The 143,297-nt window shown below is 46.9% G+C and overlaps 3 protein-coding genes across 10 annotated transcripts; 2 read left to right on the top strand and 1 right to left on the bottom strand.

Moving 5' to 3' along the window:
* Window positions 1-722: 722 nt before the first annotated feature.
* On the top strand, window positions 723-95,087 carry PEMT (phosphatidylethanolamine N-methyltransferase). 7 transcript variants are annotated; one of them, XM_038419825.2, is made up of 9 exons: window positions 728-990; window positions 3,184-3,345; window positions 4,125-4,188; window positions 7,744-7,851; window positions 43,254-43,369; window positions 63,423-63,568; window positions 74,461-74,572; window positions 89,319-89,393; window positions 91,125-95,087. In XM_038419825.2, exons 4-9 carry the CDS (start codon window positions 7,759-7,761, stop codon window positions 91,177-91,179), a joined length of 597 nt encoding a protein of 198 aa, XP_038275753.1. In that variant the 5' UTR covers window positions 728-990; window positions 3,184-3,345; window positions 4,125-4,188; window positions 7,744-7,758; the 3' UTR covers window positions 91,180-95,087. The 7 variants fall into 7 exon arrangements, with proteins under 7 accessions (XP_038275750.1, XP_043349383.1, XP_038275753.1 ...); XM_038419824.2 differs by lacking the exon at window positions 4,125-4,188; XM_043493447.1 differs by lacking the exons at window positions 3,184-3,345; window positions 4,125-4,188 and adding an exon at window positions 6,395-6,456.
* Window positions 95,088-115,231: 20,144 nt separating this feature from the next.
* RASD1 (ras related dexamethasone induced 1) lies at window positions 115,232-117,983 on the top strand. 2 transcript variants are annotated; one of them, XM_038419968.2, is made up of 2 exons: window positions 115,232-115,614; window positions 116,674-117,983. In XM_038419968.2, the coding sequence occupies exons 1-2, from the start codon at window positions 115,329-115,331 to the stop codon at window positions 117,225-117,227; spliced, it is 840 nt and encodes a 279-aa protein (XP_038275896.1). In that variant the 5' UTR covers window positions 115,232-115,328; the 3' UTR covers window positions 117,228-117,983. The 2 variants fall into 2 exon arrangements, with proteins under 2 accessions (XP_038275896.1, XP_038275897.1); XM_038419969.2 differs by having other exon boundaries at window positions 116,748-117,178.
* On the bottom strand, window positions 117,847-126,699 carry MED9 (mediator complex subunit 9). The gene is made up of 2 exons (XM_038419970.2): window positions 126,386-126,699; window positions 117,847-121,887 (listed from the first exon to the last, which is right to left on the bottom strand). Exons 1-2 carry the CDS (start codon window positions 126,571-126,573, stop codon window positions 121,671-121,673), a joined length of 405 nt encoding a protein of 134 aa, XP_038275898.1. The 5' UTR covers window positions 126,574-126,699; the 3' UTR covers window positions 117,847-121,670.
* Window positions 126,700-143,297: the final 16,598 nt, after the last annotated feature.

The following is a 143,297-nucleotide window of genomic DNA, read 5'->3' on the forward strand; positions in this document are numbered from 1 at the left end:
GATAGGACCCTGCTCTTCTTACTGTGCATGGAAATTTGCAAAACATAAGGCTGGTCCTGCCTATAAAACCACCAGATCAGGCCCCAGTTGTACCCTGGGAGGGGCTGAGAACCAACCAGAGCAACCCTTGAAATCAATACCAGAGGAGAGGGGTGGTCACCTCACAGGATCAACCGTCTTGTGTTGTGGAAGGGCGCCAATCAGGATTGGCCCCATTGGACTAGGTGCCACGCAGGCACGTTCAGAGGCACGGTCCCTGTCCTGAGCTGACTGTGATAAAGAAGGATGAAAGCCCCAGCCTGGCTGCAGACTTTGGGAAGGACCTATCGATCTGCCCCCTCCTCCCTGGCACTGGTTGTGACCGCCACGCAACTGGACAACTGCCTAACCACAGGGCGAAGTCCAGTGCAGCCTTGCCTTGCTGGAGCCCCACCGAGTCGGCCCCACCAAACCCCTCCAGCCGGCAGAAGGTGGCACCGTACTATAAAAGGTCAGTGATTCCCAACTTAATTTCCATCCCGCCCTGGCCTGACTCCCTGGGTCCAGTGGCTCTAACCCAGGGGAGAATTAGCTCTAGCTCAGCTGCACTGGAACATGCTCCTTTGGGTCTGGAGGCTTTTGCTAAGCACTCAGCCACCCTGTGTCCTCTGGGCCTTGTAGTTCTCTGCAGAGAAGCAGCTGGGAAGCCTGGGTGGAGGAAACTACACTTCCCAGAAAGCCCTGGCAGGGTTTAAAGTGGTAACCAGGAAGCAGGGCTGGGTGCTTGCTGGGGGGAAGGGCTGTCACAGCTGATCAGGGGTGAGGGTGTCCAGAGGTTCCATTGAATGCCCCTCACCCCCAGCCTGGGGATGGCTTGTGTCCACACAGGTTATAAAATGCTCAGGGGCTGGTCAGTTTAGGAGATAAGCTGAACTTTGAATGCTGGCAGGTGGTGCTTTGCCATCCCACTTGGACTGCTGTGGAGGACTGAATAATTTGGATTATAGCAAGGTATTGGTTGCAAATTTTGCTGTTCATTTGTGCAGTGGTTTTGTGTGTGTGGTGGGGGAAGCACGAGGCGTGTGTTCATTCGCTACGATTTAAATCTAGGGCTTAGAGAGCAGCTAATCGTGTGCGTTAACTAGCTTCCCTGATCTGTAACACACACCCCCACACCCCTCCCCCAGGGGTGGGGTGAGGCAGTTAGTTTGTCAGTGGATTTCAGTTTGTGCTTCCTGATTTAGGGATAAATAGGTAAAATCAGGGGCAGTTCTATGTGAGGCAGCAGTGTTAACCAGACTGTTTTGCACAACAGAATCTGACCGTAGGAAATCATAGTTATGACCCTACACTAACATACAAAAATATTGTCATCCATCAGCATTCTTATGTTCTGTGCAGAGCTGCACTGATAAATATCTTCTCCTCCCCCTCTCCCCCCTGCCCGTTATTCCTTTGAAATTAGTGCAGGGCTAGGGACCAGCTCGGCTTTAGTGGGAGGCGGTGGAGGGAAAGGGCCTTTATCTGTCATTAACTGCTGCTTTGGGGTTATGTTGACCTCACATCATTTGCTTTTGCTATCAGTGCACTGGCAGTTACAACTAAGCCATTAATAGCCAAGTATTTATTGTCTCTTTCAGAAGTCTTTCTGCAGAGTTTAATAACAATTTGTATGGAAGCACTGCTCTTAGTCCCTCAGCTCACCCCATCCCTGTATTATTGCAAATATCAGTGGTTTAGGAGGATTGAACATTCCTAAAATGATCTGACAACATTTTGGCAGAGTATTGTGTCTTGTGTTTTACATTGTAACTCTTGCAGCTGCTTTGCTCCATATTGAGAATCAAAGCAGGAAGGAGGGGGAGGTTGTTTTCTCAGCTGTTATAGGCCATCCTCCTGCTTGTGAGCTGCTGAGCACTCTCCAGTCCTGCTGACTTCGGTGAGCGTTATTTGGGGCTCTCGGTAGTCGGAACCCCATATTGCTGCAGACGGGCATTCTGTAACTTGTATTGTTGTAAAGATGAGCAAAAATGTGAAAGCAGGAGCGCTGTGTCACACAAACCATATGTTACTTCATCAAACTATGCTGAAAACAAACCAATGTGCTTCTGGTGAATGGTACACTCCGGCTTTAGGAAATTAGTATAATAGTTTGTGTGTCTGCTTTCATATTTATTTGCATTGGAAGAAATCTCCAGGGTATACTTAGTTCTTCCCCGTGCATAGATATATCTGTGAGTAGTTGTGGTATTTTCATTGCCTACGAAACTAGTGACATACTATTTCACCCTTTATTTCAGTGGCTTTTTAGGGTGCCAGTTTCAATATTTACCTGGATATATTCGGTCAGCGAAGCCCTTGTGTAAAGCAGGTGGAACTCCCTTAACTTCAGTGGAGGTACATCCATCTATTCTAGGGCTCAGTGTGGTCTACTGTGTATATTTTAGATACTATTGTCTTATAAGTGACTTAGACGGTCGAGCCTAATGGGAGTAGAATCAGTCCAAGCAAGGTCGCTTTAGATGGGCACTGAGAATCCACTCCATTTAGCTTACCTGGTTTTTCCATCACTCCTATAACTGAAGTGTGACTCCCAGCATAATGTTTACAAAAAATTATCCAGTGGCTTGGCTGATGAGCAACTGGGGAAAGCTGTTACTTATCTGTGTAATTACTAAACGAAATAAAGAATAGTGCGTGTGCAAAAATGTGATCCTCTTCCCCTATCCTCTCTCTGATATTTGCCTTTTTAAATTGTAAATTCATCAAGGCGCAGGGACTGTGTCTACCTCTAGAGCCATGATCCTACAATGGATGGACTGCTGAGTCTACAGACAGCCTCACTGACATCAATGCAGTGACCCATTGCAAGAGTGCCCCCTCTGTTTGTAAAGTGCATGGTATGATGCTGGATCAGGGCCTGTGTCTGTACAGCGCCTAACACAACAGGGCCCTGGTCCTGATCCAGGCCTTTGGGAAGAGCCATAGTATAATCTAGGCCCTGTTTCAACTCTTCTATCCCCCTTTTTTAGAGCGCCCCTTTGCAAGTCCCGCAGTGACTGTGATTTCTGTTGCTATCTTTGGGAGGAAAGTGAACAGCCCTTTTGCTGACATGAGTCTTTCTTGTCTTACACATACAGTTACTTAGTGACTGATGTGGTACTGAGTTCAGATTGTGCTTCGTTTGTTTTAATTTTGTAACAGTACAAACCCCTTGGAGAGATACCATCCTAATGACTTGAAATTAGATGAAGGTTTCTAACCATCAGAGGAGTGAAGTTCTGGAACAGCCTTCCAAGGGAAGCAGTGGGGGCAAAAGACCTATCTGTCTTCAAGATTAAGCTCGATAAGTTTATGGAGGAGAAGGTATGATGGGGTAACATGATATTGGCAATTAATTGATCTTTAACTATTCATGGTAAATAGGCCCAATGGCCTGTGATGGAATGTTAGATGGGGTGGGATCTGAGTTACTACAGAGAATTCTTTCCTGAGTATCCGGCTCGTGAATCTTGCCCACATGCTCAGGGTTCAGCTGATCGCCATGTTTGGGGTCAAGAAGGATTTTTTCCTCCAGGGCAGATTGGAAGAGGCCCTGGGGGTTTTTCGCCTTCCTCTGCAGCATGGGGCATGGGTCACTTGCTGGAGGGTTCTCTGCACCTTGAAGTCTTTAAACCATGATTTGAGGACTTCAATAGCTCAGACATAGGTGAGAGGTTTATTGCAGGAGTGGGTGGATGAGATTTGGTGGCTTGCATTGTGCAGGAGGTCAGACAAGATGATCATAATGGTCCCTTCTGACCTTAATATCTGAGTCTATGAATGAGTTTCCCCCCTTGGCCTGCGAAAGCACAGCTGAATCTGTTTCATGCTGGTGGCAGTGAATTTGATGGGTTCTGGAGGAGAAAAGAAATTCAGCCGCCTATTAATGATGTTACTGACAATGAGTTAATAGGTCAACAAGCCAGGTACTGACAGGGTGCTCAGTGCTGCATGAAATGGTGGGGGGGGAGAGGAAGTCCCTGTCCTTGCCTCTCAGGGCTTAGAATTTAAATTAGGTACAGACCATACAGTCTGGACATGTTGTGCACTGGATTATTAGAAGGAGGACCATTGGTTAACGCTGAGAATCCTTGTCTTTTAAGGAGATACTTGACTGAAAGGAGGACTGGTCTAGCCTCGTGTCCACAAGTCAAGGACCGCCACAAGGTCAGCCAGCAGGGATCACAGTAATCGAGGGTTGCCAACTTGGTAATATTTAAAAACCGGACACTCCAGCAGGAGTGCTAGAAGCTCCCCTGTCCTGCCTCTTCCCCCCGAGGACCCACCCCTGACCCACCTCATGGCCCTACCCCTCTCTGCCCCCATCACTCTCTGCTTTTCCCTTCCCACCCCCTCCGCCCGGGTCAGGAGGGACTTTCCTGCAGAACCGGGGCTGGGAGCTGCAGCCACCCGATGAAGGTAGGAGGCGGCCCTGGCTGAGTAGGGGCTGATGAGGGTGATGACCTGGCGCCTCCCCCGCTCGCAGTAGCCGGACTTTGGGTGTCCGGTCAGTAGATCTGACTGGACACTGTCAGGTCCCCTTTTCGACTGGACTTTCAGGGGGAAAACTGGGCACCTGGCAGTAATCGGTAGAGCTAGGATTGATAGGAAAGGGTCAGGGTCCGAGTCAGGATCAGGTTGGAGACTGGAGGTGTGGAGTCCTAGCAAGCCAGACCTCTTCATGGTTACCCAGACAACTTCTTAGGACTGGCCTCCAGAGTTAAATAGAGAACATGGGCCAATCAGAAGGCCACAGGGTGCTGTTGCTCTGATCCTTTGGGCAGCACTTCCTGGGGTGCCTAACTTCCACAGTGCTCCTTGGGTGTGGCTCTCCCTGGCCTCCAGCGGTGATGCAGGAACGCCAGTTGTCCCAAGCTCTGCAGGTTCTGGTTCCATGGATCTGACCTTTTTGGGGGCAGCAAGGAGGCTTGGAGAGGAGTGGCAGATGGTGGTTGACATGGAGTGCAGCTTGCTGGTAGGAGTTAGGAGGAAGGAAGATGTCGGCAGTAATGGAGCAGGCCTGGTGCCTGGACTGCGACCATGAGATGTTAGAACATGGCGTGAAAGGCGAGGCCTAGCTGGTATAGGGGAGAGGAATATGGCTGTGTGACCAGGGAGAGGAAGATGGGTTTACTCACAGCATTTTGTATATGCTGGGGATGTGGAGGGAGAAATTAGAGGCACAGAAGCCTGGTGGATGGTGTGAGTCAAGGCACAATAGAAGGGTTGCAGTGGGACTGGAGAATAGGGGATGGATATTACGTAGGTCTTGGTATCCAGTATAGGCCTGAGCCTCCATTGGGAGTTCTGTCTGGGCAAGGAAGGGCAGGATCAGGCCTTGTGTGAGCTATTCCTGTATCTTTGGGTGCACAGATATCCTGATTTTTATAGGGACAGTCCTGATATTTGGGGCTTTGTCTTATATAGGCACTTGTTACCTCCCACCTCATGTCAATTTTTCACATTTGATATCTGGTTACCCTACTGTAGCTGCTTTCAAGCACTGTAATGTTAGGAAACATTCTGTAAGTGAACCCTTGCGGCCTCCTTCTGGATTTAGTAATTCCCCATTTGTCCGTGATTGTAAAGCATCTGAAAGACGCCCTGTGAAATAGCTTGTGTAATTCTAGCTTTAAAGTGAAAAGCACAGACAGGTTGCTGCTGCAAGAGCACAATGCGGGAGTGGATTCCTGAGGCTTGAGAGAATTCAGTTCTCCGCGGCACTTTTGCCTTGCAAAAACGGGGTTGAGTTGTAAATAAATTGCATCTGATCTAATGGCCCAGCTCTTCACGAATCGCACTGCAATTCCAGATAATTCAGAGGACCCACGAGGCGGTCAGGAGTGCAAGTGAGCTCCTTTCTCTGTGTGTGCAAGATGAAGCTATTTCATGCTTAGTGTACTGGGTACCCTTCAGGGAAGAGACCTCTTGCAGTCATTGCTCTCTTTTAAATATTGATATTACTTGCACGGTGGGATCTGAGATATTGGCTCTAAGAATCAGACTGCATTTGGAGCTCCCATCTAGTCTTTGTGTGGCCCCTCCTTCACCATAGTATCTGAGTGCCTCACCAACAGAGTGGTTCAAAAAGTGAAAACCTTTGATGGCTTGAAGTGGTCTTAGCTTCAGAACTGTTTGAAACAGACCTATTTTGTGGGGTTTTTTTGTTCTGAACTGTTTTTCAAAGTGGTTTGCAGAATGTTTTGGTTTTGCTAACCCCCAAATTGAGCTGTTTTCAATTAAAAAAAAAATCGGGGAGGGGGAATAAAGGTGGGAAGAGTTTTTACAGAAAAATTGACAATATCAACAATTTTATCTTTCAAAAAAGGCCTCCCCCCCCTTTTTTTTTGATGAAAAATGTCTTGCTCAAAAGATCCTGATCCGCTTTACTCGCAAACATGGATGAATTTATTCTCCAGACACCCGAAGAGGCAGGTAGGTATAATTCCCACTTCACAGAAGGAAAACCTGAAGGCTGGAGTTGGGGTAGTGACTAGCAGGTCACACAGGAAGTCTGTGGCAGAACTGGGAACTGAGCCCAAATCTCTGGAGTCTCAGTCCAGCTTTAACCACAAGACCACCTTTCCTCCCTGGTAGTGAGCTGAGGCATTATGAAATACCATCCCCTTTTATTTAGCTCAGAACATATATTTGGATTTTCCGCACAACACACCCTTGTGGTGCCTACCCAAATACCACCCCTCCCCCTTAAACATGTTTTAGTTGTGTCTAAATCACAGATGAGAAATCTACAGGGGGGAGGGATAGCTCAGTGGTTTGAGTATTGGCCTGCTAAACCCAGGGTTGTGAGCTCAATCCTTGAGGGGGCCATTTAGGGATCTGGGGCAAAAATTGGGGATTGGCCCTGCTTTGAGCAGGGGGTTGGACTAGATGACCTCCTGAGGTCCCTTCCAACCCTGATATTCTATGACAGGATGGAAGTGGTTGACGCCATTGTCTCTGAGCGCTTACAACTTCTGCTGGTCTGGCAAGCACTTGTGGCATGATTTTCAGAAGCGCTCAGTAATCCAGTGAGGGGCAGGAGGCTCGGTATTAGGGTCACACGCTGTCCATATTTAGTACCTAGCATCCTAACGCCACAAAGCACTTTGCATACCTTTCCAACATCCCTTGGGGGCAGCAAAAGGATTCGTCCACCACTGAATGCCACTGAAGCCAGTTCTGGGGTTACACATGGCACAGTAATGCTTCACCACAGTTTAGGACAGGAAGTGAAGAAGAATACGATATCCAGCTCGGGAGGGAATCTAGAATGCGACTTCAGAGTCCAGATTTCAGCAGGGCACAGGTGATAATGGGACCCTTTTACCCAAATAAACCAAGCTGTGGGTTCTTCATGATTTCAACTTTATCTCTTTTGTTGGTGCTTCTAGCAGCACAGCATCCTTTAGTGCCCCCCAGCCTGGAGGTGCCTTCTGCTGAACTGTACATTTCCTTCAATGTCCTTTGGAAGTCTCCAGTCCAAGTACTGACTCACTGCAACCCTGCTTAGCTTGTGGGAGCTTATGGGACCAGAATGCACAGGGATAGGACTGCAGACATTTATATGGCAGGAATATACTGCAGTAGACTCAGTTACTGGAAGAATCTGATTTACCCTCCCCATGGGCCTGTATTTAGCCTTCTAAAAGACGCAATCTAGAAGATAACTAGTGACAATGCGAGACGGATGCCCCTGCTGACTTTGTTCCTTTCCCGCAGGTTGATTCCTCGGCCATGACGCTGCTGCTCAGCTATGTCAAACTGACCGATTCCACCTTCGCTGCTGCTGTCCTTTGCATTGCTTTTAACCCACTTTTCTGGAACGTGGTAAGTGTGCTATCCAATCTTCCCTCTAACTTTTCCCAGGCACGTGTGGAATGAATTTTGTGATGTGCACCAATATGGAGGTCGTGTGGAGGGAGTGAAGCCGAGGGGTTTGGAATGTGGGAGGGGGCTCCAGGCTGGGGCAGAGAGTTGGAGTGTGGGTGGGGGGGTGAGGACTCCGGCTGGGGGTGTGGGCTCTGGTGGAGGCGGGGGGGCGAGGATGAGGAGTTTTGGGTGTAGGGTGCCCTGGGGCTGCAGCAAGGAAAGCGGACTCCCCCCAGCCCTCTCTTGCTGCAGCAGCACCTGGGGACAGGTGCCTCTCTCCACTGCGGCAGCTCCACACCTGGGGAAGAGGTGCTTCTCACCACCGTGGCCCTTGATAGGCTGCTGCACAGCTTAGAGGGAACTTAAGTGCTATCCGTTCCCAAGCCGGTAGATATTAACTTGGTTGTTCATTTTGGATGCCATCTGGGGCAGTGACTGTGTTTGGCCTGGTTTCCCGACCGGTCATTTAGTCTCTGATTCCACCTGGCAGTTGGTGTCTTTTTCCCGCTTAGTAGAAGCTTGGAGGATTTTCAGCCCCCGACTTTCTTTTTCTCCCTTAAGGGTGTGTTTAGTGCTCTGGGAACATGGGAGGGCTGCGAAGGGATGGGATGGACTCTGTGATGCAAGTTGAGTGCTTTCTCCCTGAGAGTTTGATTCTCCCAGTGCAGGTGTGGAAAGTTGGGCTTAGAAACACACAATTAATAAGGGATGAATAAAGCAAAGACTTGCCTGCAGAGCGCAGCCTTCCAGTTCAGGAGCAGTCTGGGCCTGATTCAGTAAAAAGAGCACTGCTGTCAGATTATTCCTGCCTAGGAGCATCAGCGAGACCCAGGAAAGGGAGTGCTTAGCTTGATGCCTTATTTTAGCACAACGAGGTTCACATTTAAGCTCCTGCTGCCTCCGACTCGCCCACGCCTTGCCCCAACCTGCTCCCTTGAACCCTGTGAATAAGGGAGAGTGGCTTGAAACTTATTACCTGTCAGACTGGAGGTTGCTATCCTTGCATGTGCCTGTGTGGTGTTGCTGCTTGCACTTGTGCTACAGCCTTACACCTCCTGTAGCAAGTTGCAGGATCTAGGTCTCGCTGTCTGCCCACCTGGCTCTGTTGCAGGTTGCTTAGGCCATGGCGTACATTTCTTCTCCGCAGGAGGCCAAACAGAGGAGGAAATGCAGTAAGGATTTTTCTTCATTTTGTTCTTGTTACTTCAAAAATTCTTCATCTCCTAAGCCTGCCAGAGCTAGATTGTGTCTCTGTTACATTGGTGTGCAACTGGAGAATAACTCCCTGACTTTGGCACAGCCACTCCAGCTTTATGTCTGCAAAACAGAGAACAGCATGCGACGCCTTTGACTAAGTGAAATTAACGTCATTGAATGCCATGGAATTTGGAAGCCCAGGGACCTTGTTCTATTTGCAGCTGCTATGATCCTTTAGCAATTGCATCAAATAACCCTGCGTTTCCTGCTGAATTACTGCGAAAAGAGCTACTTAGGAAGTTGGCATGATCCCTCTTTAGAAAAAGATTAGCATCACTTCTAATACATTGAGATGCAGTTGTGCCATAATGCCTTAAAACTCGGAATTATCTGGCATCTCCTTTTGTCCCTGTTTATTGTGCACTGGTTCTAAACAAAGAAGACGCAGTCCCTGTCTTGAGTTCCTTAAATCAAAGGGCCTGTTCCGTTATTCCTTAAAACTCCTGAATTAACTTCAATGGGATGGCTCACATTAGTAAGGGCTGCAGGATTGGGCCCTGGATCAGATGTAGACCGTACAGTAGAGGTAGGTATAAGACACACCGGCTGGAGGATCAGTCGGGAGGTGGTGAAGATCAAGGCTTTTGCAGCAGAGCGGTTTCCGAGGGTATCTGAATGAAGAGAGGGAAGGCTGCTCACTGCTGAGGAGTGGGAGGCAGTGCCAAGTGTAAAGACAATTCAGAAGGTGTGAAGATGAGAAGGATGGAGAGGGGAGTTAGGAGTGGTGCTTGGGAGGTGCATAGCAGGAGGTGAGCAAGAGGAAATGATAAACATATTCAGTCCTTTATACAGCACCTATTATCATGGCAGCCAGGCACTAATAGTTACAAATATAAAAACAAACTGCATTAGCCACCCAGGATGATTTGTTAGATAAGTCACCTGCTGCTGCTGCCAAAAATATGCTGACAATCAAGTCATGGGGCATTAAGGAAACAAAACCAATCAATGAAAGGCTAAACCAAGTGAACACGTTTTCCGTCATCTCCTGAAGTCCAGCAAATCGGTTTTTGCATAGGCCACAACTCGGTGCTTATGGATTCTGGGCATGGCTGAATGCACGAAACCAACATTGGTAGCTGCTGTTGTGTTATGCCCGGTGGCACCTGCAGTGTGATAGGGCACTGTCCATCCCAGGGTCACAAAGCTCTTAATAGGCATTAATCAATTTTAATTTCACAACACACTTATCAGATAGGGAGGTATTATTAATATCCCTCATTTAGAAGGTCACAGGGCAAGTCTGTGCAGAGTAGGGACTAGAACCCATGTCTGACTATAAGCCATGTGCCTTGACTACCCTTTCTCCCTGGGTACATCTAGGGGCAAATCCTCAGCTAATACAAATTATTGTAGCTCCATTGAAGTCAGTGGAGGATGCTTCTGTCTTGGAAGCATTTATGGAAATTAGACTCAAAGTGGAATTTTGGCCCAAGGTTTTCAAACGTGACCAGTGATTTTAGGTGCCCTGATTTTTGGATGCCCAACTTGAGCTGCCCTAAAAGAGCCTTATTTTCAGCATGAAGTTCCCTAATTTTTCAGGTCATTCATTAAAGAGTCTAGTTAGTGTCTGTACCTCTAAAATGAACATGCCATGTGAATTCCTTATTGGAATAATTATTTAGCATAACTCCTCCCCCCTCCCCCCCAAAAAAAATTCAGACGCTGGTCTGTTCGGAAAACATGAACTCTAGGGGAAAACCTCATTTAAGAAAGAGGAAAAAATATGCTCCATGCTCTTGTTTTGTTTCTGAGTTTGCTGGCTAGGATTCCTAAGGGTTTGGATTTCTGACTCTTGGAATGTTTGTGAATACCTTGAGGGATGGCTAAAGAGCTAACACAGTTTTGTATCACCAGCTTGTCTGCTTTTAAAGAAAAGAGAGAGGAGATGTACCAGCAGAAACTTCAAGTGCTTCTTCTGGGTCCATGCTAACAATTGAACCACTTTGCCTTCACCAGTAGGTGGCATTGCAGACAAAATATGGAGAGTCTCTTTCTGGTAGCAGGGGGAGGGCTGAGGATGGAGCCATAAAAAGGAGCCAGACATAGGTGTGTGCTTATCATTTTTAAAGTGGAATTGGGTATTTCTTCGGGTGCAATGGATCTGATGGGGCTGTTATTATCTACCGCGCAGCTGCAGATGGCCAGCTGATTTAAACTTCTCTGCTTGCTGCTAATGCTGCTCTGGAATGTATCATGAGGGATTGCAGGACTCGAATCCAGCTCTGGGGGGGTCCCCAAGTGGTACCCAGACTATCACTGCTAACTGACAGCTCTCTGGCACCAGCAGGGAAGGGGGCTCGTAGAACTCTGACCCATCAGAGGGTCCATCCCCACCATTTGGCCCAGATGCACTAATTAAGCCAGATAGAGGCACAGGAAGTTGTCTGAGCAGCTGAGTGGACTCTGGATCTGCTGCTATACTGGCCCCTGACTCCTGGCTCTGGTTTGACCCTGCTACAGTTCCCTGACTCCTGTTTGACCTTTGGCATTGCTGTCTGACTCTGACTTTGGCTTGACCCAGCACTGCCCTCTGGTTCCTGACTCTGGCTTGACCCTTGGCATGGCTGTCTAGCTCCAGTCCTGACCCTCAGTGTGACTCCTTCCTGATTCTGGCTCAACCTATGGCATGAGTCCTGACCCCAACCGCAGCCCTGACTCTTGGCATCAGCCTGGCCCTAGCTCAGGTTCTGACTCTGATTTTGTTTCCTGGGTTCCAACCCTGTTCCGTCCGCTAGGCCTGACTGCCCACACCCCAGTATCTACATGTATCCATGTACATTCACCTCGCCAGGCACTACATACTCAGTGTTGCCATGAGATGGGGCTTAAGTATTGTGCTTGCTTATTTCTGGGCAGTAATATCCAGTAACTAACGCTCCTGTGAGTTATCACAGTGTATTCTGTTTGGGAACATGACCTGTCTGAGGGTTTTCTATAGTAGTTGTTGCTATGATAACTGAATGCTTAGGCTGAGATTTTCAATGGAGGCCTCAGGCACCCAACTCCTGCCGACTTCCAGGGGGACTTGGGCCACTAGCTTCCTTAGGCTGCTTTGAAAATCCTAGCCTGGGACGATAGTGCTCAAAAGACTTGCTTGGCAAGTTTAGGAGCACTTTGGACTCAATTCAGGCCTGCTATAAGTGGGCACAGTGCTATTGGCTTCAATGGAGTTGCAACTAATGGCACCACTTCTGGATTCACCTTTGTGTCTTCTTAGATTAATAAAACAAATAGGCTTAGAAATGGAGCCTGATTCCCCTTTGTTTGTCTTGCTGTAGTACACAGGTGCCTTAGTAATGCACCAGGCCCTCATTGTGCTTGGCACTATAAAAATACAGAATAAGAGAGTCCCTGCCCCAAAGAGTTTCCAATCTAAGTGTTTGACAAGGGCCAACAGCTGGATACTGACTCTGCCTTTTCCCTTCCCAGCCCCCTTTCTTTGTATCCTCCCCTGCCAGATTTGTCTTTGTCTTCTTCCATGCTGTCAGTCTCCCCTTCATGCACCAAACCACCTGCTTTTCTTCCTCATTCCTTCCCGAAGGCCACTCCTGCAAAGCCTGTCAATAATGATCTCTTTGATTTCTTTACTAGCACCCAATGTACTATGTGTCTGAATTGTTTTGTCTGTGTCTGCACTAGATTGCAAGATCCTTGGTGCAAGGCCTGTTTTTCTGTACAGTGCCAAGTACGCAGTCTGCGCTCCGTAAATGACGGGATGCTGGCCAAAGGGTTGCTTGCGTGTTAAAATACGGACTGTGTGGTTAGGTGATTTAGCAATTGGGTGCTCCAATTTATTTGAGTGACTCACTTTGCCTGTCTCACTGAACTTCTTCCTGTGCAATTTCTTGCAGTGGTTGACCTGGGTTTTCCATCTTTGCTTTGCACTGTGTTAGAATAAAGACTTGGGATGCCATCCTGGCCCCACTGCGATCAATGGCAAAACTCCCACTGACTTTAATGGGCACAGGATTTCATCCTTGGGCTTGATACTTAGTCCTTCTGTATTTGGGCTGCGTGTGCTTTCATGACAGCAACCAGATGGCAGCTGGCCACCTTCTTTGTGTTCTAAAACCAGGTGTGTTTGATATGCATTTGTTCCTATAAGCACAAAAATAACATGAGGGGGAAAGGAGTCCAGGAGAGTTGACTGTATTTTAAAGAATCCTTATTGAGGTTACAGGACAAACCATCCCGATGTGTAGAAAGAATAACAAATATGGCAGGCGACCAGCTTGGCTTAACAGTGAAATCCTTGCTGATCTTAAACACAAAAAAGAAGCTTACAACAAGTGGAAGATTGGACAAATGACCAAGGAAGAGTATAAAAATATTGCTCGAGCATGCAGGAGTGAAATCAGGAAGGCCAAATAACACCTGGAGTTGTAGCTAGCAAGAGATGTTAAGAGTAATGAAGGGTTTCTTCAGGTATGTTAGCAACAAGAAGAAAGTCCAGGAAAGTGTGGGCCCCCTTACTGAATGAGGGAGACAACATAGTAACAAAGGATGTGGAAAAAGCTAATGTACTCAATGCTTTTTTTGCCTCTGTCTTCATGAAGAGGTCAGCTCCCAGACTACTGCACTGGGCAGCACAGCATGGGGAGGAGGTGACCAGCCCTCTGTGGAGAAAGAAGTGGTTCGGGACTATTTAGAAAAGCTGAACGAGCACAAGTCCATGGGGCCGGATGCGCTGCATCCGAGAGTGCTAAAGGAGTTGGTGGATGTGACTGCAGAGCCATTGGCCATTATCTTTGAAAACTCATGGCGATCGGGAGAAGTCCCGGAAGACTGGAAAAAGGCTAATGTAGTGCCCATCTTTAAAAAAGGGAAGGAGGAGGATCCTGGGAACTACAGGCCAGTCCGCCTCACCTCAGTCCCTGGAAAAATAATGGAGCAAGTCCTCAAGGAATCAATTCTGAAGCACTTAGAGGAGAGGAAAGTGATCAGAAACAGTCAGCATGGATTCATCAAGGGCAAGTCATGCCTGACTAATTGCATTCTATGACGAGATAACTGTCTCTGTGGATGAGGGGAAAGCAGTGGATGTGTTTTTCCTTGACTTTAGCAAAGCTTTTGACACGGTCTCCCACAATATTCTTGCCAGCAAATTAAAGTAGTATGGGCTGGATGAATGGACAATAAGGTGGATAGAAAGTTGGCTAGATTGTCGGGCTCAACGGGTAGTGATCAATGGCTCCATGTCTAGTTGGCAGCCGGTATCAAGTGGAGTGCCCCAAGGGTCGGTCCTTGGGCCGGTTTTGTTCAATATCTTCATAAATGATCTGGAGGATGGTGTGGATTGCACCCTCAGCAAGTTTGCAGATGACACTAAACTGGGAGGAGAAGTAGATACGCTGGAGGGTAGGGATAGGATACAGAGGGCCCTAGACAAATTAGAGGATTGGGCCAAAAGAAATCTGATGAGGTTCAACAAGGACAAGGGCAGAGTCCTGCACTTAGGACTGAAGAATCCCATGCACCGCTACAGACTAGGGACCGAATGGCTTGGCAGCAGTTCTGCAGAAAAGGACCTCGGGGTTACAGTGGACGAGAAGTTGGATACGAGTCAACAGTGTGCCCTTGTTGCCAAGAAGGCCAATGGCATTTTGGGATGTATAAGTAGGGTCATTGCCAGCAGATGGATGGACATGATCATTCCCCTCTATTCGACATTGGTGAGGCCTCATCTGGAGTACTGTGTCCAGTTTTGGGCCCCACACTACAAGAAGGATGTGGAAAAATTGGTAAGAGTCCAGCGGAGGGCAACAAAAATGATTAGGGGACTGGAACACATGATTTATGAGGAGAGGCTGAGGGAACTGGGATTGTTTAGTCTGCGGAAGAGAAGAATGAGGGGGGATTTGATAGCTGCTTTCAACTACCTGAAATGGGGATCCAACGAGGATGGATCTAGACTGTTCTCAGTGGTGGTAGATGACGGAACAAGGAGTAATGGTCTCAAGTTGCAGTGGGGGAGGTTTAGGTTGGCTATTAGGAAAAACTTTTTCACTAGGAGAGTGGTGAAGCATGGGAATGGGTTACCTAGGGAGGTGGTGGAATCTCCTTCCTTAGAAGTTTTTAAGGTCAGGCTTGACAAAGCCCTGGCTGGGATGATTTAGTTGGGGCTTGGTCCTGCTTTGAGCCGGGGGTTGGACTAGATGACCTCCTGAGGTCCCTTCCAACCCTGATATTCTGTGATTCTAAATACAAGGGTTATTTCTTTAGATCAAGATCGATGTGCAAATGAAGCAAGAGTGTGTGTGTGTGTGTGTGTGTGTGTGTGTGTGTGTGTGTGTGTGTGTGAGAGTGAAAGAGAGAACACACCTCTAACACAGAATCCCATAAAACTCGTAGGGACAAATCTGCTCCTGGTGTAACTCCACTGGAAGTCAAAGGAGATACACTAAGGATGCATTTGGCCCATATTATCTAGCCTTTCAGCATCCACAGCTGCTTCTCCCTCTTCTGGTAGCCCGATGGATGAAAACTTTAAAAAGCCATGCCAATTAAAAGCCAGTTCTGCCCAACAGGTGGCCACAGAGTTATGTTGCTCTTGGACATGTTCTTGCAGTGATTTTTTTTTCCCCGCATCCATCACCTCCGGTTTACCGCCTGCTGCTGACCATTATGAAATAAGCTGTTATGTTCTGTGATTCTCTGAGTCAGAATCCAAGAGAAGAATGGGAAGGAAATATGGGACACGCTGGAGCTTCTGCTTCATATAACTGACTTCCTTGTGCATTTTTATTGGGGAGCCAGTGATGGGGTCCAGTGTTAGTACATGGGACTGGGAATTAGTACATGGGACATGGGAGGTGATATGACCTAGGTTTTGTAAAGTGACTAGTCATTTTGGGTGCCTGTCTTGAGACATCTTAAAAGGACCCTACTGTCAGAGGGGTGGTTGCTCAGTGTTTTGTAAAAATCAGGCCCCTTTAAAGTGTCTTGAGTTGGGCACCCAGAACCAACAGTCAACTTGGAAAATTGTGGCCATGGGTTCTAGTCCACCTTGAGCAAGTCTCTCAAAAGTCACAGACTGGGATTTTCAAAGGGGCCAAAACAAGTTAGATGCCCAAATCCCATTGAAATGCACTGGAACTCCAGTACCTAACCCCCTTGGGCTACTTTGAAAATCCCCACTTCCTCTGTTTTGTAAAATTAGGGATAATAACATTCACCCACCTTTAGGAAAGTGCTTTGAGATCCTCTTATGAAAGCTGATACACAACTGTGATTATTATGTGCTTGGGCATGTAGAGATTGTCAAATCTAATAAGGGTATGAAAGATACATTTGTGGGTCAATAGAGTGGTGAGGAATTTCTTTATTGGGGGAAATTCAGTGATGGAGTAGTCTCAAATGCATGCTGACATCTGCTTTTACGTGTCCCAGCGCAAGGTCTGATGCATTTTGTCATTCTTTGTGCTGGGAGAGAATTGCTTAAACATCGTCATCAGCCTTTCAAAGCAGGCAGTAATAACTGTCTTCATCTCCTACAACTCATGGCAGGACCAAAGATGTTCAAATGAAAGTTACTGGTGATTTTTATCTGTGTGGCTAGTCAAACCATAGTGGATTTGTGGTACTTTCTACCTGGTCGGGCAATGTAGGTTCAGACAATGCTGCGTAACGCTTGTTGCAAGTATGTGACAACTATCATCTTGGCTAACTCATAACAAAACACCCCAGGATCTCGATTGTCAGGACTGTAACATTTTGTCTGTGTCAGTGCACCTGTTTAGCAGCTAAATTCAGAGTTTCAGCATCTATGTGCCGGCTCTGATACGTACAACAGGTACTAAAATCTGGGTCAGATATCCTACGATATTCAGTGACACAGTTGGGAGACTTTGTCCTCTTGAGACAAAGCAGTGCCTGTTGTCCGAATACAATTGGCGGAGGGGAAGAGTGTTTCTCTTTCATATTATTTTCTTTCCTCTGTACATTAAGTATCTTTGTTTTTGTTTTAATCCTCTAGAAAACATGCAGCATCCATTAGGGTGACCAGATGTCCTGATTTTATAGGAACAGTCCCGATTTTTGGGTCTTTTTCTTATATAGACTCCTATTACTTCCCACCCCCTGTCCTGATTTTTCACATTTGCTGTCTGGTCACCTTAGCATCCGTTGTTAAATACTTCAAATGGCTCGGATTTTTACAGTTGTGTATGAGAGGAGGGATGGCTGGGTGGTCAGAGTGCTAGCTGGGACTTAGGAGACCAGGGTTCAGTTTTCTGTACTGCCGCAGGTTATGTCTACACTACAAGTGCTACGGCTGCAACTAGGCTGCTGTAGTGTGGCCATTCACAACAGCGACCGAAGGGGGTTTTCTGTCACCATCCCCTCAAGAGCTAGCATCAGTACTGGGCCTTAGCTTGGCTTAACTACTCTCTTTCACACCCCTGAGCAACGTAGCTAGGTTGACCTACGTTTTAGGCATAGGCAAATGTGATCTTGGGCAAATGTTGCTGTAGCTGTGTTGGTCTCAGGTTATTAGAGAGTCAAGGTGGGCAAGTTTCAGAGTAGCAGCCGTGTTAGTCTGTATTCGCAAAAAGAAAAGGAGTACCGGTGGCACCTTAGAGACTAAGCATAAGGTGGGCAAGGTACACTAATATCTTTTATTAGACCAACTTCTGTTGGTGAGAGAGATAAGCTTTCAAACTACACGGGAATTCATTTACCTCACCCACCTTGTGTCTCTAGTGACCTTGGGCAAGTCAATTAGAGTATGTCTACACTGCAGTTGGGAGCGTGTTTCCTAGCACAAAAAGAAAAGGAGTACTTGTGGCACCTTAGAGACTAACACATTTATTAGAGCATAAGCTTTCGTAAGCTACAGCTCACTTCATTTGGATGCTGTAGCTCACGAAAGCTTATGCTCTAATAAATGTGTTAGTCTCTAAGGTGCCACAAGTACTCCTTTTCTTTTTGCGAATACAGACTAACACGGCTGCTACTCTGAAACCTTTCCTAGCACAGGAAGATAGACCTGCATGCTATTTTTAGCATGCAGGCCCATGTGGCCTGGGTGTCTAGCATGAGCTGCTGCCCCTGTACATAACTAGGGAGTACGTGTGATTGCACTCAGGCAGCTAGCCCCATCTGCCACTGCTGCCCTTTTGAGTATGCTGGTGCCTATCTGTCTCCCTGCCCTGGGAAGCACGTTCCCAGCTGCAAAGTAGACGAACCCTAATTAACTCGTCTGCTGTCTGGTAGAGCAGTGAGCTGAATCCTGGTTTTCTAGTTCCCAGATTAGCACCCTAACCACCACACCATCCTGTCTATCCTACCATCATAAAAATCTGGGCCATTAGAAGCAGTTAACAAAAGATGCTGCAAGTTTTTCTACAGGAGGATGATGATGATGATGATGATTATTTTTAAAGAAAATGCTAAGATAATTAGAAGCGTGCCCAGAAGAAAGGAAACGATGAAAGGAAGGAGAAACACCTTTCATTTTGCAACGGAAACGTGTATCGTTTTATGGTCTAGAATCCTGCAGCACCAGCTGAAAGTCTGATTTTGTCCATTTACATATTTAAGATTTAGAAGCCTGTGGGGGAACATTTACAAAGCAAGTTTGAGAGGTTCACTTTCATTGGCACCCAGGGAAGAGATGCACACTGTACCTTGGGGTCTCTGGAGGTATCTAAGGGTTTGAGACGTCCCTGTCCTTACAACAACGCTACAGTGTATTTAAAGAGCAGCATACTGTATCGTCCGCCTGACTGTTAATGATGGTGCATATTTTGAATGGACCAGTTGCGTAAGAGCTACTTTGGTACAGGATAAAAGATGGCTTGAAGTCCAATAAGTGCTCTTTCCTGTCCAGTTGCCACATGCTGCTGGTTTTTTAGATTTCATCTTCCGATTCGTAGGCATTTTGTATTCGGCTGTGAGCCTATTGTGTCTCTGGCTCCATCATTGGCTTAGCAGAAGTTCTAGAATCTCTGATACCACTTGGTTGGGAAGCGGGCGGTTTCCTCGTTGGAAGGGAAATGCGTGGACTCAAACTCAGGCTATTCTCGCTTAATCTGCTTTTGATTTACAAATGGATGTACGCACCACCCATCCTGATTTGCAGAGCCACTGTGCGCTGGAGTCTGACAATTTTGCTCTGGTTCAGATCTGTCTGGCAGCTCCATTATCGCTTTGAGGGAGGGGGCTAACACAGCAAAAGTAGCCACCATGATTACACCATTGTAGCCTCACAGGTAGAACTGGGGCAAAAGCACTCTGTGATTATGTCTCCAGCCAGACTATAGCTTTTCTGTGCCTTAATTCTGAGACTCCTGAATGCTTCGGCTCATTGGTTTGAGATACTGGCCACCCGGCAGCCTTTACTCCTGTCTTTTTTGCTATTTTAATGCAGACTCCTACTATTGGACCAGATTCAGACTGGGTTTGAGAGGCGGCAGGTCCGCTGAAGTCAATGGAATTGAACCTGCCTACACCAAGAGGCAGAATTTGGCTCAGTGGGCTCCTCTTAATAAATTGGGAGGCAGGGTGGTCTAGTTTGTTAGCATAGGGGACTGACCCCATTGAAATCAATGCAGGCTAAAGTCAGTGGCAAAATGGGGCCAGCATTTCACCCCAGGAATCTTGATTTCTGTTCCTAGTCTGTGCAAGCGACTTGCTGTGTGACCTTCGGCAACCACTTTGCCCCTCTGTGCTTCTTGTGTAAAATGTGAGTAACGACACTGAATGATAAAGTGCTTTGAAAGCTGTGTAAGTGTGGAGTGTGCTGACGATGCATTTACTTCTTAAACTTCTGTTGCTAAGGCATGAATTACTTTGACAACACGAGCACTAGACGGTTGCCCAGTAGTCTCTTTCTCAGGCTTCCCTTTAGCTGGGTCTCCTGCCGTTCCTGAGGCATCTCCCTGATTTTACCCTTTCCCCAGTTAGGTCTTTCGTAGCGGGAGGAATGAACTGGCCTTGTTTTGGAGCCACCCTGTCATTTCTAAAATTGGTCAGCAGGGGGAGCCGAAGCAACAAGATTCCTCCCCCCCCCCCCCCCCGTTTTGATCTCATAACAAGGTCTGGGTCGAAAAAAATCCTATGTACTGAAATTTATCCCCATTGATGACCCCTGAAGGATATTTATTACCAAGTTCTTGAGCTCAGTGGAAAAGAGATAATAAAATATACTTGTCTCTACCTTTCTCTGTCTCCTTTTTAGTTACCATTGTTTCACTTACGAAATAGTTAGCTTTAAGATGACACTCGACAAAAGTATAGTGTATTCATGTTATATTGTGTATGAAATAGCTGTTTAGTGCTTAGATGCCAATATGGCTCCTGGGCATCTGCCATTTGACTCATGGCTACTTATAAATTACTTTCTGAGAGTGCCATGCAGTCGGATACTACAGTGATCGGGACCATATAAGTACTAGGGAGAGAGAGAGGCTGGGAAAAAAACTCCAGGTTTCTTTAGACTTACGATACAACACTCGTTCCTTTCCAGAACAAGTTTGTTTGTAAGGTTGGTTGTGTCGTATGCCTCCTTCCCAAGGATGACCTTCTGATCTGACTGGTATTTTGTGGGCATGGGTTTACCTATGAGCTGAAGGAGGGGAAGAGACTGGCAAGCAGGGCCAGAAATCCCTCTAGAGAGGTTGGACTAGATACTCTTTCCATTCCCTGCAAAGCCAGTGTAGTACTACTTCTCACAACCCGTTACTCTTGCTTTGCGTACAGGGTTGTGAATTTCACTCATAATGCATTGCCAGCCTGGTGGCATGTGATGTATCGGGAATTCAGACTGATCAGTAAAAATACTAAAGACCCAGTCAGCAAATGTATGATATAAGATTTCTCACTTTCCAAGTGTGGCGTCCCTTCCCCCAGAATGGGGCACAGCTCCCATATGTGGGTGGGGTCTTTTTTCCCCTCTAGTCATGAAGCCTAAGATCAGATCCACCATGTAATGTGCTGACTCTGCCATAAAAGTACAGAAGTGTTTTTAGAAACAGAAAAGTGCCTCTGGCCCAAGTGCTGCTCCTCTTCAAATGATCCTTTAGTGCCACCTTCCTGGTGTTTCCCTGCCCTTTTTCAGAATTAAATGTATACATCCCTTGAACTAATCTGTGCTCTTTGCTTTGGTCACCTTCTCCAGCAACCGTGAGGTGAATTCTGCCTTTGATGCACAAACATTAAAGGGTTGGAAAAGATGCCTTGTAGTGAAAGACTCAAGGAACTCAATCGATTTAGGTTATCGGTTTCTTAGCACCTGCATGGGGAATGGAAATTTGTTAATTGGCTCTTCAGTCTAGCAGAGCCAGGTATAACAATATCCATTGGCCAGGAGTTGAAGTTAAAGAAATTCAGACAGGAAATCAGGTGCAGCTTTTTAGTGGTGAGAATAATTCACCATTGGACCAACTTACCAAGGACTGCGTGGTGAATTCTCTCCATCCTGTTCTAACAGGTTTTAATTCAGGGAAGTCCTATGGCCTATATTATACAGAAGGGCAGAGAAGTTGATTGCAATGATTCCTTCTGGCTTTATAATCTATGAATACATGGCTCCTATTCCAAAAGGGATGTGACAGCTGGTTGGAAGGCAAGTTCTTTGCCTTCATAGGTTAAATTAGGAGATATGTGGAGGAACATCAAAGAAAGCTAGAGAAGCAGAAGAGATGGGTAAATGCTCCACCCTACATTTGGGTATAAATACACCTAAGGTTTGTCCTGTTTTTTGCATTGATCACCCTGTGTTCAAGTTCTGCCTGCATTTGCTACTTACTCTTGGCTTCCTATGGCCCTATTCTTATCTATGCTGGGGAAACTATTTATGGAGGCAGGAAACTGAGTTTCTTCCCAGTTATTCTGGTGGGCTGAAGATTCCTTGTCCTTGGAGAAAAGGACCCCATGGAGTCTTGATGCCTGCCAGGGCAACGCTGCATCTAGAAGCCAAATTACCATGTGGTCTTCAGCAGCAGACAATACATCTACAAAATTCAGAACCAGATTTTGAACAGACAAAATCTTTGGGAGGATGGGGAGTGGGGGGAAGTGGTGGGTTGATTTCAGATCTGCAGTTCCTAATGTATCTGTTAAATTCAGGTCTGGGTTTGGATTTCAAATAGCCCTAGAGTTGGGATCGAGGGTTTGGGTTCAGACCCATCTTTGATAATAAAGATGCTCTATCTTAATGTCCAACTATAATGGGGAGAAAACTGCAACGTACTCAGAATATATCCAACATAGGAAGAGTACATTTCTCTCCCATTTCCATCATGAACGTCACACAACAGATGTCCCTGAAAGGGGGCAGAAGTAGGTTAATGCTTGTTCAGATTGCTTTGGGCTAACACGGCCACTTGAATTCAAAATGGGATTACTGCACCTTCCCCAAATTAGATTTCACTCTTAACTGTGAGCTGTTCCTAGTAAGTGACCTTTCTGATGTGTTTTTGTTTATTTTTTGGGTTGGTGTTTTTTTGGAATGACTGTATATCCAGTAATTTAACTCTCAAGGCTGGCAAATTAAATGGAGCTAATATTGTTCCAAAACTTTCTCAGCTGTTTCCCCGAGATGGAATTGCTCGGAAGGTAAAGCGAGCAAATTGCAAGTGCTGCAGTAGGCAACAGCATAGACAGGAAGCTTGGACACTGGCACTGATGCTGTGATCTCGTTGAAGGATCCAGGAATTCTTAATCATTAGCAGGCAAGGGTTTGTGCCATGAATTGCTGACTTGGTAAACAGTATGCGCTCCAGAATAATGAACCAGGTGGCTCTTTAATATTCACTGAACCAATAGCCCATAACAACTCTGAGTAAGCCACTAAAGCCATGCCAGGAGCTGGTTGAGAACGCTTGGTTTCACAAAAAGTTGACTTTGTTCATTTCCCCTTAAATAGCTTGGAGTTATGATGGTCTTGTATGTCAAGGCCTAGCTACGTAGGCAGCCCTTTATGTGAACTTCTGACATACTGTTTATTGTTGGTGTGTCTGTAGAAGTGCACTAATACTACTAAAACTCCAGGTTCTGCTTAATGACATCGGTTTACCGGACCCATTACAGAAATATAGTGGCTTTTCATTTGAAATCATGGATACAGCCAGTGACATTTTAGACCGTACCACACTCTGCGATGAGAAGTTTGGAGGTACACAGACAATGAAATCAGAGTATTGAGTGAGAGGGTCTGATTCTTCTTTCATTTACATTAACATAAATCTATGGACTTCACTGGGGGCTCTGTGAAATCAGCGGTGTTATGCCAGTTTTATACTAGTGTAACCAAAAGCAGAATCTACTTGAATCTTGTCCTCCAAGTTTGACGCTTCTAGCCACAATAGTTTTCTGTGCATAATGAGTCAACTGCATATGTTTATCCACTCAGCATTTCTTTATAATGTGCCCACTCTGAGTTTGTCCATTGACTGTGCTCTATCGGTTTTGTGTAGTGTAGAAAATTATGGTGTGAATCCTTGTGAAAATCGTTCCACATGTAAAGCTCTCCTATCTATTTGCCAGACATGCTTCTCAGAAAAATGTGTGAAGACAAAGGCCATTTCCTGTATAACGCTCTTAGACTTCATACAAGGGATTTATGTACACTGCTGCTCTTAGCGTGAAACACCCATGCTGTAAAATGAGAATAAACTCCTATGCAAGAAGGTCATTATTTCTATTAAAGACTCTAATAGTTTTTTATTTTTGGTTATATCTTTTGCATTGAGCATACACATATAAGTGCGTGCAGGCTAAAACTGGTGTCTGCTATAAATATCCCAGTGATCAAAATATACCTGTTTCTTTATCCTAGTCACTACTTTTCCAATCTACTTATGTATTTAGCTCTTTGGATTCTTTCTTGCTGTTGTCTAAAAAGCAAGTCTACCCCCCAATATCACTCACATTGCACTGTCTCCAGTGGAGTATAGTAATGAGTCCATTAGATGAACCAGTATGAAAAAAGTAAGGCAAGTCCAATTATTTCTGCAGTCTCTTTGTAAAAGAAGCTTAAAAAAAAAGACCTTTTTCTGAGCTAGTCTCCTGCTTGTTATGTTGTGGAGTTTGAACATCTCATCCCCAAGGACAGAAGAACAGAATGCTGCACTCCCTGTATTAGATAAAGATCAAATTGTCCTTATCTATTGTTGGCCTTTCAGATGACAGCAAAATCATAAACATTCTTGTCCTCAAAGATCCATGGGAAATGTTCGAGTGTAAGTTACCATGGAACATGGAACATGATATTTTGAACGGTGGTTGTACATAGAGAGAATCAGAAGCCCTCTAGCCGAATTTTGTGCTCAGTCGAGTGAAGCCAATGCAATAAGTACTCTTTTCAAATTAACTCTCACTGTTTTGTGAAGGGGTATTAGATTTCTCTCTGGTTTTGTACTCTGAGGGTTTTTTTTCCCCTTTTCCCCTTAATATCCTTTGGGAGAGCTTACGCTAAGTACAAAGTGTCCATAAGGGTGGACTTATGAACTCTCATTTGCAATGCAGAGTAATAGTCTGCAGATTGAAACGAACGATGGCATAAAATAATTCATTGTTTCCCTTTGAATTTTTTTTTAATCTGATCATTTTGCCCTATTGAAATGTATGCACAGGATTCTAAACATCGTTTTTCCCCTCATTCTCTCTGCTAGAAGTATGCTGTAAATTAAGGCTGTAGTCAGCAAAGGACTGCACTTCCATAGCTACTGATTGCAGAGGCTCCTGAGGATAGCACCCAAGGAGATGAATGCTGATTTAGCTCCCTGCCTCAAGGAGACTTGTTGGCAAGTGTGGTTCTCCCCCCCGCCCCCCCCGCCCCACTTCAGCAGAACGGTGTGACTTGCCGCACATGGGGCCACATTTTGCATACGCTCACAGGCCGATAAGGTACCCCGTTTGTCACTGGGTATGTCCCTTTTATCGTCCTACCAGGATTTCAGAACAGCCAAAGAAAAGACTGCTCCCTGATCATCCATACCATGTTTTACACTGAGTCCAGTGCATGCTGGGGCAGGAGTTTAGTGCTGTGTGGATACACTAAGCCCTTCACAGTCCTTATGCTTTCTCTTACTGTGTCACTGCAGGTTTCAGAGTAGCAGCCGTGTTAGTCTGTATTCGCAAAAAGAAAAGGAGGACTTGTGGCACCTTAGAGACTCAAAATTTGTTAGTCTGTAAGGTGCCACAAGTACTCCTTTTCTTTTTGTCTCCCTGCAGGCACCTCCGCTCTTTCAGCGATGTCAGGCTGGATGCCCCATTCGTCTGTTTCTCTGATAGCTGCCTGCATGCTGCCTTCAGTTACTCTCCGGAGTGTTAAATTCCTTTCCCTATCTTGGTTCTCCAGGCCACATGACTCCTCAGTCAGGCCAACTGACTCCTCCTAAAGATCCATGTTCCACTCCCCCCCCATGCCCCATAGAAATGAGTCAAAGACTTAATAATATAAGCTTTACAAACACAAAAATCTGAAAAAAGAAAAGGATGCATCGGATGAAGTGAGCTGTAGCTCACGAAAGCTTATGCTCAAATAAATTTGTTAGTCTCTAAGGTGCCACAAGTACTCCTTTTCTTTTTGCGAATACAGACTAACACGGCTGCTACTCTGAAACAAAAATCTGAGTTATTCTCTGGGCTTTCCAGTGCCTGATTTACTCAGCTTGTGCTTGGGTGCAGGGCAAGTCTGAAATTCATGTCTGTAGCACGCTCATCGAGAAGACCATTCTCCTTGTTTCAGAGTAGCAGCCGTGTTAGTCTGTATTCGCAAAAAGAAAAGGAGTACTTGTGGCACCTTAGAGACTAACAAATTTATTAGAGCATAAGCTTTCGTGAGCTACAGCTCACTTCATCGGATGCATTTGCAAATGCATCCGATGAAGTGAGCTGTAGCTCACGAAAGCTTATGCTCTAATAAATTTGTTAGTCTCTAAGGTGCCACAAGTACTCCTTTTCATTCTCCTTGTTGTGATCTCATTTCTAGAGATCTAGATTTTGTTGCAAAGTGCCCTTTAACACAGTGCAGTTCTTTGTCCCCCTCTAGCAGTTAGGCCGTGTATAGAAATTAGTGAGTGGTGCTCTTGCCTCTAAATCAGTGATTCCCAAACTGAGGTTCGTGAACCCCTGGGGGTTTGCAGAACATTGCAGAGGGTTTGCCAGAAAAATTTCACTAAGGGCAGCCAGAGGACCCCGGGCTTTGGAGGCAGCAGGTGGGACCCCGTTGCAGGGCAGACAACTCAAGCCCCAGGGAGAGCAAGGCAGGGCAGTTGGGGCTGGCAGCCCGAGCCCTGCCCCTGTGTGGAGGGGAGCCGGCTTCCTGGAGAGCAGTGCTCCACGCACGGCTGGCAGCCCAAGCCCTAGGGAGAGCGGGGCCAGGCAGTTGGGGCTGGCAGCTCAAGCCCTGCCCCCCGTCAGCAAGGGAGCCGGCCGCTGAACCCGAGTGCTCCGCACGGGGCTGGCAGCCTGAGCCCCAGGGAGAGCGGGGCTGGGCAGTTGGGGCTGGCAGCCCGAGCCTCGGCGGTCAGTGGCACCTGCAGCCTGAGCTCAGTGGAGCTCAGTTGACCAGGGCGGTCAGTTGGGTCCAGCAGAAGAAGCCCTGCGGAGTGCAGAGGAAATTTTAAATTTAAATTCCTGGAAATGTTCGTTTTTAGGAGGGGGTTCATGAAATTTCACAATTTAGTGAAAGGGGTTCACGGGCTGTTAAAGTTTGGGAAACACTGCTCTAAATTAAGTCTTTATCCTTTGGCACAAGCAGTAGAAATTAACCCTTTTCGATCCAGAGGTCCCAGCTTCAGTCCCAACAAGTGATCAAACCAGCGGTGTCATTACATTTAATGAAGATCTGTGATTTGCTTAGCATTGAATATACATTGGTGTGTCCTTTTGAGAATGTGACATTTGAAATAAACAGTAAAGAGACTGCAAAAGTAATTACAGGCTAATCGTCAATCATTTCCTTTCCATTGTAGGTTTTTTGTTGTTGTTTTGGTTTCTATTATGGGGATGTATTGTGTTTTTTATTTTACACTTCAACATTTGACACCACTAGCTTTCTAACTGCTCCATGTATATAACACCTTTAATTGTTTCCTGTTGAATTAACTGTTGTGCCTAATTACAAACTGCTGCAGGACATTCTCTGCATTGAAAAGAGAGATGCTAATGGAGAACATTAGGTACCATATTAAGGGTGAGCAAGGCTCAGGCTTGCTGAGATGTGTACTTGGCATACTAATCACGCCATCCGGGCTGTTTAGGGATAGCAACACAGTTCCTAATGTAATCAGCCACTGTCTGATTATTGTAGTTTTTACTTGCTGAGGAGATGATGGACTTCATTAAAGGCCACATGAAACGCTATCAGGACTACACTAACGCGTGAGAGAAGAAAACAACCTCTGCCTGCACGGTAGGTAGCAATAGGAATGATCTCGATTTAGTATTGAATTCGACTGTGTGGCTAATGAGGTGGGCAGAGCTGGAATCTAAGCAGAGCAATTAGCGTAGACAAATTGTAAAGCCCTGTTTAGGTTTGAAAACCAACATGTCAAATATACAAAGGATGAATATAAACAAATAACACAAATATGAAGGGACAAAATTAGAAAGGCCAAGACACAAAATGAGATCAAACTAGCTAGAGACATAAAGGGTAACAAGAAAACATTCTACAAATACATTAGAAACAAGAGGAAGACCAAGGACTGGGAAGGACCGTTACTTAATGAAAGGGGGAAAACAATAACTGGAAATGTGGAAATGGCAGAGGTGCTTAATGACTTCTTTGTTTCAGTTTTCACCAAGAAGGTTGGCAGTGATTGGATGTCTAACATAGTGAATACCCGTGAAAATGAGGTAGGATCAGAAGCAGCTAAAATAGGGAAAGAACAAGTTAAAAACTTCTTAGACAAATTTAGATGTCTTCAAGTTACCAGGCATGAACTGCATCCTAGAATACTCAAGGAGCTGACTGAGGAGATATCTGAGCCATTAGCAATTATTTTTGAAAATTCATGGAAGATGGGAGAGATTCCAGACAACTGGAAAAGGGCAAATATAGTGCCCATCTATAAAAAGGGAAATAAGGATAACCCAGGGAATTGCAGACCAGTCAGATTAACTTCTGTACCCGGAAAGATAATGGAGCAAATAATTAAGCAATTTTCAAACATCTAGAAGATAATAAGGTGATAAGTAACAGCATGGATTTGTCAAGAAAAAATCATGTCAAACCAACTTGATCACCTTCTTTGACAGGGTAACAAGCCTTGTGGCTATGGGGGAAGCCGTGGATGTGGTATATCTTGACTTTAGTAAAACTTTTGATACTGTCTCGCATGACAGTCTCATAAACAAACTAGGGAAATGCAACCTAGATGGAGCTACTATAAGGTGGGTGCAAAACTGGTTGGAAAACCATTCCCAGAAAGTAGTTATCAGTAGTTCAGTCGTGCTGGAAGGGCATAAGGAGTGGGGTTCTGGGTCCGGTTCTGTTCAGTATCTTCATCAATGATTTAGATAATGGCATAGAGAGTACACTTATAAAGTTTGCAGATGATACCAAGTTGAGAGGGGTTGCAAGTGTTTTGGAGGATAGGATTAAAATTCAAAATGATCTGAACAAACTGGAGAAATGGTCTGAAGTCAATAGGATGAAATTCAATAAGGGCAAATGCAAAGTTCTCCACTTAGGAAGGAACAGTCAGTTGCACACATACAAAATGGGAAATGACTGCCTAGGAAGGAGTACTGCGGAAAGGGATCTGGGGGTCATAGTGGATCATAAGCTAAATATGAGTCAACAGTGTAACGCGGTTTCAAAAAAAGCAAACATCATTCTGGGATGTATTAGCAGGAGTGTTGTAAGCAAGATACGAGAAGTAATACTTCCGCTCTACTCTGTGCTGATTAGGCCTCAACTGGAATATTGTGTCCAGTTCTGGGTGCCACATTTCAGGAAAGATGTAGACAATTGGAGAGAGTCCGGAGAAGAGCAACAAAAATGATTAAAGGTCTAGAAAACATGACCTATGAGGGAAGATTAAGAATTGGGTGTGGTTGGGCTGGAGAGGAGAAGACTGAGAGGGGACATAACAGTTTTCAAGTATCTAAAAGGTTGTTACAAGGAGGAGGGAGAGAAATTGTTTTTCTTAACCTCTGAGGTTAGGACAAAAAGCAGTGGGCTTAAATTGCAGCAAGGAAGGTTTAGGTTGGACATTAGGAAAACCTTTCTAACTGTCAGGCTGGTTAAGCACTGGAATAAATTGCCTAGGGAGGTTATGGAGTCTCCATCATTGGAAGTTTTTAAGAGCAGGTTAGACAAACACCTGTCAGGAATGGCCTAGATCAGTGGTTCTCAAACTTTTGTGCTGGTGATCCCTTTTACATAGCAAGCGTCTGGCCCCCTGCCATTTAATTTAAAAACTTCATTTTTTATATTTAACACTATTATAAATGCTGGAGGTTCTGCTGACTTTTGTAATCTAGCCCGAAGCCAGGGGCTTTCAGAGGTTTGGGGAAAGATGTTCTGCCCTAGTTCCTTGATATTAACGTTTGTCAGCAGCACTCAAATGGTAACAGTGATTTAGATATTTTTTTCTCCCCAAAATGTATTCTTCAATTCTAAGTCTGGAAGGGACCTCTACAATCATCTAGTCTGATTTCTTGTCTAACACAGGCCATAGGACTTCCCCGAATTAATTCCTATTTGAACTAGAGCATCTCTTTTGGAAAACCATCCAATCTTGATTTAAAAATTGCCATCGCAACTCTTGGTAAGTCATTCCAATTCTTTGGAACGTAAAATGGCTTGTATGAAAGCAAATTCAGGTTGAGACCTCTAAACCACTTGAAAATCCCCTCCCCTTCCTTTGAGCTTTTGTTATGAATTTGAGAATGAGCCTCGTCTGTGAATTTCAAAAGTTAAAATGGGCCTATATTTGTGGGTGAAAATGGCTTTTGCATCAAAAATGGGAAAATATAGGGTTAGGGGAGTTAGTATGCAGAAGTAACCATTTAATTAGAGTTCTAAGTAAAGTGAAGTTCATTTTGTGCATACAGTCGATGAAACTGAAAGTTTTTTCCAAAAAAAAAAAAAAAAAAATCTGTGACTTTCTGTCCTAACTAAAATAAGTAACATCCAGCTAGCCCTAGAGCGAGTATTCTTCCAGGTGGCCTCTGGTACAAACTCCAAATATTGATACATTCCCTGAACCCCTTCCACCTGCTCCATCTGGGCTCATTCCTTTGCTCTCTCATACTCGTTGAGGAAGATAACAGTTTCTGCAGCTGGCTTTGTTTTTACTCCAAGAGACTCTGCTTGTGGTTGTAGAGGGAGTGAAGTGGGTATTCAGTGTATTTTTAGCAATGTGGTCTGGTGATTTCAACACAGGACTGGGAGCCCGGAACTCCTCCATTATATCCTATACTCTGTCTCTGTCGCATAATATGATCTTGGCCAAGGACCTTTGCCTGTCTGTGCCACACCTTAAAGTGGGAGTTCAAATAGCTTTCCACCTACCCTGGGATGTTGCTACAAAAATACTAATTTATCCACATTTTTTTGTGTGTAAATTCCAAAGCCAGAAGGGACCATTGCAATCATCTAGTCTGACCTCCTGCCTGGCACAGGCCAGAGACCCTCACCCAGTAATTCTTCCATTGAGTCCAACAACATCTAGCTAGACCATATCTTGTAGAAAGACACACAGTCTGGTTTTAAAGACTCCACCACCTCCATTGGAAAGCTGTTCCAATGGTTAATCACCTGCAATGTTGGTTTTTTAAATTATGCCTTATTTACAATTTGAATTTGTCTATCTTCTGCTTGGATCCCGTTATGCAAACAATGGGCTCTCTGCTCCGAAGAGCCACTGTTCAGATTTTTGTGATGGAAATTGCTAGTGAATGTGAGATTATATTCCGCGTCATTTGTTTTTGCTAAAGCGGAAGATGATTCGTCTCATGGAACATTTACAAACTTACGCTGCTTTAGAGAACATTGAGCGGGGCTTGTTTTTATTGCAACGGGCTAATGAGATGGGACTTCCATCACCAGAAATCACATAAACACTATTAGAGAAATGAAATTATTATCAGGCTATTTATCATGGATGGATTTAAGGTAAAAGGCGCATGTGGAAGTAATCTCAAAAGACTACTCTGAGGTAAACTGCACTCTAGTCCTTATGAAACCCTTCTCTGTTTACCTGAGGAACTGTTTTATTTCCCCAGCTCAAGGCCATTAAACCGAGGTGACCTATGTCGTTTCAGTCCAATTACATTCGCTGGAGATAGTTTCTTTAGGCTAAACTCCTGCATTGTTTAATTAACCCAGCTTTCTTTAGCATTGATTTTACCCCTTTTAAATAACCAGAGTAGTTTTACTCTTGTCTCTGTTGTTGAAGATCGGACACCAGCCCCAAATGACCTCTCTACTATCTAACACGTGCCAAGCTCTTTGCAGAAGAGACACCAGAGAAAACCATTTAATTACTGGTGCTTAAATTGCTGTTTTCAGCATGGGATATTATATTAACAGTAGCTGGTGTTTAAGTTGTCATACTAAATCCTTTCAACACCGAGAGATATGCTAGTATCTTCAACTGGAAAAATGAGACCCAAAAACCTGATCAAAGTTCCAGCAGAGTTAGGGCCAGAGCTGCTCTGGCTGCTAGGCCAAGCATCTCTCCCAACAAGACACATACACAATCTTGATTTTTGCATAAAAAACCCTTGATCAGTCTGCTGTTTACTGGTGTTTCTCTTCTTCAGTTTTCTCAGGTGCTAGTGTGTCTCATGTCCTTCCTTGGATTTCTCGCCTTCTGCTCTCACAGGAATTCTCCAGATCCTTATTTTCCCTGTGAAACTGTTTCTTTACCTGCTGGTATAATTCTAGTGGAGACAAGAGTTAGTAAACTGATCATTCATGTGCCATTTTACCAGGCTAGGAAATGCTACCTCATGTGTGAACTGTCCCCTGCTATTTCTTTTGGCTGAAAAAAAATCCAACAAACTCAGGGCCTGATCCGAAGACCAATAAAGCCAATAGAATAACCTCCCTTGACTTCAGCGGCAATTGGACCAACACCTTCCACCTGAGAATCTCAAAACCGTTTACAAATATTAATGAGTTAAGCCTCTCATCATTCATACAAGGGGAATCTGAAAAACAGAGGGGTTGATTGGGTTAGCCTTCTTGTGTAACCTTGGACATGGCAGAATCAGGAACAAAGCCCAGATCTTCCATGATCTAGTCTGATGCTGTAATCAGAAGGCCAACCAGCTTCCTGAACAGAATCGCCTATATTTTTGTATTACTGTTAGGACCTAGAAGTAAAAACAAACAAAAACAGTAGACTAATTCCATAATGAAAGTTGATTATTCCGATTTGTTGCTGGATAATGTCATGAATGGAAAATAAGAAGGGATTGTCCTATCAAGCTACTGGGAATTACACTTTTCACTGTGAAACATGACCACGTGGATTTTTCTATGGTATATTTTATATCTAATTATTAGTATTATTGGCATAGCACTGTAAACGGACTTGGCTCTTTACAGTATGTGTAGAAAGACGAGCTCTCCAGTCTAGAGGTCCTGACACTCTAAATCAGACCATTCATTTAACACCTTGGGAAATGTTTTAATTTGCTTTTTTTAGTTGTATGGATTGGAAGCTGGTGGTTCACTAGCTGATAATGGAAGATTCTTGACTAAAATTGCTGCATAGGTTTGTTTGTTCTTTTATTTTTAAAAAGCTCTTTTAGAAATCTCATTGCTGTCTGTAATTGACTACCTGGCTGCTACAGAAATAACTTGCAATACAGAGCTGCTGTTTCCCTCAGTGCAGGAGGGAAGCAATCAAATAGCTTTTAGAAGCTGAAGACAGGAGCAGAACCTATTAGTCTGAGATCAGCTGGTGGTGGCTTCCTCAAGAGTGCTGGAAAACAGGATGGATCATCTTGTGTTTATCTGATCGATACTAGGAGTGGAGAAGCACTTTGTCTGAGTGGCCTCTGTGAGTTGGCATTTCTGGGAATGGCCTTGGCATGGCAGCACTCAGAGCCATTGCAGCAGTAAAACACCAGCTCTCCAGAGTTAGGTTGTCAAAGTGTGATGCCCGGAGTATTGGGAATGATCAATGGAAACAAAACACCTAACCTTTTCCATGGCCCCCCCGTTTATGGAGAGTGCATTTTCTAGATTTGGTTTGGCTCTTCCACTTCCCTGGCCCACCCACACCTGGACTTCGCAGAGTCCTCATTGTGATGACAACTCCCAGGGTTCACGTCGTTTACCATGTGTACATTTCCCCTCAACAAACTCTTGTTTGCTTGGGGCCAGATTCTGATCCCCTTAATTGCATGGAGTAGTACCTGACTCCTCAGGCCCCTTGATTGCAAGAAGGGTAAGGTTCTACTCGGCGCAGACCTCTGCCCACACAGTTCAAGGTATTGACATATTTGGCAGCCAGTAAAACTGAAATTCAGGTTTACTGCTGTACCGCTACCCATTTGCAGCAGGAGCCATTATGGGACTGGAGTCATAGTTTGCCCATTTCCCCTGTGCTTTGTGTGGCAACCAGCAAGGGGAAAAATAGTTGATAACTTTTGTGCATTCGCAACCACATTTTCTTTATCTGGGGTGGGCAGAACTGAGGGGCAGTTGCATCACCTGAAAATACTTTTAATTCTTAATTTTTCAATGGCATTATTAGTCATGATTTGCATTAGCATCCCCAGTCATGGAGGAGAGTCCCATTGAGCTAGGCACGGTACACTCCCAATGAAATGACCCCGGGATCTTAAAATCTAAGGCTAATACAAGAGACAACAGGTGCATTCAACGAACCTGTGAAGCCCACAAGGTATGAAGTGAGCTGTAGCTCATGAAAGCTTATGCTCAAATAAATTTGTTAGTCTCTAAGGTGCCACAAGTACTCCTTTTCTTTTTTTGTGAGATGACTGTGATCAATGTAATAACCAGCAGTAGTAGAACACCTGCTGCCTAGCTGTCATTCAGTGTTATGTAGGCATCACACAGCAGAGGTGAGCTCTAATAAGAGACTTGGAGGGTGATACTGTTGTGGCATTGCAGTTGTTTATGGGGAGTAATTGCTGTGGATAAGGGGCAGTATGTGAGAAAGGATGCAGGCGGTGGAGGAAGCATGGGACTGCTTAATGGTAAAGACTATCATTGTAGGTGGGGAAGGGTGTGGAGCTGATGCTCAGCAGTGCGCAAGGGTCGACGGGGGCCAGGGAAGAGGTGAAGACTGGTCCATTTGTATCTGATGTGCTGGAAAAGCTGATGTCCCTTTAGAAAGTCAGAGGGACATGAACGCACTCCTTCATTCAAGGCAATCTGGCTCTCTTGTCCTCTCGCGTCCGTTCTTTCAACGGCACCCGGGGAGGCAGACATGCACCTAAAGGGGAATGGTCTTAATCTGAAAGATTAATTCAGAAAACCAGACCCTCAGATGGATTCTTGATATCTATTCTTCTACTTTACTATGGAATACTATCAAGGTGAGATGATGGCTAATTGTAACAGCAAGTCAAGTACTGTTTAAGCAGCTAATTAATGTCTCCTAATCAGCACTTGGTCTGTCGAAGACTGCATGGCAATATCTCATCTGCAGAAATACCTTGATGATTCCTGTATGATCTGCACAGAGAACATATTTAAATAAACTCATTAGAGATAGCAGCTACAATTACCAGCTTGTACAAATTAATTTGCGGTTTCTGTTCTGTTTTTTTTTTTCTTGCCTCTACTGCCCAGAGCTTCTGCTGATCACGTTCTTGCTGATGATGGAACATGTGTCCCGATGGCAGTGTAGTAAATGCCTTCAGAACTCTTGCTGATGGATGAGAACACCCCCTGTTGTGAGGGTGCAGGTGATGGTCATAGGTACAACCTGTGATGAATGTAGATAGAGACTTAGAAGAGCTCCTGCTGGTTGAGTCTCCCGCTGCCAATGATGTCTAGTTAAAACGTTGCTAATACTTCCATTCCCTCAGCGGCAGACAGCTGTCGCTTTGACAACACCCAAGGAGTAGTGATGTCCAATCCTGACTGAGTATCCATGTCATTCTCAAGTCCTTCTTTGGTTATATGAAAGTGTGTCCGCTGGGCCTTGTCAGTAGCTGAACGGACAAGTCAGAGGGGAGGGAGTTGGTGTCAGATCAGTAAAGTGATACAGCTTGGGATGATTTATTAATGCAGTCCCCAGTGACAGCCACAGCTAAATATAATCCGACTTACTGCGGACATCTACTTACCACTGTTTGTTGCGGGGTGGTTATGGGTTATACGCCAATCTCAGTCCAGCAGCCATTTGAGAAAAGCGTATGCTTGTTCATTGGATCCTCTAGACTTAGGAGGAAAACGAATGATTCAGGGAAACCATCCAGCAGCAACCAGTGTTTGTTGTCATAGCACACATGCAATTCGTGGGTTCAGAATGGCCAGATGTAGGCATCCTCTAGGCAGAGGACAAAAAGCAGAAGCACAGACAGGTGGCTTGAAAGGTGATTCCTTTCCCCAGATTTGCACTGAAGTCTTGTGTTTGACTTATGAGCAAGATAATGCCGATACTCAAGAGCTTTGTGCAGGTGATGTACAGGCGAGCAAACCATGCATTGCTAGGGGTTTTATGGTAGAGTTGCAAGGATTTTATTAATTTACAAGGATCAACTCAGATGCTATACTGCCCTTTACTCCTGCGAGGTGTAGGTAGCAGGGCCCAGCAGATTGAGTCCATAAAGAGATGTTTCTGCCTTCCCCTCTAACCATATGGAAGTCCGTGTGGACTTAGTCTGCCTTGACTCCTGTGGGCTCCCTTGCCTCAGACTAAATCCATCCATGAATGGCATCTGCCAGCGGGCAGCATGATTGTGGGATTGTGCTCCCCTACAGCTTGGGGGCTTGGAGGTAGGGTGGCTCTGATCTTTGGCAGATCCCCTAGGATCCATGAGATCAGCAGGACACTCTACTCCCCCCCAAACTTTCTCCTTTGCCTCCCTTTGTGGCTAACCCAACTAGGAGCAGCTAGCCCTCAGTAGCTTTCATTATATTTTTAACTCAGTTGCACTGACTACAGCTTAGGAACCTAGGAGTTGCCAAACTGGATGAGAACCAAGGTCCATCTATCCCAATGTCCTGTCTCCGACAATGGCAGCACCAGATGCTTTGAAGGAAGGTGTAAGAACCCTGCAGCTGGCAGATGTGGGGTGATTTGCTCCCCTGCCCCTCTAGGTCTCATCCTGGTGTCTACTAGTTAGAGAATGGCCTGAAACATGAAGTTTAATAACCCTTCACAAGCTTTTGTTATTATGAATTATGTTAATGACACATCGCGCTAATTATGCTTGTTTTACCTGCTCGTCAGCTGGACGGCCCCTCTACCAGTGTGAAAAGAGTTCATGGTGTTTCGTTTCCTAAACAGTACATAGGCAGAATTCCTTGTGTGGTGAATGATGCAATATACACTAGGTCTAGGGACAAATCCTGCCCCCTTCACTCTTCCTCCCCTAAACCCAGGTAAAGGGGCAGAATGAATTGGAGACCAGCTCAAGAGCACTCACGGATCCTGGGACCCCTTTCCTTACATGTGTCGTGTGCTGGAGCACACCTTTGCAAGCGGGAGACAGTGCTTCCTAGACGCCATAGGCGAACATGTTAAAACAGGCCATCTTGTCTGTCTTTATGGGCATCAGGGTGGCCTTGTAGTGAAAGCACCAAACTTCAGTCTCGGGAGATCTGGGTTTACTTTCCAGCTCTGGCATGTGCTCCCTGTGTGGTTTTGGACAAGTCACTTGGGCCTCGTCTACGAGGCACCGCAGTCCAGACTATGGGGATGTGAACTGTAGAGTGCTGTACTGTGTTGCATTCTGATTGCTGCATGTAAATCCTCCTGGTGTGAACTTAAAGGTACCTAGTTTGCATTGATGTAGTCCTGTTTCTACACAATGGTCATGCTTACCTCATTGCATGGGTGAAAGTAAGTTGAGTAACTTATTGGTACGCTGGGGCCAGCTCTGGCCCCCAGAAGGGGTGGGGCCTAGGGCAGAAGGGGTGGGGCTGAGGGGGTCAGAGCCATCCCTAGCCCACCCTGTAAGGTAAGTGCCGCCCCTCCTTCTCTCCTTTTCTCCCCCCCACCACCGGGGTAGCCGCAGCAGCCTGGGGCTCCGGGGGCTATTTAAAGGGCCCAGGGCTCCCCTGCTTCTACTGCCCCGTCCTTTAATTAGTCACCGGAGCCCTGGGGAAGCGGCGGGGCTCCAGTGGCTATTTAAAGGACCAGGGTGGCAGAGGCAGCTGGAGCCCCAGCCTTTTAAATAGCCCCTGGAGCCCCTGCTAGCCCAAGGCTGGGGGGCTATTTAAAGAGCCTATGGCTCCCTTGCTTCTACCACCCCAGTCCTTTAAATAGCCCCCGGAGCCATGGAGTAGTGGGCTCTGGAAGCAATTTAAAGGGCCTGGGGCTCCATCCACTGCTGGGAGCCCCAGGCCCTTTAAATTGCCCCTGGGGACAGGGCTGGTTTTAGGATTTTTGCCACCCCAAGCAAAAAAAAATTTTGGCTGCCCCCGCTTTTTTTTCGTGCCCCCGGCTCTGCCCCAACTCTGCCCTTCCCCAAATCCCTGGCCCCGTCTCCTCCCCCAGGCGTGCAGCATTTCCGCCCCCGCCATTGCTTCCTGTGGCTCTCCCCCGACCCTCGCTCCCCTCCGCTCCGCCTGCTCCCCTGAGAGGGAGGGGGGAGGAGGGTCGGGGGAGAGCACAGGAAGTACCGGGGGGGGGAGGGTAGATGAACTGCTCCCCACCCCAGCTCGCGTCCGCTCCAGCACTGCTGCCTCCCCTGAGCGCACCGCCACTCGGCTCCTCCCTCCCTCCCAGGCTTGCCGCGCCAAACAAGAGAAGCGGAGCATGGCAGCGCGCTCAGGGGAGCGGGCGGAGGAGGAGTGGAGGCGAGCTGGGGGGTCTTGGGCACGTTTCTAGGGGCGGCATGGCCGGCGCTGGAACGCCGCCCCTAGAAATGTACTGCCCCAAGCACCTGCTTGTGTTGCTGGTGCCTAGAGCCGGCCCTGCCTGGGGAAGGCGGGCTGCCCCAGTATGGGCTCTTGCCGGTACGCCGTACCGGCTTACTTTCACCTCTGCCTCATGGGTGCATTGTAAGGCTACATTCACTAATGATTGTGAAGGGCTCTAATGCTGTGGAAATGGGGGTCAGATAAGGACTTAGACGGATGGATTAGCATAGCGATGGCAAAGATCTCTCGGGCTCAGAGGCATCTGGTTTCATGCGGTACATCTGTGGTAAACCGAATATAAAAATGGAGTCACATCAAATAGAACCAAGCCTCTATTTCAAAGCTGGGGATGAGCAAATTAAAATGTAACACATTTAAAAGTCACCTCGCTTGGATGATGGAATAAAATCCATTTCCCTGGAACAAACACTACATATTAATGAAAGGCTATTGTCAGTGCCTTAACAGAGCGATAAATAGCATTTCCAGTTGATTAAATATTTAAGCAAATTTGAGAGCCGAAGCTGCTTTTGAAGTGGATGTCACGTTTGTAATCTGATTTTTACAGTCCTGCTCAAATTAAATGATTTAGTTGGGGATTGGTCCTGCTTTGAGCAGGGGATTGGACTAGATGACCTCCTGAGGTCCCTTCCAACCCTGATATTCTGTGGTTCCATGATTCTATGAAATAAATGCTATAAGATTTTTTGCACCTATAAAAGACCAGGCAATCCAAATCAATTTCTTGTTCGCTTCAGTGGCAGCCATTTGAGGTGTGTATTTGTTTTTTTCCTTTACTTGTGTTTTGAGCATTTGTACAAATCGCTGGGAAAGGGCTCAAATCCAGTATGAATCATGGTTTGTGGGGAAACATTGGATCACTTGTAATATCGCCATGCTGTTTGAGTCAATGTAAAAAAGTTTAACAAGAAATGAGACTGTGTACATTGGACCCTAGAGCATGCTTTCAAGAGGCTCCTACTGAATTTTTTTTATTCTGAGTGTTGGAAAATGTTACACAGATAACTTTCAGTCATCACTGGACTTATCAAGAGTGTGGGAAGCATGACCAGGTAGTGAAAGTCTTGGACTATGTCTCCACTAGAAGCACTGCAGTTGTGCTGCTATAGGTTAGATCAGGAGCAGTGGAAATGCCCTAAAGGTGGGGCGACAGATGCCTGAACCATGCCACTGCCGTGCTGCCTCTGAGACCCCGCCCCCACTGCACCACTCGTTGCCTACCAGGCCCCACCCCCACTGCACTGCCCCCAAGGTCCTGCCCTTACACCACCTCTTCTCCCTGAGCCCCCGCTCTCGCACGGCTCCTCTCCCCAAGTCCCTGCCCTCATGCCACCTATTCCCCCAAGACCCCACACTCCACTCACTCCTCTTCGCCCTCTCCCCGCGTCGCTTGCCCTTATGGCTGGTAAAAAGTGGATTGGCCCTGGCGCCCCTGGTTTAGACACATCACTGTGATGGAAGAGGTTCTTCCATCATGGTAATAAATCTACCTCTTCGAGAGGTGGTAGCTAAATTCTTCCATTGACCTAGTGCTATCTACAGTGGGGCTTAGGTTGGCTTAAATATGGCTCGCAGGGGTGTGAATTTTTCTCACACCCCCATTGTGACATTAGCAAGGTCAACCTAAAATTTAGGAGACCTGGATTTTACTGTTGTCTACACCCAGGCTTTTGTTGTGTGACCTTTGGGCAAGTCACAAAACCCCTTATTCAATCTGTAAGACTTAGCTACCTCCCTCACACGGGCATTGTGATACTATAGATGTAGAGTCAGATTCTCTGTGGTTGTGACTGCAGCTAAGTAAAAGAGGGCATGGCAGCAGAGAATTTGTGTGATTAATGGTGGTTTGTATCATTTATTATTTGGAGTGGGGTAGCACCTAGAGGCCCCCAACGCACTGGGGTGGGGCCCCGTTGTGCTAGGTGCTGTGTAAATACATAGCGAGAGACAATCTCTACGCTGAAGAGTTTGAAATCTACCTGTCAGGTGTTCGTTCTCAGCTGAAATTAATTGAAAATTTATCAAAGATGCAGAGGGTTTTTTGTTTTGTTTTGTAAAGGCCAGAAGGGACCACCATGGTCATCTAGGTAGACCTCCAAAGATTTGTGTTTCAGGAGAGACTAACTGATGCACTCCACTCTGATCCAGCAGGGGCAGCCTTGCCAATCTAGGCGCCGTCGGAAGTGTGTGTGTTCTGATTTGCATTTGACCTACTTCCTGAGCGAAGTACTCTGTGGATGTGTTAAAAGCTTCCAAAATAAGCCTCAAGTCACAATCCAACTGAGTGCAGCCAGAATAATTCCCATTGAAAGCATCAGTATTAGGAAGTTTGCATAAATTACCAGCATATGGCTACATTTCCCCCCCCATGACTCAATCACCTGTTTTGTGGTCCCTTTTTTAAAAAAAAATTCCAAAGGCGGTAACTCATCCGACCTTGTTTCTTCCTTTGACTGATTCAAATAGTAGATCCCTTTTTAGCAGCAGCATGACGCACTGAGCTTTAAATTCAATTTAAAATACAAACTATTTATACCAGCAAGCAAGAGACTATAAATCTGATTTCTCAGTCATTAGTGGATCTGTAATTTCGGGACAATCGTTGCATAACTAATTGAATCAACTCTAGGCATGCAAAACCGGTGCCCTGCTTATCTGAGTGTTGCATCTCTTCACCTGGTGAAGCCTGCCTCATTCGCAAGAGGTCGCACTTTTTGCTTTTGGACCAGCATTGCCTTTCAAATTCCCTCCTCTCTGATTCTATGAACTGGTCATTTATCAAATACACCTAGAATATATACATAGATGGAGTTGCAAGACGCATGCAAGGCGGGCCATGTTCAGTCCTGGTGTAAATAGGTGAAACTTCGTTGAAATCAATGGCTTGGCATTGACTTCTTACAGGTGAATTTGGTCCTAAATATGCCACTGACATAGCTGCAGCCACTTCCCAAACATGTTACATGTTATCTGTATGTTAATGAACTTGGGCTGGTGCCAATCCTGTGTGTGGGCCTGATCCAAATTCTGTTGAAGTCGCTGGAAAAAATTCCCATTGGTGATTCATTGATGAATTCCCAGATGATTGAGGGGCAATGCCCTTTAGATCATAAAGTCTTTGGGGCAGGGATCCTGCTGCTGTTTGTCTATACAGCCTCATTGCATCTGTGCTGCCTCAGAAATCATTGGAAATTGAAAACAGCATTGCTATACTGCGTGTTAATTCATTGTCCAGGGATACACTGTGCATGCGTGGGTGCGCGTGAATGAATATAGAACCATTACTAACAAAAACATATAATAAAATCTTAGACTTGTAGGGCTGTAAGGGTCATCTAGGGTCAAGAGGTCCTTTACTCCATCCCTGTGTGCAGAGTCAAGATTAAGGGCTCATCTATGCTGAAAACTTATATTGGCATAATTACGTCTTTTCAGCACTGTGAAAAATTCACACCCCGAGAGATGTAACTATGCCAACCTAACCCCAGCTGTAGACGGCACTGGAAGAATTCAATGGAATGGAAAAGGTTAATGGAAGAATTTTTCTGACAACCCAGGAGGTGGATTGTGACGGGAGAACCCCTCCCATTGCTGTAGTGTCTACACTGAAGCACTACAGCGAAGCAGCAGTCCTGCTGTATTATTTTAAGTGTAGACGGACACTAATTATATCTAATTTATCCCTGACAAATGTTTGTCTAACCTGTTCTCAAAAGCTTCCAGTGACGGGGATTCCACAATCTCCCACGTAATGTGTTCTATTGCTTAACTATCCTTATAGTGAGAGAGGTTTTTCCTAATATCCAACCTAAAGCTCCCTGGCTGTAAGCTAAGCTGTTTCCTTCTTGTCTTATCCTTGGAGGACATGAAGAACACTTGATCACCATCCTCTTCATAACAACCTTTTACCCATTTGGAGACTGTTTATCATGTCCCCCCTCAGTCTTCTCTGGACTAAACATGGCCAATTCTTTCAGCCTTTTCTCATAGATAATGTTTTCTAAACCTCTTCTCTTATATGTTATGGTTCTAGATAGCAATGGACAAAGATGACACAGGAGAATAGAGAAGACCCCAGTGATTAAAACTGGGAATCACTAACAGGCAAAGGCACAATGGACATGCAGAGATAAACCAGTGGGTTTATCTGAAGTGTGTCTCTGTCATTTAAAGAAAATATTGGTTCACAAGAGTTTGAGATAAAATGTACATCTGGCATCAGATCCCTGAACTCTGCCTCAGATTACCCTGCAGAGGATCAGCCTGGGGGAGCGATATCTCGGCAGGGTTGGGGCCCAATCCAAAGCCTTTGAAGTCAGAGGAAAAATTTCCATTGACTTCAGTGGGCTTTAGAACAGGGTCTTAGTGAGGTGCTAAAACTGGGAGGGGAAACTGTACAACCTGAATTTCCCCTTCTTGGCCACTTGTGTTTGCCTTTGCACTGCCCAAGCCCAGACGAACAAGCTCATTTAGCGTGACCTAACTCAGTCACTCAGCACCGCTTCTCTCCTCTAGTGACAAGAGTTTTAGCTTGTGAGGCCTGGAGTTTGTATTTTTGAATGGTTTCAAAAGCCAAAATAAAGTATGGGAACAGGGAAGGAATTGCCGTAAATTGGGCCATGGCTTATCTGATCCAGGGCAATAGAATTGGGAAAGTATGGAAAGATTGGCATGCACAAGGAGAATAAATTGAGCGGCAGAAAAAGAAAATACTATCTTAATATTTTCCCCTCTCTACACAGTAGCAACAGTCCTGGCTAGTGTGTTTTAGACTCTCCATTCCTGGCTTCCCTGTGAACAAGTCACTGAGGTTCTAACCTGATGGAAAAATGTATGCACTACTGGGGTTTAAGGGAGGCTCCCGAGAGGGTTACAGAATTTAGAAAGGGGTGTTCTCTAATGTGTTCTATTTAAGCCAAGTCGGTTCAATATCTTCTGCTCCTTTCTAACCCATTATTGAATGATCATTCTGCTCCTGGTACTTTTTAGTTCTTATAAAAAGGCTCTGTCTAGTACGGGGGTAGCGTTGTCAGCACTAAAATAAATAAGAGCAACATGTGTCTCATTGCCTCAAACGCCCTTTGTTTTTTTGTCCATTTAGGTAGCAAGATGGGAACACAAAACCCGAGTTCTCAGTAGAGTCTGTGGCTCTCCATATACTGCATGTTACTGCCTGGGCGCTGTCATCCTTCTGCTTAACTTTATACGGAGCCATTGGTAAGGACCCTATTCTATCACTTCAAGTTAACACAGGGATCAGGGACTAGTGATTATGGAAACTGGGCTGGCAATATCGTGCCCCACTTCTCTTTTGAAAAGCCATCTGCCTATTATGCCAAACCAGCCAAATTTTGGAGCCAAACCCAGACCCCCCCCTTCCCCCCCGCAACTAAGGCAAAAATAAACTCAAAGAAGGAAACAAAAATATTTCTATTTCCAAGGCAGGAATGGTGGGGAGTAAATAGGAAAATCCAAAATATTTCAAGGTGGCCTCATTTCGTCACTGAGGTTCAAACTTTCTTGCTTTGTATCGCTGTTCTACAGAGAAAAAGGATGGGTCAGTAGTTTGGGTGCAAACCTGGGATCTGGGCCTTTGGATCTCAGTTCCCCGTTTGTACACTTGGGCCAATAGTCCTGCCCTGCCTCCCAGAGGGCATGTGAGGGTAAATACATTGAAGATTGTGTTCAGATACTATGATAAGGGGACCCTAACCCTATACAAATGTAAGATCAATAGATTTCTTATGTCTTTCCACTGACCTGATCGTGATTGATAACTAGCAGATTTTTTTTTTAAAAGAGCATTATACAATTCCTTGTAAGTTTTATTTTCTATATTACTATTTCATGAACTGGATGCTGGCCAAAGGTGCTGGACTGCTGGTGTTCGGAGAGTAAAGTCTTGCAGGGGCAGAATAGGTGTGGCATAGGCATTGCCTGGACAAGGTTTTCCCATGCTTCCCCTGCAAGACCTTCATTCTCCCTGCTCCAAACAAACGTGGGTCTTTCTGTGGAGACTCCCAACAAAAATGCTTCTGGCTCTGTGATCTGGATGAGATCACCAACTTATTTCACATGAGTCACCACATGTAGCCCTTGGGTTTGGGGGACCAGCAGCCTGGGCTAGATTTGAAATGGCAGAATTGGGGATATGACACCAGCTGGGTCTTGGTGTCCCCAGAGTGTGCGTGTGTGTGTTCTTCCTTGTACAGTGTTGGGTCCAAAGGGATGTTGTGGGGAGAGGTGGCCCAATTTTATCCCCTCCCCACCCAGTGGAGTGGCATAAAAAGGCAATGCAACAGAAAATTGGGCCCACAAAGTTTACTTCATGGTCTTAGTGGCTCTGTGTGTATTTAAATCTGAAGTTGCTTCTTATAGTACATCTGCTACTGCAGCTGACTGAACAGACCCAGATACATGGAGTATGTGCCAGTGCAATGCTTCCTTTCCTAGTAGGATTGTTGAGGCATTTTTAGCTCCCTTTATTTCTCAGCTGCCTCCAATTAAAAGATTTCATAATCTAATAACATGGAGTCTGAATGCTGAAATATTTCAGCAAATGTGCCTGTGATTGAAATGCTTAACTGGAGAAACATAAGGATTTTGTGAGAGCTTAAATGCTAATGGGAAACAATAACCCACCCGTGCTAGGCCGAAAGGAATAATTTCATACGATGTTAGATGATGATGATGATTTGGGAGGTGTGTCCATGGACCAGGCATTTAGCAATATGAAGCTTTTTGCCTTTCGCTCACTGGTTGGAATAGAGCCCAAGTTACGAACAAGTGATTACGTGAAGTGGTGTTGAGACGGAGCAGTGGATTGGGTGGCAGGAGAGCTGTGCGCTTTCCCAAACCCTGCCACTGACATGCTGTTTCATACTTGACAGGTTGCTTAACTTCTCAGTGTATCCATCTGTTTTTAAAAAACAAACAAACAAACAAAAAATAAAACACCAGCTCTCCAGGGTGGGAGCTTCCTTGGTATTTGAAAAACACATGGTGCACTTTGCATGCTTCAGCAGTGTAAAGAATAATTCACCCTTGGGTCCTTGGCAGGTTATGCACAGAACCGTCGCTGGGGTATGGCGAATCTGGGCGACCACCCCAGGCCCCATGCTTGGGAAGGGGCTGCGCTTTGAAAAAATCATGAGGAAGTGGGTGGGGAGGTGAGGTGGGAGGCAGCTGGTGAGGTAGGAGGGGGGTGAAAGAGTGGGCGGGGCAGGTGAGGAAGAGCCCCCCTACCAGAACCTCCCCCTCCCCCCAGCACCTCCTGCCCGCTGGTGGGCCCGCCGATCAGCACCTCCCACGCCCTCTCAGTGCCTACCACCTGCTGCAGATCAAATATTTCACGGCATCAGAAGGCAGTGCCGGGGAAGGGAGAGGAACGGGGGTGCAGCGTGCTTTGGGGAGGGGAAGGAACTGGGCGGGGGCAGGAAGAGGCGGGAAGAAGCAGGGCAGGGAAGGGCCTTGGGGGAAGGGGTGGAATGGGGGGGAGCCCCCCCCCAGTAGATTAAAAACTCTGTGCCTATGTCCTGGGCCCTGCCACCGCCTAGGGACACCCCTGGGTATGCAGCACCTTTCATCCAACTGCAGAGCGTTAAGTGAGTTGATGGCCTCTCTCTCTCAGTGGACAAGAGTCCTTGCAGCAAAGATCCCTGATACAATGGACATTAAGGCTGGGACGTTTGAAGGAACCTATGGGAGTGAAGTGCCCAAACGGCCGCTTCAGCCTTTGAAAACCTCCCTGAGCTATTTTAGGTACTTATGTGGTCTCTGTTACCACAGTATTTGAGCACTTCACAACACCCCTGTGAGGTAGGCTGGTGCTGTTATCCCCCTTGTAGCACTAGAACCCGCGTCTGAGGTGCCTGGGGCGGCTGATGTTCCCGTGTTGCCACCAGGAGGCCGTGTAGAGCCACATCCAAGGAGATTAGGCACTGCAGGAAGTACCACCCAAAGGGGCCAGAGCAACAGCAGCCTGCGGCCTTCTGAGGGTATGTCTACGCTACAGTTAAACACCCACAGCTGGCCCGTGTCGGCTGACTCAGGCTTGTGGGGCTCGGGCTATGGGGCAGTGTAGATGTTCAGGCTTGGGCTGAAGCCTGGGCTCTGGGACCTTTGCCCCTTATGGGGTCCCAGAGCCCAGGGAAAAGCCTGAGTCGGAATGTCTACCCTGCAGTTCAACAGCCCCTTCACCTGAGCCCCATGAGCTTGAGTCAGCTGACGTGGGCCAGTTGCGGGTGTTTAATTGCAGTGTGACCCACGGTTACTATTTAACCCTGGAGGGTTCCCCAGGAAGTTGTCTGGGCAACCATGCAGACGTTCTGGCTTGCTGCAGCTCTAGACCTTGCATTGTCTTTGCTTTCTGATCTCTGTCTCTGACCCTGACTTATGCCTCTGACTTCAGCCTGATAAATAGTCCTGATCTCTGGTCTCTGACCCTGGTCTTTTGATCCCGGCATTGGCAGTTCCTATGATCTCTGTTCACCTACTGCCTCATGGCCATTCTTGATTCAGTGACACCAACTCAGCAGTGACTGCTAGGCCAGACTGCCTATGCCCCAGTCCTATACATCCATTTTGCTGATGGGAAACTGAGGTACAGCGAGACTAAGCAAATTGCCCATGGGCACAGCAGGGAACTGAACCCATGTCTCTTAAATTCGTGACTAGCCCTTTAACCATTGGGTCATCCTTCCTCTCTGGTAATGTCACCTGAAAAGTCAAAGAATGGCATGGGGAATGAGAGACCCTCTCGCTCTGAGAGATGATCCCTCCAAGTTAGGACTGAGGTGCACTGGAAAGGCAGGATGATTAGGGAAGCTCACACTGTTGTGGTCTGTCTTGTCCCTGTTGCACGTCTAGAGGGTATCCATCTAGCTCTAGCATCTTTCACCAATGGGTTGGGGTGCGTATGTGGTGGGTAAGTTTTGGTTTCTGTATTGAAACAAACGGAGGAAAGCAGAATCGCTTTGTGTTTAGTTACTAGAATCAAAAGATCTCTGTTAGCAGCCTTTAAGCATCATGTTTTCTTGTTCTGCTCTCTCTTAAGGTTATTTATCCTAAATGATTTCGTACTGGAATAATTGGAGGGTCTTCATAATAATCTGTTTGCACAGTACAGTGCATGTACAGCTGCTGCTGTAGGCATTTTTTAATCTTCATGACCAGAAGAAACAAATCTATGCATACTCATTAAAAGTTACAGTATTTCCTGTGTAGAAGAGCAGGGATTACCTGTGCATTTAGCAAGCAGGCTGTTTATACTCTTATCTGAGATCTGCCTTGATAATACCTATGTTAGCTAATGATATAGAATAGATGACACTGTACATTATGGTAATATGTCCTTAAATGTTAGTTCAGTGAAGTTAACACACAGATTCTTACAGACTTCCCCCTTGCCACATTTTGTCTAGGAGTTGATAGGCTAGAGTAACTCTAGCTGCACCGCGGTAATTAAAGATGGGTCTGAACTAAATTCCCAGATCCAATTATGCTAGGGTCAGAGCTAATGGGCTGTTAGTACTTCAGATAATTTCCATGGCATAAAAATATGAGTGGAATTCGTACATGGATTCGATAGATTTTGCTTCTTAGAAATGACACTGCCTGCTGCCCCCCACTCTCCTGTATTCCTCAAGGCCACCGCATGTTGCTGAAACTCAAGTAGGGAAGCTCATAATTAGTTTAGACTATAATTGAATTTAAGGCAATAAAAAGCATCTTGTGTGTTCAGCTTATATATTCCGGAGAGAAGTCTGTTTGGATTTCACAGGGGAACGGTTTCACCAACCAGTTTCACAGCTGAGCTGGTTGCTGGCTTTCTGGGATACAGCACAAAGCCTTGTATCTGGTTTTGGACACATACAGCAGCCAGTTCAGAGGGGGAGTACTCCACATTTTCAGAGGCTGTGCCAGCTACTCCTAAACTTGTTGGCATGGCTTGACTGTTGGCATGCGCAGCCCTGGCAGAGCTCCCTTTGCGGACACTCCCGAGGCTGTTGTTAGGGTCCCCTATGCTAGAACAGCACGGTCCGAACCTTCCCTTAGACTGCAGCATTGTCTTTCCCCTGGCTTCTCTGGCACATAGGCATAGGCTTTCTGTCCATTACCCCTTCAAGGAAATTGTGTTCCACAGCCCAGCTGCTCTAGGCCCCCAGGCAGGCCCATTGAGAGAAATTTGAGGCCGTAGTACATCATGTTCACAGGGCCTCCCTTCCCATTTCACTATATTTACACAGACATTACAGACCTGGTTGGGAGCCTGAACTTGGGGGTTTTAACCTCTGCTTTTAGTTGGTACCAAAGTAGGTTCAAAAGGTGCTCTAGTCCAAACATATGTCTCTGCCAGGTAATCTTGAGTGGAGAGAGCTATGGTGTCAGAATGGTGGTGATACGAGCGGATGAGTTTTGTTAAGAGCCATCACTTCTCCAAAATGAGCCTGCTTTCAGTATTGCAAGGCCCCTAGTAAAAAGAAAAGGAGTACTTGTGGCACCTGAGAGACTAACAAATTTATTAGAGCATAAGCTTTCGTGAGCTACAGCTCACTTCATCGGAGCTTATGCTCTAATAAATTTGTTAGTCTCTCAGGTGCCACAAGTACTCCTTTTCTTTTTGCGAATACAGACTAACACGGCTGCTACTCTGAAGGCCCCTAGTGTAAATGCTGACCTTTGTTTGTTTGCTCAAGATTTGATAAGTTATGATGGCTTTCAATCCTCATTCCTGGCCCCTGCACTTCCATAAAGACATCAGCAGGCTCAAAAGACTACAGAGCACAGATGGCAAAAGAGCAACCAACATATAACGTGAAAACATAAGCAGTGCCCTGTTGCCTAATGGAGATGCTGTAATCTCAACGGCTGATTGTCAGGAAAGTGAGTGCAAAACACTGTCTTGCTGTTCCTTTCTTTTTTTTTTTTTTCTGAGTCATGTCTGCTTCAGTGTGGCAGAGCCAATCTAACTAGTAAAGAGCAAGCTGTGCTTCATACATTAAATAAGTTACCGGGCAGGTTCCTAGTCCAGAATCTTTGGGGATGCACGGTGGTTAGTGAAGCAAAAAAGAGAACATCTTGTGGTTTGGGGATTTTTGGGGGTTGTTTCAGATGCTAGTTTGAGACTGTAATGCTGGCCATTTAAAAAACAAATCTATCAAATGTCTTATGTGGGCAAGTGGTGTCTGTGAGCAAGAATGAACTGTGGACTCCACCAGGTGTTAATTTTTTTCAATAGCTGCGTTTTTTTATTTTAACTGCAGTTGTAAAAGACTCTCTCAAAGTCATGGGGAGGGAACAGAGAGTCCCTGGAGAAAGCACAAGAGGTTAAAATAAAGCTTTGCAGCGTGTTAGCTTTTCCTCCAGTCTTGGAAATAAATCTTGCTGCACTGGACAGAGAGGACAGTAAAAAGCAACGACAGCCTTGTGTGTCTTCAGTGTAGTTGGAAATGAATATCTTGGGTCTAACTATATTGTGCACCTTAGACAGTAGTTCCTATTTGGAACCTTCTTTATCAAACTCAGCTCATTTCTTGGAAATGGCTCTAGGATGGCCTCTGACCAAGGGAACTGTTTAGCAAACTACGTAAGAGAATTAATTACTTTTGTGCAATTGTTATTGCCGTTAGATTAAAATTCTCCATGATCTAAGTTCTTTGTTCTCGCAGGGCCTCTCTTATCTGTAAAAACCTTTTCTGATCTTCTGTTTGGCCACCCCAGAGGTTTGCAACATTTATCCTAAGAGTGCCTGACTTGACAAGCCTTTGTTCTCCCCTTAATTTATGTCCAAAATGACTCTCCAGTGCATTAGCCTAATTGGTGATATCTTTTCCCTGTGTGGACTCAATACAGTCTCCCTCCAGTGCTGTCACCTGATCTCGCTAGTTTCTCTTTTTGCAGTGCTTTCTGAATATGTATGCTAAAGTCCCAGTTACTTTCCTCTCTCACTTGGTTTCTATGTCGTGCCCATCACTATGGTATCTGAGCACCTCCCAAAGTTATGAAGTGAACATTCACACCTAAAGAGAGAGACTTCTCCGGCTATCAGAGGCTGGATTTTAGTTGTTTTTGTTATGATTTATTTTTGGATGGAGTGTTATGGTGTGTGGGCTGGGCAAAGTAAGTGGGGTTTACATTTTGCTCTGCTGGCACTAAGGTTCCTGGCCATCCTGGTGTCTTCTGGGAAGGAGTTCCAGATCTGTGAGCCAATCGCTGAGCTCTGTCTCCTGCACGCTGAAGTTTCTCACCTACGCTTGACCATTCCAGGAGAATGAAGCCATCCCAATGGGATCTTGCCAACCCCTGCCATGTCTTTCAGGCAGGACAGCGAGATTGCATAACTGACCATCTCAAATGCTGCTGAGAGGTCTAGCAATGAGCATTGGATGCCCATGGCCAGAGGAGAAATCCCGTGCCAGCTCAGCTCCATACCCTGCGCTGATCGGGAGAAGTCCAGGATATTGGCCGTGTCCAGATGGAGCTGGAGGTGAGCCTTGGTGAGCTGCTCAATTAGCTCGCTCAGTAATGGGAGGTTAGACACTAGGAGAGGATGGTTGCAGTGGGAGATCGTTTCTTAAGCACGGGTTGGATTGCAAGGGGGATGGTATATCTCCCTCCTCAAAGGGGACACTGACAGTCTTGGTAGGCAGGTGCCCCAGCTGCTCTCTGCTCTTTCATTGCCCAAGAAGGGCATGGAAGGGAGGCCTCTCTTTTCCTGAGCTGCTTTTAGGACTTCCTGTTGTGAGCAGCCTGAATTCAAAGAGATGTGTTATTGGGCCAACGTCTCATATGCGGTTCCTGCTTTCCTGAGACGCCGTCTCCAATGCAGGTGATTTTCTCTGCGAAGTAGGATGATAATTTGTCATCGCTGGAAGTGCTGATGATTCATGATCCACAATGGGTGTGAATGAATAACCTGGGGGGGAATCAGATGATCTAACATAGGGCCCTGTGGTATCATTTAAACGGACACTGTCAACTTGAATTTCTTTTAAATGGGCTACTTTTTGAAAATGCATATCCCTTTAAAGAGCGTTGGGCAGGAGTATTTAAAATTCCTCTTACAAACACATTTTGATAAGGCTTTCTCTCCTCCCCTGCTGCCATTGCTGATAGAATACAGTCCTGCAGGGTTTGGGGGAACTGTATCCGTGAGCACTGCATGTACCTCCTAGAGCAGGACATGAGAGAGTGATGTCTGCCACAGTTCAGGGTATCTGGACCTGTATTCCCTCTTCGTGGTCCCTCAAAGGCACCTACTTAAGGTTTCTATCTCCCTGCCATAGGCGCCGACTCTGTGTTGGAGAAAAACTAACAGGTGCTTAGCACTCACTGGCAGCCAAGCTCCCCTTACCAGTGCCTCCCATCCACTGGCAGCCCACGCCGATCAACTTCTCCCCCTCCCTCCCCGCACCTCCTGCATGCTGTGGAACAGCTGTTCATTGGCGTGCAGGAGGTACTGGGAGGGAGGGGGAGGAGCGGGGATAGAGTGAGCTTAGAGGAGGGGTGGAAACAGGCGGGGCGGGGGTGGGGGTGGGGCCTTGGGGGAGGGAGGGAGTGGAGGTGGGACCTGAGGCTGAGTGGGGGTTGAGTACCCCCCCCCCGGGGGAAATTTAGAAGTTGGCGCCTCTGCTCCCAGCCATCACCTCTCTTGGATGGAGACTCCCATCTCTCTCCTTTCTGACTGTGGGGGTTTAAGGCTGCCTGGCTCCCTGGATTACACTGCGGGATTCCCAGCAAGCCAGATTACCTAACAACCAGCGTCTGTGCTTTGCTTTCTCTCTGAGCGCTATGAACAGTGTATCACCAGCAGTTACAAGTTACCCCACAGCCCTTTCTAAGCCAGCATCTTTGTTCTTAAGGTAAAAGCATCACAGAGAAAATATTTAAAAAAAAAAATTAAAGTTCCTAGATGCATGATACATGCTTACCAGAGGTGTCTTATGGAACTCGAGGAGGCCAGAATTTTTCCAATCCTTTGGCATGGGTTGGGACAACTCTTTAACTGGAGGTCCTGTCCGTTGGCTGGATCAGGAAAAAGGCCCTGAGTCAATTTAAATATAGCCCTTTTATGCTGAAAGCCTTCTCTTTGGCCGCTGGTCTCCAGAAAGCCTAGTTTGAACCAGCCTATGCAAGTCTCCCCAGGGTGAGGTACCTCTCAGGAGGCATTTACAACCTGCGTGATTCACCTTAATCACCCCATACTGTTTTGAGTTCCTGGAGGAGCTAAACGCAACCCTTTTCCCCGCTGTTGCTGTGTACAATCCTTGGCCCGCAGTGATACATAAGCCATTCATAACCTTAATACAATATCTTTGGGGAATATAATATATGCGGTTTGCAATATCTGTACCAAATTTGTTGTGCTAGGGCATGAGATAGGAAGTGCACCTGACCGTCGGCAAAACAGAAAAGCTGTCCATATACACAGTGCTGTCAAACAAGGGGAGCAAACCTAATGAAAAGATTTCAGAGTAGCAGCCATGTTAGTCTGTATCCGCAAAAAGAGCAGGAGTACTTGTGGCACCTTGGAGACTAACAAATTTATTAGAGCATAAGTTTTCGTGGGCTACAGCCCACATCGTTGGATGCACAGAATGGAACAGATAGGTAGATAGATAGATAGATAAGTTGGAAGTTACCATACAAACTCTGAGAAGCCAGTTAGTTAAGATGAGCTATTATCAGCGGGAGAAAAAAAACTTTTGTAGTGATAATCAAGATGGCCCATTTAGACAGTTGACAAGAAGGTGTGAGGATACTTAGCTTAAGGAAATAGATTCAATATGTGTAATGACCCAGCCACTCCCAGTCTCTATTCAAACCCAAGTTAATGGTATCTAGTTTGCATATTAATTCAAGCTCAGCAGTTTCTCCTTGGAGCCTGTTTCTGAAGTTTTTCTGTTGCAAAATGGCCACCCTTAAAACTTTTCCTGAGTGGCCAGAGAGGTTGAAGTGTTCTCCTACCGGTTTTTGAATGTTACAATTGCTGATGTCAAATTTGTGTCCATTTATTCTTTTGCGTAGAGACTGTCCAGTTTAGCCAATGTACATGGCAGAGGGGCATCGGTAGCACATGATGGCATATATCACAATGGTAGATGTGCAGGTGAACGAGCCCCTGATGGCGTGGCTTGATTATCACTAGAAAAGTTTTTTTTCTCCTGCTGATAATAGCTCATCTTAACTAATTAGCCTCTCACAGTTCGTATGGTAACTTCCAACTTATCTCTGTGTGTGTGTGTGTGTATGTGTATATATATATATATATATATATATATATATATATATATATATATATATATATATATATAATCTCCTACTCTATGTTCCATTCTGTGCATCCAATGAAGTGGGCTGTAGCCCACGAAAGCTTATGCTCTAATAAATTTGTTAGTCTCTAAGGTGCCACAAGTCCTCCTTTTCTTTTTCTAACGAAAAGAGGTGCCTTCTTTTTTTTGAGGCCTCCTTGTAGATATGAATGGGATTGTGGGCTGTGATTATCAACACTCCCCCAGGGGGAGTTACATACTGACCTAAATAATATGCAGGCAGGTGCTGTTAGAAAGGTTAAGTGGTTATCGGTGAGAAGAAGCTGTGAAGAAAATGATGGGAAAAGGAGTTGTTGATGGTAAAGGCAGGAAGAAACAGTCCGGTTTGTGACGCTGCTGGTTGCAGCATTCGCTACTAGTGAATTATTGGATCTTCTTCCACAATCAGCCCCCGTTGACTGAGGGGTGCGCTCGCTGCCAGTCTAATTATTCCTCTGTAGTAGGATGGCTCTGTGAATAGCAGACTCGCTGCCAGTATCATTACAGCCGCTTCCATATTTGCTGCACCTGAAATCTCTGCCAGGGAAGAGACGCTTGCATAATTCTCACTGCGATCTCCATAAATAACCTCCCACCTCTGCCTAGACTTTGCAGTTATTAAAAATCTTGCTTGATCGTGCAGAGACATCCTCTGGCGATGCTCTCTGCCTTCCTATTTCCAGGTCTTTCAGACCATTATTAGCTCTCTGTTTTGAGAGGGTGGCTAAAATTTGTGGGGCAGATAGCAGGGAGTGCTCATTCTCACAGCAGCAACCCAACCTTCTTGACCAGGCCCTGGAGATCTTCCGAAGGAAGGTGCTTGCACAGGGCTATTACTGCAGCTCCATGGGGTCAGACCTAGAGCCAGCGTGGGAGATTCAGCTAATGCAGATTTCAGTGCCCAGTTAGCTGGTGGAGATTCACACGCCTGGAGCATCAGATTGCAGTTCTGCTCTGGAGACTGTACAGGCTTCCAGATAGTTTCTGAGTGCAGTTCAAGGTGCTGGCCTGATCAACCGGGAGTGCTGAGCCCTTTTGAAAATCAGTCACTGATTTCACTAGCCTAAATATGGATTTAGGAGCCTAGCTTCAGGCTTCTATTCTTGATAATTTTGTTGTTTGTTCCCTCTGTACCTGGCTGGATTCCCTTCTGCAACCTGTAGGAGAGACCTTCCTTTCCCATAAGCCCAAACAAGCTTTATTCTTGCTTTCTGTGTTTTTGTACCCCTGTTAGGGCACAAGTTTGAAAATTATTCCCATCTTTATGGGCTTTATTCTCTGCAATTTCACACCTCGTTCGTTAGTTTATTTCTAGTCCAAAGTTAGCGTTGCATGCATAGCAACAGAGCTGTAGCTCACGAAAGCTTATGCTCTAATAAATTTGTTAGTCTCTAAGGTGCCACAAGTACTCCTTTTCTTTTTGCGAATACAGACTAACATGGCTGCTACTCTGAAACCTGTCAATGAGCTTCTCTCTCTTACGGGAACAGGTGGGGAAAACAGGGCCTGTTACCTTGGGTTCTTAATTTAAAACCCCCCATCCATCACAACCTACAGAAATGTGTTGTGCAACACTATTTCTTTGGACTTTATGCAGCTTCTCCAGACCGAAGCTTATTGGAGAGTGTCTTAAGGTTTATAGACTCGCAGACTTTAAGGTCAGAAGGGACCATAATGACCATCTGGTCTGACCACCTGCACATTGCAGTCACAGAACCTCACCCGCCCACTCCTGTACTAGACCCCCTAACCTATGGCTGAGTTACTGAAGCCCTCAAATCATGGTTTAAGGAGGTAAAGTTACAGAGTATCCACCATTTAAACTAGTTTAAAACTGCAAGTGACCCATGCCCCATGCTGCAGAGGAAAGTGTAAAACCCCCAGGGTCTCTGCCAATCTACCCCAGGGGGGAAATTCCTTCCTGATCCCAAATTCTTTTTTCTGTTTATTGAAACAGTCAAATAATCCTTCTCTAGCATATCTGCCTATGTGACAGCCACCAGCTTGGCTGACACATCAGGGATTGAACTAGAACTAAAAGGAGGAGCTGCTGTAGCCTGAGCTGATGAGCCAATGCTCTCTAGCTGTGGCTATAACAGACTCCTATCTTGTGCTGATCAGGTGCGGGGGGCCGGGGCTGTAACACACTCTCATCAGTTGGTTGCACATGTTGCTTTCATTTGTAAGGACATTTGTGGGCTAGGGAAGGGGCTCCTGAAACCTTTCCCACCGCAGTGACCACATCTTCAGCGACTGACTCATGGACACCTCACCTCCCACTTGCAATTGTGCAACCTGACAACGATAGAGTCGTGGGCATTCTTGCTTAAAGCTTGGAGCAAGCATCGGGCCTCTGAGTTAGAGCTGAATTCAAGGGTCAGTCCCGAAGTGGAGCCAAGGGTTGGGGCTGGGAATCAGAAGCCAGGACAGAGGTGGGGGCTGGTGCTGGGACGGGGGCTTATAAACCAGGCTGCTGGCCTTGCAGCCAGTCAGGTGCTGCGATTAATCAGGCAGTTCCAGATCAGTGCTGCTGTGCCTATTAGTTGCCTAGCAGCAGAGTTAGCAGGGAAGCAGGCAGTAGCTGGTCCTAGTTGGCCAGACCCCTGATGCAATCCACCTCCCCTCCCCACCTACAGCAATTCTTTGTATGGAAAAATTAACATTGGGGAAGTATTTAATGTCTCAGTCTTGGCTTTTGGAAAGGCAGTCTGGCAGGTGGAAACAAGAAGAAGCCGGAACCAGGAGACCTGCCAGCACTTTGTACACCCCCAGTGAGTGCATCCCTGCTCCACAGACTACTAGCTTGTGATCCACTGGGATAGTCCAGACAGTCTCTTGTATTAAGCTGCACCGAGTGTGCTCTGATCTACAAGCAGGCTGCAGCTGGCAGAGCCCAGGATGGATCTTCTTGGGGGCTGAGGCAGGGCATTCTTTATGGAGGCCCCTTAGCTGTGTGCTACCCTTCTGCCAGAGGTTGAGTCACCTGAGACCTCAGCACTTCCAGAGTGCAATGCAAAACTCACCTCTGTACGCAGACCTTCCCTTGATAAGAGTTGCTGAAAAGTGGCCCAGGGATGCAAATTCCTCTCCCGTGCCATTCAAGCAGTGCCACAGAACATGGTCTTCTGTCAAAAAGCAGTAGTGACTTCTTAATCTTTCTGATTGGTCAGGTGATTGGATCCCACAGTGATCCGTGCTTTAGATATGCATACAGTAGATAGGTAGATAGCCGTTAGGTCAGTGGATATGGGCCTTCATGCATGTATTTTGGGGTCCTCTTTGGTGGTGGTCCACCCTCCTTCCCTGCCCTGATTGCACAAAACAGAGGGAAGTTCTCTGGTCATGGGGTTTACAGCAAGAAGGGTCATAGGTTTGAAATCCATTGCAAATAGGAACCTTATGTGGACACAGCATGGAATTAATTGTTGTCTCCTCATAACAGATTACATGGTGCTTTGGTAGGACATGGGGCTGGTACAGTAAAGGTGACATGTCCAAGACAAATGGTGCAAGGAGCATGACAAGACATATGTTAAAAGGGTCATTTTAATGATGCACCTACTACTTTTTTCATTCAAATTAAGGGCAGTTGGCTGGTGCCTTACTCACACAACAAGAATACCATCCAGTGCGATAAAGATGGTCTTGCAGCTGCCAATGTCATGTTATAAATGCAAAAATGATTAGAGTTGTTGAAGACTGTGTGTTGATTGTCATGGCACAAGTTAATAAATGCTTAAAAGGTTTATTTACCAATTCTGAAAAGTCCTGAAGTCATCATGTACAGTGCAAATACAGATTCTGTGCAGGAAGATATAAAACTTTACTACAGGGGAAGACAGTCCATTATCTCAGTGCAAACATGTCCCTCTTAGCTGTAAGCTAAACACCAGGGGACCAAGCAGACATGCTGATTAGAGGAACTGATGTTTGCATGAGTATCCAGGCATGAAAAGAATGGTTGAGATCATTTGGAGATAACTGTAAGGGAGGGGCAGACTTTGCCAAAACAAACCACATCACATGCTGGCTGTGGCTGGAAAGGCCTGAGATCTGATTCTCAGTTACCTCATCCTTGCGCTTTAAGCCACCTTTGTGCTCCTTGTACTCTGGGGCCATGCAGGGTCCCCAGTGTAAGTTAGAGCAGACTTGTGGTTGCTGTAACATAAGGTTTAGGAAGCAGAGAATAGCCTTAGTGCAGTGTGCTCTAGCCATGCTTCTGCTATGCTCCCAATGCACCTTTTATGCTGGGGACTGGGAGTAAGACATGCAGAGCCTTGACACTAGCTCTGTGCTGGCCAGAGAGGCCCCCTGCACAGAGAGTATCCTTGTGGGGGTCTTTCCTGCCCACTTTGAGACCTCTTTGCCTGCCAGAGCAGTGTAGACAGGCCCTAGTGCAGCGAAGGGGAAGGCCCTTAGAGCTGTGCAAAAACATTAGTGACCTAATCTGCAAACATCTGCATGACTGAAGAGTCCTAAAGCATCCCTAGAGGGTTGCTTTAATAGGCTGTATATTGCTTTGCTTAAGCAAACGTGATTTTATTTTGAGGCGAGCAGCATCTGAGCGTAGGCCAGCAAAACGACAAGAGGTTGATCTTTGCTATGGGCAGTATCCCTTTCTTGTAGTCATCCTCCTGGTTTCACTCTGAGGTTTGTGCAGATCATTTAAAAAAAAAAAATGGCCACACCTGCCTACCTTAGCCTGCTTTGACCCAGCTGCCCCTGAAGCCATGATCAGCCTGCTCAGCCATATCCTGGTGCTGTTGAAGTCAGTGGCAGTTTTTGCATTGCCTTTGGTAGGAGCAGTTCTTGGATCTATGCACACAAATATTCCACCAGGGTTGTAAGTGGAAAGAGGTGCTAGATATAATGTTTTCTGTCGGGCCTATTTCTTTTATATGCCATGGGCAAAATATTTGATCTGGCAGATGACAAACCTGGTTGAGATGTTCTGTTTGATGTAACTTGCTGACGTTCTCCTGCTAATACTGCTCCTTCCACCTGGGTGTGAGTAAACAGCTTGTCAGATAATTGCAACCATTGCAGAGAGTTTTGGAGTGACCTTGAGCTGGGCGGAACAACAGGAAGTAGATGAAAGCAGCAGAAGACGGAAGAGATGATAAGATGCAATATGTGACTGTACAAGTGTTCGCCTGTAATGTTAGAAGATGCCCACATGACCACTTTGTGTGTTCCATCTGCAGCAATATACCTGATCCTTTTGCATAGGAGAGTAGATCTGAATGCTAATTCAGGGCTGTTTAAATCACAGCATGATAGTAAATGGGCACCTTGCCTCCCTCTTTCCCCCAATACAAATGTATATTTAGGGGGCCACATACCCTCAGACTTCCCATATAGCAGTATGTCTACACTACGAAATTAAGTCTACTTTATAGAAGTCGATTTTTAGAAACTGATTTTATACAGTCGATTGTGTATGTCCACACTAATCGCATTAAGTCGGCAGAGTGCATCCTCACTACCATGGCTAGTATCAACTTACAGAGCAGTGCACTGTGGGTAGCTATCCCACAGTTCCTGCAGTCTCCGCTGCCCATTGGAATTCTGGGTTAATACCAATACCTGATGGGGCAAAAACATTGTCGCGGGTTGTTTTGGGTACATGTCGTCAGGCCCCCCTCCCTTCCTCCATGAAAGCAACGGCAGACAATTGTTTCATGCCTTTTTTCCTGGGTTATCTGTGCAGACGCCATATCATGGCAAGCATGGAGCCCACTCAGCTCACCGTACATCTCCTGGGTGCTACTGGCAGATGCGGTACTGCACTGCTACACAGCAGCAGCTCCCTGCCTTCGTGGCAGACAGTGCAGTAGGATTGATAGCCATTGTACGTCTCCTGGGTGCTCCTGGCAGACCTTGGTGAGGTCAATCAGGGGCACTTGGACAGACATGGTTATTCTCCTCTTAGAGCACCAAATGGGAGCCAGAGACTCCAGGTCGTTCTCTTCTTTAAGTTTTGTCTCATGGAGATTCAGTCCTGCCTGGAATATGCAAGCTGGAGGCTTCTGCTTCAGGCTGCTCTCCCAGCCGGCAGCACCACGCAGTCGCATCTACCCCAGCCTACCCCTTGCTCCCATGGCTCATGAAGCCTGGACCAGTAGTAAGGAGCAGTTCAACTATAGGCTGAGCAAGTGCAGAATGGAGGCAGAATGTGCCTTTGGACATTTAAAAGCTCACTGGCGCTGTTTGCTGACTAGGTCAGACCTCAGCACAGCCAACATTCCCATTGTTATTGCTGCTTGCTGTGTGCTCCATAAATATCTGTGAGAGTAAGGGGGAGACGTTTATGGCGGGGTTGGAGGTTGAGGCAAATCGCCTGGTGTCTGATTTTGAGCAGCCAGACACCAGGGCGATTAGAAGAGCACAGCAAGGCGTGCTGCGCATCCGAGAGGCTTTGAAAACCAGTTTCATGACTGGCCAGGCTTCAGTGTGACAGTTGTGTGTGTTTCTCCTTGATGCAAACCTGCCCCCTTTGTTGATTTTAATTCCCTGTAAGCCAACCACCCTCCCCCCTTTGAAATAAAGTAACTATTGTTTTGAAACCATGCATTCTTTCTTTTTAAAAAAAAAAAAAAATGAGATAACTGACAAGGTAGCCCGGGTTGGGTGGGGGAGGAGGGAAGGACAAGGCCACATTGCTTAATGTGGCCACACTAAGAATCAAACTGTCTGAATGACAGCCTTCTGTTGCTTGGGCCATCCTCTGTAGTGGAGTGGCTGGGTGCCGGGAGCCTCCTCCCCCCGCGTTCTTGAGTCTGGGTGAGGAGGCTATGGAACACGGGGAGGAGGGTAAGCAGTTACGCAGTGGGAGTCTGTGCTCTTGTTGGCTTTTCTGCAGCTCCAACAAATGCTTCATCATGTCCATTTGCTCCCCATTAGCCTCAGCATCGCCTCTTGCCTCTGCTCTTCGCGCTCACTTAATTCTTTCCTGGCCTCTGCCACTGAATGCCTCCATGCATTAAGCTGTGCCCTATCAGTGCGGGAGGACTGCATGAGCTCGGAAAACATGTCATTGCAAGTGCGTTTTTTTCGCCTTCTAATCTGCGATAACCTCAGGGACGGAGATGATAGGGGGAGCGTAGAAAAATTCTATACTCTACGATTCAGGGGGGACTGCATGGTCACCTGTGCTGCTGAGTTCGCCACACTGACCAAACAGGAAATGAAATTCAGATGTTCCCAGGGCTTTTCCTGTGTACCAGGCTAGTGCATCGGAGTTCAAAGTGCTGTCCAGAGCAGTCACAATGGAGCACTCTGGGATAGCTCCTGGAGGCCAATACCGTCGATTTGCATCCGCCCTACCCCAAATTCGACCCAGCAAGGTTGATTTTAGCGCTACTCCCCTCGTCGGGGAGGAGTACAGAAGTTGATTTTAAGAGCCCTTTAGGTTGACGGAACGGGGTTGGTTGTGTGGACGCAGTCATTTTTAAATCGACCTAACACAGCTAAATTCGACCTAACCCCCTAGTGTAGAGCAAGCCTGAGTTGGTTCTGAGCTCAGTTCCTCACTTCTGAACCAGCCACTTCCCAGCAGGGCTGGGAAGTCAGTGTGATCAGTCCCTGTAGGAAGAGTACCTCCGTCTGACTGGCACAAGGAGCACCGTTAGCAGGAGCCTGACGGAGCCATGCCTAGGAGCCTGTCTAGATGAGAATGTTGCATTGGATTAACTTCAGGTGTGGTGTTGAACTGATGCAAAACGCTGGGTGGATACTATTGTTTCAGTTTAAACCAGTCTTCTTTCAGTTTGCTTAAACTAGTAATTATGAATCAGTTTAAACTAAACCAAAATAAGCCTGTTTTAAGCCAAAATGACAGTGTCCACGCAGCCTTTTGCACAGACTAATTTAAATCAGTTTAAAAAATGATTGGTGTAACATCTGTATGTAGACATGGCCTTGTGCCTCTTTACCAAATGGAGGGAAAAGGGGGAAAGAGGGACCAAAATAGCTTGAGAAGGGTCAGAGGGTCAGGACACACTTTCTGAGGCTGGCCTACTTACCTTTCATGCACATTTGCAATTTAAGAGAAACCCTGTATTGTGCAGACTAGATTATGGCATGTACAGCCCCAGGTGCTTTTAGGACACCACATGGGCTGAACAGACTCTCACCATGGATATTCAGTCTGTAGACAGCTGAAGTGGGCTGAATGCATCTGTGCACACCCAAGAGTGGTAACTATTGACCTTTCAAAATGATGTGGTGAATGCTTTACCTCCTAGTTGTGGGATTGCTCTCATGACCCCTGTGCAGGCTGGTTTATTTGTGTCAAGAAAGGGGTATGTTTAGGAGTGTTAAGAGAGTGGGGAATGTATGTAGATATGTAACTGATAGGAGATGTTGTTCCAAGCCTTTAACACAGAGAATCCCCCAAGGCCTTCGGTAGTGTCAGCTACCAGTTTGAATAGCAGAATGTTACAGTTAGATATTGTGAGCTTGCTGCCTCATGAAGACTTTACCTTTGTTCTTTTTTTGTTGGTGGTTTTCCTTCGTCTGAAGTAAAAAATAAATATATAAAGACAAAAGAATGCACAGTTTGCTCTTTGTGCAAAGGAAAACAACAGCCATAGTTAATTTAAATGGTACTGCCAAACTCAAGAGTTCAAAAACCATCATTTTGGTCCCCAAAAGTCATATGATCAGTTTAAAAATCATGAGACTTAAAAAATTCCCAATAAATGTTGGGTTCTTTTTATTTGCCTTCTGGTTTTTCAAATATTCACATTTTCAAGCATGAAGACTAGAACCTTTCAACTTTCATTTGAATAAAAAAAATGAGTCTCGTGTACTCACGTGATTCCAGGAGCTGAGGCTTTAAGAAACACACCACTGTCAGAAGATTCACAATAAAATCATGGGAGTTGGCAACTCTGTTTAAGAGCCATGTCAGAATGACTGGGAAGAATAAAGTTGTACTCAGTCTGCTCACAGAAATCGGGGCCATAACAAAATGTAGCTAAGATATGTTAGTGAAGGGAGTTACACAGAAAAGGTACAGTGTTACATGCACAGCTCATGGGGACCGCTTTGTAAAAATCATTACTTGGGACTCTACAGCAGCCAGGGTGACCACTTAAGAAAACTCAAATTTTGTGTCTTATGTGGCAACAATTTTCATAGAAATAATGTGCATAAACTTGCAAGTCCTCTTATCTTTTCTCCATTTCTTAATAGTAGCACTATCTCAGGTTGAAATGTAAATTTATTCTATCAGTACCACTTGGGAGACTGGTCCTGCCAACCCCCACTCCTGGGCATAGTTTTTAAATCAATAGGGCCATAAGTATTTTACTCAGTAATAAGTCAATAGAGGACTGGACCCTAAATGTCAAAGTCAACACGTAATTGTAAACCTGGGCTTGCTTGAAGTTATTGTAGACTACATGTATCAAGTATATTCTGGGAAGAATTTCCCCACTGTCTTTTCACCAGTCCAGACCTCCCTCCCTCTTGAATTTCTAATCCCACGTTCCAGCTGCCAACCATTCCTGAGTATATGTCTAACTCTGCAAAATGTTTTGTTGAGGACATAGAGGGGAGGATGGACAAGATAACCCTGCAGGTCTTTCACAGCTCTTAATTCTTATGTAAGTCCTGCCTTCACGTCGGGCTTTACAGCTCAAAGCAATAAATATTACTTTTCCCCAGAAGCTCACAGGTGTGGGACAAAATACATTTAAGCACACTACTATTTTTAGCCCTGTATTGGGTTCCAAGTAAAAATTACTGCTCATAAAACTCTGGCATTTGGCTTTTCTCGGGAAGTAATCAGCACGTCCGATGAGCTGCATTCAGAACTTAGCTCCAGATGCGAAAAAAAGAGTCTTTCTACCAAATTTCTTTTCCATGTTCTGTTTCCTACAGATGCCAGGAAAGCTGTTAAAGAGATGCTGCAACTCAAGGTCTCCCTTTTATTTTTTTTTTCCCCCCTACAGCTTCACAGAAGCCATGAGGAGCCAGCCGAAGCTGGAAGGTCTGGATTGCCTTTCTGTATACTACGCAGGCTTGGCTGTTCTGGGAATAGGGTTCTTGTTTGTCATCTCCAGTTTTTTAGCACTGGGATTCATCGGGACATTTTTGGGTAAGGCTGCCATTGGGCACTCCTGGTGCAGTTTTCACAAACCGTGTCTACACTATGAACTAGGGGTGTTGTTCCCAGCGTGCTGACTCCAAAGTATCCTGAACCTTGTAGCTAGGTAGTTGGCAGGGCTAAGCCGGGCTCCCATTGCCTGTATGACTGCAGCTCCACTGCTGTTTATATTCGTGCTAGCTCTCATTGAGCTACTGCGGGTCTGGGAGTTGAAAACCCCACCCCTAAATCGTGGTGTAGATGTAGCCACAGAAAGTGGGGTCCTAGGGGCATCTAGCCTGTATTTTTCAAAGGTGATTAGATAGGAGGGATAGCTCAGTGGTTTGAGCATTGGCCTGCTAACCCCAGCGTTGTGAGTTCAGTCCTTGAGGGGGCCATTTAGGGATCTGGGGTAAAAATTGGGGATTGGTCCTGCTTTGAGCAGGGGGCTGGACTAGATGACCTCCTGAGGTCCCTTCCAACCCTGATTTTCTATGATCTGTTGGTGAGATACTTTGGATGGCTCGGTTGTTTGGTTTTTGGGTTTTTTTGGTTGTCCAGCTTGAGATGCCATGAAGGGACAGGTGATTCTGAAATTCAGGCTCCTTTCAGGTGCCTCAACTGAGAAGCAAGCCACACAAAACTACTTGCTACCTTGGCTATCTGACCCAGGGGGAGCAGACAGGAGACCAGTTTTTAAAATCTTGGGTAAAATTTTCAAATGTGCAGAAAGAAACTAAGTCCCATTGACTTCCAAGGAGACTTCGGTTCCTAAGTGCCTTGGGCACTTCTGAAAAAAAAAAGGACGTAGGTGCCTAAGTGACTTAGTGCAAAGGGGGAAGCCAGGACACAGAGAGATGTATTGACTTGCCTGAGGTCTTGCAAGTAGGACTAGAACCCAGGGCTCCAGAATGCACAGTATGGCCACTAGTCAGTGCTTCCTCATTCCTTAATAGATTGTACTCCATGTTTGTTGGTCACCCAGTACTCACTGGCTTCCCACCGGCATTGGTCTAACGGCCGCCTTGTGAATAGCTCCTCCATCACAATTTCCTCTTCCAGTTGGAGGGAACCTGATTGACTCCTGATATCTAGAGCATTGAAACCAGAGAGCCAGAGTCCTGGGGGCCTTATTTCCCCTCCTCCCTGTGTCCTGGCGCTGTGTAAATATGCAAAAAGAAAAGGAGGACTTGTGGCACCTTAGAGACTAACAAATTTATTAGAGCATAAGCTTTCGTGAGCTACAGCTCACTTCATCGGATGCATCCGATGAAGTGAGCTGTAGCTCACGAAAGCTTATGCTCTAATAAATTTGTTAGTCTCTAAGGTGCCACAAGTCCTCCTTTTCTTTTTGCGAATACAGACTTACACGGCTGCTACTCTGAAACCTGTGTAAATATGGTTATTTAGTCAGGAAATATGAGCCCATTAATAGTTTGCAGTGTTGTTGTATTGGTATTGGTCCCAGGATATTAGAGAGACATGGTGGGTGAGGTAATATCTTTTATTGGACCAACTTCTGTTGGTGAGAGAGCCAAACTTTTGAGTTTACACGGTGGTCTTCTTCAGGTCCCTAGATAAACAGGTCTCTGAAGAAGAGATATTATTACCTCACCCACCATGTCTTTCTAAAACCCATAGTACTCAGCCAGCAGGTGTCACTCTAGAATGAAAATGGGTTTAACACTCCCCACATTTAGCCAGGTCTCAAATTAGTTCCATCAAACCTGAGCCATGGCTGACTCGACGGATCCTCTGGACTTGAATTTCTACTGAAAAATAGACAAATAGGAGTCAGATTCAGCGGAAATGCAAAGCTGTTCTGCTCAGCTCTGGGAAGAGTACTCTCTCTGCATGGCTCCAATTTTCCCCTTAGACCATTTCTTCTGTGTGTAAAAGGGTAGGGAAGAAGGAAAATCTTGGATTTATTAACATTAATGGCTAGCCTAGATCAAATATTGCATATTCACCTCTACCCTCAGAAGCTCCCTCTGTCGTGAAATTGGATTATAGCGCAGATTCCATGGTTTAGAGGCTATCACGACTCAGCAGGGGAAAAAAATCCCACTCCCCTAATTGTGCAGAATAAGATTTCTATGCTTGGTGTAACACTCTCCTGACCTGGATGAGACCGTAAGCCCTTTGCCTAGCCATGACTATGGAGGGAACGTTGCTTGTGCTCGTGACCTCAGATGGACAAAGCTGAGAAATCCAAGGAGAAGAATTGACAGTCGTGCAAGGGAGAACTGGGTAGGGATGAGCAGTGCCACTGAAACAGAGCATCCCAGAAGAGAAATGGACTTGAGTCTGGTTTATGTAGGGCCCTGGACTCACCCTACTGTTCCTCAGACGTTCTTGTCAACTGCTGGAAATGGCCCACCTTGATTTTTCACTACAAAAGTCCCCCTCCCCCCCCGCTCTCCTGCTGGTAATAGCTCACCTTACCTGATCACTTTCGTTACAGTGTGTATGGTAACACATATTGTTTCATGTTCTCTGTGTATATAAATTTCCCCACTGTATTTTCCACTGAATGCATCTGATGAAGTGAGCTGTAGCTTACGAAAGCTTATGCTCAGATAAATTTGTTAGTCTCTAAGGTGCCACAAGTACTCCTTTTCTCTCTGTAGTAGAATTACTGATATGTGCCACCAACTTGAACTTTACTGCAGACAGCTATTGCAAGTGCAGTGCTGGAGCCCTGCTATTCTCTTTTGAGACTCAAAGACTTTAGGGACCATCATGATCATCTAGTCTGCACATCGCAGACCACAGAACCTATCCACCCACTCCTGTTATAGACCCCTAGCCTCTGGCTGAGTTGCTGAAGTCCTCAAATCATGATTTAAGGACTTCAAGTTCCAGAGAATCCACCATTTACACTTGTTTAAACCCACCAGTGACCTTTGCCCCCTTACTGCAGAGGAAGGCGAAAACCCCCCAGAGTCTCTGCCAATCTGACCCACGGGAAAATCCTTCCTGTCTCAAAATGTGGCACTCCAGGATAGCAAGGAAATATTTTTCCTCTCAGTTATGGAGCTGTCTTTTGAGTGTGCATTTTTACTTGTTCCTTGAAACTCTGGGCACCTTTAAATTTGAGAGAGAGAAGCAGGGTAAATTCTCTAACACTGGTGGGATCTACATTTTGCTTTGGGGAAGGAAGGCTGTGTTTGATCAGCAGGAATGAGGTCATTGCATTACATCCGAGGGAGAGGGAAGCGTTGGTATAACCTGAAACGCCCAACTGCCTCAAAAACATATGGGAATAGGATTCAACCCTTCAGCAAAATCAAGGTCTCTTTTGTTACAATGATGGGGGCCATATAAGTATCTGGCTAGGCAGATAGCTTCTGAACTGGCCTCTTTAAATAATACGTTTAAATTGCTTAGAAATGGCTAAACTGTGGGAGCCTATGAATGACAATGAGTCACTCTTCCTAAACAAGTTTTTCTGTGCCACCCAATTTTCCACCCAGCAGTGTTGGTTCAAGGCTCCATTTTGCGGCTGTTGAGCTTGTTCATTTCGGTTCATGCAGCTTCATTTTCTTTCTCGCCCACAAAATAATTCTTCTCAGCGGTCACTGGGACCAGCTCACCAGCATTTCCTTTCCTCATTGTGCCTTCACAATTGGAGCAATTTGCAGAGCTATAAACACTTGCTGGAATTCTAGTTTAATGTTTGCTTCCATTGCGGCTTGCCCTATTTTCTGCCATGCATAGTGGTGGATAATTGTCTTAAATGAGGTAATGGGGTTTTTTGCATGCGGGAAGGAGTATATTTTTCAGTCCCTCTGTCTCCCATCTATGCATTATCCCTTCCAGCAAGGAAAGCATTGACCGTGGTTTCAAGTAAACCCAACTTGACCAAACGCTGTCAGTTGGGTTACATTGAAACTTATTAGTCTCTACAGAGAAGTAGTGGTGGTGGGGCTTTATAGCCAGCTAACACAGAGGTGGTTTCCAGAGGAGGCTGTAGAAAGCCTGACATATATACATTAAACTGCTCTTGAACCACAGAGATACAAAATAACCCCTACAGAGTGGATGGGCACCTTGAATTCTTTCCTACAAACATAGGAGCTGAAAGCCCCAACCAAGACTGCAGATCCCAACCTCCCACTTCCTGAGAAAGGGCTGTTCCCTATTTTGGAGGCTTCCTTGAGTCTCAAGTGGTGCCCAGGGCTTGTGCGGATGCTCAGCACAGGGGTAAATTTCACCCTCCGAGAAAGAGATGCTCCAGTGGACAGTCCACCAGAGGTTTCAGGGTTTGGAGAGAGCCAGTGTTCCCTAGTGGTTAGAGAACTGGACTGGGACTCGGGAGACCGACCTGGGTTCTAGTCCCAGCTTGGCCACTGGCCTGCCTGGGTAACCTTGGAGAAGTCATTTCTGTATCTTAGTTTCCCCACCTGTAACATGGGGGAATGTTGCCTACCTCCTTTATAATGTGCTTTGATCTCTACTGAAGAAAAGTGCTTTATAAGAGCTAAGGTTATTTATTGTTATGTAAAGCTTCTCCACTCCCCGTTGGCTAGAAATCTTACCAGATCTGTCCCTGAGATGACCAGGCAATACTGGCATTGTTCCAGCTGAAAATGCCACAAGAAGTTCAATATGAGATTGGGAAAAGTTTCAGTCAAGTTCTTCGTCAATCCAGATGGGTGCCCCCAAGCCTCGTAATCTATACCATCCTATTATTGTTCATTAAAGGGAGAAACCTGGAGTGAAACCTGAGATCTGAGCCCCATTGAACATTGGCATAGCCCTAGCAGAAGGCTTCCTGTGGACTTGGAGGCAATGCAACTGATTTCCAGTGTTGGGAGAGAGAATTTTATTAGAGGTTTTAGAAATGACGTTTACCTAGAACCTGGGAAAAAGAAAAGGGGTACTTGTGGCACCTTAGAGACTAACAAATTTATTTGAGCATAAGCTTTCATGAGCTACAGCTCACTTCATCGGTGAAGTGAGCTGTAGCTCACGAAAGCTTATGCTCAAATAAATTTGTTAGTCTCTAAGGTGCCTCAAGTACTCCTTTTCTTTTTGCGAATACAGACTAACACGGCTGCTACTCTGAAACCTAGAACCTGGGAAGTATCTGAGCTAGAGATCAGTCAAGCTGCACATTCAGCTCCCAAACACCCCACGGTCAGAGTCTAAATTTCTGGGGTTTAGATATAGCTCATTAGCAAGACACAGGGCCATTTACAAAATTGAGATCCATAAGAATGGCCATATTGGGTCAGATCAATGGTCCATCTAGCCCAGTAGCCTGTCTTCTGACAGTGGCCAATGCCGGGTTCCCCAGAGGGAATGAACAGAACAGGTAATCATCAAATAATCCATCCCCTATCACCCATTCCCAGCTTCTGACAAACAAGAGGCTAGGGACCACCCCTACCCATTCTGGCTAATAGCCATCGATGGACCTATCCTTCAGGAATTTATCTAGTTCTTTTTTTAACCCTATTATAATCTTGGCCTTCACAACATTCTCTGGCAAGCAGTTCCACAAGTTGACTGTGTTGTGTGAAAAAATACTTCCTTTTGTTTGTTTTAAACCTGCTGTCTGTTAATGTCATTTGGTTCATTAATTTCATTAGCCATCCAGGTTAATCTTTCCCATATATATTTTTTGGGGGGGAAGATGTTTGGATCAAAGATTTTAGCCCCTGAGCCCCCTTTTGTAAAGTGTAGCCGGCTTGAGGGAGGACAGTATTGTGTCAGGAAAGGCTATTTTGGAATGCAGAGATTGCTACATCGCTGATATTGACTAAAAGCTTCTCAGCTGAAATGGTCCATTCAGTGTTCTTGGGTTTGTTTTTCATTTCTGCACTGTGCAAATTCTGTCTTTGGTTTGTTACTTGTTTCAAGGGTCGGCAGACGCGCTCTCTCTTGCCATTATCAGCACTGCCATTGATTTAGCCTCCATACGCAGACTTCATCTCCATTGTGATTTGTCCCGGCCAAAGATAAAACATATCCATGCAGCAAAAGCATTTACCTTCTCTGGAAGCTCCCAGTAAAAGCAGCGTGGCATTGCCAGAAGCTTTCTTTGCCTTTGCCTTCCTCTGTATGAGGTATTTAGCTGTAGATCAGAGGCTTTTCTCCATAAAACTTCAAGCCTCTTAGTGCAGTAAGAATTAGTTTGAAAGCAGGGCAATGGAATTGATTCGCTCTGGCCCGGTTACAAATAACATGCTTTGCTTAGCAGAGTTGTGCAAGGGATGGATATATTTTGTTGCCTCCATTAATAGAAGCCCAAATGTACTTTAATAGTCAACAGTAAACAAATGTATTGCAGGAGCAAATAGATGTGAGTGCCAGTGTTGACTGAGAGAGAGATCCCTGATTCAAGGCACGTTCTCAGAGCTAGAATGTCTAGTTCCCCTTATTTGTATGCATGGGTATTTGCAGGCAATTTATTACTTATCTGTACTAAGATAGTGCCTAGATGTCCCATCTGTGATCACGGCTCCATTGTGCTAGGCGCTGTCTGTACACATAGTAAGACAGCCCTTGCTGTCTGATCAGACAAAAGACGGATATAATTTCACAGGCCCTAAAAGGAGGCAGGTTTAGAAAAGAGATGACTAAGGGGGGAATATGACAGAGGTCTAGACAATCGTGAATGGTGTGGAGATAGTGATTAGGTAAGTGTTATTTACCCCTTCACATAACACAAAAACCAAGGGTCACCTGATGAAATTAATAGGCAGCAGGTTTAAAATAAACAAAAGGAAGTACTTTACACCATGCACAGTTAACCTGTGGAACTCATTGCCAGGCGATGTTGTGAAGGCCAAAAGTATAACCAGGTTCAAAAAAGAATTAGATAAATTCCTGGAGAATAGGTCCATCAATAGCTATTAGCCAACGTAGTCAGGGACACAATCCCATGTTCTGGGTGTCCCTAAATCTCCAATGTGCAGATGCTGGGACTAGATGACAAGATGGATCACTTGATAATTGCCCTGTTCTGTTCATTCCCTCTGAAGTCTCTAGCACTAGCCACTGTGAGAGACAGGATATTGGGCTACATGGACCATTGGTCTGATCCAGTATGGCCATTCTTATGTTCTCATATTTTAAAAGCCACGCCTATGGTATTTTCTGCTGCAGTATGTCAGCATTCAGGCTGGCCGAAATGAATGCCAGTTTGTTTTTTCTAGGACTTGGCTTGCTTTTGAAGAAAGGTATTCAAGGTATTGTTCCTTTTGTTTTTTAACTGTGATGATTTAGGTCAGAGATCCCACTGAGTAGTGGGGATGGCCTGAGGAATGTTAATAACAGGCTCCACAAACTCATGGGGCTGCTGCATGTGTGTTTGTTTGGAACAGGGATTTGCAAATTATGCAGCATTTGCCTCCCTGGAGATCTATGCACTGCAGCCCCCACAAGGCATAACTCCACCGATAAGCCAATGCCAGCAAGATAGGTGCATTTTTTTGCCGTTGAGCCTTGGAGGAGCTACCATTGTACAATGAATGGAGATGTTGACAGACAAACACAAAGACAGGAGGGTAAAAAAAAGTATTTAGAACATGGATACACCCTGAAGAAGGTGCAGGAATTGGCTGTGATACTGAGTCCGTGGCATATATGTAGCAGGACATACGGTGTCAGTGGTATTTGTGGTGAAGCCTGGAGCATTTCAACACAGTCTATAGAAGTGACTCAGAAGAAGATTGCCAAGCAACTAAGAGAACAGTTCAAATGTATAACTTCTGTACCAGGCAATTATTACACTTAATCGCATATAGCCAAAGCCAGCAAGCCTGGTCTAATTGGACAGGAGCTGTATAATCTAGGAAGCAAATGTTTTGCACTGTGTGAGGCCAAGGAAAATGCAGGATGATGCATGTAATAACAATAATAATAATGATGATAATGGCTTGCCCTCCTATACTGCTTTTTATCTTCAGATCTCCAAGCACTTTACAAACGTACATTAAGCCCACTGCACTCTTGGGAGGTATGAAAGCACATATAAAGCACAGAGATTAAGTGGCTTGCCAAAGGTCTCAGAGCGAGTTGATGACAGCACTGGGAATACGACACAGGAGTCCTGACTCCCAGATCTAATCATGCTCTGGCCTGTTTTATTCTGATTAACAATGTTGCTTTTCTGCCCTGACCAGGATCAGAAGCTTAATTGTGCCTTAAGATGCTTATTTTGTTTTTGCAAATTAAGCCATGTAGGAGTGAAATCTCCTCCTATATCAGGGCCCTGAATGAGGAGAGATGTGTTGGAGGTAGAACCAATAAAGCATTTCAGATACCTGTTCTAAAATCTGACTGATTCCTACATTAAAGCTTCTGGGATATGTCCAAGGTCAATGTATGATCAGACAGGCTGCCATGTACTGTCCAGCCCTCTTAGGCCTTGTCTACATGGGGAAATTGACCAGAATAGCTATAGTGGAATAGCTTCCCACCTGGAGTCTTGGCAGTGTGCTAATCCAGAAAAAAGTAGTTTTTATTCTGAAATAGGGTCCACATGGGAAGCTATTCTGCAATAATTTTCCAGTCAATTTCCTGGGGGGAGACAAGCCCCTTACCCTGAAATCATTTTTCATTTGGTCCTTCATTCACTCCAAGCAGAGATCTTGCTATAACCCATATTGCAGTCTGCACTTGATGCAAGTTGAGACTTTGATTCTACTTCACTCTTGGTGGAGTATCTCTCTGTCCCACTTCTCTGGAGCCAAGTAACAATGGATTTCTTTCTAGGAGATTATGTTCTTCAGAGCTTCCATACGTACAACAAATATCCCCCACCCCCACCCCACACACACACTTTAAGGTCCCATGTGAGCGACAACCCTGCATTCCCTTCTGTATCCCAAAATAAAATTTAAAAGCAGTTCAAACTTTGCTTTGCATGCCATTTTCTTTCCAGTCTGTTTTCAAAGTGATATGAAGGAGTCACCATAAGATAGCGGTGTAAGATCGATGTATCAGCGCTCACCTGCTGCTGACTAGATCAGGAGGTGCTGCAGTTTGGGTTTGAGGCGCTTTCATGGAGTTACATCCAGCATGATTTGACCCAATGCATCCATTGTGCCATGGCATTGAAAAGCGTATGGTAGATGCTTGCAAGGAAAGCCCTAAGAATGCTTTATTACAGCTCTAATCAAGGACAAAATGGAATGTAGAGTGTTGAGTTTTCTTTGTGAACTTCATGAAGAGTAGTGGCTTATGAAAGTAAGAGCCTGCTATGCCCTAAGTAGAGACAGGTATATTGTAGGCTTCCCTGCACTCATGCATAGTCAATACACATCATGTATTCTAGTGAAGAGTGGCAATATAAAACCCTAAGATGGAACCTGAGCCACAGAATTCTCTCTTGTCCTGCCCCCCACCATGATTGTCACCAATGTACCTAAAAACTGACCTACAGTTCCAGTACTGTTCCAGTTCAGGTGATCCTCATGAGCAAATGCAGTCACATTGTGTGATGACATTGTGGGGTGGCTAAATATCCAGACAGGACTTATCTGAGACCATTGTAACCAAGTCTTCAGAGGAGAAAAGTTAGTTCGTTAATGTTCTGGCATATAAACGGCAGGAAATAAAATACATCGCTAAGGGTTGTTAATGCACTTTTATAATGATTAATTTCTAGATGTTATGAAGATGTGACGTTTAGTGATATAAAAACCACAGAAATTGCCATATCAGAAGAGTTCAGTGGTTCATCTGGACTTGTTCTTTCTGTCTATCTATCCATTACATTTCTAAGGTATTTTACCATCATGCTGTCTAACCACTGATCATGTCTCTGGCAGTGACTAATACCACATCTTTCATAGGAACTGACAATTCTCGTAAAATATGCAATTCTGCGCTGTTGTGTCAAGGGGATCAAGTTCTTCCTGACCTGCAGCTGGTGATCCCCTGAAGCCTAAATATTAGTTGCTCTTGTGGTTTTCTTCCCACATAGTATCACTTCAGATGCTATTCTTAAACCTATAAATGTTGGGAATATATATATAAAATATAAAAAACAACCTAGAGGGCTTGGACATAACAGCAATACTGGGTCAGACCAAAGGTCCATCTAGCCCAGTATCCCTTCTTCCAACAGTGGCCAATGCCAGGTGCCCCAGAGGGAGTGACCAGAACAAGGAATCATCAAGTGATCCATCCCCTGTCGCCCATTCCCAGCTTCTGTAAACAGAGGCTAGGGACACCATTCCTGCCCATCCTGGCTAATAGTCATCGATGGACCTATCCTCCAGGAACTTATCTAGTTCTTTTTTTAACCCTGTTATAATCTTGGCCTTCACAACATCCTCTGGCAAGGAGTTCCCACAAGTCGACACTGTGTTGTGTGAAAAAATACTTCCTTTTGTTTGTTTTAAACCTGCTGCCTATTAATTTAATTTGGTGACCCCCTAGTTCGTGTGTTCTGAGGAGGAATAAATAACACTTCTTCCTCATTTACTTTCTCCACACCAGTCATGATTTTGTCTCCCCTTAGTCTCCTCTTTTCCAAGCTGAAAAGTCCCAGTCTCACTAATCTCTCCTCATATGGCAGCTGTTCCATCCCTCTAATTATTTTTGTTGCCCTTTTCTGACCCTTTTCCAATTCCAACCCTCTTTGGCCTGACGAGGGCAGAAAAGGGATTGCAGAGGAAACCCCAGTGCCTCTTTCCCCTACCAAAAAAATACCAGCTCAGTACTTTGTGATGTTAGAGTGGAGATGAAAAACTGAGCAGCGAGCGTGCTGGGTAAGGGCTGTACAAAATGCAGAGAAGGCAGCAGAGTGGAGAGGAGAGATCCCAAGTAGCTTAGACCAGTGAGGTATGTAATGACCCAGCTGTCCTTGAGCCCCTGCTGCGTCCCAGTGACCCTCCAGGGTGCTTGATCAATATTTAACACTAAACTCTTTTTATTGTTCACAGGCGATTACTTTGGCATCCTGAAGGAGGAGAAAGTGACAAGCTTCCCATTTAATGTAATGGACAATCCCATGTACTGGGGAAGCACTGCCTGCTACCTCGGCTGGTCCATCATGTGAGTACAGCTCCGGGCAGTCGTGGGCCACAGCCTCTTCGCCCTGTTCTTTCATTGTTCTCTAGAGTCAGTGGCAGTGTTCACTGGGTCTAATTTAGGGCTGAGCTCGTGACGTGCTGGCCAGGTTAGCTGGGGAGGGCATTTGCTGCTTTGCGGGAGCTGGCTCATAAGTGCCACTTGGTTATTACACTCTCCTTGGTGTGTAAGTGAAATCCTGCCTTGTCCTGTTGCTGATACTCGGGGAGGAGTAGGGAAGGATGTGAGGAGTCTTTCACTCATGTAAGAAGCAGAGAAGGATCTCTCCAGAGAGGGCTAGGAGGTCCACTGAGACAATGCCCCACACGCCACATCCTTGGAATTCCGAGCTGTTGAGCATGTATGATGCAGGAGGCAGCAAACATAAGCTAGGCCTGCATTGTGCTCCTCAGAAAAACCATGAGAAGTGTGAGGAGGCCTGCCTGGAGCCATCCTGCCTTGCAATACTGGATGGCTTTTGTGCCAGCTGCAGTCTTGTGGGGCTGGAACTGACGGTAGTATTCCTATCAGGAGCACAATGGACTATCTCTGGAGACAGAGGAGAACTCCTTCAGGGTGGGATTGTCCCAGGACCCTGCAGGCGACTCTGGCATCATGGCCAGCCACTAGGGGGAAACATGAGCGCCCATGCTGGGCGGGTGTATTACACGTGAAAGTGGTGGAACTATTTACTGAGTCGTTTCTGCGGAGTGACGATGTGGAGGTGGCGTATTAAAGTTACTCAAAACATCCTGGAGAGGTGGCAAAGGTAAAAGCTTGCGACGGGGAAGTTCTCTAAATGTTCTGAACTGTGGGGACAATCTGGTAGTGTAGAGAAAGTGCCATGCATTCTGGCTTTTAATTTGCAGAGTATTATCCCACAATCACATAAATCACTCGTCACCCGCCGATATGTTTAGCACTAATTTGAACAAAATAAATACTCTCCACGTTCTAGAAAGACAATACTGATCTTGGCATCTGATTTTCTGCTGCGTGGAGTGCTTGGCCAACTCTGCAGAATGGAAAATCAGGGCTAAATGTATTCCTGGTGTAACTCTACAGAAACTAAGAAATTGATACTGAGAATCAGTATGGTCCAATAATTACCTTTAAAAAGGAAAAAAGACTGGAGGACTATGGGAACCTTGCAAGAACACTCCTTGGATTGCATAACAAAGTTTAATAGACTGATTGGGAGAAAAATGAATAGTATGTGGTCTGGCAACTAATGAACAATATGCGCTGTGCTTTATTCTAAGTTTGAAGTGTTTTTTGTGTAATATTGTGTTTAATTTTAGTCGCCCTGTAGCAAACAACAACAACCACAAGTTACATTGGGAACTCAGATCCATACAACATCACAAGCTATTTATTATTTGTTACTGTACCTGCCACGCAGGAGTACGACAAAACAGAAACTAATTTGGTGATTTTATGACTATATAAAGCCCTGTTTCTTCATTTTCTGCCTTTAATGAATATTGTACTGGTGTAACTCAGATACAAGTCTTCTCTCCTGGGTGCTTCCCTACTGTACGTTTTGCACCTGGACTGCCCCCTGAGATCGGGGAGAGCTCTGCCCAGAAGGGGCTAATCCAACTCCTGTTGAAATTGATGGGACGTGGTTTGGGTCTCAAAAGAGTGAAGGCTGTGTCCTGGAGATGGTGTCAGAGAGAGCGCTCTCCACAGGTGATGCAGTGAGGATGTTGTTGGTGAGAGCTCCGTGTATGGGATCAGTGCACACAATGCAATGGAAATTACGTTGGCAGGAGCTTGCAAGGGGGACCAGGTGCAGAAGATGCAACAGAGCCAGCGCTGGTAGGAGCTCCAACAGCAAGACGCAACCCAGATGCCGCTGGTGGGAGCAGCCCATGCAAAGGATGCAGGGGAGAGCCACGTGACAGAGTCCAGAGGAGAGCTCAGCTGTAAATGGCTGTAAAGAGGCTTTTTAAAATCAACAAAACATTTCCGGGTCTCTTAGGAAATGAATCAGACTTTGCAGAGCTAGTACAGCCCCGGCTCCATCTCGAGGGTCGTCCTGTCAGAAGCAGAGAGCAGTCTCTGATTTTTTTTGTATGTTGCCGAACTTGATTCTTAGCAACATAGGCCTCGATTCTCCAGTTACGCACATGCTTTACTTACGCAGTGAGAGCAGTCCCATTGCTAAGTGGTCGCAGTAGTTTGCTTGAGGGCTATCTGAAAAGGCTGTCCCTATAAATGATTTACTAGGGGAGGAAGAAATTTTAAAAAAGTGCTTTTAGTGCATACAAGGCCTTCGAAATCTGAGTGTTATAGAGGTGTAGGGAGACACACCACCTTTCCAAAAATATTTTGTAGTGGTTAATTATCCTATTGTCTGTTCTTTAAAAAGTGGCCCACTGGATCCTGAAGACTAAGGGCTTGATCATACATGCAGTGTGTGTCACATAAAACAGACTGTATTTATGAGTGCCTGAGTTGTAGATGATTTTTCGAGGTGTGTCGTGGATGATTGTCAGCATATCTTCCAGCGAGTTCAAGCCCTTAATTCTGAGAAAGCAACAGTATCCCGTCATATGACGCATCCCCTTCTCCCCCGCAAACTCACGCAAGCCTTCTTTCTTGGTTACAATTTCTGCTCTTTTAATTAGCTGTTAAATGGGAACTATGATGAGCTGCTGATGCTTTTTAATGACTCCATAAAATAAAGCTGGATAAGGCACCAACAGAGCCGTGCAGCGTATCCTGGAGGAGTAAATGGAAGCAGGCACAGAACAGAGCGGTGTGGGTGGAGGCTTTCACGGCTGGTACAAGGAATCTCTCGGAAGGCTGGAGAAATGGCAGGCATTATCTATGTGGATCCAAAGAGGAGCCTAGAGACATAGCAGCAGTTAACAGGCCTGTTGGCATGACACCAGTTGGGCACACACTAAATTATGTCTCCCAATCCATCCATTGAAATGGAAATCATTTCAGAGGGACTTGGAAGCCAAGGCCCTCAGTTAACCCAGTGGGCTCCTCAGAGTGTTTGGGAGAGATGGGGAGTGAAAAGTCTAAATAGAATTAACACTCCAAAAAGGCAGCATGACAGGCCCAGAGGCCTTTTCTAGGTTTTTTTTTTAGGTTTTTTGGGATGCCAGCTTTCAAAGCAGCCTCACATGGCACCTGTAGTGATCTGTGTAAACAAAATGCACATGCCCATCAGATAGGGTGACCAGACAGAAAGTGTGAAAAATCAGGACGTGGGCAGGGGGGTAATAAGCGCCTGTATAAGACAAAGCCCCAAACATCAGGACCGTTCCTATAAAATCGGGACATCTGGTCACCCTATTGTCAGGCTTTTTGAAATACAATTATCTGATTTGCACATGCCCATGAAGATTTGCACACACAAGTGGGTACACACGGCTAACCCGTGTGCAGAAGTGGAGGCCCTTGGAAGATTTGACCCTTTGAGTAGAAGGCTCTGCAGAAAACTGAAGGATGAGGGAAAAAGCCCTGTACATATGTCACCTCCGTTTTGTGCTGATGATGGTGTCTCTGAAGATGTACAAACCCATTGCATGAAATACAATCATCTTCGCCATGGGAAGGGTCTACGTTACCCTCTGTCCTTGTTACCTACACAGACCCAGCCATCTTTGGATTGTTCTCTTCTCCTAGGACCTCCTTTCAAGTTTCTGAGGTATCTGTAGCACAGGGTTGCTGTGCAAGAGACCTTCATTGTTATTCTCATGATGGGGGTGCTTAGAGGTCAAACTCTGAGCTGGCCTCCCTGGTGCTAGGTACTGTAGAGAGGCACATGAATCAAACTGAGTCCATATCCCAAAAGCTTTCAGTCTAAACCAATGCAGCGCACAAAGGAAAACGGGCAAAAGGAAGACAGGTGACTTCCTCAAGATCCTGCAGCAGGATATAAAATATATCCCTGGCCTCCCGATTCCCAGTTGAGAGCCCCAGTCACTGCCTCTCGGAGCTAGCTCTTCGATTGCGATGCAAACTGACCTTCCCTTGAGAGTTGGCCTGGGGCTCTCTGGCTTTGAGCTGGGCAGGAGCTGACTTCCCTGCAAAATAATTTTGTTATTTCTAAACTTAATCCTGTTCCACACTGGGACAAAACTGAGACCTCCTGATATTTTCCATGGAGAGAGAGAGAGAGACCCCAGAACAGCCCATTGCTCCAGGCACTCGCGTGGGTGATAGGAGACTGGGGGATTAAGTCCCTGCTCTTGAACCTGAGTCTCCTACATACCAGGGGAGTGCCCTAACTCTGGGCAAGTGGCTGTTCTGGGGTTTTGACCAGAAATACTATCTTGGACCCAAGAAACTCCTACAGTCCTGCATAAAGTTTTGGTTTGGACAAACTGGCCTTTTCCAACTGTTTTGTTGAAAAATTCCCACCAGCTCTATTTCGACTCCTCAGCCTGGCCTGCCTAGATAGGGGATGCTGGTATTTTGTGCCCACTTTCTCAGGCAGAGGCTTGGGATGAGGATAGATACTGGCCATGTTTTTCTAAGAACATCCTCTTGCCAGGCAGGCTATCTGCAAAACATTAAAACACTAGTATTGGCTCTGGTGCTTCTCCCAGCTGGGAGGGTTATGGACACTTAGATTCCTAGATATTAAGGTCAGAAGGGACCATTATGATTATCTAGTCCGACCTCCTGCACAACACAGGCCACAGAATCTCACCCACCCAACCACTCCTGCGAAAAACCTCTCACCTATGTCTGAGCTATTGAAGTCCTCAAATTGTGTTTTAAAGACTTCAAGGAGGAGAGAATTCTCCAGCAAGTGACCTGTGCCCCATGCTACAGAGGAAGGCGAAAAACCTCCAGGGCCTCTTCCAATCTGCCCTGGAGGAAAATTCCTTCCCGACCCCAAACATGGCAATCAGCTAAACCCTGAGCATGTGGGCAAGATTCACCAGCCAGATACCCAGGAAAGAATTTTCTGTAGTAACTCACATCCCACCCCATCTAACATCCCATCACAGACCATTGGGCCTATTTACCATGAATATTTAAAGATCAATTAATTGCCAAAATCATGTTATCCCATCATACTATCTCCTCCATAAACTTATCGAGCTTAATCTTGAAGCCAGATAGGTCTTTTGCCCCCACTGCTTCCCTTGGAAGGCTGTTCCAGAACTTCACTCCTCTGATGGTTAGAAACCTTTGTCTAATTTGAAGTCTAAACTTCCCAATGACCAGTTTATATCCATTTGTTCTTGTGTCCACATTGGTACTGAGCTTAAATAACTCCTCTCGCTCTCCGGTATTTATCCCTCTGATATATTTATAGAGAGCAATCATATCTCCCCTCAGCCTTCTTTTAGTTAGGCTAAACAAGCCAAGCTCCTTGAGTATCCTTTCGTAAGACAGATTTTCCATTTCTCAGATCATCCTAGTAGCCCTTCTCTGTACCTGTTCCAGTTTGAATTCATCCTTCTTAAACATGGAAGATCAGAACTGCACACAGTATTCCAGGTGAGGTCTCACTAGTGCCTTGTATAACGGACACTGGCAGCATGTGCGGAAGGACCCAGACAAGATTAGTTGGTCTGTCCTGTCTAATGCTGCTATAGCAGAGTCCTGCAATACAAGAAGTAGAGGTTGATTTTACCTGCGTCCTGAAGTACACATGGCGGGAGTAAGGCTGAAATAGTCTGTTTTCACTGGAACGTTGACTCAGATGCCTGGAGGAGTCAGTGGGACTCAGTGAGATTTCCATGAAATTTGAGGCCAGGCAGCAGTTGCTCTTCCCCGTGTGCAAAATCATTTAAAGAAAACTGTTGGCAGCCAGCCACTTCCCCATAAGAAGGGCAGTCAGTGCCTTTGTAGCCTTTCTTTAGGGTGCATAGAATGCACAGTGCACTTGTTCTATCTGGGGGGGGTTGTACTCCAAACAAAAAATGATAATTTTTTCCCTGCAAACTGGAAAAAAAAAATTGTGTGTCAAACAAATCATTTTGTCCAACCGAAAATGAAATATTTCATTTTCAAGTTTCTTTTTTTTCTAAAATGAAAGGAAATTTTGAAACAAAAAGATGAAAAATTGAAACATTTGGTTTCCAAAAGTCAGAATGAAAAGTCATTTAGATTTTTGGAGGATTTTTGCTTGTTTGGTTCGTTAGGTTTTTTTTTTTTTGTATTGAAACAATTTGACAAATTTGATACAAATTTGCAAAATCTTTCAGTTGACCTGACTGCATTTTTCCAGGGGGAAAAAAGTTTAATCTGAAAAGTTTTTCCCAGCTGTACAATAGACTGATTAGCAGAGTCTGCTTAGAATCATAGAATATCAAGGTTGGAAGGGACCTCAGGAGGTCATCTAGTCCAACCCCCTGCTCAAAGCAGGACCAAGCCCAACTGAATTGTCCCACCCAGGGCTTTGTGAAGCCGGGCCTTAAAAACCTCCAAGGATGGAGATTCCACCATCTTGCTAGGTAACCCATTCCAGTGTTTCACTCCTAGTGAAAAAGTTTTTCCTAATATCCAACCTAAACCTCCCCCACTGCAACTTGAGACCATTAATCCTTGTTCTGTCATCTGCTACCACTGAGAACAGTGTAGATCCATCCTCTTTGGAACCCCCTTTCAGGTAGTTGAAAGCAGCTATCAAATCCCCCCTCATTCTTCTCTTCCACAGACTAAACAATCCCAGTTTCCTCAGCCTCTCCTCATAAGTCATGTGTTCTAGTCCCCTAATTATTTTTGTTGCCCTCCGCTGGACGTTTTCCAATTTTTCCACATCCTTCTTGTAGTGTGGGGCCCAAAACTGGACACAGTACTCCAGATGAGGCCTCACCAATGTCGAATAGAGGGGAACGATCACGTCCCTCGATCTGCTGGCAATGACCCTATTTATACATCCCAAAATGCCATTGGCCTTCTTGGCAACAAGGGCACACTGTTGACTCGTATCCAACTTCTCGTCCACTGTAACCCCTAGGTCCGTTTCTGCAGAACTGCTGCCGAGCCATTCGGTCCCTAGTCTGTAGCGGTGCACGGGATTCTTCAGTCCTAAGTGCAGGACTCTGCCCTTGTCCTTGTTGAACCTCATCAGATTTCTTTTGGCCCAATCCTCTAATTTGTCTAGGGCCCTCTGTATCCTATCCCTACCCTCCAGCGTATCTACTTCTCCTCCCAGTTTAGTGTCATCTGCAAACTTGCTGAGGGTGCAATCCACACCATCCTCCAGATCATTTATGAAGAAATTGAACAAAACCAGCCCGAGGACCAACCCTTGAGGCACCACACTTGATACCAGCTGCCAACTAGACATAGAGCCATTGATCACTACCCGTTGAGCGTGACAATCTAGCCAACTTTCTATCCCCCTTATAGTCCATTCATCCAGCCCATACTTCTTTAACTTGCTCGCAAGAATACTGTGGAAGACCGTGTCAAAAACTTTGCTAAAGTCAAGGAACAACACGTCCACTGCTTTCCCCTCATCCACAGAGCCAGTTATCTTGTCATAGAAGGCAATTAGATTAGTCAGGCATGACTTGCCGTTGGTGAATCCATGCTCACTGTTCCTGATCACTTTCCTCTCTTCTAAGTGCTTCAGAATTGATTCCTTGAGGACCTGCTCCATGATTTTTCCAGGGACTGAGGTGAGGCTGACTGACTTGATTTGATTTTTTTTTTAAGTATTATCAATTAGCTTTCTTCCTAAAGTTGCTCAAACCAACAAGTCTTGTTACTGCTGAAAATCAATGGCTCGAAAAGTATCCTAAGTACATTAGCAAAAGGAAAAGGAGTACTTGTGGCACCTTAGAGACTAACAAAGTTATTTGAGCATAAGCTTTCGTGAGCTACAGCTCACTTCATTGGTACAGTCCAGCATAGGGACTCAAGTGACAATCCCTACATTACAGAAGCCATGGTCATGCTAAAGCCAAAACATACTACCTATATTTATAAAAAGAAAAGCAGTACTTGTGGCACCTTAGAGACTAACAAATTTATTAGAGCATAAGCTTTCGTGAGCTAAAGCTCACTTCATCGGATGAAGTGAGCTTTAGCTCACGAAAGCTTATGCTCTAATAAATTTGTTAGTCTCTAAGGTGCCACAAGTACTGCTTTTCTTTTTGCGAATACGGACTAACACGGCTGCTACTCTGAAACCTATATTTATAGGTTCTCACCCTTCTGTTAGGACATAAATCTGTTAAGCTTTCAATAGGAACTGTGTAACTTCCACATTGTAGCTTTTCCATGCTTGAGTCAAGCAGCCACCTAAATGAAGTGTTAATTATTTAGGGAATGTTTTGTGTATCCTTTAAAGGGAAATATTTTAACACATGGTAACAAGCCTTGTAAATCAGTGCTGGAACTGCGGCCAAATGATACAATTAGAGCTCTCATTGTCAACAAATGATCATGTAAATTTGTTCTCTCAGGTATGAATCAATAAGGAAACCTGAACAAGCATGTGTTAATATGGGGTTGAGGGGTGGGGAAGCTGCCACGTAATCCTAATGAGGAGGGGGGATTATAATCATATAAGTATGATAGTGTAATGATATTATTGTATGATATAAAGCTCTTGATCTGTGGAAATCAATCTGTAGCTCTAGCAATCAAGAATGGGCTAGACCTGGTTACAACCCAGTGCATTAGCAGGGTTTGCAGTCAGAATTGCAAGATCCTCTTCATTCCCCCAGGGCATTATTAGAGAGGAGGTGATTCTAGGCCTGGGGCTAGAGACAGAGAGCTTGTCTACAGGAACAAGTAGGTCGCGGCAAGATGGGGTGTGAATCTACCCCACACTAGCCTGCTGCTCAGTAACTATCCACATGAACCCTGCTAACATGCATTAAGAGTTTAATGTGCTTTGATTTAGTTTTCTTTGAAACAGGACTAGATCAAAGCACATTAACAAACTCTTAATGTGCGTCAGCAGAGTGCCCACAGACAGTTAGTGCACGACTGGCTAGAGCAGGGTCAATTCACACCCCAGCTTACCACCACCTAAATGTTCCTGTAGACAAGCCCAGAGCCTCGTGTGGCTGCAGCTGACCAATCTGGATGGAGCATTGGGGTGTCTGTCCAACCTGCTGGAGAACTACCCTTCCCGGCACTAGAACTTCGGGCCACCATTGCAGATTCAGTCCTGAATCTGTCTGATTGCTGAGTCTGCAGCTGTGCTCCCAGGCAGGCGGTCAGATGCCATGGTGATGAGCGTGGTATGAATGCCCAGACAGACAGTTAGCGAGGTCTTGGGAAGCCCCATATTTTGGATGTGTGTCTGCTTTCTGCACTTCACTCCCCAACTTTCCTCCTAACCTCACTCTCCCCAATCACCTCTCCAACTGCTGTCTTCATTTAATCTCTTCTCTGGGCCTTACAAGATGGCCCCTGGGGCTGGAGCCACCTCCCTCTTCTCAGATGCCAAAAGCTCTTCTTCCCCTCTTCATACTGTATTGTGTTTGGGATGGTATCCAGCATGTGTCTCCGTCATAGTTCAATAAATGAACTCGTGGCTTTGCTGGGGCTGAGACTTGAGCCCCGAGAGTGGTGCTTTTCATTGATTTTTAAGGCCAGAAGGGACCGTTGTGATCATGGGGGCCCTGTCTACACTAGGACACTTGACCAGTAGAGGAGTACCACCATACTAGCCTGGCAAAGCACTCCTAGGGTGGACGCAGATATCCTGGCAGTCCCTTCCCCCAGCTCACAGCTCTTCATGCCCCTGAGCAACCCAGCTGGACTCAGTAGTGTAGACATAGCCTACGTCTGACCTCCTCCATAAGACAGGCCTTTCTGGAAAGGCAGGCGTGTTTCTGGGCATGGCAAGGAAAGCGTGCACACCTCCTCCATTGGTCAGTGTATGTTACCGGCCCCCCCGTTGTGCCTGATCTGCAAAGGATACAAGTCTGTGAAGCCTGGACTCTTAAACTCAAGCTGTAGCAGCTCGTGTTTTTAGCTCTGGAAGTCCCCGGTTCAATCCCTGGTTTGTTAGCCAAGAAGGCAGCTGCCACACCCACATCCTGCCTGGCTGCAGGCCACAATACCTGTGCGGTCCTGGTTTGCCCACCTTGTCCCTGTCAGTCTCTCTGAGAACAGTCTTTCTGCAGATTCTATGCACGAACGCTTGCCAGGCATATTGCTTTCATGACCCTTTTTTTTTTTTCTTCTTTAATTAACAAGAAGGGAGCAATTGCCACTTGTCTGCACAGTCAACAAGGAGGAAAATGTATTCAAGGCTGGAGATGAGTAAATTACACTTGTAGTGCCTTATCTCTTCAGCCCTGAACAGCAAGTGGGGTGCAGAGGCTGTTTGACTATTCATAACTCTGGTTTTATAGACTGCCACGGGAAGCCATTGGACAGTCTCTAACGTGAGATGGAGAAGCGGTGGGAGCACTTCCCCACCTTGCTTTTGATTCTTCTTCTCCCTGACCTCTGTCATGTTCTCAGATACAAAGAGTGCCTCGCACACGCAGTCGAGTGTGGCGTCTTTCCCGACGGAGAAGAGACGGGACCTCGCTCTGACAACCATGAAGAATAGTTTTGATGGACACAGCAGCTGTCTTACTCCCAAACTGATTGATACCGAGGCTGTGATTTTTCAAACGTGAGGGGCCAGAAGTTAGCCCCCTAAATCCTTATTTCAGCACCTAAATCTGTGGCTTGATCGTTAATAGGGCCACGCACCCAGCAGCTGCCACTTGTAACTGATTTAGGTGCCTAAATGTGGACTTGGGAGCCTAACGTTAGCCACCCTATTTTGAACATCTTAGCCAGCCTACGGTGTTGAGTGTTACCACGCTGAGGGCGTGTCGACACTGCAATCAGAACTGTGACCGCAGCTATAGGCGCCAACTTCTCATGGCGCCAGTGGCTGCTCGTGCCCCTCCCCTGCCCCCATGCCAACCCCTTCCCCCAAAGTCCCTGCCCCAACTCCCCTCCCTGCCCCTATTGGACTCCCTCCCCAAATCCCCGCCCCAGACCTGCCTCCTCTCCTGAGCGTGCCGCTTTCCCCCTCCGGCCCCCACCCGCCCAGCACTTGCGCTGTTTCGTGGCAGCAAGCATTGGGAGGGAGGGGAGAAAAGCAGGTGCACGGTGCACTTGTGGAGGAGGTGGAGGCGGAGCGGAGGCACTGGGGAGCGGGGAGCACCCACCAATTTTTCCCCGTGGGTGCTCCAGCCCCGGAGCACCCATGGAATCGGCGCCTATGACCACAGCACATGTAGGCAGCCCCAAGCTAGTTTCGATCTAGCTCGCTCAAATGACAATAGCAGTGAAAACATGGCAGCACGGGTTGTACAAGCCCCCCCAGGGTCCTGGGTTGGTACTTGAGTGGCTAGCCCATTGTAGCACCTGTGTTCCCAAGGCTTCCCATTGATGGCTATTCAAGCTTGATCGCTCACAGTTAGCTTGGATATATCTACATATGCTGCAGTCACACCTTGATTGCAGCGTAGACATACCTATAGGGTGAAATCCTGCCCACCCTGGAAGTCAGCAGCAAAACTCCCATTGATTCAAAGGGCCTGGCCTTTCATCCGTTGTCTCATTTAAATCCTGGGTTCAAGTAAACAGTCACAGATTGGACTGCTGCGGTTCACTACGTGCAGTGAAATCTTTTTTTGGATCAGGAGGTGACTGGAATACTTCAGTTCCAACTCTCTTGCCTCACTTTCCATGATCCCAATATTAAAAAAAAAAAAATCCCGCACCTCCTTTCACGGGCTGGGTGTCTGATGTACCCAACTTTGCTTGTTTGAATTGCATGTGCATCTCTACAATCTAATATTACAATAACTGGATACTATCAGGTGCTGCTATGAACGTCATTCATTCATTTGTCTCTGCATGGTGACCCATTTCTGAAGGACAAAGCTCAGCTCGAGCCGGAAGGGGGAAATTGGCCATGTTCTCCTTTAACTAAAACATTTCTAAATGGATTTAAACACAAACACAATCATTTCTTGGTCCCCATTCACTAAATGTACCTCACTACAAGAAACCAAAGCTCACAACACCCTTGAACAGTAGAATCTGCAGCATGCCAGAAGGAGATGAGCTGTCTAGAAGAACAGGCTCCCCACTGGTAAACTGAGGGTAAACAAAAAGTTCTGAACACCCGTGTTTAAATTCAAGCAGTGTTGGAGGAGAACCAGACGGCTGAGCCATTTACTTTGGGAAGTGTTTATGGAAGACTCAGGTTGAGCTTTGGGGCAGATCCCCAGGGGCTATAAAGCACCAGAGTGGTCAGTGATGCTATGCTGACATACACCAGCTGATGATGTGGCCTTTTTCATGCCCACCACTGGACTTTCCCAGCAGTTAGTCACAGCTTTTCGGTCCCTGATGGAACTGCAGAATATCGCATATGAAACTTTACGTCGTTGTTACGGTAGTACCGAAAACAGCTAGGAGCTTTACAGACAAATCAGAAGCTAAGCTCCCAAACCCAAAGAGCTCACAATCTACCCGGATCAGGTCTCACATCCTTTAAGAATACTTGTGCAATTTATATGGGTGGTGGCAGTGTGCCTCTAATCTCTACTCTGCCCTCATACACATGTGATTTAGCAGCTAGAAAGAATCCCATGATTCACTGCTGTCTCTTCTGTAATACACATCAGCCTTTATTTGATGGGGGACCAATAGGATTTTTGCTTGTTTGGTTCATTAGTTTTCAGTAGGTTGAAACTTCTGGGTGGGCGGATTTGGAGGTGAGGTTCATCTGGCTGTACAGTACCTACGTGATCCATTTTGATGGGAATAAGAAAGAAGTGGCAGTAGGGGATCTATCAGAGCCAGCTGGTCCCCTTGTGAAGCCTACTTTAACTTGAAGGAGAAATGGAACAAAGTTGGTTGACTGATCTGTCTCCACTTAAATGGATTTTGAAATAGCCTTTTACAACTCCCTGGCCTGTCGTCACCTCTATCAGTTATCCTAATAAGATTGCTAGTTGCCAGGAGACGTGAAGTTTCATGATCCAGCAATTGTAATGAAAGAAGAGATGAATCCCAAACAGTAATGTTGGATCCCAGCAGAATATGATCATCCATTTTGTTAGGGCAGATAGGAGCAGCTAGAATCTAACCTCGCTGGGCTTTCTTTCATCAGGGGTTTTGTGGCAAGCTGGCTGATTGAAATTCCTCAGAACTACAGCATCCGATGAAGTGAGCTGTAGCTCACGAAAGCTTATGCTCTAATAAATTTGTTAGTCTCTAAGGTGCCACAAGTACTCCTTTTCTTTTTGTGAATACAGACTAACACGGCTGCTACTCTGAAACCTAGCATCTTTAAACACGCTCTTCCCCTCCCCCCTGCCCCACTCAGACAAGATATGACCGTAGAACCCTTATTTGATTCACTGGGGAGTGAGGCGCTCATCAAATCAAAAAGGTTGTAACATGTAACATCTCAAAATTACAGCTGCCAGCTGTTGTGTGATTGCAATGCTATATGAGTGGTGAAGAGCTTTTCAAGAGCAGAGGATAAAATACTTAAAGACAATCTGAGTCCCAGTGGAGAGGGTTTTTTGAATTACTCCACCATGGAATTACAGTAAGTACAGTGCATAGCATCCGTTTCTTCTTGTCCTTCACACCACTGCAAAACGATTTCCAATAAGGCATCAGGACGTGAAGGGATTTTGACTTGTTCCTCATCAGCATCATATTCGTGGTGTGATTTTTTTTTTTCTTTCTTGTTTTTTTTTTTCAGGAAAAATTGCCCAGACAACTGGTGATTTGTAAGACTGGTGTTCGTAAAATCGAGGTTCTGCTTTTATTATTATTTAAGTGTTTTGCTATAGCATCTAGACTCGGATCAGAACCCCTTTGTGCTGGGAGTGTATGGACACATAATGAGAGACGGTCCCTTCCCTGAAGAATTTACAATCTAAACGGGCAAGGCTGAGGCACAGAGAGATTAGGGATGGGAATGTCAAATGTGCCTAAGTGGTTTAGGAATACAAATGTCTTTGTTCCTTTCAGTGGGACTTGTGCACCTAAGTCACGTAGGTGCTTTGGAAAATCCCACTCTAAGTGACTGAATGGGATCTTCCTAATTCATGACCATTTATTGCTAGAATAGAGCCATACAATAGAGTGTTTAGAAAGGCTCTGGGTGTCCTATGTTACACCTATGCCATCAGCCTGTGTTCTAACCATTTCAGTTAGATACTTCAATCCCATCAAAGCAGAAGTCACCATCCTTGGGAGCAAATGTCCTTAGGTTGGTCTGGCCGTCATTGTGTACACTAGCGATATTTCATCTCCCAGGAGCTTCTTCCCTCATGGGTCTGTGTGCGTCAGACATTTCCTTTATGGTGCTGGGGCTCCATGCCACAGTCTTATGTAATGGAGTTTTCAGCTCTTACACGGCCTTATAATCTCAGGATTTATCTTCCAAGTAGCAGCGCTGTTAGCACAGACACAGTTAGCTTACCTGAAAGAAGCTGGTCAGGAAATAACCTTTGCCAAGTGACATCCGATGAAGTGAGCTGTAGGCCACGAAAGCTTATGCTCTAATAAATTTGTTAGGCTCTAAGGTGCCACAAGTACTCCTGTTCTTTTTGCAGATACAGACTAACACGGCTGCTACTCGGAAATCTGTCTAAGTTTGCATTCAATACAAAACAATAACGCTTGCCCTTTGTTTATTTAAGACGGGCATGCTCTCATGGAGTACATCATCCCATTTCACTTACTAAACCATGTTACGTAAGGCCATTGACTTACCTGATCTTTTGCTTCTCTCTTTTGAAAACAGGCATGCAAGCCCAGCTGGCCTTTTACTGACAGCTGTAGTGGCAGTTTCTTATATGATTGCAATGCTGTATGAGGGGTGAGTAGCTTTTCAAGAGCACATGATAAAATAATTAGAGACAAAGCCAGAGTCCCAGTGAAACAGTTATTCCAGTTAGCCCATCATGGAGAAAAAGAATGTTTATTTTTTCCCAGTCACCTTGATAATGGACAGATTCAGGTTTTAAGACAATGCCTAAGGACAAAGGAGACTAGGTATTTTTAATGGCCGTCTCTGTCTTGAATTTACACGGCAACGACAATAAAGAAGTCCACAGGCGTAGAGGGGGTGTCCTGAGGATGCACTGCAAACACTAGTTTGTATTCTGTAATTCCTTGTATGGGTTCTTATCTTTTGCACTGCACTCTCCAGGCATATGCTGAATGTAGCTGCCTGGAATATCCACCAGAGGCATCAATTGTACTTTAACAGTGACACATATTTCAAATGCCCTTAAAGGTGATCTGCAAAGGATGAAAATGGGAGGTTGGGTGTTTGCTTCTGAGGAATAAAATAGAGCCTGAAAAATGAGGGGCTTAGTGCCCGAAATTTTGTTTCTCACTTGGTTGTTCATTTTTCTTTACTTTCATTTTTGTCTTGAAGGGGAGCAAGGATAGATTTAAAGGGCTGGATCCTCCTTTGGCTTGAGCCAAAGCTCCACAGCTTGAGACAGAGCATGTGCACACAAAGGAGGCTTAGAGCTCACCTCTGTGTGGCCCTCATCCTGCTGCGGCTCTGGGCAGAGCCAGTCCACTTGCACCAGGTTAGAGCAGCCTTGAGGACTGCTCTCATTTATATCAGCAGCTAGTGTTCCAAAGAGGCTGAAAAGCCCAGGGTTTGCATAGCATATGATCTTTTTTCGGCCACACCCTGCTCCCCTAGCTACACTAGCAGTCAGGAGAGGGTTGTGCAGGAGCTCTTGTGCCCACTCTGTGCCACCAGGGGATCACCATTCTCCTGGGATGATCCTTCTGGGACTGGACAGCAGGCTTTAGGGCAGGAATATGCCTGCAGTGCAATGCAGTGCCCCTGAGAACTTAGCCCAGGCTCTGTGCTTGGCACCAGTCTCATTTGTGAGCCTCTTGCCTCCCCACAGTCAGGGATTCTGGGTTTTTCCCAGGATGGGTGGTCCTAGGAGCTGTCATTAAAGCTGGATGGATTTTGAAGACTTCCAAGTCTTGTCTCTAGCTGTCATTGTCCATTTCCCCCTTGGCACACATCAGCAGTAGCTGCAGCGGGACATTATTGAGCCTTCTGCAGAGGGAGCTGGCAGCCTCCCCTGAGGCAGTGAGAGGCACCTTTGCAAAGCACCAATGGGAGGTGCAGGGTGCTTAAAGCTACATTCACACCCTGGGCCTTGTTTTGTCACAGACTTGCATGCTGCAGGCAACAGTCACAATCACTAGATGAATCACACACACACACATGGGGAGAAGGGGCTGGAACCTTGCTCCTAAAACAAAGGCTAAAGGAGAATTTTGTTAGCTGATGCTAGTAGCAGGTTGCCCAAACTCTCTCTGTAGGCCCAGCCACTAAGGGTTAGTAGTACATATACCTACAAAACCAGTGCATTAGAGAGTGCTACACACCTGTGCTGCATTCCAGCTGATAGGTATGGAAATTACCGGGATTGCTGTATTGTTTCTTGTTCCAAAGCAGAATCTCCCTGATCTCTAGGTGTTAGGAGGGGACAGGAGCAGAGATCGTGGTATCAGTTTAATGGCACACAGTTGTCTTTAATTTTTTTCTACCTTTCCCCACCCCCAACAGACCCTTCACAGAAGAAATCTATCAGCAGAAACAGAAGGCGGCAAAGAACAAATAGCAGCAGCAGGTGTGTTTGCAGAGAACTGAGGAGAGAACAGGAGCCGGGTGATTTCAATGAGGGGAGTTGGTCTGCTGGGCCATTCACCTGCACGAGATAATTTGATGGGAAAAGAGAACTCAGCCTGACGCCTAATTATGCCCTTCCCCAAGCTTTGCATTCGCTGACTCTTTCTAATCCCTCACTCTAGTTCTCAAGAGATTTTCAACTTCAAACCCCCACAAAATCCAGCTAGGAGGGTTTCTTCACAATGAGTTTTGTTCCCACTTCCTAGTTGGTTCCAAAACAGCCAAGGCTAAAGTGTTTTGATTATAAGCTTGAACGTGAAGGAAAGGCAAAACCTGCAGGGAACCTTGAAGTTAAACGTTTAACCTCTATAAATCCGCAAGAAAAACCCAGCTACTGCATGAGGCCGGGGTTCAAACGTAACAGGTAAAGCCATGCCTGACTGCTCCTTTGCAAGTGGAGATCAGGTCATTCCAGACACACATTTGCACATGCTTGTGTTATGAAAATTTAGCCCAAGTGACCTGATTTTTAGACTTGCATGTGTAAAAGCCTGTTCAAAAAGGCTTGTGCAAGTACCTGGCTGGTCTGCATGTGCAGTTACTGCCATTGCACCTTTTGCTAGTTGTAAATTCACCAAAATTTGCTCGAGATTTTTAAAAGTGACTAGTGATTTTGGAGGCCACCATTTTTGGATGCCCAGAGTGAGACATTTTAAAGGTCTTTAAAATGGTCAGGAAGTGCTGAGTGGCCATCCGGCCCGATCGAAGTGCCTCAAGTTGGGCACTCAAAATCACTAGTCATTTTTGCCAGTCTTGGCCAAAGTTCACTTAAGCTTCCAGCCTACTCTCTAGTATCAATGCGTATCAGCTTAGACCTGTCACTGTTCCTACAAAGCATGCTTCATCGCAGCCAAAGGGAACCATGCAAAAAACGGTTCTCCAAAAAATTGTCCTTTTTTCACTTGCAAACACCGGAAGTCAGAGAATCCCAGGATCTTGGTGTAGATCTGAGAGGTGCTCAGATGGTGATGTAACAGTCTTTTTTATTTTTCTCTCTTTCTCCTTTGTGAGACAAGTTTCTCGGGTTGCTCCACACACATCTTGGTTTGCTGGTCCTCTGGGTGTGTGATTTGCCCATTTTCCCTTTGAAATGTATCTTGCTAATTAGCCAAACAAACCCCATCCTTCCAATGAATTATACCACGGCAGTTGTAACAATCAGAGAAACAGCCAGAATAAGAGAGCTAAAAGCACTCGTGGGGACCCACTGTTGCTCAGTCTGCTCCTTATGTCTCCTCCTTTTGTCCTGGCTCACAAAAGCTGCAGCAGATACACAAAGAAAGTAGCCAAGAAGAAGGAGATTATCTTGGAGGACTATCATGCAGCAGCTTTCAACCTTTCTCCCCCACATCTTGGGAGGAAGCAAAACCAGTTTTTAGAGACCAGCAAAACAAAACCAAAAACTCCTAGCAAAACAAAACCCAGCTGTATTTTCTAACTAAAGGGCACATGAAATAGTAAACAAGGCCTTGGGGGGACATTTGTAAATAGTTTCTCAGGACAGCAGTTGCCTGTTCCAGCTGATCTTTCATGCAGATGTCCCTGGAATGAGACTGGTAAGTAGAGTGACTTTCAAAAGGCTGTACAGCATTGATGTCCGAAGTATTCAGCTGACACTTTGAACTTTTAATATGGTGCATTTAATCCAGGCATGAGCTGTAATTGCACCCTTTGCTTGAAAAGTCAACACCTCTGAATTTGGCAGGCATCCCAGTTTCTCTAAATCCTGTGGTGACTTTGCAAATAGCTTCTATTGTGAAGGAGTGTGAAACACATCATAACTCCGCCAGTCAGTTGGGGCAGAAGTTCCACCCTCGCGGATCAGCTGGTGTCCCACGGAAGGTGGCGCTCTGCTGTGTTTGAACAAACTCACCCAACAACGGAGAAGGAAGGGGAGGGGTCTGCAAAGCACTGGGATCATGTGACACATCCCAGGGGAGAAGGATGAGAGAGAGCACCGTGGGATGAGTGTATTTCACCAGGGGGAAATAATGCAGGCACCTCCGAAAAGGGAAGATGACAGTGTTGTCCGGGGAGTAGCACAAGGAGCTGGCAATCGGGGCTCCTGAGTGCCTGAACTCTGCCACTCGCTCAGTGGAAGTTAGGCATCTAATTACCTTTGAAGATCTGGGCCTTAGGGCTCAGTTAGAACTGTTGAGCCCCCGTAACTCCAGTTGCAATCTAGGGGAGCTGCAGGTGCTCAGCCCCCCGACCAGTCATGGCCTGTGCCTCCCATCGGTAATGCTGACCCTTCCCTCACAGGGCTTTTGTGAGGCTTAATTTAAATTAACGTTCGGAAAGCGTTTTGAGATGCTGGGCTGATAGGTGCCATGGAAGGGCATTGTGTCAATCTGGAAAAGGGTTCATGCAGAGAATAGAGCCCTGATTCATTGTAGTCTCTGTTGAGCTGCCTTTTAGCTGTCTCATGCCCTGTCTTTTTGTTCCACTCATCGACTTGCTACATCTTTATTGACGGGAGTGATTGATGGCAGTGTAGGGACAGTGTCTACTTGTTTGGTGCTTGATCAAAGGGCAGGCAGGGTTCACTGTGCAGAGTGAAAGCTCATCAGACCCCTTCCTCTCTCTCTCTCACTCACACTCCCACAAACACACATACACACACACACATTCTCTTTCTCTGCTACAAAATGTTGTACCCTGGATGAAGCAAATGACCTCAGATTGTGTTGCCGAAGCGTGGCGCCCCAAGAGGAATGTTCCACTTTTCCTCCTGTCCTTTCTGCAGAGAGGCTGCATTCCTGACTGCCTTTGCCACTGCACACTGCTGATGCTAATGATCTTTTCATCTCTGCCCCGCTGGGGATTTTTTAGGTTATCTTTCTTCTTCCCTGTTGTTTTTATTAGCACTGAGCCATTCAGCCATCCCCTCTGCACACCAAGGATTGAAATCTTAGCCCTGGTGTCCAGTTATTCAAAAGATACTGGGGTTAGAATTTATTCTGAATGGGAATGGCGAAGGGTTAAAACTCCCAGCCTGAGTGAATGATGTTTATGGACTCCTGTGATGGTTAGAGGCACTTTGAGAAGAAAGCCATGTGAAGAGTCAGTTATAGTGAGAGAATCGAATGCAGCGCGAAGGGGAGCTTGCATTGTTATTGAGGGGAATTGGGGTTAAAACTAGAGATTGGGAGTTAGGGCTCATGGGTTCCTAGGACACCACTGACCTACTACATGATCTCAGGAAAGTCACTTAATCTCTCCATACCTTCGCACCCCCATTTGTGCAGTGGAAATAATAATAAACCCACGGCCCAGCATTGTTGTGAGTGTTAAGTAATGTTTGTAAAGCACTGAGATCGTTGGCTGGAAAGAACTTCAACACTTGATATAACTGAGCATGGTAATGTCCTTAGTAAATTCCAGTTGTCCTTTTACTCTCTGTATTGTCTGTCATTGTGAGTCTGCTGCCACCCTGGGTTCCTCCTGGATTTCTTCTCTCAGTTGCATCCAAACAATCTAACATCCACCTGATTTATTTCCGCTGCACATTTCACTTCAAGTCTCTGAAATGCATCACCTCTCTTTGCTTTTACTTTCTTAACTGGCTCCAGCATCCAGGAACCTTTACGCGGGTGCCAGGAAGGAGGGGGAAAATTGCCATGGCACAAATGCTGATTTTTCTGCAAATATAATGAAACCCCCAAACTGTGCCGGACGATGTGTCGCCTACTGGTGCTCCTGTTTCCTCCTCTTGAGTCCACCCTTGTAAAACAGTGGAATGTGCTGTAGCTTTTGCATGGTTGTGATTTGCTCCATTCCCTTTATAAGTCACTGCCCTGATGTTACCAAAAGAGAATTAAATCAATTTTTGAATCAAAACGTTGTTTGCATCCAATCTGTCCTGCAGACACTGCATTTCTGTTTCAGAGTTTCAGAACCATTAAGTTGGGGTGTGTTGGGGGGGGGATTCTGCTTTGTCAGCAACCTGCTATATTAAGACTTTTGCAAACTCTCTTATTTTTAGCAAAGTTTCCACATCCCCTTCACAGCTAATGTTTACAGTCAGATGTTAAAGTGGCCCTGTACCCATAGCAACCAATGAGGAGAAGATACATTATATTATGCAGACAATTTATGTCAGAGCTGCTTGTTGTGGCTTCAAGTAATTGATATAAACAATCCCACGTTTGCGGATGGATAGTTAGGAAAGAATCTTTTCATTTGAAAACACTCAGAAGTAAACATCTAACTAGAATAAAGATAGGGTCTGCTTATTATTTATTTGTATCACCATGGGCCTAGATCCTCAAAGGTTGTTAAGCCACCTATTGAAACCAATGGAGTGAGGAGCCTTTGAGGATCTAGGCCAGTGTGCCTGAGAGTCTTAGTCATGAACCAGGACCCCAGAGTGTTCAGTGCTGTATTGTCCTCTTGTCACTTCGTCCCTGTTAAGGGTTAGATCGGGGTCCCCAACACGGTGCCTGCAGGACACCGCGCCCCCGAAATGCCACCGCCAAGCGCGGCCACCTGAGAACCCCCAGCCGAAGTGCCGCCGAGAAGCATTGCCGTTTTTCGGTGGCATTTTGGAGGCGAGGCTTCTTTCCGCTGCCACTTCTCGGCGGCATTTCGGCGACGGGGTGTCTGGCGCCCGCCACAGTCTGTTGGGAATAGGAATGTACTATTCCCACAGAAAGGTTGGGGACCACTGGGTTAGATCATGTAACCTTTTTCTTGCCGATCGGCACTCAGCAACTGGACGTCTGTGGCTGGCCTGGGCCAGCTGACTCGGGCTGTGGGGCTGGTTTATTGTTGTGTAGACTTTGGTCCTCGAGCTACAGTCCAAGCTCTGGGACCCTCCCACCTCCCAGGGTGCCCGGAAGTCTACAGGGCAATGAAACAGCCCCACAGCCCAAACCCCGCGAGCCCCAGTCGGCTGCCACGGGCCAGCCACAGGTGTCTAGTTGCTTTGTAGACATACCCTGATAGCCCTGGTCATGTCAGTGAGGTCAGTCGTGTCAGTGCTCACCCTTGGGAGACAGGGTTGCACAATCTCTTCCTGAGCTGGTACAATCACTGGGGCAGGAGCAGCCCTTGCTTGTGTATTTGTGCAACATGCCACACAGTGGGACCCCTGAGCCTGATTTGGGCCTCAGGGTAGCATCTCAATACAGAGAAATCCCTTCAACAGCCCCCTGCAGCAGTCAGTGGAGAGACTCTGGGGAGAACAGGGGTAAGCTCAGGATGAAACCACTGGAGCTTAGTTTTAAGGAATCATAATTCAGAGATTTCTTTAGATGAAAACAAAGAGCGGGGAGCAAGCAGAGGCTAAGGACACTTCAGAGCATGGTTTTGCATCCCTGCCCATCCTGGCTAATAGCCACAGATGGACCTATCCTCCAGGAACTTATCTGGTTACTTTTTGAACCCTGTTATGGTCTTGGTCTTCACAACATCCTCTGGCAAGGAGTTCCACAGGTTGACTGTGTGTTGTGTGCGGAAAAAAACACCTTCCTTTTGTTTTAAACCTGCTGCCTTTTGATTTAATTGAGTGACTCCTAGTTCTTGTGTTATGAGAAGGAGTAAATAACACTTCCTTATTTACTTTCTCCAGTCATGATTTTATAGACCTCTATCATATCCCCCCACTTAGTCATCTCTTTTCCAAGCTGAAAAGTCAGTCTTATTAATCTCTCCTCATACAGAAGCCGTTCCATACCCCAATCATTTTTGTTGCCCTTTCCCAATGCCAATATCTCTTTTTTTGAGAAGGAGTGACCAGATCTGCACGCAGCATTCAAGATGTGGGTGTACCATGGTTTTATAGGGAGTGGCCCTCAGGGAAAGCCAAAGAACAGTGCGCTGGGCTGATTGCTGTTTTGGGGGAAGGAGGTGGAACTGGGCCATTGCACCAAGCTGCATTTTAGCCTTGCTAACTCTTGTTGCATCCGACGAAGTGAGCTGTAGCTCACAAAAGCTTATGCTCAAATAAATTTGTTAGTCTCTAAGGTGCCACAAGTCCTCCTTTTGTTTTTTAACTCTTGTGAGGCATCTGGCAGTGTGATAGGTCCAAGAGCAGTCAGCAGCGGGGCTGGCCTTGATTAACTCTCCACCAGTCACTGTGGAGCTGAGCCGATAGACCCCCACCTGTGCTGCAGGCAGGTGTGGTCCATTGCTCTGAGGAGAGGCTATCCCTCTCACTGAGTCAATCCCTCCAGCCTTCCCTTAATTAACTGCTCTGCCCCTTGACTGTGTGCTGCACACCTGCAGGCTATAAAGAGAGGAGGCTTGGTCCTGCTCTGTGTTTAACTCCATAGAGATGTGCAAGCCAGGGAGGGACTAGGTGGGAAAATGAGGCCTAGTTTGCTACGTATAAGAACAAGGAACTTGGTGAAGAGGGACGGTTTGGGGGTGGATGAGCAAGAGGGAAAGAAAGGGCTGAGCTGCCATGCGGGCCAGCTTAGAGCCCAAGGAGCAGAGCAGGGGGCCCTATGCATGGCCTGCTCCCCCCCACGCTGTGGAGGGGGAGCAGGGGGCCCTATGCCTGGCCTGCTCCCCCCCCCCACACTGTGGAGGGCGTTGCCTGACACTAGGCAGAGCGAAGGGATTGCCCCGCCTGGGTGCCTAATGGCAAATGGGGGAAGGGACCAGCCAGCGCCTGAGAGGTGGAGATGGAGCCCTGTGGGTTGTGGACCCCTTCCCACGATCTGGGGCTTGGGCGGGAGGGATGGGAGGTGGCTGAGCACCGCTATCAGGATAAAGAGCCTGGAGCTTCCCCAGAGCAGCTGAGAGGGGACGGTTGCTCCTGTCTTGCTGGGAATCCTTGTAGGGCTGGCTCAAGGACATAGCTGGGATGCTGAGTCTGGGTGAAGGAGAAGGGCCTCTGTACTGAGCGCGTAATTAGTCAGCTTCTGGTTACTCATTTACAGAGATGCTAATGATACCTGACAGCTCTGATCTTCTGGCCTATTCAAGACCCAGAGCCAAATCTTACAGCTTGAGACCCATGCTACCGTTGGGTCAGTTAAAATTGGAGTCTTTGCACTAATCTGTGAAACTTCTTTTCCAGTTGGTCAGCCCGAGGGCTAAGTCTGATCTCGAGTTACACGGCTCCTACCATTGGCTTCAGAGGTGTGATTCTGAGCTCACACCAGAGTCAGTGTGGGGAGAATCAGGCCCCTAATTGCTCAGATTGCTTTGCACAACTAAGATCTTCAAGTCCTCACCTCATCCCACCACCACCAAAAAAAAAAAAACCAACCCCATACCCCACCCAATGTGTAAATGCACTGCTCCTGCCACTCTCCACCACAGCTTTGTTATTACATTTAACGTTCAGCTTCTTGCCATGATCTTTCCCATCCCTGGCTATACCTAATGTCTTACACCAATTATCCAGGACTTCATAGAATCATAGAATATCAGGGTTGGAAGGGACCCCAGAAGGTCATCTAGTCCAACCCCCTGCTCAAAGCAGGACCAAGTCCCAGTTAAATCATCCTAGCCAGGGCTTTGTCAAGCCTGACCTTAAAAACCTCTAAGGAAGGAGATTCTACCACCTCCCTAGGTAACGCCTAGGTTAGACTAGACTTCCCTTCTTGACCTTTTAAATATATGGTAGACATTTTGTTTTTTCACCTACAAATCCCGTCTGGAATCCGTACCATTCTTTCTCTGTATTTTTTTTTCTTTCATTGCTTTAGCCATTTGTGGTGTCACCCCCATGTAGCAGTCAGATGGGGAAAGTATGCTGATGCTAGCTACAAAGGACCCGATTCTCCCATCAGTTTCAGCAGAATCTAAGCTTACTTCTCTCCTTTTCCCCCCTTAAATTAGTTACAAATCCTACTGGTTGCAAAGGCTACTGTACTAATATCACCTATTGCAGTGCTGTCTTCCTGAATCTGCCAATGAACTGTCTGAAACACTAGTTCTGAGAGAGCTGAGCTGCCCTATTTGTCCCTTTGGGGATGTTGACTCTGAACCTAACAATGTCACCTTACCTTTTCATTTTTTCTCTTTTGCTGACCACTTTAAGAGAAATATTCAGCTACTCTAGGCTCGTGGGAGGATCATGGGTTTGTGGGCAGAGTGTTACTAGTGTACACCACCCTGCCCTCCCCCACTCTGACCGTTACCCCCCCCTCGTGCAAAAAGTTCTTAACTACAGTGCAAAGCCATAGCCATTCTCACTTTAGTTTTGCTTGAAAATAGTTTACAAACAGATTTGATCATGATTTAAAATCAGAATATTTTAAAAGTTGGGGGGGGGGGTTTGGACCGCAGTCAGAACCAGCCCTGTCTGAGGTTTTGCAAAACAACTTCCACCCTTCAGTTAGCCCGTTTTAAATCAAATTCCAGCTACTTTGATGATTTCCCATTTTTACATATCAGTCATGCACCAATTTTGTCCAAAAACAGGGACATAAGATTTGTCTGGTTTATGCTAAAGGTATCCTGTTTTTTACTACCTCTTCTAATGGCAGTTGGCATTTACTAATATACTCTGCTGTATATTTGGAACTAGTTTTGCCTGCTGTGAATCTGGGTTTTGCAAAAGTCCGTGGGTAATTCATAGCCATTGGCTTTACTCCTTTTTTTAAAAAAAAAAGAGAGACTAAAGGTTGTGTTATAACAAAATTCTGATTGGGATCGAAGGTTTGTCTTTTTTTCCAGGCAGGTTATCGCTTAGATTCCATGGGTACCTGCATGGTAAACTCAGGTGTGACTTGGGTGGAATATTCTTTACTACGAAGGCGACAGTGGAAAAACAAAAAACAAAGGCTCCATTTAGAATTTGTGGACAATGTTTGACTTCAGGGAAGGATTATGAGACTACCCTCACCTTCCTCATTTCGAAGGAAAGGTTTAACTCCTCTCTGATGAACTAGCACAGTATTTCTGAGTTGAAAGTACTGGTTTGATGTCATCTCTGTGTCTGGCAGCCTAGTTCTCACCATTAAAACCACCCAGTAGGAGCCAGTAGTTATTTCCTTAATCAGCACGGAAACCTACTTAGAACTAGATTGGATAAAGTGCTAGAAAACAAAACTGGAAGGGAACAATCTTTCAATAATGTGGGGATGGACTAGATGACCTACTAGATTTGGGGTAATATAGCATGTCTGAGAGAATGAAATAGTATTGAATTGCTCCTGGGTGACTGAAAGTCCCAGCCTGGCTACTCACACAATAAGACACATCTTCCCAAGTCTTTAATCCCACGGTGAGGACTTCCACTTTGTTTTGATTTGAGCAACCTAAGCAGTTGATCATACCACTCAAAGATAAGTGTCATGTGGGCTCCCGTCCCTACCATGACCTCAAAGGCCAGGACTTAGGGAGATGCTGTGTGGTTGACCTTAAACTGCACAGGAGATATTTGTTTAGTAAGTCTTGGAGAACACCCAGGATTGGGTTGTATCCAGCAGCCTCATTGCAAGCCTCCCCATTAGAGTTAGTGAGGTTGAGTCTCCTGTCTCTCCCCTACAAGAAACATCAGGAGAGGAGAGGTGAGCTGAGCCACAACGTTTCATTCCTGGACCGAATGTCCCCAGAGTTCAGGAGGATTGAACTGGCCCAGCTATGTTACAGAGTGACTATTCAGGGATTGGAGGCACCTGGCATCTGCTGAGACACTAACCTACAGTTCTTTCGCTTCAGGTGACTGCGGCACATGCAGGGCACTGCATGTTCTGAAAACCAAAGACAAACCTCCAAGCCCTTCCTAACAGCTCTGGGGCACGTGTGATCAGTTGCTAATGTTTGCTTTGGCCCTGCAAGCTGCATTTCTTAGACTGAGATGGCACTGGGAAGAAGGGCTATCAGGCATTCACCACCTTAAACAAACACTGTTAGCCAGTGCAGCCCTTTGAAGAATAAACATGGGCTGCAAGGTAAATAAACCCTGCTCTTCTCATCTGAGCTGGCACGAGTGGAAAATGGTTTAAAAAGAACTAGCATTTACTCTGCAGCGCACCGAGTACTACTATACAGTAATAGTATTTGAGAGGCCAGAGGGAAATGAATGCTTCCCGCTGTTTGCCCAGCTCAACTGCATTTTAGCTCCAAGACTCTGCACCAACATTAGCTATTTCATCCTTATATCTCCCCTAGAAGTCAGGTTGTGGTTCGGAATCTTGGGGAAACTGAGGCACAACAAAAGGACCGGTCTTGCCAACAGTCAGACAGTGAGTCAGTGGCAGATTAGCAATGAGGAGTCCCTGAGGGTGACCCGTGTTTCAGTCCACTAGATCATGCTGCTTCCAAGCTCAGGGATGCAGCCGTAACAGCTTTATTAAGAGAGGAGGAACCCTCCTGTGTAGACAAAACCATTGGAGTGTTCTCTGCGCCAGGAGGGATCAGTTCTGAACAATTCTACCCACAAGCAGTTCCCCAGCAGGACAGGAAGTGACATGCACTCAACTAAGGAAACACAAGGTAAAGTCCTTATCAGAGGTTGGCCCAAACCCAAACCCTGGGTCCTGAGCCCAGCTCAGATCTGAGTTTGCCGCCCAGGAAATCCGGGGAGGTTCAGACTGGGATCCAGTTTTTGAATCTGCCAGTCCCAGAGTACATTCTGGGATTCTGGTTCTGCTCATTATGGAGAGATCCAGATCCTGGATCTGCAGTTTTGTTTTGGATCCTTCACTGACCGTTCCATTGTCAATGCAACTTCTATTGGCTGACTAATGATCTCCTAAGCAGGCCAGTGCCACTTAAGCTCCTTTGTACATGAACCTTTTCCTGGGCCCCAGATCACAACTACAGGGGAAATTTCTTACACAAACACCAATAAAGAAATGTGGATAAAGGAAAGAGGCTGTTGTGAAAACACACCTGGCCACATTATGTGTCTTTCTGCCACCTTTTAAAGTGTTGCACAGGAAGTGCTTTGTGGCCAGAAATCTCAGGCTTGTTTGCTTGTGGGAACTTTCAGAACCTCCTAATTAAAACCCTGGGTTAACCAGCACCTCCTAATCAATGCCGGAGAACGCCATTTTCATAGTCTCCCTGATCTATAGGAAACTGTCACTCCCACATCTGATTCCAATCAGGCTTGCCCTGCTATGCCCTGTTCCTTGATTTCCATCCATTCTTCCCAGTCCATTAAATCTTCTCATAAGAACTAATATACCAGCCTGGGAAAATTATTGAAAAAGAACAATAACTACAGACCACGGATTCCATTTTCCTGTTGTTCACAAGTGCTGTGGTTGTGGTAGGCTGATTAGCACAATGGGTTCATATTTGAATCCCTATTAAGAAACTAAACGGACAGCAGCAAATTGCTGCGCAGTGATGGGATTTCACCTAGGGTATAATCCAGTGCTTCTGAACCTATTTACCATTGTGGGCCGCATCTGCAGCTCTCTATGTGTCGTATGGGCTGCAGCCACACAATATAAATACATTTGTTAGTCTCTAAGGTGCCACAAGTGCTCCTTTTCTTTTTGCGAATAACACGGCTGCTACTCTGAAATCTGACAATATATATACTACCTGTATGGCCCTGAGGATGTTACATGGGCTGCAGCTATGTGCTGATTGGCAAGTGGCCTGTGGGTAGAGAACCACTGGTATAATCTGTAATGAAACAGTCAAGTGTGCGTGTCTATTCCTTTTCTCTGCTGGCTGGCATAAGAACTGCTCAGTCATGCATCATCGGCCTTATATTGCTCACAAGTTACTGCAGATTCTGCTTTGGCCAGTGCTTCTGGAGCATGAGGATCTGAATTCCACCTTCCACCCTGGCGTGAAGTTCCAAGCGGCCAGGGTAGCGCTGCTGAGCGGTTGTGTTGCTACCGTGCCACCAGCAGTGTGTTATGGGCAGGTCCCAGGTCCCAGGACTACCAGCACAGGTGGTTCCTGGTGGCAGTGCCATGCGCTGGAGTGACCTGCCACACTCAGCAAGAGACTTTCAGAAAGTTCCTGCTGTTCAAAGTGCCCCACGCACAGAGGCTGCAGATACATCAGCTCTATGCACTGCTCTGTGCTAAATATTAGAGGGCACTAAGGATCTCTGCCTGAGACCCTCTTCAGCCATCCCACTCAGCCGAGCGCAGCCAGTACATTATCAGGGAAAGAATCAAAATGACAGGCTTAGCTCCAGTCATTTTGCTTCTCTTTAATTCCCTGAGTCCCCTGTCAAGAACAGACACTGGTGCAAATCAGGGAGGGAATATCTGGGAGAGGAAGGAAATTCATCTTCAATTGGCACATCAGCTGCCTGGATGTTTGCCGCTTGCCGATGAATTTCACGGGGGTCAGAGGGTTGGTAGCAACACTGAGACGCAGTTAACTACATGCAGCGATATTGTTTTGTGACTGTAAGTAAATAGCAAAAGATGGGAACCTCGACTGCTTTGGTGGGAATTCTCCCCAGGACACGATAATCCCATTATGCTAAGGTGTCTGCAAGGCCACTTCACAGACTGCAAGAATTGTACAGGCGTACTTGAATTACTCCTCACTAGCCAGCACAGGCATTGGGCTCGTGGAAGTCTAAGGGCCATTACCCCAACCTACCTTGATGTCATAAGGGACCTACAGAAAGAGGACATTTTCAGGAAGAAAACTGACGCTCCACATTTCCTCCTTGGTAGTGTTCCATCGGCTTTGCAGTGGAGCAAAGGGGCCAGAAGCACCAGCTGTGTTATTACAAGATGATGTCCCCTTGTGGAAAGCTCAGCTGGGTGAAGAAAATGCAGCCATTCACCCAATCCAGCATAGGCCACAGAAATGCCACCACCTTCCCCACTGATGTGGGACATGCCCTATCATCCTATCACAACTGGATGGTCTTGGTGGGGCACGGCTGACTTGGTCTGATGGCAGCCCAAGAGTGGGAAGGACCAGATTGTTCCCCTCATATCCCCCGTTCTTGTTCTCTGTACCCTCCATTTACCCTGAGAATCAGCTGATTGCCTGGAAGGCACCTGATAAATCCCAGAATCACCCCAGCTTGAGCAGAAAGTTCCGTTTGGGTAACCAAATCCACATCCCCATTTGCTTTGATCTCACCAGCCAAGCTAAGTAAGGACAGGCTAGGTCAGTACTTGGATGGGAAGTGCCCTGCTCCACTCCACAACCCTGCCATGTGTTCTGTCTTGGCTCCAAATGTTACCTCCTCAGCTATCTCTAGGCAGTCGGGGCCGAAGCGAAGGACATGGGGCAGACAAGTGACATGACTAAGTCTGTAATATAGTCTTCTAAGAGCCTGGCCTGTCTCATAGTGGTCCAGTTGATGCTCCCTAGTATGCTACATCTGCCCTTTGAAGGGCTTTATTTCCAAGATGTTCCATTGGTAGAAGCTGATATTTCCGCAGGAACCTGCTTGAATCCTGCAGTGACTTGGCAGCTGGCTCCCTGCTCTCCATGTCCTATATTTCAGGGAGGGCTGTACTTTGCTCAGGGTGTCTCTGGTTACAGGTGACATTTTCTCCCTAATCCCAGGTAGGCTGCCATGCTTTCAAAGCAAACAGAAGGTACGTTTCCGGGTACAGAACTGGTACATGTTAATGCCTCCCACCCCGCTGGCAGACGGACACTGAGCCATTCTTCTAATCACTGCAGCACAATAGCGAATGCTATTTCTAAACAATCGGTCCTTCATAACCACTGTCCCAGCAGTCTAACTAGATGAGGCTCATGTGAACTGGTGTCACTCAGTGTATCGTTCATAACCAGGTAGGTATAAAGCCTCTGGGTATGGGAGACAGAACAAATTAAGGTACATTGCATCTGCTATCCATGTGCCATGCAAACAGCTGTGTTGTTGCTTCTCTATGACTTTAATACCAGCATGTGGCCCATGTTGGTGAGCTCTCCTGCAAATGAGGAGCTGGCCTCTGTACCTTCAATTTCATGGGAAAGGGCCATGAGTGACAATGCCGTGCACGAGCAGATTCCTAGGGCACGGTAACATACTGGGCAAAGCGTTAAGTGCATCTGAGCCTTGTCAACACTAGAGCTCCCAGCAGCTGCCCTTGCACCCTTTGGGAGTCCCAGTTCCGAGCAGGCCTGGGGCAGTCAGAGAATTAGATACGTTCATGGCAAAGGTCCATCAATAGCTATTGCCAAGATGGTCAAAAGATGCACCCCCATGCTCGGGGGGACTCTGAATCTCTGACTGCCGAGAGGGGAAGACAGGAGTGGATCACTCCAGAACTGCCCTGTTCTGCACACTCCCCCTGAAATGCTGGGAGTGGCCACTGTCAGAGACAGGATGCTAGGCTAGATGGACCACTGGGCTGACCCAGTGTGGCCGTTCTCATACTGAACATTAAAGCTCTTTGATGCTGAAATATGTTATGTAACCAGCTCCTGCCCCACACTGTACTACCTGGTGTCCCTTCAATATCCCAGCCTCCTCCAAGGGCCACCACTTGCAAACCAACGGTGGTGAGTCACACTGCCGTGCATCTCATTTGCGCCAGTCTCGCCAGCACTCCTGAAAAACTCTTCAGTCAACTGAGGCGCTACACCCAGGACAAGTGGGCCGCATGTTTCCTCAATACAAATGGTAGGGAGGCAGCGCTGATAAACGGGGGCTGGGGAGGAGGATGCCAGACAATTATCAGCTGTCCCTTCCCAGCTAAGAAGATGACTGGACCAAAGGAAAAATCCACCGCCTTACACGAAGGCCACTGCACCCAAGTGCTAAGCACCCAGGAGGGCTGCTCCTACTTGCCAGTGTTTCTGGAGGACTGATGATTAGAGTGAGGAAATAACTTATTTTTCCGTTTGGGGGTCAAACGGGAAAAAGAAAATCGCTTTGTTTTGAGCCAAAACTGACGTTTTCCTGCCAAAACAAAATGGAAAAAAAATTTTCATTTGGGTCAAACAAAAGGTTTCAAATGTCGATTCGAATCAACATTTGCTAAGTGAAATTGTGAAGCGTTTTGGTTTGAAAATGTCCGAATGAAACATTTCAATGTTTCCAGGTTTTTTGTTTTTGTTTTTGCTTTTGTTTTGGAGTGGGGGAGTTATGGCTAAAACTATTGGCTACATTTAACCCAAATTCAAGAATAGTTTCACTGCCCCAAAACAATTATTTTGGGGCAAATTCACCAGAAAAATTCAGCAAGTTCTGCTGCTGCTGATAGAAGTCAATTTTTGTTAAGACTTACACAGCGAGAAGAGGTAGATCTCACCCCATCTCCCTGGCTCCGTCACAACTCCCAGCCACTGCAGTATCCCGTCTGGCTATGAGGTAGCGTGACCAGATAGCAAGTATGAAAAATTGGGACACTTTTTTTGGCGGGGGTGGGATAATTGCACATATAGGACAAAGCCCCTAATATCGGGACATCTGGTCACCCTAGGCAACGGGTAGAGCAGAGGTGGACAAACTACGGCCCGCAGGCCCATCCTGCCCGGCCCCTGAGCTCCCGATCGGGGCCCTCCCCTGCAGCCTCAGTGCACTGCCAGCAGTGCTGCCGTGCAGCATGGGTGGCATGGCTGGCTCCGGCCAGGTGGCAGGGCTGCAAGCTCCTGCTGCTCTGAGCAGCATGGTAAGGGGGTGGGCGGTTGGATAAGGGGCAGGGGATCCCAGGGGGCAGACAGCAGGAGGCAGTTGGATGGGGCGGAGGTTCTAGGGGGTCAGTCAGGGGACGGGGGACAGGGGGCATTGGATAGGCGTGGGAATCCTTGGGGCCCTGTCTGGGGGGCGGGAGTGTGGATAGGGGGCGGGGCAGTCAGAGGACAGGGAGCAGGGGCGGTTGGATAGGGGCTGGGGTCCTGGGAGACAGGGGCAGGGGTCAGGGGACGGGGCAGTCAGGGGACAAGGAGCAAGGGGGGGTTGGATGGGTCAGGGGTTTTGAGGGGGGCAGTCAGGGGGTGGGAAGAGGGAGGGGGCAGATAGGGGGCGGGAGCCAGGCTGTTTGGGGAGGCACAGCCTTCCCTACCCGGCCCTCCACACAGTTTCTCATCGCCGATGTTTGCCTACCCCAAGCTAGAAGAACAGCCCAAAGGAGGAAATGAGGTGCAAAGTCTTGCCTCCATGTGCAATCAGGCAGAGGATGACCTCCATCGGCTGCCGAACATGCGGAAGCTTTGTGCAAGCTGTGGATTGCTGGCAACATGCACAGCTTGCAAGAGGCCTATCCAGGAAATTGTGATGGGGAATTCAAAATGTAATAGGAACTTATTGGAGGTGGTGGAAGGGAGTTTTGTGGAAGAAGATATGAATTGCCTTGGAAGGCTATTGGAAGGGATGCTACATGTCTAATGCTCTCTTCCTAGCCACCTTTCTAGCAGACAACTTATCTCTACAATATTGTGACTGTGTTAGTGTAAAGACAGTGCACTTCTGCTTTTGATATTATGCTGAAGCTTCTTTGTAGAGTGATTGTGCATCCATCTCCATCCATGGTATCTTCCAAAGTACTTCCGCTGTGGCTGCCGTAGGCCTTCCTTGCCTAGCCTTGTGTTCTTCAAGGCTCTTTGATTATATCATAATGTAGCTCCTTGCATCAAAGAAGGGACTATCCTTCACTGTGACCCACCAAAGAACAAATGGCCCCACAGTCAGCAGAGGAAGGGCCTAGAAAGAAAACAGCATTTCCATGTCTGAGCAGTCTAAGATGGGTTTGAGTTTCTATGTGGGCTAATTCTTTGCTGGGAGGAAATACAATGGACCCAGACTGCATGGAACCTGGAGGGAGAGGCATGAATTGCAGTAGGGAAGAGTTTGGAGGAGACGTCAGGAAGTCAGTCTGAGTACACATGGCTGGAATGTTAACCAGCAGCTGCAACAGCTTTCCAAGTAGTTGCCAATGAAGAGCCTAGCCAATGCTTAACCCCTCAAAATAGAACTTGCCACACATGGGTGAACTGCACACAGTATCTACACATCTCCCATCCAACTTGTAAATCCTGTTCCTCACAGCTGGGTTCCACTCAGACTAACTCTACTCCACCCCAGCCACTTCTGTGTTAGAGGTGCCACCCTTGAAACCACTGTCTCAGTATTACCAACTCCAAGCATTCAAAAATCAAGAGATTGCCTTACAAAAATCATGAGGTTTTTTTTTAAAATGCGGGTTGCTTTATTTACTTTCTGGTTTTTGCCCCTTTAGGCTGAACTATGGTCTTGTTGTTAAGATTTTCTCCCTAGCCATCAGGACTAGAAACTTTTTTTTTAATGAAAGCTGAGAGTCTCATATTTTCACATGACTTGAGCAGCTGGAACTGTAAGAAATAGACCATGTCTCATGAGAATCAACAGCACTGCTCCCTCAACCAGTCAGAACCAGTGCCCAATTTGAGACACCTTGTCTTGAATGTGCCAAAGTGGAGAACCAACCTCTTTTCTGTTCTTATTTGCAGTGGCCCTACCCCCTCCTCCGCAAAAAAAAAAGCCCAGCAAAATTACAATGTCTCAGGAATAAATGCAGTATGTCTGGAGACAATGTCATGCTATGGGTCTGATCCAAAGCCCGTTGAAAGAGTCTCATTGTCTTCAATTTGCATTGGCTCAAGATCTGTTTTCAAGATGATTAGTGATTTCCCTGCTTTGATGACTCAAGAAATTAGGGAATTTAGAGATGTCTCAGGCTTTCAAGGTGGTTCTGTACCAAATCCCAAGTACTGGAAGAAATGGAGCTAGACAGACAATCATTGCCAGAGGAATGGGCAAAAAACCCCACAATCTACTAATGAACTACTTAGTGTTCTGTATTGCATCCCAGCTGGGAGAAATTATATGCTGCAAACTACATACAGTTGTGGAAAAGTCTTAGAGGTGATTTAATAAAATGAGGCAGGCTAATAATATATGGAATTAATAGAACCAATGGATGTTGCATCTTGATTTAATCAGATGCTTTTCCCCAATGGATTTACCTGTAGTGCCACAGCTGGGCCTCCCCTTCCCTAATCAGCGTCTCTCCTCTTCATTTTAAATCTCTCTCATTCTTCTAGCCATGGGTCAGTTCTGCAGCGCTGACTTTAGGCTAAATCCGAGCCTCATGTATGGGAAACCAGTAGGAATTGCATGTAGCTGAACGCCAAATTTTGACCTTTAGTCTGCACTCATGGAAACTGATGGGGCTCAATTAGTGCAGCAAGATCTAACCCTATTAGATTTTCCCCAAATGGGAAATTTGGGAAAGAGGAGGCGCATGGGTGGGGACGGTGGGAATGAAATATACCTCAACCCGTCCCATGGTCTATAGAGCCCTTCCAATGTCCAGCTTTTGACAGAGATGACCCGTAACAGCCGACAGTGCAGGGCGGGGTGCAGAGTGAGGGCAGCGGCTTCAGCAGATTTAACTGAGCATGCTCACTCCGTGTAAGCATGTGCAGTACCAGCCAAGCAACAAATCATGCTCCCCACATGCTCCCCTCCCTCCCCTGATGCATTGCTGCTGGCTTTTGATGACCAGTTACTGCTCCTGGGAAACACCATTGTGTTATTAATTATTATTATTTAGTATTCATATTGCAGTAGTCGATGGGGCCTCAGTCACAGACCCCATTGTGCTAGGTGCTCCACAAATGCAGACCCAAAAGACAGCCCCTGCCCTGAGATATTCACCCGCACCCCGCCAAGGAGACGCACAGCCCTATTGTCGCCTCCCACCCACCGCCCAGAGAAAGGACAGAGGGGCAGAAAGTTGGGAACATTTCTGGAATGCAAGTGACAGCAGCAGCAGCCTTGGGGAGAAGAGCAGAAGGAAGAAAGAGAGAGCTCTCCTGTTAAGAGGACTCTGTGGAACCATAGCTCATCACTGGCTTCACACTGACGTCAAAAGATTGGTGAGAAAAAGCCCAGTGTAATATTTACCAATTGCTTTCCAAGACCCCTCTGTTCCAGCAGGGCTAGATGTTATTACAGCGCTTTGGACAGAGCATAACAGAGGGCCCTTAATCAAGAGAGATTAAAAAACCGTATGACACACAATGCATGTGGGGCTCTTTATTAAGCTAAGTAAAGAGGGATAATAGAATCAATGCACTCCTGGTAACTGTATGCTTTGATGAAAGGAGCGCCTTTTAGAGAGTCGTGGTGAGTCAGCAGCACAGACCCAGTGGGGAGACATCAGGAATGAAGTCCCTCCCGTTTGGGGTTGTCTCTAGAGGCTACAGCACGGGACTGGAAATCCGGACTTCGGGGTTCTGTTCCCAGCTCTGGGAGGAAGTGCCATGGACTGGTATGGTCAGAGCAAGCAGACTGGGAGCCAGGATTCTGTTCCCAGCTCGAGGGGAGTTTGATCTAGTGGTTAGACCAAAGAGGGACTGGAGTCAGGATTCCTGGGTTCTGTATGTGTCCTGTCATTGACGCTCATGTGTGATCTTAGGCAAATTGCATAAGCCCATTTGTTCCCCCATTCACCCATCTGTAAAATGTGCAAAAGACACAGTACTATCCTCCCCGTGCTGCATGAGCCCAAACTGGATAGCTGTGTACTAACAGCCATGTTATGTTAGTGTTACCGCTAACACTAACACTTGATCAGTGTTACCGGCTGCCAGCAAGAAGATGTGTGTCTTAGATCCAAAGACAATCACGAACCTTGTTAAACCCAATGGCTGTGCCACATGCTCGCTGTCTGGCCACCCTATGGTCATCTGACGTGTGTGTTTGTAGGGACTCAGCAAGCTCACAGCTCCACCCCCAACCCCCATGATCAAATTCTGCTTTGAACACTGTTTAAGCTTCATGAACTCCCACAAACTTTTGATCCTGCAGGGTAGAAATCTCACAAAATCATCTCTACACCTGCACTTTCTGCTGACTTGGGCCCTGCGAAAATGGCTGCTCCACCATCTTGGGGTGTGTGCAGCCAACCGCGGATGGGAAAACAGGTCGCCAGAAAACAGATGAACCTGGCACTGTACCCTGAAAAACAACACAGTTGGGGTTTGTCTGACCAGAAAGGTCAGTGGGTCAGATGGCCCTGCACTGAGAGCTCCCTGGCCCTGAATGGTTCCACCTGGGCATGGTTAGCAGACATTACCTAGGTGTCCTCAATCATTTCAGTCATAGGACAGGGCATCTCAACTAGCTTCAGACTCATGGAGGGCCTCAAGAGGTCATCTAGTCCATCCGCCCTGCACTGAGACAGGCTTAAATATAGTGAGACCATCCCTGACAGGTGTTTGTCTAACCTGTTCTTAAAACCGTCCAGTGATGTGGATTCCGCAACCGCCCTAGGTCACCTGTCCCAGAGCTCAACTAGCCTTAGCGTTAGAATGTTTTTCTGAATAGCTCATTTAAATCTCCCTTGCTGCAGATTAAGCCCATTACTTCTTGCTCTACCTTCAGCCAATACAGAGAATAATTGATCGCCGTCCTCTTTATAAACAACCTTTTACATCTTTGAAGTCTGTTGTCATCAGCCTTCTCGTCTCTAGACTAAACTCGCCCAATTCTTTCCTTGTAGGTCATGTTGTCTAAACCTCTTATTGTTTTTGTTGCTCTCCTCTGGACTCTCTCCAATTTAGTCACATCCTGCTTGCAGCTTGCATCCGAATGAAAAACTTAAGCTCATTCCTGATCCTACCTGGAATTGTCCAGATTTCCGTGCACCTGGTTTTGCTGTTCAGCATGTGTCGATGGCATGGAGCTGCCTCTGGATGAAGAACACACTGCCTTTCCTATCACCAAGGAGCCTCACAAAGGGAGCAAATGGATTTTCCACGTCCTGAGAAGAGCTAACTTGAGAGGAGGCTTTGAACAAGCTATTTTTACTCTCTCTGGGCATGATCATTAAGTGTGTGGTTAGCAATAAATTCTGATGGAGTTCGATTTGTCTATCCCCAAGGAACAGGCACTTCCTAACTCCCTTGCTGTTTTCAGTCAACCACTTTTATTAAGTGATGTTTGTTATTTTGGGGATTGATCAACTTGTGCTTTAGGACTGTCTAATAAACCTCCTGACCTCGCACTCTCATTTATAGAGCAATAACATTCCCATTTTGGGAATATGCTCTGTGCCTAAAATCCCCCTTGCGGCTTCAACTAGCTATGATGTTTCCCAACAACTGGGTTTCTGTGGGCTGTTTAAATAGCTGCTGCATTCCACCCCAGAGGCAGCTGCATTTTATAGCTGTAGGGATGGCCAGTGTTTACATTCGCTTCTGGATTAGGATTCGGCTAGAGCCCAGATTTACGGACAATGTGGGTTAGGGTCAATGGCATCAGATTTTCATGAGCTGTTCTTGTGAAACGTCCATCATCTTAAATCTTGCAGGGCCAAATATTTGGGGGGGATTTCTCTCCAGCCACATCTGCAAATAAACCCTTCCAATACAGGGTCTGCTCTACAATCAAAGCCGCATGGCATTTTAATCCAAGCCATCTCATCTCTGTGCCCCAGCTATGGTGATCCTGGCCTGCACCATAGCGGCAAAACACCCATAATGCACCAGTTCAACAAGGGTCCTACCTCCCCATGGGGGCCCTGAATCAATGGGGTACTTAAGCAAGCAAGTAGGTTCTCTCTCTTTCTCCTCTGTCTTGTCTGTTTAGATTATAAACTCACCTGGCAATGAATGTGGCTCACTTTTTGAGCTGCTGGTGGTTCCATCCTGGCCCAGGGAAATTTGGTTTCAAGCACTTTTTCATTTCCTGCTAACGCTGTCTTTTGGCGACTGATGCCACGGATTGTCTACATCCACCTGCGTGGATGAGTGAGTTTGTGGGCTTCCATCTGCTCACCTCACATCCGTTTTCTCAGGCGCTTTTTGACCTGTGCACCCTTAATAAAATCTAACATAGCTCGGGGCAAGCAAACCGCACCCTCTGCTGCCCTCTAGCGGAGACACTCCGCATTACAAGGCACTTCAGTTGGGCCACATTCTGATCTCGGAATCTCTTATAGATTCATAGATACTAAGGTCAGAAGGGACCATTCTGATCATCTAGTCCGACCTCCTGCACAGCGCAGGCCACAGAATCTCACCCACCCACTCCTATGAAAAACCTCACCCATGTCTGAGCTATTGAAGTCCTTAAATCATGGTTTAAAGACTTCAAGGAGCAGAGAAGCCTCCCTCAAGTCAACCATGCCCCATGCTACAGAGGAATTCGAGGCATCCTTGTTTTCTTAGCATATTTTAATTATTTTTTTAAAGGGCCAGAATAACAGCCCTGCGGCAGCAGGCCATAAATACCAGCGCACAAGGCGTAATGCGCCCAGCTGAGTGGACCCATTGTTTGTAAATGCTTGTCGAAGATGGCCCTCTTTGCCGCGGCTCGCCCGAGGTGAGTGGGGCTTTTAGGCTGCGAAAAGCAGCAGGCAAGAAAAAGAGCCAGACTTCAATACGGCACCGCCAAAGCTTCCACCAGCCAGCACCAGGAGGATTGGAAAGTGTCGTGGGTATCAGAGTAGCAGCCGTGTTAGTCTGTATTCGCAAAAAGAAAAGGAGGACTTGTGGCACCTTAGAGACTAAATTTATTTGAGCATAAGCTTTCGTGAGCTACAGCTCACTTCATCGGATGCATTTGGTGGAAAATACAGAGGGGAGATTGATATATACACACACAGAGAACATGAAACAATGGGTTTTATCATACACACTGTAAGGAGAGTGATCACTTAAGATGAGCCATCACCAGCAGCAGGGGGGGAAAGGAGGAAAACCTTTCATGGTGACAAGCAAGATAGGCTATTTCCAGCAGTTAACAAGAATATCTGACAGGTTTCAGAGTAGCAGCCGTGTTAGTCTGTATTCGCAAAAAGAAAAGGAGGACTTGTGGCACCTTAGAGACTAACAAATTTATTGGAGCATAAGCTTTCGTGAGCTACAGCTCACTTCATCGGATGCATGCAGGCTGTAGCTCAGGAAAGCTTATGCTCTAATAAATTTGTTAGTCTCAAAGGTGCCACAAGTCCTTTTCTTTTTAAGAATATCTGAGGAACAGTGGGGTTTCATGTTCTCTGTGTGTGTATATCAATCTCCCCTCTGTTTTTTCCACCAAATGCATCCGATGAAGTGAGCTGTAGCTCGAAAGCTTATGCTCTAATAAATTTGTTAGTCTCTAAGGTGCCACACGTCCTCCTTTTCTTTTTGTCGTGGGTAGTAGGAGCGCAACCCGCAAAACCCGTTTTATGAGCCCTCTTACCTGCAAACTGTTGATTCCCGGGGTGGGGGGGCACACAGGAATTGAAACCACAGCGGAAACCCAAAGGAACTCGAGTCCCCATCCCCCCCACAGCCTGGATAGCAACATGGGTCTCAATTGAAACGGGGAAATCGGGGGGTAGGGTGGGGGGATAAATGGCAATGGTCATAATAGCTAGGACCCGCCCGGGCGCTCACCGGGCTTTGTGTGTTGGGCGTGGGAAGCTAACTTTGGTACCTAGAGAAGCGGGGGGACGGGGGGGGGAAATCGACGAGGCCAAATAAGTCACTCTTCAGTGTAAGTGACAAAGGGATGAAACAGACACTAGATCCGCGTGTGCGTAAACAACAAGGCAACGTCTCCCGCTCACTCGATGGCCCCTTTTAAACCACTTTTAAGGGGAAATCCCCCCCCCCCACCCGGCTGCCGTGCTCACAAAACCTGATCAGGCATCGTTGTATGTAATTGACAGACAATATCCATCGATTCTTCCCGCTTTCTCCCACCCCCCCAAGTCCCCGGCGCCCCTTCTTCCCGCAGGCAGCTCCCTTCACTGCCCGGGAGCGCTCGGCGCTGAAACAAACCAGCCCGGAGCTGGCTGGCTTCTGGCGTAGCTGGGGCGGGGATCGTGTAGCCAAGAGGAGGGTGGCTCCGAATCCGGCTGGAAGGGGGGAGGGGGGCTCCAAATCCAGCTGGAAGGGGTGTGGGAGGGGGGCTAATTGCAAAGTGCCCAGGACAATTGCACGACGCCCCGTCTCCTCCGGGGGTGGGGGGCTCTGCAGCCCCGGGGATCGGGCTCCAGCAATGCAGCAGGATGGTCCCCCCCCCCCCAGCGCAGGCAGAGACAGGCGGCCGTGCACCAAGCCGCGCCCCCGGCCAGCCGGCGGCAAGCAGCCTCCCCGGGCTGTGACGCCGCCGAGGGGCGGGCGCGCCCGGCGCTATATAAAGCCAGCGGCGCCTGGGGCCGCTCACACCGGACTCGCGGGCTGCGGAGGAGCCGGGCGCCCAGTGGCCAGCCGTTCCGCAGACCCCCCCCGCCGCCCGCTCCCATGAGACCCGCCGCCATGATCAAGAAGCTGTGCCAGAGCGAGTCCGAGCTGAGCATCCCGGCCAAGAACTGCTACCGCATGGTGGTGCTGGGCTCCTCCAAGGTGGGCAAGACGGCCATCGTCTCCCGCTTCCTGACGGGCCGCTTCGAGGAGCAGTACACGCCCACCATCGAGGACTTCCACCGCAAGTTCTACAGCATCCGCGGCGAGGTCTATCAGCTGGACATCCTGGACACGTCGGGCAACCACCCCTTCCCCGCCATGCGGCGCCTCTCCATCCTGACAGGTACGGGGGGCCGGGTCCCACCTCCCAGGGCTTGGGGGGGCTGCAGTGTCCCTCTGGGTAGGGAAGGGAGCTTGGGCAAGTCCCAGCTGGGAATGCTCCTTGGGCCAGGGGACGGTCAGCTCTCTGTGTGCAATGATGTCCGGCTCCCTCAGGAAGATTTTGTGTGTGCCAAGGTGCTAGTGATACCAGGCGGGATCGAACCTGGCACCGCGGGAGTTTAGTGCATGAGCCTCTACTGTATGAGCTAAAAGCCAGCTGCCTGCTAGCTAAGGCTGTAGAGCAGACTCATTAATCTCTCTCTCTCTAAGTGGTCTCCGGTCGCTAGTTGGGACACAACACCACGCCTAGAAGGTGCGTGGGTTACACTAGGAAAGTGAACCAAGCAAGGGCCGGGCGGGTATGTTTACCCAACACCCATGCAGGGGGGCTGGAACAATTTGTATAGTGGAGGTGCTGAGAGCCATTGAACCAAACTATAAACCCTGTACAGGATGGAAACCACTTCAAGCCAGGAAGTGCGGCAATCCCCCTACTTCCAGTACCTATGCCCCCAACTGTCCGGGGTGGCTTGGATGGGGTGTGTGAGCCGCTCACACACAGCACACCTTGCAATGTAAATCTAAAAGCGCAGCAAAGCCTGGAGCTCGCTGGCTGCTTCTCTCCGCAGCTGCACCCTCACAAGCGAGCTGAGCCCCTCCACAGAGGCTGGCATTTGCATGCAAGCTCAGCAAACTGCCTAGGGAAATAAAGTTTGCTAACTCCCTGCACCAGGCTAAGGTGGGAGGAAATAGGGAAATACAGGGCACTGCTTCTGGTTAGTGCCAGGGCTAATTGGGGGCTGTCCATAAATTACCAAAGGCATATTTTGGTGGTTTTGTTTTTCAAGAAGATCCCCCCCCACCACCACCTGTAACCCTGAAACAAACACACAATTCCACCCTGTGGTGCGGTAGTTTATGGTCAGCCCTTAGGGCAGCACTGAGGTTGGGTGAGCTGATTGGGGATAGGGTGCTGCCTCCATCCAGGACCGGGTCCTAACATGCCCCCTCTCTCCTGCAGGAGATGTCTTCATCTTGGTGTTCAGCTTGGATAACCGGGACTCCTTTGAGGAGGTGCAGCGGCTGAAGCACCAGATCCTCGAGACCAAGTCTTGCCTGAAGAACAAGACCAAGGAGAACATGGAGGTGCCCCTGGTCATCTGTGGCAACAAGGGGGACCGAGACTTCTACCGGGAGGTAGCACCCCGGGAGATCGAGCAGCTGGTCAGGGCAGACCCTCAGAAATGTGCCTACTTCGAGATCTCCGCCAAGAAGAACAGCAGCCTGGACCAGATGTTCCAAGCACTCTTTGCCATGGCCAAGCTGCCCAGCGAGATGAGCCCGGACCTGCACCGCAAGGTCTCAGTGCAGTACTGTGACCTGCTGCACAAGAAGGCGCTCAAGGGCAAGAAGCTGCTGAAGGAAGGGGCCGAGGGCAGCAGCAGCAGGGAAGCCTATGGCATTGTGGCCCCCTTTGCCCGCCGGCCCAGCGTGCACAGTGACCTCATGTACATCCGGGAGAAGGCCATCGGTGGCGGGCAAGCCAAGGACAAGGAGCGCTGTGTGATCAGCTAGGAGCATCCTGCAGCCCCCCCTCCTCTCCTCCCCAAAAAGGGAGGGAGATACATGGGGGGGGGGGGGGAAGCTTGTTTCATAATAAACTCTGGCTGCCCAGAGGTGGTATGTGCCCTGGCCAGGATGGCATCTGCCCAGGGGGCAGGTTACCTCCCACCCCCTGCCCAAGGGGATGATTTGCATCTGCTGCCCTCTGCACCCACTTTTGGGGTGCAATGGGGGGCTGATGATGCTGGGGACACCCTCCCCTGCCCCCCAATGGTGAGAGACTGAGGACTTTGTGAGCACAGATGAGGAGCCTGGTAGTGGAAAGACATTGACTCTAAGGCACCTCCCCACCTTCACCAGCATGGGCCAGTGCACTGCCTTACAGAAGAGACTTAGGGTGGGAAGATATGGTTTGGACTTGAGAAACCAGCCAACACTGAGCTCTGGAAAGGGGCTTTGTGCGTATACATTTCTCTCAGCCAGGAGAGCTGCAGGAGCACGCTTCCGGCTGTTGCAATCATCTGGCAGGCCCCTCTACTGGCCTCTCTTACAGAAGCAGAGGGGTGTGCGTGTGTCAAAAAGTGACTTTTGTTTACATTTGTCTTGTCTGATTTGGAGAGTTTTTTTTTGTTTGTTTTTAAATAGGCACTTTATGTAGGGTAGTGTGTGTCCTGGACATGAACAAAATCATATGCAAGTGTTTTCTACGCTCCATGTTTTAAGTTTACTATTTTTTTTCTACAAAAATAAAACCCTTTTTTAAATTAATCTGTTCCAGGTTTGTCTTTGATTCCTCACAGTGTTTCTCAAAGCCTCCCCCTATGTGGTATGGAACATGTATACTGAAGCTGAGCAACTGTGTTTACTGATGATAACCCCCTCAAATCAAAACCTTCTCTGTACATACTTCCCTTCATCCCCAGTGCAAAGGTTCCCGTTCCTGAAAGTGCTTGACAAGATTTATTTCAACACAACAAAATAATTAGCGGGAGGGGTCACATGCACCATGCTGCTAAAACAGATCACTGATTGGGCTAAAACTTTTTCTAATTACGGTACCTTGCACTGAAGCATAGGGTGACATCTAGAGGGCAGATGGAAAAGTGAAATATTTCCGCTCCTAGCCTATAAGTGCCTGTGATCATAAATACTAGTAGGGCATTTGTCATAGGAAATGTGGGTAAAATGAGACACGACAACTTTATAATCAATTAAAATTGCTCCTACGACCAGGTACTACAGTAATAGAACTAATAATCTCTTAGCCTGTTTTTTCGCATTTGAAACACACATGCAATTCCATCATAAAAGGCTTTTTACAAATACTAACTTGCACTCAAATCAGACCTTTTTTTCCTTTGCAACACACCTAAAGGAAACATTCCACTTAAAAAGCCCCCTACTTGCATTTGAAAGAACTACTGTTCCAAGTAGCCAAGACCACTAGAACTGAAAGAAAACGGGGAAGGAATAAATTCTCATTTTTTCTAGTTTGCTTACTTGGTGATTTTGAAAACACATTAGGATTGATTTCTCAGGGCTGCTGAATACCACCAACTCCCACTGATCTCAATCGCTCAGATCCTCTGAAAAATTAGGCCTTTTGTATTTAGCCAGTCTCCTTTGTTTCACTAGTCAGTTCCCCCTGTTGTTTCCCTTGCCCCATACCCCAGCAATAGGGGCCAGAAGTATATTTTAAATTAAAGATAAGGAAAATGTGCTTCTGAAACCACAGAAATAGGTAGGGAGACGGATGTAGCACCTGAAACAGCTTTTAGTACATTTAAAAAAAAAAAAAAACCTGACTGGATTTTAAGTTGAAGGGGTGACTTTCACCTGCAATTTCACATTTCTCTGGGCTTATACTTGATTCTTCCATCTCTGGTACATGCACAGTTCATGGAATGTATATTGAAAACTAAATGGATTATTTCTCCATGTGAAATAGATGCCAAATTTACTGATCTTAGACAATGGCTGGCAGAAATGCACTGCCCATGTTCATTTTCTATTGCGTATTTTAGAGTTCTGTTTCACTGAAACAACAAAGGTTTATCCCAGGCCACCTTTGCGTCTTCCCAAAGAAACAAGCGTAGCGCTATTTTAAATGGGGTGCAGAGTGGCATATAATAAGCAAGCTGCTGGTAATTTGGACTGTCCCAGCATGGGGTCCCTGCCCTTAGCAGAAACACTTTCCTTCTGGCTGGCAAAGGGAAAGCAATTTCAAAATAGAATTTGTTGCGGCTCTTGACAGAAATGAGCTTTCTCTCTCTTCCAAGGACTCTACCGGCTTCTCTGCATCCTTGTATTATATGCAAATAACCTGCATTCTAGTGACTGGCACAATATTTCATCATAATTTATATGAGCACTTCCCAAGAAAGGCTGGGACCTAGCCAACCCTGAGCACACATGCTTGAAACTGTACACATAATACTTTTATTAGCCAATGAGGTACAGTGAGATCTCCAATGATAAACCATGTTTACCTCCATTTCCCATGAAAGGGGCAGGCAGGCAGGCAGGAGGAAATTCCAAGGTAGGACTCAGCAAGCTGCCCCTTACTCTATTTGAATATGATCCAACGTTCAGCAATTTTCATTGGTTGTAACCGGAGGTGACCTCAGTTACTTCCCTGGAAACCCACTTTCTCATCTCTGTGTGCCACTGCACTGAAGCCAGTGTGTTTACATCAGGGATGAATCAGACTCATCCAACTCTGCTATTTTACGTGGGTACAAGTAAGGTGCAGAACTGGCTCGCACCACCTTGCTGCATTGATGGACTAGCCAATGGCCCAACCCACCACCACCCATATCCCCAATCGGAGCACTTGCTGCACTCTTCCCCATCAAGTCGTCTTCTCCTCCTGCCTCTAGTTTATACAGTTGAAATATTGGGGGGTGAATTTGCTTCTTGTGAAAGCGAAGGTAACATAGGCCTAGCTAGCACTACTGCTAATACCGGCAGGCACCGCACAAACTTCTCCCTGCCCAGCCAATACATCTCAGTCCTGGTCAAGTCCCAGGCTCCCCTTGAGCAGAGACCAGGTGTTGTGCTGTAGTGTGTGGTGGCCGCAATGTCTGTGGGGTGAGGGAAATGAACCCACCACTGTTTTTACACTGGTGACCAAGGCCTGGATCCTGCAAACCTCACTCCCGTGGCAAGGCAGTGCTCTTAAACAGGAGTTGCACCCAGGTCTCAAGAAATGAAAGGCTAGAGGCCTTAATCCAGAGTCACCAGCCTATCTATGGGCCAAATTCTTCCCTGGTGCAGTGCCACTGACTTGAATGACCCAGTTGCTGCTAGTTGGCTTAGGCCAATCTCCCTTCCCATCTCCATGGGGCTGTTTACTAGATACTTGCCTGGGTCCCTGTGTCCTGCGCTGGATCTGCACAAAGCACTTCATCCCCATCCGCAGCGGGGGGGGGGGGGGTTAACACAGCACAGGACAAGTGTCCCAAATGCAGGAAGAGGCCGATGTAGGCAGGCAGTGGATTCTACCCTTGATTAAAGTACTCTGGGGCATGCAGCTGGCCTCTGAGAGATTCTGCGGTCAGCCCCGCTGGTGGAAAGTGAAATAACCACTACAGTCAACAGGGTTACTCAGACTGACCCCAGGGCAACCGGGAGTGACACTGCCTATGTGAGTTGGGAATCGAGGTACCTAAATCCCTGTGACATTCACTCAGAGCTGAGCACTGACTACTCCTTTAAAAATTCCCAGCCTACATCTACCATCTATTTGGCCCCAGCCCTGCTTTTAGAAAAGCAATGGAAGGATAAAGCACCCAGGCCAGCTCCGTGGTTTCCTGTGCTTTCAGAATGATACCCCTGTGCCGTCCTCGCATGCTCGGTACAGATGCAAGAAGTGCCCCTCAGGGTTTTCAAATCTTTACTTGGATCATTTCAGATCCAAGCATCACTTATGCAAAAAAAAAAAAAATAAAAAAATCAAGGTGATAAATACAAAAGCAGTTGTAACCAATCCTTTCTCTCCAGACACACACACTGCAACCAGCGCAGGGGGAACCATGTCCACTGCCTCCTGTGGGCAGGGCAGGAAGCTCCATTCTGCCGATTTCCACAAAAGGGAAGAAAATGCCCCCTCTTTCTGGCTGCAGGCAGTAATGTCACCACCAGATCATTTACTCCTCATAGCAAGGCGGGGAGCGTAATCCCTCCTGCGTGCTTGCATTAAAAAAAAAAAAAAGAGAGAGAGAGAGAGAGAGACGCACTCCAGAACAGAGATATATATAAATACACGCAGTCCCACAGCAGATCAAAGCAAACGAAGCACTGCGATCATCATACGTCAGGTACACAATGTTCTCCTGGGTTAATGTCACATGGCCGTGATCCACACAGCAGCAACCTTATAGGAAGAAGACAGAAAAGAAGGGGAGGGGATGTCTTGCTTTCCCCTGGGGCCCGGCTCGCGCTGTCCCTTCCCTCCTACTCCTTGGGAATTTCAAACATGCAAAGGCTCTTGTATTTCTGCAGCAGTTCGTTCTTGGTCCTGACTTGCTCCCTCAGGCTGCACAGTTGCTGTTGCTGCTGCTCGGGGCTCACGCCGATGCCGGGCATGGCGCCGATCATCTTTCTCACCTCCTGGAATTTGGTCTTGAGTTCGTTCAGCACCTGGTGGACATCCTGGCTGTCCTTGTCCATGCTGCAGGGAGGCAGAGAGCAGACACGACAGCTCACACCTTGCATCAGACAGACTCCCGGGGCTACGTCCATTCCTACAGAGACTCCTCTGTATCCCCCCCGCACCGGAAGCCAGCAGGGATGAGTTCACCCTGCTGTGCCTGGCCATGTCCATAGATCCACCCCGAGAAGAGGGGCCTGGCCACGGGCGGTTAGCTACCTATGTCCAACTCTGAAATGACTGTTGGTATTCTGGGCAGCCCCAGTTAAGTGACATGAGCCCTACATCCACATGACGGCTCTGGATCACTGTGTCTTGTTGAACGCATGCACCCACAGGATAGTCACAAGGGTCAGGAGACAGCTTGAGGCTCTAACGTTTACCACGAATCAGGCCAACTTTCTCCCCCGTTAAGTGCCCATCCCTCTCCCTATAAAGAAGTCCCATATCACCACCATGTTCCTCTGGCTAGAAAGACTGCATGGGATCCCTTCTGGAACCTCTCAACAGCATTCGTTGACCAGCCAGGGTATGTCACGATAATATGATGCACGCTCTCCTCTTACGGCAGAGCTGGTCATACCCACCCTCACCCCCGGGGCTTTTCTCTCTTCTTAACCCAGAGGGTGAGACAGAACCAGTGCCCACAGCTGTCCTGGCAGCCGAGCAGCAATGCTGAAGGGCCACTGGCCTAGATGGTCTCCTCCAGCTTCTGTGACTCATGCTCACAGGTCCTGTCTCTTGTTGCACTTTCCAGATGTGATAAAATGGTTTCAACTTTAATGAGCAGGAGAGGGGCCGGTGAGGAGGCGACAGGAGCCAGACTCAGGGCAGGGAAGCTGCGGGAGCACGTCCCCAGACGCAGCTCTGCTAATGCCCCTCACTCCTGACTTGCAGCCCCAACATGCCTCCACTTCGACCTGCAGCACGCCTTGCTGCCTTCAGCCTGCCATCCCCACCCACTCCACAGCTCTGCCAATGCTACTCTGCACCCGCTATTCCAGTCCAGGGCTGCCTATGTCCAGCTCTGCCTGCAGCATCCTGTTAGTACAGCCCTGCGTAGCACAGAATCATAGCTGGTTTGAGGCAGCACTGTCCAGCGGATAAGGACTCAGGAGACTTGGGCTCTATTCTATAACCTGCTAGGGGACCTTGGGCGAATCATCCCCTTCAGTGCCTCAGTTTCCCCTCCCACCTTTTGCCCGTCTCCTCTACTTAGACTGTGCACTGTTCAGAGCAGGGACTGGCTCTTACTACATGTACGTACAGTGCCTAGCACGATGGGGATCCGATTTTGGTTTGGGGCCTGTAATACAAATAATTAATAAACAGCAGCATCACCGGTAGCTGACAGGAATCAGATGCATTCTGCCATTCAAGCTACAAACAAGTTCCTTGAACTAAACAATAAGGAACTCCAGAGAAAACAACGCTCCACAGACTCAGAAGGAGTCTCTCTCTCTGAGGGGAGATTAGCACCCCCAGAAAGGAGAGAGGGTGCCCTGTTTTAAAAACAGCTGCTTCCTCAGCATGCTCCATTTTTAAAAATAGCTTAGCATCTGCAATGCCATTGCTAACACTTAGAAAAGTCTCACCTGGCCCAGAGGATTTGCCTCCTGGCTTTGGAAAACGATTGCTAATGGGTAGAGTGGGATTGTAAAGGCCTTTGAAAACCACAAGCCTGCTCAATAGCCAGCTCTAAAAACAAGACGGGCTTGGCATTGCAGGGGCCGAGAGGGATTCAGTTATAACTTTGGGGAATAATGACACAGCCCAAAGGGAAATGTTTAAGCAGATGGCGCCCATTGGTTTGAATATTCATTCTTTCCAAGCTTACTCAGGTAGGACATTTTAACATCAAAATATTCAACACTACATAAAACTGCAGCTGGATGCTGGAATGGGCTGTCAGTGAGCAAGCATCTAAATCATGATCAATCATGAACACCCAGGTAGAATTGAATGACTGCGGGTAGGGCTCTTCGGAGAGAATCAAGTTCATCTGATCATTGACTGGCTTCCTCGCTCTCACGCTGGTGTTAACTCTAACTTCAGTGGGATCACTCCTGATTTACACCACTACGAGAGTTTAGAAATAAGGCACTACACTTCTGCGAGGGCCTGCTCCACTAGTGGAAAGACTTCCACTAACTCAATGACATTTAGATCAAGATCCGAGAGAGGTGGAGCTTTTTAGACCGAGGGCAAAGAGCTGGCAGAAATTCCAGGGACTGAAACAATAGGCAAGGGTGTGTGTCCTTGAATGTCTGTTAATTTACAACACACATCCCTAGTGACACTGGAGATCAGAGACATGCTATCTTATGTTCAAGTCCTGACTTTGTGATAAGCGATCATTTGAAAGGAAGATTCATTTGCCACCTGCCAGGGTTATGAACGAATTCTCCCTAGCACAGAAAAGCTCGGCTCCCCAGCTGCCAGCTGGATGAAGCATCACTCTCTAATGCTAACAGTTAGAGAGAAGCTGGGCAATGGGACACCTGGGGCCTTTCATCTCTTGCTCGCAAGGTCATTGGCTGATGGCTGTTTGGTGACCTCTGTGAAATGAGTTGGGTGAGTCTCAGTCCAGTTTCCAGCAGACAAACCTTCTAACTGAAAAAAAAAAAACCCCCACCACCACAGCTGGCACTAAGTAGTTCCAATGCTGGTAGTCTCCAGGGGTGGGGGCAAAGGTGACACCTTGTTTCCTTTTCCACTGCCTTCTCTGTGCCATGATGCCCCATGCATAGAAACATGTACAGCCTCCCCATCCTGCCTTGCACAGCCACCAGCGAGACCCTTCCTGAAACTCCTTTCTCCCATGACACCCACCAGCCTGTGAGTTCAAAATGATCACTTCATTTATTTCCCCATCTGTGTTCCCCAGTGTGTCCTGCTTTCCCAGGGCCTGCCTGTCAGGCTGCAAAGTCTCTGGACATGTCTACACTGCAATTAGATACCTGCGGCTGGCCCGTGCCGGCTGACTCGGGCTAAGGGGCTGTTTAATTGCAGTGTAGATGTTTGTGCTGGGGCCTGCGCTCTGGGACCTTCCCCTCTTTACTAGCCCCTCCAAGTGCTCCCTGCAGAACAGGATTAAGGCACAAGGGTGGGGCAGCGTGGCAGGGGTTGGTACTCTCACCCTCTGTGCTGACCCTGTTTTGTGCGTACATGGCAGTCTTCAGTGTCCAGGGCTGTTAAGCCAGCCCTGACTTCACACAAACAAAACATGTGAAAGGGGGGTTATCAGAATTTCAGGGCTAGAACTCCTCAGGTGGTCCCAGATCTACTCAGGACCAATATATTATCCAGACACTGATCCTGAATCAGAAAGACAAAATTCCAATTGCTACCATGAGATGATCCACCACCCTCTTTTTAAGGGGCTAGCGCAGGAAAACGTTCCTGAACTGGCCTGCACTGACCAGGCTCTTTGCCAGTAGGACTGTGTGTTCGTCTGGCACAGTTAGATGCAACTCAAATCCAAAAATGGACATTGATTTTTAGATACTAGGTTTACACTGAAGGCACATTTCAGCTACTGAATCCGACTGACCTATCCTCACAAGGGAAACAATGCCTGATTTAAAAAAGCATTTCTTGAACGCCGGAGATCAGCCAACTTGAGACAAACTTTCTCAGAAACTCTGGGCCAGATTGTCAGCAGGTGTAAACTCCACGGCGCCTGCCCTGATTTACCCCAGTGGAGGCTCTGGCCCACAGGGTCAATGCCAGAAAGGTACAACTAGATCAAGATGCATCAAAATGTAACGAAAATAACTTAAAACTAATCAAGTTAAGCAGTTGAGTTAAGGAGTTAAGCAGCCTCATGAAATCAAAGCAGCAGGTTTAGAACTGAAGGTGTTGCAGAAGGAATTCCATCACCCTCAATGCAGGACCGTTCCTTACGTTTTACACCCATGCGGGGAGACTCCCATCACCTTCCTGGATCCAAGTGACTTATGGTACCCACCCGATGCCTGGCCCCAGAATGCCATGCCGCTTGGCTCCAGATAGCAGGCCGCTCGCTAGAAACACTCTGCCAGGGATGCCCCTCCCTGCTGAAGAGAAGGGCAGTCCAAGCCTTCACTCTGAATGGCTCAACAAGCAGAGCTCTGGGCATCCTCTGTTGTGCGGCTGGTGGCCTGGGGCCAGCAGGGGACCTGGGATGGAGGGGATCCCCGGAACCCTAGTGATCTCAGCCCTCTGGAAAGCAAGGTGGATCGTCCACTAAGTCTCTACTTGCGAGATGGGGGGATATGGAGAGATACCCCACGATCTCTGGGAGAGCAGGGGGGGAATCCCTCGTGATCTCTCTGCTCCTTGTGGGGTGAGAAGATCCCCAGATCTCTAAAGGACAAGGGGACCCCCAGCGAGATCTCCGGAGCAGTCCCATGGGATATCCCCAGTGATCTCTTTGCAGAACGGGGCGCTGGAGGGACCCCGGGGATCTCTCCCCGGAGCGGGGGAACCCCAAGGCAGCGGCGCCGGTGGGGGGGGGACGGAAGCACGGGCACGTTACCATTTGATGATATCATGGACCAGGGGCAGGAAGGAGAAATCCTCCTGGCCCTGCTGCTGGGACGGCGGCGGCTGGAGTGGGGGCTTCTGCTCTCCCTGCTGCTCCGGGGGCTGTGGGGCTTGGAGCGGGGCCGGAGGCGGCTGCTCCTCCGCCGGCCGCACCCCCACACCGGCCCCGCCGGTAGCCATGGTCCCCGGGCTCCCCTCCGACTGCAGCTCGTCGCGGCTAATGCGCGTCCCCCAGGCCCGGCCCCCTTGCAACCGGAGAGAGGCCGATTGCAGCCGCGGCTCCTCTCTAACACGTCAGCTGCGCTGTGGGTGTGGACGCGGCTGGCTCGCCCCGCCTGCCGCCCCGGGGGCTGCGCGCCAGCCGGCTCCCGCCCGGGCCTGCAGGAGCGCGGGTGCGGTGCCTTGCCCTGCTGCATGCATGCGGCCCAGGGAGCTGGGGCCGGCTGGGGTATGGAGCTGCCGCCTGCCCGGCCCCTTAGCGGAGCTCTCTGCCCATTGCCCGAAATGCCGGCCCCCTTACCATGGAGCTTTACGCAGCCCTGTGCACTTCTCTAGGTCAAAAAGAAAAGGAGGACTTGTGGCACCTTAGAGACTAACAAATTTATTAGAGCATACGATTTCGTGGGCTACAGCCCACTTCATGGGATGCATTTGGTGGAAAAAACAGAGGGGAGATTGATATACACACTCAGAGAACATGAAACAATGGGTTTATCACACACACTGTAAGGAGAGTGATCACTTAAGATGAGCCATCACCAGCAGCAGGGGGGGAAAGGAGGAAAACCTTTCATGGTGACAAGCAAGGTAGGCTATTTCCAGCAGTTAACAAGAATATCTGAAAAGCAGTACTTGTGGCACCTTAGAGACTAACAAATTTATTAGAGCATAAGCTTTCGTGAGCTACAGCTCACTTCATCGGATGCAACAAGTCCTCCTTTTCTTTTTGCGAATACAGACTAACACGGCTGCTACTCTGAAAAGAATATCTGAGGAACGGTGGGGTGGGGGGCAGAAATAACATGGGGAAATAGTTTTACTTTGTGTAATGACTCATCCATTCCCAGTCTCTATTCAAGCCTAAGTTAATTGTATCCAGTTTGCAAATTAATTCCAATTCTCTAGGTCAGGGGTTCTCAAACGTTTGGCCTGGTGACCCCTTTCACACAGCGAGCCTCCCTTATAAATTACAAAACACTTTAAAATATATTGAACACCATTATAAATGCTGGAAGCAAAGCGGGGTTTGGGGTGGAGGCTGACAGTGCGGGGCCCCGCATGTAATAACCTCGCGAACCCCCAGTTTGAGAACCCCTGCTCGGTGTGCAGACCTCCTCTAACTCATGTTGGGTTGATTGGAAGTCGTTTTCAAAGGCCTTCCCTTGAGGGAGGATTTTTTGCCCTTCACAGGGATCAGTTTTAAAGATCACTCATCGGCTACCCTATTTTTGTGGGTAAAAATTAATGGGCCCTAGTTTGGCAGCGGTGTTAACCAGCCCCTCTAGCTGGGGTAGTATCAGCCTTGGGCTCTAGTGTGTAGTCCCTGATTTGTGTGTTAGAAGGTAGGGTTCAACGCTGCAGAAGACCGCTCTGTGTGTGTGTGTGTGTGTGTCCGCATATCACACCCGCAAACCGTGAACAGAGAGCTGTTAATAAACAGTTCAGTTAGGAACCTGCAAGGAAAAATCAAATGCACCAATACAGAATGGGGAATAGCAGGGGAGCCTCTGGTACTGCAGAAGAGGATCTGGAGGTTATAGTGGATTATGTAACTATTTCCCCATGTTTATCCCTCCCCCCACCCCCCTCTGTTCCTCAGACATTCCTCAGATTGCTGGAAATGGCCCACCTTGATTATCACCACATAAAGGCTCCTCCCCCCACCCCCCCGCGCTCTCCTCCTGGTAATAGCTCACCTTAAGTGATCACTCTGGTTACAGTGTGTATGATAACACCCATTGTTTCATGTTCTCTATGTATATAAATCTCCCCACTGTATTTTCCACTGAATGCATCCTATGAAGTGAGCTGTAGCTCACAAAAGCTTATGTTCAAATAAATTTGTTAGTCTCTGAAGTGCCACAAGTCCTCCTTTTCTTTTTTGCGAATACAGACTAACACAGCTGCTACTCTGAAATATGTAATGAATATGAGTCAACAACATGATGGTGTTGTGAAAAAGGCAAATATCATGCGGGCATGTATTAACAGAAGTGTGGTGTGTAAGACATGGGAGGTTATCATTCTGCTCCACTTGGCTCGAGTGAGGCATCACCTGGAGTATTGTGTCCGGTTTTGAGTGCCACATAAAGTTGTGGACAAATTGGAGAGAGTCCTGAGGCAAGCAGCAGAAATAATAAAAGGTTTAGAAAATGCGATTTATGATAAAAGGTTGGGGTTTTTTTAAAGAAAAGGGCATGTTTAGTCTAGAGAACAGAATGCTGAGGGGGAACCTGGTAACAGGTTCTAATATGTTCAGGACTGATATAAAGAGGTTGATGATTGATTGTTCTCCATGTCCAGTGAAGGTGGGACAAGAAATAATTAGCTTAATCTGCAGCAAGGGAGATTTAGTTTATTTATTAGGGAAAACTTTCTGACTACAAAGGGGGTTAAGCAGTGGAACAGGTACCTGCGGAAGTGGAATCCTGGAAGTTAGACGAAGAGGGAAATGCAACCTAGATGGAGCTACTGTAAGGTGGGTGCATAACTGGTTGGAAAATCGTTCCCAGAGAGTAGTTATCAGTGGTTCACAGTCGTGCTGGAAGGACATAAGGTGTGGGTTCCTACAGGGATTGGTTCTGTTCAATATCTTCATCAATGATTTAGATAATGGCATAGAGACTACGCTTATAAAGTTTGTGCACTATACCAAGATGGGAGGGGTTGCAAGTGCTTTGGAGGATAGGATTAAAATTCAAAATGATCTGGACAAACTGGAGAAATAGTCTGAAGTAAATAGGATGAAATTCAATAAGGACAAATGCAAAGTACTCCACTTAGGAAGGAACAATCAGTTGCACACATACAAAATGGGAAATGACTGCCTAGGAAGGAGTACTGCAGAAAGGGATCTGGGGGTCATAGTGGATCACAAGCTAAATATGACTCAACAGTGTAATGCAGTTGCAAAAAAAGCAAACATCATTCTGGGATGTATTAGCAGGATTATTGTAAGCAAGACATGAGAAATAATTCTTCTGCTCTACTCCATGCTGATTAGGCCTCAACTGGAGTGTTGTGTCCAATTCTGGGCACCACATTTCAGGAAAGATATAGACAAATTGGAGAAATTCCAGAGAAGACCGACAAAAATGATAAAGGTCTAGAAAACATGACTTATGCACTGCCCACCCCACATTGGGTCAGTTGGGGGGCTAAACATGGGACTTCTGCCCCCATAGTCATCAATCTGGAACTTTTCCCAAACATTGGCTTCATCAACAAAAAAGGATGGCTGGTGTGCTACAACAGCTCATAACAAAGCTTTCAGACAAAGACAAGAGTATGTAATAGTGTGGACAAAAGGCATTTCTTAGTATGAGTAAGGGAGGATAATTTCACCTTTGATTTGGTAATACAATTGACCTGCAAACCAGTATGTCCTATTTTTCCTCTATAGAGTTTTGATTGTCATTTTTAATATAATTCTGTTGGCCGGCGCTCAATATCTAGAATTTTCAAATGTCTCAAAATTGCCTGATCCCTTATGTCTTAAAACCATCTCATAAATTCATTTCTCATTCAAATGGTTACTTAACCTATTTTCCTGGAGACCAGCTAAATAAATGAACCTTATCTATATTACTAATATAACGTCCCTTTCTGTCATCCCATTATAAACTGCTTCCCCGCCTCCAAATTCGATCTAATTTCAGAGGTTGCTTTCTGTCTCTTTGGATTTATTATCAATCATTTCATGCAACATCATCCAGTTCTTTTTGCAGGTCCCCTATATTAGATTTTACTTGTTAATAGCCTCATATTTCAACTTGATCTTTGTGTTGCCATCATGGTTTTACTCTGGCTATCATTATCAGTACCATTATGATTTTTATGCTATGGCCAATACCATTTGCAGCTTTATCTCATCCAATTGCAGCAGACTCACACCTTTGATCTTCTGGAAATCTCACTGGGTATTCTATTTAAAGCTTAGGAGTACTTGTGGCACCTTAGAGACTAACAAATTTATTAGAGCATAAGCTTTCGTGAGCTACAGCTCACTTCATCGGATGCATTTGGTGGAAAAAACAGAGGAGAGATTTATATATACACACACAGAGAACATGAAACAATGGGTTTATCATACACACTGTAAGGAGAGTGATCACTTAAGATAAGCCATCACCAACAGCAGGGGGGGGAAGGAGGAAAACCCACACCCCTGGAGCCAGGACCTGGGGTATTCTATCTGCTACCCAAGATCCATAAACCTGGAAATCCTGGACGCCCCATCATCTCAGGCATTGGCACCCTGACAGCAGGATTGTCTGGCTATGTAGATTCCCTCCTCAGGCCCTTCGTTACCAGCACTCCCAGCTATCTTCGAGACACCACCGATTTCCTGAGGAAACTACAGTCCATTGGTGATCTTCCTAAAAACACCATCCTAGCCACTATGGATGTAGAAGCCCTCTACACCAACATTCCACACAAAGATGGACTACAAGCCGTCAGGAACAGTATCCCCGATACTGTCACGGCTAACCTGGTGGCAGAACTTTGTGACTTTGTCCTGACCCATAACTATTTCACATTTGGTGACAATGTATACCTTCAAATCAGCGGCACTGCGATGGGTACCCGCATGGCCCCACAGTATGCCAACATTTTTATGGCTGACTTAGAACAACGCTTCCTCAGCTCTCGTTCCCTAATGCCCCTACTCTACTTGCGCTACATTGATGACATCTTCATCATCTGGACCCATGGAAAAGAAGCTCTTGAGGAATTCCACCATGATTTCAACAATTTCCATCCCACCATCAACCTCAGCCTGGACCAGTCCACACAAGAGATCCACTTCCTGGACACTACGGTGCTAATAAGCGATGGTCACATAAACACCACCCTATATCGGAAACCTACTGACCGCTATTCCTACCTACATGCCTCTAGCTTTCATCCAGATCATACCACTCGATCCATTGTCTACAGCCAAGCGCTACGATATAACCGCATTTGCTCCAACCCCTCAGACAGAGACAAACACCTACAAGATCTCTATCATGCATTCCTACAACTACAGTACCCACCTGCTGAAGTGAAGAAACAGATTGACAGAGCCAGAAGAGTACCCAGAAGTCACCTACTACAGGACAGGCCCAACAAAGAAAACAACAGAACGCCACTAGCCATCACCTTCAGCCCCCAACTAAAACCCCTCCAACGCATCATCAAGGATCTACAACCTATCCTGAAGGACGAGCCATCGCTCTCTCAGATCTTGGGAGACAGACCAGTCCTTGCTTACAGACAGCCCCCCAATCTGAAGCAAATACTCACCAGCAACCACACACCACACAACAGAACCACTAACCCAGGAACCTATCCTTGCAACAAAGCCCGTTGCCAACTCTGTCCACATATCTATTCAGGGGATACCATCATAGGGCCTAATCACATCAGCCACACTATCAGAGGCTCGTTCACCTGTGCATCTTCCAATGTGATATATGCCATCATGTGCCAGCAATGCCCCTCTGCCATGTACATTGGCCAAACTGGACAGTCTCTACGTAAAAGAATGAATGGACACAAATCAGACGTCAAGAATTATAACATTCAAAAACCAGTTGGAGAACACTTCAATCTCTCTGGTCACTCGATCACAGACCTAAGAGTGGCTATACTTCAACAAAAAAGCTTCAAAAACAGACTCCAACGAGAGACTGCTGAATTGGAATTAATTTGCAAACTGGATACAATTAACTTAGGCTTGAATAGAGACTGGGAATGGATGAGTGATTACACAAAGTAAAACTATTTCCCCATGGTATTTCTCCCTCCCACCCCACCCCCCACTGTTCCTCTGATATTCTTGTTAACTGCTGGAATTAGCCTACCTGCTTGTCACCATGAAAGGTTTTCCTCCTTCCCCCCCCCTGCTGTTGGTGATGGCTTATCTTAAGTGATCACTCTCCTTACAGTGTGTATGATAAACCCATTGTTTCATGTTCTCTGTGTGTGTATATATAAATCTCTCCTCTGTTTTTTCCACCAAATGCATCCGATGAAGTGAGCTGTAGCTCACGAAAGCTTATGCTCTAATAAATTTGTTAGTCTCTAAGGTGCCACAAGTACTCCTTTTCTTTTTGCGAATACAGACTAACACGGCTGCTACTCTGAAACCTATTTAAAGCTTGCAAGTCTCGAAGATTCTTCAGAGGTTGTGTTCATTTAAGTACCACAAAGTCTTCAAATGTTCATCAGATTCTGGACCTGATTCTGGTGCCATTAAATTCCATGGCAAAACTTCTACTGGCTTTGACAAGAACAAAATTCAGCTTCTTTAGACTCTAACCATCAGCTTGTAATGCCACAGGAATTGGAATTTGCACGAGATTTCTGCTATCCCCAGCTCCTGATAGGTCCAGAATTACCCTGAGAAGTAATATTTTGACTTCCAGATCCAAGGAATACAACTGTGAAAAAGCAGGGATAATAGGGGAATAAAACCTTTTTGTTTGGTTCCTGAAAGGTTTACCTTAAAATTCAGTGCAAGATGGGGCCCTGTCTTTAGGAGTAGAGCTGCTTGAAAAACATTTGATGGGACAGTTTTTAAATCAGAACATGCAGCTGAGTTGAAATGGAAACATTTCGCAGAGCATGAATCTTTCAACATAAATGTACCGAGGAGAATGTTGAAATGAATCCGTCACAGCGTAGCTGACCTTGGAGGAGGTCAGCCCCCAGCCTACCTATGACAGGCTCCAGTAAGGAGAACCTAGATCCACTTGTGAGTTGTTAAATTGCCGAGATGGCTGGGTGGCAATTAGTAAGTGAAGGAACACCTGGGCCTTTCAAAGGGTTATGAGGTTTCAGGCAGGGCACCCAGAGCATACAGAGGAAGCCTCAGGAGTGGGATTTCTCAGGGGAGCTGTGTAGAGAACTTGACAGAAAAGAGGACCTAGGAACAGCGTTCCTAGGTGAAGCTGGTTCCAAAAGGTTTACGAGTGGCAAAGCCCCGAGGGAGACCGAGTCCCACTGAAAGGACTTTCCCCACGGCAGCAAGAGGTCCAGGTTGTTGGGGAACCAGTCCAGAGAAGAGATTCAGTGGTTTGACCTCTGCAGGGCTCTGAGGTTAGAGAAGGAACCCTTCCCCAGGTGAGGGCAGGAGGTCTGACTCCAGAGTCAGGAGTCAGGCCAAGGGTCAAGTGAAGTCAGGGGTTGGGTGTAGGAGAAGGGATCTGGAGCAAGGCAGCAAAACACGAGCCAGGAGTGGAGGAGGAGCCCAGGTAAGGAGGATAGGAACAAAGTGGCCAGTAAGTTTCAAAGGAAAATAGCGATTGGTCTAAAAAAGCTGCCCAACATGTCCCAGAACAGCGGGGGGTGGGGGGGGCTGTGCGATATGCATCCCTGAGTGACCTCGCTGGGTGGGGTTTGCGTCCCTGTGTCATCAGACTGAGCCTGGGGTGGGCCACGGTCCAAGAAAAATAAAAGCCTACAGAAAAAACAGCCCCAGAGATAAAGCGAAAAGCCCCGCAGGCCACAACTAAGTAAAAAATGCCACCCAACCTTTAAAAGATAAGCCCAAAAGTCACTTGGAACAGGGGGGAGCACAGGGCTCAGGACTCAGGTGACAAAGTAGAGCCCTGTATGGGACTATTTTTTAATCCCATGCCTGCTGTTATGGCACCGGGTCCTGCAGGGTCCCAATCCTGCTGCAGGGCTCTACGCTAGTACCGTGCAGGAATCTGTCCAAAGTGGCACCAGCCAGCCAGGGGTCCAGCCTCTCGGACTGGCGCAGGGCACGTTCCCTTGTCACTGAGGTTGATAGTCAATGGGGAGAGTTTGATATTTCCCAGCTCATGCTCGCTTGTTTTGCACATCTGTGATTTTTTCCATCCCACTGAGAGAAGGAAGGGGGAAAGTCTGGAATTGCAGGGGGCTTCCCGGGGAGAGGCAGGGGAGAAGAGGGAGCAGATACAGTCACCAAACCAGGGGACTGTCAGGAGAAATGGGCATGTAGGTCATGTCAGCAAAGGGAAGTGACTATCCAGCATCAGAGTCCCCTTGTGAAGGATTGCACAGCTGTACACACATGGCACTTCCCCTTTCACAATGACAAATGAGCCTTGTAACCTGTATAAACCTGAGAGCTCAACCCTTCAAAGGGTGGCATTTTTCCAGAAGGTCAGTCAGATGAATGCCTATGCAAATGTCGGTACAGTGTAGCCCTTTTCTCCAGAGTGTTTGGCATCTGGACAATGTAGGCAGCTTGGGGGCTATTTTTTGGGTAGGGCTCTTGTTCTGCAGGTCGGTGCAATTAAGGCTGTGATGTTTTGTTTGCTTGCATATGTATAACCAGTAGGAAGCAGCTGTACACTTAGGAATGATATTTAGAGAAATTTAGGCAGGGTAGATAGACATGTTCAGCTTCTTCAAAGAACCTGTACCAAAGCTGACAAATGACATTCTCCAAGATCTAACTGCTTATTCATTCAGATAAACAGAACTTACAGCACCATGTATAATCATGCTGTATAATGACTTCCAATATTGTTACATACACTATGTGATATTCCCTGGTTCTTTAATAAACAGAGTATGAGAAAAACAATACAACAAATTTAAAGGCCAGCAGGAATTAGAACGGCATGAGCAAGCCAGCTATACTCTTCCAAAACACTATGGGCCACTCTCAGGACTGTCTCCAAATTCACATATTGAAAGTATGAACATGCTAAGGGAGCATTTATAAACTCTAATCCTTTAACACATATCCCTTCAGGCTGCCCATGCTGGGGAGCTGGCATATGACCACCATACAGACAATTCCTGCATGCCGGTGAGTGTGGAGATGGTAGGCGTGTCAGTTGAGATGCCCATCCTCTGGCAAGGTGGATGAATGCTGTGTTCAGAGACGTTTGCAAAGGATCACGTCAGTTTTTTGCTGCTCTGGTGGGAGCTGACCAGCTATCCATCCTCCCCAGGGAATGCTTTGAGGGAGTGGGGAAGGGATTGCTGGTCCATAGAACGAAGGGGTGCGGTGCTCCAAGATCCCCTATTCAGGCATAGAACAACTCTGTCCAATACTTGGCAGAGCAAGTAATGAGCACATGCTTCAGCAGGCATGAGAGTGGGGAGCTGCTGAGCATTCCTTATCTCCTTAGGGTAGCTGGGAGTGGCAAGGGGGGGTAGGGATGAGAGGCAGCTACTGCAGTGAGGACAAGTGAGGGCACTGGGAGACAGTACATCTACTATTTTAGGTGGCCCCAGGCCTGAAAATCTGATACTGGTACTGGATGTAAAGTGCCAGCAGAATCTATACAGGTGGAGGGTGTGGAGACCTCACCTTGTCCAGTTCCTGGCAGGTGCAGGTGTCCCTTAAGCTGCAAAAACAAACCATCAGCACTCAACATGCCAAATTCCTTCTTGGTGAGACTACATTGAGGTCTGTGGGGTTCCACCAGTGATGGACTTGGCCCATTGTCTAATGCTCACTGCCAGGTATTTACATCTGCCGCTTGTCTTTCCACTCAGCAGACCGGCTTCTTAGTCTCTGCAACAGTCTTCACTGCAGCGCTCCCTGGGCTAAGGTGCCCCACGCTGGTTGCCTTCCCCGCTATGCATGTTTAGCGCCTCTTGAGCATGCTCATTGCCTTGGTTAGGCGTGATCCTGCTGGCTGGGAAGGGGTGACGCTCACAGCTCAGGGGTGAATGGAAGTGCTGGTGACCCAGACCTTTCGCAGCAGCACCGTAGCTGGGACAACAGCTGGGAGGCTGGGATGGGAGTGGAAAGCTTGGCCTGGTTCTGGGGGCACCCTGTGAGCCCCCCCAAGCTGGTCACATAATCTTGCAGGCAGGGGTACTGACCATACGGGCTGACAGTGAAGGCCAGCCCACCCATGCTGCCAGTCACTAAATACTGCAGAGGGGTTCAGCCGAGGACACAGCAGTGTCTAGAGGTCTCAGGCTGGTTGCTGATGCCAGCTTGTAGCTGCAAAGACACAGCCAGACCACGTGGCTTCCATCCATCCCGGTGATGAAATTGTTACTTACTGGGCTGTCCCCTGTGTGTGTGTGAATGTTTGTTACCTGCTGCTCAATGCAAACGGAGGCAGATAGCGGCTGCCAGCAGCTTGGGATCATGGCTTTGGAGACGTGTGTAATAAGAGAGGGGGTTGTGATATAGCCATCTGAGCACTGATCCAGGCCCAGGAACTACTGGCTCTATCTTCTGTTGCCTTGGCCAAGTCACTTATCTTTTCCACCTCCGTTTCTCCACCTGGAGGAGAGAGCCAGGAATACCTGCCTAGCTCCTGGGCATGAGGCAGTCATGAGGATCAGTTAGTGTTTGGGAAGCACTTGGAAGAAGAAAAGTGCAACTGGAAGTGTCACTGTTACAGTCATTTCTGATTGTCAACCCTGGGCACCAGCACAGGGTGTCCTGGGGATACCACCCATGGACCCTCTTCGGTGATCTGCTAAGCCTCTGGGAGGATCCCTTAGGCAACAATATCTGTGATCACACTGTCCTGGTATCTTGGAGCAAGTCACTGTCCCTCTCTGTGCCTCAGTTTACTCATTGGTAAAATGGAGTTTATGAAATTTACCATCCGGGTGGGAGTGTTGCAAGGCGTAATTAATTCACACTTGTGAACTTTGGGAGTCTCAGAAGAAACCTGCTATAGCAGTGCAAAGTAGTGCTACTGTGCGGGCAAATTCACCCCGATGTAACTCCCATTGGCTTACTCCAGGAATGGATTTGACTCGTTATACTTATTTGGCAAAATCAGTCCTTAATTGAGAACTAATTAATTCAAGCATGTGTAAAACGGGCCACAGTCAAACAGCAGCCATTAGGTGACTGTAATAGAAAACCCTGTATAATCCCTAATACTCAGACAAGAGGTTTCCTTCCTTGTGTGAAGAATGCATACAGCACTTGTGGCAGATTCTGTATTATTGCCCCGAACATGTAACCTGTGAGAACTGTTCTGATTGCACTTTATGCACATGGAGAGTGTATCGTAATGTGCTGACTGATGTGCGTGTGTGTGCGTGTGCTGCGCACTACTGGATGGGCACATAACAGCGCACATGTGTTTCATAGTCAACGACACACCTAGAATATATTTCTTTTCAGCTGAGATAGTGGTAGCCTGGGCTTTTGGAGCTGCAAGTCCTGACACATTGCACAGTGCCATCTTGGAGTGGCTTGATGCCTGTGGGTTTGTTCCAAGGTTTTCATGATCCACCCATTGGGTTTGGCCTCTCTGCGCTCTGTCAGTCAGGCAGGTGCCAGCCCACGCTACAGTGGCATTTGCACAAGTCTCCTCCTGCTCTGACTTTCCTCCCGTAAGATCCATCGCTGCAAAGGCGTGTGGTGGTCCTAGCCCAGGTATACTCCTAGAATCAAGTCGAACAGCTCTCTGGGCCTCGCCTGGTGGTCGCCTTTTAGTCTCACTAGTGGCTGCAGAGTGAGGAGGAATGCTGGAGGCAGTCCCTTCTCTCGGTGAAAGGTAATGGCAGGGCAGGGAGTACCCAGGCTGGTCAGAACTGGAACTGAGCAAAATTAACCCTGGCCTGGACACTGTCCTTCTTCTCGTTATTTATGGCCCTTTTGTTTTGCAAACCAAACAGCCTTGCACAAAAGCCTCTGACTGGATATGCCCCCAGGCGTGTCTCCCAACACGGAGTGCGGAAGGCAAGGTTTCCTGTGGACAATGAGGGTGGAGCTTTGCTGCCTGGCTCATCCACTGTGTCCCAGCAGAAGTGATATCAGGGTCAAGCCAGGATTTGCAGTGACTTAAATGAGCTTTGCTTATTCTTGTCTCTTCTAGAATCTCCATCCTCTCTCCAGAACCAACCCTGATATTCCTCCCAGGGATCAGCGTGGGCTCATTGCAGTTACGATGACACAACCTTGCTGGGTAGTTTTTAAGCCTTGGGGAAGTCCTCCCAAATGGGAGGAGACAGCAGATGGAGCAAATGAATGGGCCAGTGCTGGCTTCACCTTCATGCGTAGCAGAGTGTTTCCAATCCTGGTGGGGCATGTACAGACAGAGTATTGCCGGCTACTGCTATTTGTGTAAACGAGCCTGGCTCGCCTGATTGAATGGGCTCGGCCAGTCAGGACGCAATGAGGCTCAGTCTAATGCCTTTGCTCTGGAGTGAGATTGCTCTCCTAGGCTGCATGCGCCCAAGTGTGGGGCTTTCAAACCAATGCTGGTTTGACACAGAAGCTGGGAGGTGGAACCAGAGAAGTGTGGGGCATGCCTCCCTGTGCAAGATTGGGGCTCGAATCAGTTGCAAAACCAGATTTGTAACTCAGGCATTCCTGGGTCCCAGGAACACATTCATTCCACTAGACCACATTGCTTCTCAGTAACCTACAATGTAATGCAAACTGATGTATTCACAGCAGCCTGGACCCAGTAAACCCTTCTAATGAAAGCAACCTGGAAATGAAGTTGGATTTATGATACCATAAAACGACTTCTTGCCCAGTGTGAATTCTCTCTGCTTTCACACCATGTTTTTTTCAGGCAACGGCACTGTACAAAGACATTTTTGTCTAGATCTACGTGGCAGGGACTTGATAATGGGGCTCTGTTATTTTCCAGGGTGCTGTTGAAATCCCACACGCTTCTTGCTATTGTCCTTATTTTGTTGAACTGGGTCAGGTTGAGTGGGAGGGTTGGTTTTCTCTCAAGTCCCACAGGCAAAGTAATCTCAGAAATCCATTTTCACAGAGTGAACCCTGGGCATTCCATTTCTCAGTGAGCAGGGCAGGAAACGGGTTTTGTTTAGACTTTTCTTGGCTATTGTTGAAATGCGGGCAGGCGATATTTCAGCCGGACCTAGCCACACAGCCTTTCATTGCAAATATTGTGCTTCGATAATTGGCCTAATTACTGCAAATTGACTAATATTATGTGCTCTTTGTAGGATGAATCAGGCTTCTTTGGAGAATATGTTTTATGCACCAGGGCAGGGGTTTTCTAGGACAGCGAGGCGTCTGGTAGCGACATAGGCAGAGCCACCTCTCCGCACTCTGCTTTATGCAAGGACGTCTCTCATTTTTCACCAACTTTTCTCTCCATTCCACACAAACCTGGTGCCCTTGTGGTTCTGCTAGTCTGCAGATTATTTACATCAGAGACATTGAATGGTTGTACTGGAGTTAGGCTGGAGATGGAGCCTAGAAGTTCCCCACTTCCTGTGAGAGAGAGAAAGGGATAGATAATAAGACAGAAAATATCATATTGTCTCTATATAAATGCATGGTACGCCTACGTCTTGAATACTGCGTGCAGATGTGGTCACCCCATCTCAAAAAAGATCTATTGGAATTGGAAAAGGATCAGAAAAGGGCAACAAAAATGATGAGGGGATGTAACGGCTGCCGTATGAGGCGAGATTAATAAGGCGAGACTGGGACTTTTCAGCTTGGAAAAGAGACGACTAAGGGGGGAGATGATCGAGGTCTATAAAATCATGACTGGTGTGGAGAAAGTAAATGAGGAAGTGTTATTTACTCCTTCTCAGAACACAAGAACTAGGGGCCACCAAATGATATGAATAGGCAGCAGGTTTAAAACAAACAAAAGGAAGTATTTCTTCACACTGCACACAGTCATCCTGTGGAACTCCTTGTCAGAGGATGTTGTGAAAGCCAAAACTATAACAGCATTCAAAAAAGAGCTAGATAAGTTCATGGCGGATAGGTCCATCAATAGCTATTAGCCAGGATGGGGAGGGGTGGTGTCCCTAGACTCTGTTTGCCAGAAGCTGGGAATGGGTGACAGGGGATGGATCGCTTGATGATTACCTGCTCTGTTCATTCCCTCTGGGGCACCTAGCATTTGCCACAGTCAGAAAACAGGATACTGGGCAAGATGGACCTTTGGTCTGACCCAAGTATGGCCGTTCTTATGTTCTTATTTAACCTCTTGTTAAACTCAGACGCTAATTTACCACTGGGCCCTTTGTGACTCCAAACCAGCTCTAATGGACACATGGGGATGGATTCTCTGCTCTGCCAAGGCCACATCTGCCTGTCACCCCCACCCCCACCAATCACAGTGTGAGGGGGACGTAAGGGGCATTGCAAGGCAGGGAATGGAGGGGATATGGTGGAGCAGAAGCAGAACCTCGGCAACTCCAACCTGTGCTGGGGTTGAGACACAATCAGCTCCTTACAGCCCTCCTCTCACCTCTGTCCAAACCCACTGTGTTTTGAATGGGCTAGCTAGTGGGGTAGCTCTCTTTTCAGTGCTGTGTAAGGGAATGCTTTTTGGGATGAGCTACCCAGAATCCGTAACAGGACATTAGGTGCGTCTGCCTTGGGAGCTGACTTCAGTTGTAGTGGCGGTTGCTTAGGCAATCAGAGCCATGTTGGGCTCCCAGAAATGGAGGCACCCAAAACCAGCAGCCGCTTTCAAAAGGCGGAGCCTTCGCCTCTCTGGGCCAGTGTCCCCATCCATCAAACGGGTTTGATAATGGTAGCGTCCAACCTCTGGGCAGTGCTTTGAGATCCTCAGATGAGAACGCTCCGGGCACCGTCAATGCAGAACTCACACGCGGGAGCCAGATGCACACATCTGCCTGTCTGATTTGCAGGCTAACTGGGCTCTGCAGATGTTCCTTTCTCCAGCAAGCTTCGCCAGCATCCCCCCTGACAGCCCTGCCCCCTCTTTGCCTCTGACATTCCTTGGGTTATATTTATTAATGTTGCAACGGGTCCCTGCCCTCAGTAAGCGGCTTTCACGTGGCTCTGAACTGAAACGTGATTTTGTGCTGGCTGTAATCTCTCTCCACAATGGGGTGTCCATCCACCAATTACAGTTGCTTGCCTTGGAACAGGATTTACTTTTAATTAAGCCTGGGTGAGTGCAAGCAGTGCAGAGAGGAAAGGGCAGCTTTGTCAAGGGAACGCTCTTCTGTTTCAGTGGACAGCTGAGTCTCCTAGTGATCCTTGCCCAACACCCAAGCTCTAGCCTATAGCCCCAGCTGGGTCAGCTAGCCTGGGTTGAAAGCACCACCAAACTCACATAAGTGGGTTTTGTGTGTGGACAGAAGTGGGGCTGGAGCAACACCCAGGAAAGAGCCGGGTTAACACCACAGTGGAGACATATGCTGTGTGCAATGTGGGACTTCCAGGTTCTCGGGAAGTGACAAAATCAGCTGCTAAGATGAATGATGCAGGGAATGGGTGGGCTCCCATCTTAGGGTCCCCAGCCACACTTTGGACTGGCTAAGCTGTGCCCTCCACTCACACAACCCATGCTTCTCCCAAAGTTGTGGTGCTTTTGGGACAATTTTTGCATCTGTCCAGTTTATGAGTTGCGTCCTTCACCCCCCCCACCCCCCCCACAGACATAGACACACACTATTCCATGATCTCCGCAGACAGTTCAAAGGTGTCTTTGTTCCACCATTCAGTGTAAACGTTCTACATTTCCCTTAGTGTGTGTCACTGGAGCAGAGGTATTTTTGGATGGCAAAGAATTTGCCTGTAGGAGGCAGGGTCCAGTCCCAATCAACACCCACCCTCGCTATTTCTGCAAGTTGTGCACTTTTCAAGCTGCATTCATGACCCCTTGAATTTTTTATTCTTTGCAAGTCTGGCTAGCAGCTGTACTGCATTACAGACAGGTGCAAAACTCTCTGTCTGTCTGGGGAGCTGCTGCAGACCCAGTCACGGATCACTAGTTCAGCAGTGATGGCAAATAGAGGTCTGGCAGATGCTGCCTCAGGCAAGCTCCATTCCCAGGATCCTCCCAGCAACAGTTTGTGACTTCCTAATCTTGCACATGATGCCCTTAGTGGGAGGCCAAGCTGGGACAAGAAGAAGAGTAAGTTGCAAAAGCAGGGATCCAGGTAATGGCTTCCAATTGGTCTTGGGCGAGCCCCCAAAAGAGCATGGATTGGCTAAGCAGTTTGGATGCAGAACTATATCCGAACCTGTATAATAGGCAAAGCTGCAATTGCCCTAAAGCCTCCTCCTAATCCAGTCACCCTCAGATGTTTTAGGAGGGACTGAAATCCAAGCGTGGATCCAGAGCAGCGTTTTGGGTCCAGCCCCCTGCTTGATTGAACCCCTCCACATCCAGTCCTGCGCCCCTCCCACTGTCCTCAGGCTGGGTACCGATCCCGTTGTTGGGTCTCAGACCCATCTGTTGGGGGAACAGGCTCTCTGGTGAGATTTGAGCCCTGCTAGACCCAAGGAAAGCAGTGGCCATGGAATAGGGAGGGGAGCTGAACTTCTCCAGCCCTCACAGAAGTTCTGGTCCAATTCCTGAGGGACACTGTGGCTCAGTTCCTACTTTAGCCTTTCCCAGTGTGTATCCCTGGGTTGGTGGGGAGGCATTTTCCCATTGTTTGCCAGCCTTACACATTCCCACCCCGCCAACGGGGCTGGCCCAATGAAGGGGGGTTCACTCCAGACACTGCCCAGCAGGGACACTCCATCCTGCTTCTCCTGACTGCTGAGCTTACACAGGGAGCAAACACAGGGAGCCGCCCTCCTCCAACGCAGGCTGGAAAGGGCCCATCTTTAATTCATCACAGCTTCCAAACCTAAGGCTGACCCAGGGCACCCTACCAGAGAGTTTGCTGCCAGAGCCAGGCCACCGCTTCCTGAAAGCCCTCTGCCCTACCAGGCATGGGGTCTGGCTGTTCACCAATGGTACTCTCCCTGAGGAGGGGATTGGCAGGGGAGAGAGATGATG

This window comes from Dermochelys coriacea, chromosome 10, assembly GCF_009764565.3.
Source record: "Dermochelys coriacea isolate rDerCor1 chromosome 10, rDerCor1.pri.v4, whole genome shotgun sequence".
Taxonomy (NCBI): Eukaryota; Metazoa; Chordata; order Testudines; family Dermochelyidae; genus Dermochelys; species Dermochelys coriacea.

Coding starts and splice junctions, on each gene's coding strand:
- PEMT (XM_043493446.1), top strand. CDS start 6,379: ATGTCTTGCTCAAAAGATCCTGATCCGCTTTACTCGCAAACATGGATG. Junction 43,370..63,422: donor AACTTTATACGGAGCCATTG/GTAAGGACCCTA, acceptor TCCCCCCTACAG/CTTCACAGAAGCCATGAGGA. Junction 89,394..91,124: donor ATTGCAATGCTGTATGAGGG/GTGAGTAGCTTT, acceptor CACCCCCAACAG/ACCCTTCACAGAAGAAATCT.
- RASD1 (XM_038419968.2), top strand. CDS start 115,329: ATGAGACCCGCCGCCATGATCAAGAAGCTGTGCCAGAGCGAGTCCGAG. Junction 115,615..116,673: donor GCGCCTCTCCATCCTGACAG/GTACGGGGGGCC, acceptor TCTCTCCTGCAG/GAGATGTCTTCATCTTGGTG.
- MED9 (XM_038419970.2), bottom strand. CDS start 126,573: ATGGCTACCGGCGGGGCCGGTGTGGGGGTGCGGCCGGCGGAGGAGCAG. Junction 121,888..126,385: donor GTCCATGATATCATCAAATG/GTAACGTGCCCG, acceptor GCCTCCCTGCAG/CATGGACAAGGACAGCCAGG.